Genomic DNA, 122,518 nt, shown 5'->3' on the forward strand with positions numbered 1-122,518 from the left:
ATTAGTCAATTGGCCAGATAGTCGGCTGAAAAACCTGCAGTGTGTAATCCGCCTAAGGGGTATGGACCTTGGAGTTAATTATGAAGGTGACAGAGGTCAGATATCTGCCAGAAGGTCATCACAGAGATATAGGAGGATCAGATGATGTTGTACAATTTGGTTCTAATGACTTATCTACCAGTGATAATGAAACATGCAAATCATGACCGCCTCCCTATGTACGTTGTACTCAGCACTGTGCTCTCTGACTTAGATCTGTGCTCAACTCCGTGTGTACAGTAACAATGTATCCAGCATTGTACTCACCTCCCTGTGTACAGTAACAATGTATCCAGCATTGTACTCACCTCGCTGTGTACAGTAACAATGTACCCGGCCCTGTGCTCACCTCCCTGTGTACAGTAACAATGTACCCGGCCCTGTGCTCACCTCCATATGTACAGTAACAATGTACCCGGCCCTGTGCTCACCTCCATATGTACAGTAACAATGTACCCGGCCCTGTGCTCACCTCCATATGTACAGTAACAATGTACCCGGCACTGTGCTCACCTCCCTGTGTACAGTAACAATGTACCCGGCCCTGTGCTCACCTCCATATGTACAGTAACAATGTATCCAGGCAGCAGTAATATCACCAGATGAATAGTGTTGTGAATAGTAGTTGTGTGATTTGTTGTGTTGTAGATAAATGTGTCCAGACTCTGAGACTCCCACACGTTCTGCTTTGTATCATAGACGCTCCCAATTTCTGTACAATGAGCAGGGTACGGACGGATGTGGTCGCTGTAATAGTGATTGGTGATTATTATATATGGATTGTACTATTCTGCAACCACTGCACAGCTGTGATACTGACCACATTTAAAGGGAAATATAATTTATTAATATGACATCATGTTGTTTTACATATGTGGTCAAATCTGGTCACGGTTTATTGCGTGTGATTCCATAAACCATGTGATCACCATTCTCTATAACTACACACAACCTATAGATGATCATTGTGTGAGTACACCCGACTGTACAGGAGAGTGTTCTCTGTATATAAGGTGTACGGATGTGAGGAGGTGGTGGGTATTGTTCTGCAGCCGTTATACAGTATTACCTCCCACCCCCATTACAGACAGAAGCTCTTCTCACATATTTAGGACCTTGTCCTGTTCACAGTTATTTATGTTACCGTCACATCACTTGCCCCACCCCTGTGTATGTCACAAGGCATTTCTGAATTATGTTTAGTTCGAGAAGCTCCTCCCACTAACATGGCAACAAGGGAGTGCTTAAGCAAAGCAAGTGTGTGGCTGGAGCAGCAATGGATAGTCACACTCTGCCTGCCCATATAGAGAAGCCCCGCCTCCTACATGATGGCTGCTGAGGAAGTAGATGTATACACAGTCCAGTTTTGTCATGTACATTGTACAGCTCATTATTACTAAGACTTTCATATTATTCACCTGAAATAGTTACTTTACTGTATGTGAGGGGGTAGCAATCCTGTGTCCCCCAGTGTTCTACGTCTAAATGACGGGAATCCAGCATATGAATCATGGTCATATCTCTGCCTGTACGGACTCATTCCTCTCGGGGGATGAACCATCTACATGAATCCAGGAAGTTCAGCAGCTCTCTGACCTAACCTGACGTATCATTTACCCCCAATATGAATACTTATTAACTCCTTCCAAACAGGTCTGTGAGAGGAACGAATATTGACGACAGATGTATACAGCCATCTGTACAATTTAACTTCATTGACTCTGGGTTTTCTTGCATCCTCTCCTGGATGTTTGCTCCCAGCATCTACTACTCCAGAGTAATCTGGGGTCCTGTGCAGCTGCTTCTTGGGGCCCCATATACATGTGCAGCCTATGGGCATGTGATCCGGCTCCCCAGCTACTTGCATTGCACAGCCTAGGAGGAGTGTGACCACACAGGTCAATACAAAGTTATTGGTCCAAGTGGTCACTTTTCCTGCTCTAAAATCAGGCATAGATGTAACCAGCCCCCAAGCGTACCCCAGGCACTTAGGTTAATCTCCCTTTCTGCCCCCCCTCCAGCCTCATAGCTATACAATTAGTAAGGTTAAAAAAAGACGCAGGTTCATAAAGTTCTCATTATTATAAACTCTAATTGTTTTGATCCTGGGGAAGAAAAAATAAAATACCCTCAGGCTGAGTGTCACCAAATCCTTTCTGAAAAATCACCCCAATAATATCCTCAACTAACTAGTAGAAGATAACTTAGAAACACATAAAATACATTTTAAAATCTAGTTAATATATTTGCCATCCACTCGGATGGTAAAGTAGTTCCACATCTTACCGCCCTTACCGTAAAGAACCCTTCCTGTCCTGAGGGTGAAACCTCCTTCCTTCCATTCATAATGGACAAACCCTTGTTTTCTGTGCGATCCTTGCTGTAAAAGGTTTATTAGGCAAAGCAAACAGTCCCAGGATTTATTGATTTGTCTCTGTAAATGGCGCTATTCTTCAGAATACAATTCTCCAATTATTGTTGGATACAGTTATTGCAATTTATTCTTATTCTCTAGACTTTATAAGAGATATGTATTGAAAAAGCATTTAAAATATAAAACAATGCATTAGAATGAAATTCAGTAAACATTATATGATGGTGGTTGTAGTTCTTCACAGTCCATTGGAACTGCATTGTTGAAGACATGGAGAGCAAATATTTACATTTTATAAACTACCCTTTATCTTCTATCGCTCAAGCAGTTTTTATCCTGTAAACATAATTTAGCCCTATCCAGTAACTAGGAACCAATGACATCACTAAGAGTGCAGCCTATCCAGTATCTAGGAACCAGTGACATCACTGAGAGTGCAGCCTATCCAGTATCTAGGAACCAGTAACATCACTGAGAGTGCAGCCTATCCAGTCACAAGGAACCAGTGACATCACTGAGAGTGCAGCCTATCCAGTCACTAGGAACCAGTGACATCACTGAGAGTGCAGCCTATCCAGTCACTAGGAACCAGTGACATCACTGAGAGTGCAGCCTATCCAGTCACTAGGAACCAGTGACATCACTAAAACATTTCAAGACTTCAAAGTGGATAGAGACAACAGACTAAGCTGGACATGACCTATGGGGGGGCTTCAGTTAGCTCATGTCTATAGTAGATTTGGGTCTTCATTTTGTAGTTTTGTCTCGTCTTGATCTTTGGTAGAAGAGGAAACATTGGCTTGTTTTGTCTTGGTTCTGTGTCTGACAGTGGCTACAGGCCGTCATTTCTGCAGCAACATTTCCCAGTGTGGTCGTAAAACAACCTCCATGCCCAGTAATAATTGGTTGGATAACGATCCTATATATTGCCAGTATGTCGGTAAATACAGTTAGAAGATCACAGATGACCGGTACTGGCATCTGTTTGTGTTCATGTTTCAACTGCACAGACAGACCCGCTGAGTGTGGCCAAACTGGACTTTTATCCGGTCACTTGTGCCGAGCAGCTGGATCCTACGGCGAATGGTCACGTTAGGCAACATCGTACTGCCACCGTAGAAGGTTTCCGTAATGCAAACCATTGAGGATCGGGTAGAAGTTTGATTCATGCACTCACATGGGGGTTCTATGGTGCGGAGAGGGTAATGTCTGTCATCGGGAGCCCCCCTTCTAAAGATCACCACTGCTATTAACTGTCCGAAAACAATGAGATTTGCTTTGCTGAACACCGCAGTAATGTGTGTGGTTAAGATAAAACACAAATAGTCAGACCAGATATGTCAATTATCTCAGAACCACGGTACAGTCTGAGACACAAGTTCCTTTCAAATAAATCTGTCACAGAGTCTTGTGATGCAAGAATAGCCGCAGATAAGCCTAGTAGACATTATTAGGAGAAAAATAACCTTTAGATGTTCACTATATGTAATTATTAACTCCAGGTGGATATTAGTCTAGTCTGTTACTGTGACCAATAATCAGTTACAGCATTCTCCTTGTAAGATGCAAAGACAGCACAAAGATCTCTTATATGAAGAGAGCGGACATAGGCTCATATTAGAGACAGTCTGGGTCTACAATCTCATATCATTCCAGCTGGGACTTCTAGTACCACAACTGAAGAGCCATAGGTTACACATTTCTAACTTCTACACCTTTATTTTATACGATATCTACTGTCACATTTAAAGAAGCAGCCATTATGTGGAACCAAAATTAATGAGAATGCAGCCTCTCAATTCTGTAGGAAACGGATGTCACTGGTTCCTAGTGACTGGATAGGCTGCACTCTCAGTGATGTCACCGGATCCTAGGTAACAGATAGGCTGTCTAAGATTGTGTAGGTCCTCCACCAAAACAGTAGTGACCCCTCGCGACATGGACTCCACAAGACCTCTGAAAGTGTCCTGTGGTATCAGGCACAGAGATGTTAGCAGCAGACCCTATAAGTCCTGTAAGTTGTGAGGTGCGGCCTCCATTGCTCGGACTTGCTTTTCCAGCACATCCCACAGATGCTCGATCAGATTGACATCTGGGGAATTTGGAGGACAAGTCAACACCTTGATCTCTTTTTCATGTTCCTCAAACCATTCCTGAACAATTGTTGCAGTGGGGCAGAGTGCATTATCCTGCTGAAAGAGGTCACTGTCATCAGGGAATACCGCTGTCATGAAGGGGTGAACTTTGTCTGCAACAATGTTTAGGTAGGTGGTACGTGTCAAAGTAACATCCACATGAATTCCAGGAACCAAGGTTTCTCAGCAGAACATTGCCCAGAGCATCACACAGCCACCGCCGGCCAGGCTTCTTCCCATAGTACATCCTGGTACCATCTCTTCCCCAGTTAAACAACGTACATGCACCCGGCCGTCCTCATGATGAAAAATAAAATGTGATTCATCAGACCAGGCCACCTTCATCCATTGCTCCATGGTCCAGTTCTGGCGCTCACGTGCCCATCGTGAGAGTGTTTTCGGTGGTGGACAGGGGTCAGCATGGGTACTCTGACTGGTCTGCGGATACTCAGCAAGCTGCGAAGCACTGTGTGCTCCGACACCTTTCTATGATAGTACCTACCAAAAGTTTCTGGCTGACCACTGCATACTGAGAATACCCCACAAGACCTGTCACTTTGGCGATGCTCTGACACAGTTATCTAGCCATCACAATATGGTTCTGGACACAGTTCCTCAGATCCTTACGTTGCCTATTTTTCTGCTTTCAACACATCAACTTCGACTTTGTTCATTTGCTGCCTAATATATCCCACCTCTTGTCAGGTGCCATTGTTTTTAGATGATCAGTGTTATTCACGTCACTTGTCAGTGGTGTTAATGTTGTGGCTGGTGTGTATATTCATCTATATTCCTATACATTGACTGCATTTAACACTGTATTTATATTAAACCATTGCAGTCAAACAGTTCTGTTAAGTTCCAGAAATATGTATTTTGGGGATTTTATCAGTAGCCTATTTAAGACAACCTGTATTTTATATTCAGTGAACCTTTATATAGATAGATAATACTTCTACATCTATGGAAACTGGGCTTGTCCTGCCTGGACTGCTAACAATTTAGACAAAAAGAAACCAGTAAACTGTCAGCAGGACCTCCCTTGTAATATATTATATGTAATCCAGAAGAGACATTTTACCCTTAATGCACAACGACAACACAAAGTATCTGAAATACTCCAATTTGTATTCGATCGCTGCACGAATGCCCTAGAGGACAGACTTCCATTTAAACATTTCATTTTGTCAGCTTCCCTCTCACACGTGCTCCTTGCACATCTGAAACTTATTAATTCTCAGTCATCTGTATAATCAGTTGCAGATATTGCTGCTGTGTCCAAGAAGCTGCACAATACACAGCGTGTCCAAAACAAGAGATTGAGAGATCACAGGAAACATCCAAGCAGCGCCCAGCCAGTTACACCAAGGTCCGCAGCCCGAGTGGTGTGGCCAGGACCAGGATTATATTAGATTAATAACCACTGGGTTCTTTCCGGACCAGGAAAATTACAATATTGCAACATTTCTGAAAGTAGAAAGATCAGCTCTGGGAAACTGCAAAATGCAACAGAATTGTTTTTTATTATAAAACAACCCAAGTCCAAGTGCTTTAGTAATAAATTAATAACCGATGTGAGCTGGGGCCAGGTCCACTATAATATTTACTCATATTTGGACACAATAAATACTAATTAGATAAGAGTACTCGTCTTCTATGCATTTCAAGGGCTGGACCCTTCTGTGAATTAATATTCTTGTGATTTTATAAGTTATATGCGGATGAATATTGGTACCGCCGATAATATGGCATCAGGAGCTTTGCAAAAAGCTAAAAAACCTAAAATTGGACATTTAGTCTAAAAAACCTAAAATTGGACATTTAGTAACAAAGCAAAATCTTTGACTTTTGTATTAACAGTATTACAAAATACATCTGAGGAACCATTCAGGGTCATAACTAGCTGGCCAAGGCCCACTGAACAACCAAATCTGCCCAACTTGGCCACAATGTGTGTGAAAATAAGGAACAGATCAGGTTGCTGGGCAATCAGACCTGGCAGCTGGAGCTGCAAATGTCATTGTGTAAGGCCATATATTCCAACACTAAAACCCTAATACAGGTAACACCATCCCCACCAGAAAAACCACTCAGTATATGAACATTTACAGCCCCCCGCCCCCTCTTCCCCAAGAAAAAAATAACCTCTTTTTACTATTGGGTCTTGACTATTACGTCCCTGGTTACACACCTTAGTTAGCTGCAAAACATTTGGATCATCGATATTCAGGATTTTTACATTCCCTAAAATTAGTGTATTGGGACAGTTAATACTGCAAAGGCCCAAATGGTTTTCTGACAATTTCATGGGTCACTTAGAAGCCCCAAATAGAATCTGTCAGATACTGTAATCCTAAATACAGAACTTATTACAAATCTTCATATTAATCAGAACCTAATTGATTCAAGTAAACAGGAAGAAGTGCTGGTTGGATTGACAAACACATTTGAATTTAAGGTGGCAATAAGACCTGGACTGATCGTACTGATCGTGTTGATCCATATATATCCATATATATCTATCTATATATATATATATATATATATATATATATATATATATATATATATATATATATATATATATATATCTATCTACACACAAAAATGGAGATTTGGTTACAATTACAATGATTAAGCAGTTATTAAACACTGTATTTTACTATTTGTGTACAAAGGAACAACAAGCTGGTGTGGATATGTTGTATAATAAAGCCACTGACATTATACCAATTGTACCACTATGGCTGACAGGCAACTTAATCCAAAAAAGATTAAACAAAACAAATGTGAATAAAGCACTTGCAACAAATGGCTTTGGCTTACACCCATGTCTCCTGGGAGAGTTTAGTTCAGTTTTTGCCAAACCATTATTGTTAACGACGCTATACAAACTGGTATAGTACAAGTGGATTGTCAAAAAAAACAATATTCATTAAAAGAAATACTTGGTCTCTATCTGGATAAGTTTGAAAACTATTTGAGGGATTGTCAAGACCACATTCAAGAATATGTTCTAGAAAATAGCAGCGTCAGTCAGCTTTAGATTTATCAATAGATCTTAACTTCACTTACATTTTATGAGGAAGGCTGTAGAAAATTAGATGGAGGCAATGGATGTAGTGTTTAGATATCTCCAAGTTTCTGACGCAGACTCAAGGGCACTTAATGTGCAAGTTAAGATATAGAGCTGGCCAAGAATGTTTTATCTTACTGTACAATACGGACCTAGAATTACTCAGTGGGAACATAGAAGATGAAGTTTATGCATTTAGAGACGAACCATAAGCGTACATCTTACACCTTAGGTTAAACACGATTAGGTGAATGTGATGTAGATGGGTCTAGGTAGAATTGTAGATCATAGACTTAGTAATAGTTTGCAATGCCAACCTGCTGTATCCAACACCATACTATGTATGAAAAGGAGAATACTGCGTGAACTATATTGTTTGCCCCTTTATAAAGCACTGCTGAGACCAGAGTTTGTATATAGTTCACAAAAAGGATGTCCTGCAGCTAAACTAATACAGTTTAGAACAGAGGTGCTAATCATGCACAGGTGAGTTAATGTATTTGGCTGGGTCAGTAATTACCATGCCTGTTTCTACAGACAAAAATCTAGAAAACATGAACTATGGTGGCCCTTGAGGACTGATTTTGGGCACCTCGGGTCTAGAAAACCTGCTTTGACTGATGGAAAAGTGATTAAGTTACTCGATGCCCACACATTGAATGGGGGGAGGGGGGGCGGGGCACGAGTCACGCAGGAGCGATTACAGTCAGAAGACAATGTGCGCATCTCCAGAGGGTGCTACAGAGACACTAATCTGCCCCATTCAGGGCTAGGTGTCAGGACTATGAACTAAATCATTAAAAGCACCTGCCTCAGACCAGCCTATGGGGTGAGGAAGGACATATGATAGCTGTGTATAAATATATATTTACGGTCCACACAGAGAATTCTAAGAACCTGCCAGGGTATGGGGGACACAATACCACCACTTGCAGCTGGAAGAAGAGATTAAATATCCAGCTATAGAAAGGGTTCTTTACTGTAAGAGCCATGAAAAGCTCTCCCACAAGAACTGGAATTGGCAGAGATAATAGAAAAAGAAGAGTGAAACATTAAGGTAATAACACTACAATATAGTAATAATTCTCAGATGACCAGTTTGGGGTCAGGAGGGAATTTGGACCATGCTGTATTCCTCAGTTCAGGAGGAGCATGATGAAAGATGGGAACAAAATGAGCGAGATCCTGTCCCATTAACACCCCCCACAAGCTGCAGGCTGTGTGTTTCCTGGGAGAACAGTGACCTTTCCTCTAACAGACCTCATCCCCTGGGACCAGGATAGTGACATAATCCAGATTAGGTAACAAGCTGTATAACTCAGTCATGTTTCGGTCTGCTTCCGTTAAAGTGAGAACTGCACTGTTGCCTTTCCTCGCATGGGAGAACAGCTGCTCTCAGAAAATAATTCACAAGTTGCTCACTGCACAATGACATATTTCTGTGACACATTCCACGGCAGTTAGAACAGCTCTGTGCCTGAGCCCCCCCCCCCCTCCTCCCCCCCTCCTCCCCCCATAATCCTCTCACATATATAAAACAGGGGGACATTACAGATTAATGTTCAGCGTCTCCACCTCACACTGTATCCCCACATGCCAACCGTACCCCCCACCGGGAGCTGCCCAGGAACGTCAGTCTCCAATGGCGGCTTTATTATTGGTGGCCGATAATGCTGCTGCCTTATAGCAGCCGCACACTGTCCCCTCCCCCAGCTACATTGTTATTCTACAACTCATGTGTACCCCACACCTCATAGATTGTAAGCTCATAGGGCAAGGCCATCTTTACTTTGTATTTCATGTAATTTATTTGTATCACAAACCCCTCAGTGTACAGAGTTGCGTAGTATGACAGCACTTTATTTTATCCCAAATCACTGCTTGTATCAAATACTGCCCATTACCAGTAGTTTTGTGGTAACTCCATTACCTATCTGTAACCACCTCTCCTGAATCCACATTAGTACAAATAATCCACTCCAGCTCATTAGAAAACTACAAGACCAGTTCATTATTTTAAACAACTCAAACTAACGAGAGAGTACAGCCCAGTCTCAGGAATGTGGGCTTCAGAAGCTGTGCAAACACTTGTAAACGTTTTATCTTATAAAGTGTAGTATGGCTGTATACCCTGTAGGTGTCTCCAATTAAATTAAATCCGTTTCCATTAAATCCAACCACTGGGTCATAAAAACTAACAAGGTTCTGTGTCAGTGATCTCTTCCCGGATATATGCTGGGCTGCAACAAACACGGCAAAAGTTTCACTAAACAGGGTTATTCCTCCTTTATTAAGCCGTGGGTGCCAGAGAATGACTCAATATTCCAGAAAACTCACAGTAAGTGGAATTAAGGATTTATCATGTTGGAGAATCCCTAACAGCACGGAAAACCAGCGCTGTATTACTGGCTACTAACCCTCAAACACAAGGGATACTTGTAGATTTGTGAGTGTTACAACTAAGTTTCAGAGACCTGCCAGAACATAAGATATTTCGGAGTCAGTTTTTCTATGAACCCCGACTTACTCTGTTAAAGACTGCTGCAGGGAGTTTCTCAGAGGCTAACGGGTGCAAAAATGAACAGGAATAAATCGTTTCAGACATCAGTCTGTTTATATTTTTGTGCATTATTAATGTGCTGTATTCATCTGTAAATCTCATTTCTAGGTTATAACTGAACAGCTGCAAACACCTTTTGGACTCATACTCGTAGAACACATTCCATGTATAAGATACAGTGACCGATGGGAATGCCTGTGTCAGAGGCGCATATTGCAATGTCTCAACACACACAGTATGCAGCATGTGTAAACACAAGTCCCTGAAACCAGCCATTATATACCACATAATGGTCCGGAAGACTTTAATACCCCATTCATACTGCACCAAAATCCCTGTTTTTTGCCGGGGCGAGCTCAAACGACCCGGGTCTTGGTGCAGTATGAATGATACAAGTCAAAAATCCGATTTATCGAGGGGTAATTCCCGGGTCGGACACGGGTTGCCTGGTTTTTCAACCCGGGTTGCACAGAAAACAAGCTGATTGGCTATCTGCCTGTCTCTGGAGGATGATGTAATCAGTGGGAGCCCGTGGAAGATTCGAGAAGGAGTTTAGGAGAAATGGTGGATGGTGGAGTGCAGATCAAGCTGAAGCAGAATCGGAGTTTGTTGGAGAAAATTGCTTTTATTTCACTGAAAAAGTGTGTATTAACAGCAATTATTAAACAATCACCACCCACCTTCTTTCATCTTTATGCGTCAAAAAACCAGTCACCTTTCAATGACATCACCATTTTTCAGCCAATGAAAACTGCTCTGGTGATGACTAAAAATTGCCAGGGCACAGACTGAATGGGGTCAACCCGGGAAATTCCCGGGTCCGAGATGCAGTATGAATGGTGTTTCTGAGCTGGAACGCTCCGAGCCCCGGCAAAAACCCGGCTTGAAAAACCCGGGATATTGCCGGGGCGGCAGTATGAAAGCGGTATAAGCAGAAACTTGACCACAAGGATGATCACCTGATCACATTAACGGCAACAAAGTGGCATTGGTTACTTAATTTACACTTTGTACAACCGTAATGAAGCTGAACTAAGAGACTTTATACAGCCGCATCTGTTACACAGGATGGCTCAGATGGAAGCTGACATGAACTGCTGCCCCCTGCTGGCATCATCTGAGAATACACTAGAAGATCCACCTAAAGGGACCTCTGTTGTCCAGGTAGATATGGACAACAGAGGTCCTCTCAGCAGTTGGGTTGAGGGATCACCTATCACAACAGATCCGCCAGGTAGACAACTGTACGTAAAGGGCAACGATCATAATAAACCTGCCCGGCCATCGATGATTGCTGATGGTGAGATTATATGAACCAGCTTGTGTTCTTTGGTTACTAAACAGTCATTAAGATTCATCTTAAGAAGCTCATCATAGAGGGAGTCCTTTATCTACACAATTGTCTCATCAGTTTCCAGGCTAAAATGGATGATAAGAGGACAACAGCTTGCAGCGAGATCGAAAATGGGTAAATACGTCAAGCATTAAAATAGAGACGGCTCTTGGTGCTGAACCAACATGCAGCCAGTGATTTGCAGAGAACCAGTGAGATATTAAGGACTCACTGGTTCCCAGTGAAAGCCACATTATAATGGCGTTTGCTTTCGCTGTGTGTTGGTCAAATATATCTCCCATGTGATAGCAATTTATTTTTTAAAATGCAAACTTTACAAAAGCTATGGGGCAGATTGAATTCAGCGCAAGGTGCCGTCGGAATATGGCCCGATGTCTGGCTACACATTTTGCCGACAGCAAAGTATACCCGCTCATTTGTCTGTGTACCTCTGAGGTTTCTGTCGGAACATGGAGCCCATGTCTCACCACAGACTGTTCCGGAGATCCATTGCCCTGAATTGAATCGCATCTCGCACTGAAGCCAACAAGAACTCAAGGCTGGTTTGAGTCTTGGGACTACTGAAAGTACCTAGCTGAATTATACCCCAAAATGATTTGTACTACCCATTAAATCAAATATAGGTGAGCAAATGTTATATACAAGAAAAAAAAGATACAAAGGGACATTACTTTAAACCAACTTTGTGACTTTATTGATGGGCGACGACTTTATAATCCTAGATATCACTAAACTGTGTACAATTAGGAACTGAACATTATAGGAGAGCGAGATAGCAAAATGAAAAAGCACACTGTCCAGCGATCGTCATTGGTTAGCCGTGTGTATTCTTATACCTGGTGTACACAGAACCATCATTTTCAGGTGTATCGAATTAAAAGTTACAATCACTCATCTATACAGACTAACCCCAAAATTCAAAACTTTTTTTTACCCACGTCTGTGAATCACGTTTTAAAGCCTTTAAGCTGCTGGAGAGCGTAACACGATTTATAGCATTCATCCAGCAGGAAAGGAGTTAAAACACTCTAATACCTCACAATCACTCTGAGGCACCCAGCAACATTGAAAAAGCTTTCGGTAATTTTTTTTATATTTATTTTCTATTTTTATAATTGTTTTTTTTTTTGTTTGTTTTTTTAATCGGTTTAGGCGAGAAACCATAGACAGAATTGCAGCCTGTTATTATTGGTTGATTCAGTGACCTGAAAAGCAGAGTGTGTGTGGCAGGGGGGTCTAGAATTGCGGTGGGGGTAATGGCTTGCAGAAAGGGACTGAAGACTTTCTTTTACTGTATCAGTTTCACATGTAAAGATTTAATGCTGGTGCGTTTTGAGTCTTTGGCGAAGCGCGTGGGTCACCAGAGGCGACGCAGCCACTTCTAGCCTAGACACTAAAAAAAATAATAAAAATCTATTCTGTGTATTGATAAGAATTCTCCCTGGCCTCTAACTTTACTCTGCATCTTTAACAGCGCAAACTGTGGCTCCAGAAGTTTCTTTCCGATGAAGGGTTACCCCTAAATCCTTCAACCTCCTGGTGCCTTCATACCTCACTAGGCTGATTACGCAGCTTCAAATCATTAACTTCATCTTTGCCAGTTACATGGTATGCTTAAAATGTCTGCATCCCACAAAAGAGGACAGCAATCTTTGTCGGCTTTGCCGACCCCCTTTCCCCAGCGACTCTCGCGGGGGGCTACAGCAAAGTTAAATTGTTTAAACATTTCCTCCTATTCAAATCTAAAAAAAACAACAAAAGAAAAGGGAAGAGGAACAAATTGTAGGGACAATGGGGGGAAAAGAGAGAGAGAGAAAGGATTCACTCGAAAAAGAGTAGGGATTAAAAGGAATTGGAGGGGGAAAAAAGGTGATTTGTGTCCTATGTAGCAGGAATCTTGCGCAAGGGCGCACACAGCATGGAGCGCGATTCACAGAAGATCTACGCGGCGGTAATACAGGAGGTAGGCCGTGCGCTCTACAGTCTGTTTCACCACCTGATACTGATTTATCACTTTCACAGTCTGGTCATCAATGCGTAACCAGCCGTTCAGACCGATCTGGAAGACGTCTGTGGTGTAATGGCCGCCAGTAGCGCTGTTTCCGTGGTGATAGACAACTGCGGGCGATAAGAGACGTAGATTAGGAAAAACAAATACAACAGGCTCTGGTACAAAAATAGAACGCTGTATGAACCAGCGCCTGGAGACTGAAAGAGAAATATTCACCTGCAAAGAGCCGGTAGGTTCTCTGGCCTTTAAAAATCTTGCTTTTCACTCCGGGAGAGAGTAAATCTATTGAGAGAAAACATATTGTGTTACAGCAGCAAACACCCATGATGCAATTCTACCTAAAGGGTAGCACAGTGGTTAACATTGCTGCCTCACGGTGCTGGGATCATCGGGTCGTTCCCTAGCAAAGCCCTAAGTGTGAAGTTTGTATGTTCTCCCTGTGTTTGCGTGTGTTTCCTCCGGGTGCTACTATTTCCTCCCACATGCCAAAAATATACTGGTAGGTTAATTGACTTCTGAGACACTGGACGTGTGTGTGCGTGTGCTAGACTGGCCACATGACCAGACTGATCAGCAGACAGTCCCCGTATTCCTCTATTCTCACCTTTACTAATTTCCAGGTCCACAGGATAATCAATATTTTTCACCAGCTTCTGGCAGCCGCCCGTCTTCTCGAACACAAAGCGCTTGAGGTGCAGCACGAGGACGGGGGGCAGCTCCTCCAGCGTTACCCTCCGGCTGATCTCCACCTGGAAGAGGAGCGGATTATCAGTACGGACAGGACAGAAAATCCAATTACTGCCAGTAAAGCAGCCAAGTTCCATAGTGATAGGACAGCGAGTGCCGAGATGAAGAAACCCCAGAGACTAATGATGTCAGTGCAGGGAATTATCCTGGAAACACATGTGGGCTCAATCCAGCTGCCAGAGGCAACGTGTGCCCTGTTTGTAATAAACATTTACACACTACGGCCCCCACACTATCTCAACGTGCCTTCAACTACTAACGGCACCAGCAGCAAAAGGCCTCGGTACAAAATTTCACCCTGAAGATCAAAAAACAAAACCAAAAAAAAATCCATATATAGTATCCTTCCATACCCTCTCAGTCGCACAGCCCACCCCTCACCCATCCCTGGAACGCGCTTAGGAGTCATGTGTCTTTAAACCCTCACCTTATATATTGTGCAGAACTTTATTTTTGTGGATAATTGACATATATAAATGGGAGAAACAGTTTCCCAATTACTGGGTACCCCAAAGATGGCAGGAGAGAGATATATAACATCCATCACAGATAGAACATAGGTTATATGGACAATACAGAGACTATTGTACAGTGTCACCCCTTAAAAAAACTGCTCGCAGTATAAAACTCTTACAGATACAACATACAGAGGAACAAGGTTCTGTGCAGAAGAACATGAGGACATTTACAGGATACATAGAAATAGTACACGTCCCTGTAAGTAGGAACCGGATGTATCTGCTGTTCAGTGGGCCACATATCTACTGAAGGAGTAATCTGCTTATCTTTGTTTTTAATACAGCAGCTACTGTTCATTAGAGAGCAGCGTAACGCTGGTATATAACCCGAGACACGCTGCAACAGGACACAACGTTTGTTTATAGAAGCTGGAACTTTCTGAGCCTGAAAACTCCCTGGAAGTGAAATTCCAGCAATTATTTATAATCCTCCTATCGGCTCCATATATCAGACGCAATCACTTTGAAATACGGTGGAACCGGTTTGTTTGGGCTAGTGTCTGGGAACGCGGTGCTGGGTAACCGAACAACGCAATTAATGCAAATATAATTGCAAAGAAAAGCGTCTGGAGCTCTCCCCAAACAAACCATGAAATTTTGTGGTGCACACAATGATTACATTTTCGCCTTATTTGTGAAATGTATAAAACAATGTTCACAGCCATGCATTATACGCAACGTTCAAAACGGACTAAAACACTAATGTTCTAAACCATTTACGCATCAGGCAGAGATGAGCCGGGACCTGCGTTACTTGTAAAATTCCCCTTAGATAGTGACCGCTTGTGTAAATGTCATGAAATCGGGTTATCCGAGGCTTCGCTCTGTCTCTTTGCCCTGTCTTGAGCTAATTATCATGCATGAATTTTATTTCCAGCCCAGACATCAAAATAAAAACCAGACGGAGCCACTAGTACATAAACTGAACACCCATTTCTCTTAAACCCTTAATTGAACAGTGGTCTTTCTGTGAATACCAAAAATGACAGGTTAGCAACCGAAACATTACATGCTAAAATCACAAGTAACTTGGCGATGAAGGTTACTCCCACATCAGCAGCGACCTTCAAACAGCCGGGAAACAAACCTCGGCAAATAGCAAAGTGCTGGTTAACCCGTGCACTGCCAGAGCGCTCAGAAGTCATGGTGCAGAGAGTAAGTGCTCCCCTAAGACTAAATGTACCTAATTTATGGATGAACAGGCCAAATACGTAGGAGTGACATACTGTAACGATAACTATATACCTATAATGTCCACGGAGCAATGGGATACGGTGAGCTGACTGCACCGAGAGCCAGTCAGTCATTGCACCACTAGATGACATATCAGTTGCCCTTATATATTATGGGAGCCTTTAGCACCTGAGCTGCTGCTGAACTACATCTCCCAGAATTCCAAGCCAACGAAACTTAGCAGACAATCCTTACTGTGACCCACCAGTAAAGCCCACCCTGAGCTCTGTCTGTAACCAGGGATAATTACAGCTGGGTTAGCAGAGGATACAACACTACGCTAGTTAATCAGGGGTATAGAGATAAGAGGGGGACACATACCTCTTGTTTGGTTTTGGTGGTGTAGCCCTGGACAGACTCTCTGGCCACCAGACTCTCCAACGCCTCCTGGACGGTGCGGATCTTTTCAGACTGAATATCCAGCTGCAGGGTGAAAAATGGCTGCAGTGTGGCCGATTCCTTGGAGCTCTGCTGGTACACGACGGACCTGTAAGAGAGAGCAGGGGGTTATCAACAAAGTCTGAGGGCTCATACACACAGGCATTAAATCAGTGCAGCAAGAGACTGGTAGACGCGATTTAACACCAACAATCCAAAAACTAATAAGTACATATACATTGTGTGTGCACGGTTCAGGGGACGGAACAGTCCATATAAAAAAAATATATTGTCCTAAAGAACACTATACGCTGCAAGGAGCCATTAAGAACGCGCTTCTAACGCTCTGTTGTAAGAGAACAAAATACAAGGTTCTGTCTGCGCTTTTTATTGCTTTTTTGGTTTTTTTATTTCTTTTCTTTTAAACACCCATGTGAACGAGTCCTAGGGCAGAAGCAGATCACATGTAGCAGAACTACAAGCTTCAGCAAGTCCTGCCAAGGATAACCACCAATATAGTGAGGGAGTATCTCCTAGATTTGGAAATATTAACCCGTTTCTTTGCCAAGTGGATGAAAATCCTCCACCAGCCTAGATATTCCCATATTGTGTGTACGGTATAAATAAAAGCACAATCACTATACACATTAAGACCTCCAAGTGAATACTATAAGCATATGCAAATATAGAAAAAATATGTAAATTAGTTATCAATAACCACAAAGAAAAATAGATAAAGGTCTATTATCCAGAAAGTTTAGGGGGTTTTCCAGAAATCGCAGCTCCTCCGTGAGCGTGGGAGGCCGCTGGTGACCACGTCTGTACTAGCTGGACCTTGTGGCATTGTACGTGGGCCTGTGAGAACAGACACGGCTCGCCCCACCAACGCCGGACGCTTCATTCTGTCCCTGTCTACGTGGAAACGTTTGTGGTTTACAATTTACAACCCGTTCTCAGCTTCATATTTTCCAGATGCCTTTACACCACGGGAAAGATGCCCCCACACAATGGTACCTTTCTTTCCCTCCAGCACTTCATCTCGGTGGACTCTGCGCAAGGAACACCCTGGTGGAATGGAAGGAAGCGGATCCATTCCAAACCAGCCTCTCTGGAGGCAGCTAGAGTCCGTTCCTCTCCCAGAACTGCTTAACCGTTTGCAGCCGATAATCAGACTATTGTCGTATACACATCTATCTCACATCACATAGAATAAAGGATCATTTCCATCCATAGCAGCAGAAACACTGGATTATGTACGTGACCAGACAGGATGGGCTGCTAATCACAGAACTAAAGGGAGATTCAGCAATAAACATACCCACAGCCGCAGGATCACACAAGACACATCAGTAAGGTGTAACAAGGCTTCTTGAAATAGTCAATATCCTGTGTTTTATTGAGGGGCTTTTGAAATTCAAGTCTTGTTCAGCAATGCCAAATCCCTGCCAAATCACTAAACCCAAAGTTACAATCTGTCTTGCCATAGCCGAGCAGAGGGCAGCTTAGTAATGATGGTCGGGGAACAGTGTCCAATATAACCACATGGCAGAGTGTAAGCAGTTGTGGTAAGGGAAGTGTCTTACATTACACCCTCACACCCCACCCGTCTTACTCAGACAACAGATGTTTCAGAGGATCCTGCAAATCATGCAGTCTGAGAATGTGTCGGATATCCGGATATCTCACAGAGCCCCCCCCCTCCCCCAGAGCTGGCCATTTCATCACAGACATCCATCAGTTTCCCCAGAACTGGTCATTCACTACAGACATCCATCAGCTCCCCCCAGAACTGGTCATTCACTACAGACATCCATCAGCTCCCCCAGAACTGGTCATTCATTACAGGTATCGGTCAACCCCACCGCCAGACACCGTTCTAGTTTGCCGTGGCGTTACCAGAGAACAAGCATGTACACTGGGCAGACAAAAGTGATCGACAGGGGGCTCGTCATAAACTCCAGGTTCCCAATACATTGATTGGCTACTCTTATGAATACGGCCATGGACATTGCTGTATCCGCTGCGTGTGGCCGATGGGAGATTTTTATACCCCTGAACAAGCAGCAGCTAAATGTTTTACTGACCACTTACAGAAAGTTAATGACTACATTTCCCCAGTGTGGTACATTACAGATTAATGAAAGCATCAAGTGTTGTTCTGAACCTTACCTCATGTGTCCTCCAAAGATATCCGTAATCAGCGTCTGCACAAAGTCTGCTTGCCGTGTGACGGAGGACTTGTTCCGGGGTCCCACCCGCTCCCACTCCTCATCGCTGCCTTCTCCGTGGTCTTCATGCTCGTTCATGTTCACGTCATTCGCCGGCTGCGTTTCAGGACCATTTGATACAGAGATTTCTTTAGAGATGATAAAAGGGATAACGTCAGTAAGCACCTCTTACACACCTTAACCAAAGACATAAGTTCATTTCAATACATTCAACTCAAAGTGTATTCCCAACAAAAATGTGCTGTATGACCTAGATCCAAGGTCATGGAACCGGGTCAACCTCACATACAGACATTAGGTTTAGGTAGCCCAGCTTTCTGTAGGGACTTAGTGTGGGCTGGTGTTCAGGAAGTCTGCTGGTAAGTGGAGTAGGCACATCAATTCCTGGTCAGTAACTCTATAAAGAGCCGGAACTAGGAAACAACAACCAGACCAGAATCCCACAATGACAGGGCAAGCTCCAGACTGCAAAAATAGAGCTAGCAGGAAGCGCGGGAAGAGTACACGGAGCAGTTATCAGAGTAACAAGATCCACCTGGAACATCTCGCCCCATACAGACCCCCTCATCAACACACTGCAATATCTCGCCCCATACAGACCCCCTCATCAACACACTGCAACATGTCGCCCCATACAGACTTCCTCATCAACACACTGCAACATCTTGCCCCATACAGACCCCCTCATCAACACACTGCAACATCTTGTCCCATACAGACCCCCTCATAAACACACTGCAACATGTCGCCCCATACAGACCCCCTCATCAACACACTGCAACATGTCGCCCCATACAGACCCCCTCATCAACACACTGCAATATCTCGCCCCATACAGACCCCCTCATCAACACACTGCAATATCTCGCCCCATACAGACCCCCTCATCAACACACTGCAATATCTCGCCCCATACAGACCCCCTCATCAACACACTGCAACATCTCGCCCCATACAGACCCCCTCATCAACACACTGCAATATCTCGCCCCATACAGACCCCCTCATCAACACACTGCAATATCTCGCCCCATACAGACCCCCTCATCAACACACTGCAACATGTCGCCCCATACAGACCCCCTCATCAACACACTGCAACATGTTGCCCCATACAGACCCCCTCATCAACACACTGCAACATGTTGCCCCATACAGACCCCCTCATCAACACACTGCAATATCTTGCCCCATACAGACCCCCTCATCAACACACTGCAATATCTCGCCCCATACAGACCCCCTCAACACACTGCAATATCTCGCCCCATACAGACCCCTTCATCAACACACTGCAACATGTCGCCCCATACAGACCCCCTCATCAACACACTGCAACATCTCGCCCCATACAGACCCCCTCATCAACACACTGCGACATTTCGCCCCACACAGACCCCCTCAACACACTACAATATCTCGCCCCATACAGACCCCCTCATCAACACACTGCAATATCTCGCCCCATACAGACCCCCTCAACACACTGCAATATCTCGCCCCATACAGACCCCCTCATCAACACACTGCGACATTTCGCCCCACACAGACCCCCTCAACACACTGCAATATCTCGCCCCATACAGACCCCCTCATCAACACACTGCAATATCTCGCCCCATACAGACCCCCTCAACACACTGCAATATCTCGCCCCATACAGACCGCCTCATCAACACACTGCGACATTTCGCCCCATACAGACCCCCTCAACACACTGCAATATCTCGCCCCATACAGACCCCCTCATCAACACACTGCAATATCTCGCCCCATACAGACCCCCTCATCAACACACTGCAATATCTCGCCCCATACAGACCCCCTCAACACACTGCAATATCTCGCCCCATACAGACCGCCTCATCAACACACTGCGACATTTCGCCCCATACAGACCCCCTCAACACACTGCAATATCTCGCCCCATACAGACCCCCTCATCAACACACTGCAATATCTCGCCCCATACAGACCCCCTCATCAACACACTGCAATATCTCGCCCCATACAGACCCCCTCATCAACACACTGCGACATTTCACCCCACACAGACCCCCTCATCAACACACTGCAACATCTCGCCCCATATAGACCCCCTCAACACACTGCAATATCTCGCCCCATACAGACCCCCTCAACACACTGCAATATCTCGCCCCATACAGACCGCCTCATCAACACACTGCAATATCTCGCCCCATACAGACCGCCTCATCAACACACTGCGACATTTCGCCCCATACAGACCCCCTCAACACACTGCAATATCTCGCCCCATACAGACCCCCTCATCAACACACTGCAATATCTCGCCCCATACAGACCCCCTCATCAACACACTGCAATATCTCGCCCCATACAGACCCCCTCATCAACACACTGCGACATTTCGCCCCATACAGACCCCCTCATCAACACACTGCAATATCTCGCCCCATACAGACCCCCTCATCAACACACTGCAATATCTCGCCCCATACAGACCCCCTCAACACACTGCAATATCTCGCCCCATACAGACCCCTTCATCAACACACTGCAACATGTCGCCCCATACAGACCCCCTCATCAACACACTGCAACATGTCGCCCCATACAGACCCCCTCATCAACACACTGCAACATGTCGCCCCATACAGACCCCCTCATCAACACACTGCAACATGTCGCCCCATACAGACCCCCTCATCAACACACTGCAACATGTCGCCCCATACAGACCCCCTCATCAACACACTGCAACATCTCGCCCCATACAGACCCCCTCATCAACACACTGCAACATCTCGCCCCATACAGACCCCCTCATCAACACACTGCGACATTTCGCCCCACACAGACCCCCTCCAACACACTGCAAACCCCAAACACCATCACAGGAGACAGAAAAATATTCAGCATCTGAACGTCTCCATATGGGATTTAAAAAAAGAAAAATAATATTTACTGCTTCTATTCAAATGTACGATATGTGATCAACCAACAACGCCCGGAAGACTCCCCCCAAGGAGGCGTATGGTGCACACTTAGCCAATAACCAGTTATAACATTTTTATAATAAAGACGACTCTGGAAAGGTCACGTACAGCACACGTGTACATTAGTCACAATGCAGTACTGCACAGATACTGATGTAATACACATTATAATCACAGCCCAGCTCAGCTGTGTCACATTTATCAGCAGTAACATAGTGAGAATCTTGTTCAGAGGAATTGCAGCACAACGTGATATAAGCTGGATCCAGCCGTCATTGACACATTTGGATGTCTATCATGTGTTAAAGCTACAATCAGTATTGTGTTATCAGCGCTGCAGATTACTGGTGTTATTGATTTCAAATGGGAGAAATAGGAGTATGAAATGCCTTCGCCAGCCAGACAAAGGAGTTTTCCCAGATACTACGCTCCAAATGTGACCATAAATACTCACAATAGTAAATAATCCCAGAATACGGTTACACAGCGAGGAGGAGGGCGAGGTAGCTGGAGAGCTGAGTTAGAAGTGGTGGAAACAGGAGGAGAGATGGCCCTGCTCAAAGGAGCGTACAATCTAAGGGGTGGGGTAGACAGACCGAGACACACAGGGGAGAGAGGGAGAGAAGGAGGAACGGAGGCAGATTAAGGGAAGGGGGAAGATGGAGGGAGAGGCAGAAAAATGTAGGAAGTTAAGTGGGAGACCGGAAGGCTTTAAGAAAAAGGTGGGTCTTTAAATCCCGTTTGAAACTGGACAGATTAGGGGAAGTTCTGATGGAGGGAGGGAGCTTGTTCCAGTGGAGGGGGGCAGCGCGGGCGAAGTATTGGAGACGCGCGTGAAAGGAGGTGATCAGGGGGGGAAGAGAGGCGACGGTCATTGGCAGATTGGAGAGGGCGGGATGGAGCATGAATAGAGAGGGAGGAGATGTAGGGAGCAGCGGAGTTGGCGAGGGCCTTGTATGTAAGTGTGAGGAGCTTGAACAGGATTCTGTAGGGGAAGGGGAGTCAATGGAGGGGGGAGACAGAAGAGGAGCGGCGAGAAAGGAAGATGAGCCTAGTGGCAGCGTTAAGTACAGATCGAAGGGGAGCGAGATGAGATTGGGGGAGGCCAGTAACGAGGAGGTTACAGTAGTCCAAGCAGGAGATGATCAGAGAGTGAATAAGACATTTGGTGGCATCTTGGGAGAGGAACCGCCTGATGCGAGCAATATCACGCAGCTGGAAGCGGCAGGATTTAGCAAAAGAGAGAATGTGGGGGCCAAAGGAGAGAAAGGAGTTGAGGGTGACAGAGGCAGCGAAGTTGGGGGACAGGGGAGATAGAGGTGTTGTCGACAGTGATAGAGAGGTCAGAAGGGGGCGAGGTGTGATGGGGAGGAAAGACTATGGGGGGGGTATTCAATTACCGATATTGTGGTAATCGTGCGCGGAAAAACCGTTAATACGGTAATTTACTCGCTGGAATTTAGCTCGCAGCTCAGGGAGAGGCAGGCGGACACCCTAGTGAGGAGGGAGAGAGAGAGATCAGGAGAGGAGAGGTATAGTTGAGTGTTGAGGTATAGTTGAGTGTTGTCAGCGTAAAGATGGTAGTTGAGGCCGAAGGAGCTGATGAGTTCACCCAGGGAAGAGGTGTATAGAGAGAAGAGTAAGGGTCCCAGAACAGAGCCCTGAGGCACCCCGACTGGTATGATGTAGTCACACGGCTCAGCACACGATACATGGAGGGGAGCGCAGAGCCTGGTATGATGTAGTCACACGGCTCAGCACACGCTACACGGAGGGGAGCGCAGAGCCTGGTATGATGTAGTCACACGGCTCAGCACACGCTACATGGAGGGGAGCGCAGAGCCTGGTATGAGGCAGTCACACGGCTCAGCACACGCTACACGGAGGGGAGCGCAGAGCCTGGTATGAGGCAGTCACATGGCTCAGCACACGCTACACGGAGGGGAGCGCAGAGCCTGGTATGAGGCAGTCACATGGCTCAGCACACGCTACACGGAGGGGAGCGCAGAGCCTGGTATGAGGCAGTCACATGGCTCAGCACACGCTACACGGAGGGGAGCGCAGAGCCTGGTATGAGGCAGTCACATGGCTCAGCACACGATACACGGAGGGGAGCGCAGAGCCTGGTATGAGGCAGTCACATGGCTCAGCACACGCTACATTGACACCACACTCCAGACACACACTGCCCTATGACGAACACACAGAAGAGAAGAGATAATATAAATCCATACTGTCATTTTCCGGGTAGAGAATTTTCTTTAACGATAACATTTCTTCATGCAGTCCGTTCAGAACGAAGCCGAGATATTCCTCTGCGTCTTCCTGACGACCCTGTAAGCAAAACAGCGCAGCGTCAGACACAATATATAGTAATGTGTTTAGTACAACCACACCACATTACATATAGTATAGGGTCAGCACGTGTTTAGTATAACTGCCCTGTGTCACACACATAGTAAGTAACGCTCATAACACCCTAGACATGATATTACTCAGATGGGGACTTCAGATTCCCTTACAATACCCACAGAATTATATTCTAATAATCCCATCCATGAACATGTGTCTGTGGCTTCCTATGAACCACTATTAGCTCACGCAAGGTCTGATTCACAACGCTGAGCACAGAGCCACACATTACCACGACTGGTAATTAAATCCAGTCTCCCAGTGGAAGTAAACCAGGGGACCCCACATCCAAGAGATGCTAAGCTGGTATTTGTTCTATTCCAGGAAACTGTTAATATAGTCATTGGCTGAACTTTCTTCCTGAGCGTAAACAAGAGTAATATTTCCCACGTCAGTTATTAAATGAAAAATAAAAGACTGACGGATGAAACAGACGGACCCATCACTATATTACAGGGTGTAGTCTGTCAGTACTTTACCTTCTCCGATAGACTTGACTTGGAAACGGTCAGCAAACGGTAGACGTATGTAGGTTCAAAAGCTGCCCCAGGGCGAATGTCTCGGACAACCTTGTCTCCAGGGACTGTGGAGGAATCACAGGACACCGAGGTTAGGGACAGAAAGGGTCTCATCACACCTCTTATTCTGCACACTCCCTAATCTGAGCACCAAGCAGCAAAACAGCCCCTCTGACGTTGGATCCTCCTCTATTATTAGGACCACTGCATTAACTAACAAGAATACAACAATCCCACTTATCACACCAGACAGACCTACGCACACAATGATGTGCTTCATGTACCCAGTATCCTGCATACAATATACCGCAGCGCACAGACTAATGACAGCCAATAAGTGGTGTGTTTCTGAGAGGTATTTACACCCTGTTATTAAATGCAGCAAATTGTACAGAACACAATAGAATATAAGGTATCTGTGCTCACACATACCTTGCTTGGCTTTAGGAAGAACGGGCATGTTTATGAACTCATTCATCAGCCGGACACTAAAATAAAAACACAATTATTTCTTACAGAGCAGAATAATAATAAATATAATACATCACATTTTTCCAAAGATGTATTTTTAACTAATCAAAACGTAACACTAACAAAATATCAGCAACCAGCAAAGCCCCACACGGCCAGAGGGCACGGACATAAGTCGCCGTGTGGGTGCCCAGGATGCACTCGCACGTTTCCCGTGGCTGGTGGAAGATCGCTCCCCCTTGGGAGAGGCAATTAGGAACTATAGAGCTGGAAGACTGATCTATGGTGACTGGTGCAGCGTCTGTAGAGAGGACATTTTCTTACTAGTAGTTTCAGGTTACTTTAGTGTGGCCGGTCTTTTGGTGTCTTCAGTCACACTATACCTATTGTATATGTCCAGAATATGTGGCCAATCAATTCTCTAGAAACCAGAGACGCCATTTTGCAGTTTATGATATTAACGAGATACCGACCTAAACGTCTAAGGCGATCGGCCCCAGTGCCGAGCCCGGCTACAGAAAACGAGTACGTTGTGTAGGAGACAAGCGCACTTATTACAGACCTAGGACATATTGCTTAATATACAGCATGTGGCACTTACAAGCTGTCGATCATTGGAGTTGATGTACATGGTCTCTGCAGTTTAGTGTACGTTGGAATGCACTTCATAAGATGATACATAGGAGGACACGCTACCAGAGCTTGCAAGGTCTGCGGCAGAGGTTAAGGATCATATACCTGGAGGTACAAGACTGAGCGAATCCCAGGAGCCAGACTCCTACGAAATGTCTGTACCTAACTTCACAAGCCATTTCTATTGAGGTTAGATGCAAATCTTCCGGGGATTCTGTTGGCTGCTAGATGTCACTGATTGGCTCCTGAATTATACCTTAATTTGCCACCCATAGAGTGGACTTATTGTGGCCATAACGTTATCTCCTCTCCTTGTCACATCAAACACAATCTACAAATACTGTACTTAAACCATTACACCAGCCAGTCTTAAAGACAGACCAACACTAAAAATATATTTTGTGGCACAGTCATCCTGGGTCCATCTACATACATGGTTAGGTGCAGGCTACAAACCTGGATCATGTGGGCCCAACACCCCATAAAACACCGTCATAGCACCAACAAAAAAGTTATTAGTCTGTGGTGCCCTAAAAGTCGACATGTTACACAAGGCTTCCACATGCAGGATGCGCTCTGCCTATCGGTGGCTCTCCCCTGTGGTATTATAATATACTAGACCGGCATTGGATAAACTATAGAACTCAGGGCTGGGAGGTTCCTCTAAGACCCCCACACCCTTTACTTAAAATCTAATATCAAGCAACAAAAAATTGTTTACTTGTGATATACCCAATGTTCATGTGTAGTTACTTTTTTAATGTTATATATTGTACTTTTACTTCTGTTCTATTTGTCCATGTTTGAAGCTTTCAATAAAGCAATTAAAAAAAATAAAACTACAGGATTCAGGAGCAAGAGAGATCCTCTAAGGAGCTGCGGCCACGTTCACCCACCGACATCAAGAGACTCCGGACTCCTGTACTAGAATATTAACAGACGTTCTGTGTGTGAGAAACAGGTTTTATCCCTGGACCAATAAATGATCAACCTCCCCGAGCTGTGGCACTACAAGTCCCAGCACACCCCTGGCAGCAGCCAGCATTAAGGATACAGCATTGATATAGCACCAGTTTCCTTTGTTGACGAGTCCTCGGGGCTGTAATGAAACTGGTTTATGGACGAGCCTCACTCCTTCCAGCAGCTCTGTTAATGATATGAAGGTAGAAACATTAATACCCACACACGTACGTACAATCCCGATCCGCGGTACCTGGAGACCCGGGAGAAATAGGATGTGGTTATAATACATAACATAATAAATAACATTGTAGACTGCTGCTACAGTACAGAGCCACCATCAGTCCAGGAATGTATAACAGACCCGCTGTATTTAGCAGGATGCTGACACATTATAGATACAGCAGAAAACAGGTAAAAGCGGAATCCTCAGACACGGCTGATTGAGCAGCGACTCTATACAATATATACTGTATTTTGTATCAATTAATCTAACACCAAATATATGTGTAAGCCCTTAATCGGAGAGAACACCCTTCCCTCTCGGAGCAATCGCCTTTTACTAATCATTGCTACAGGGTCACATTTAGATTTTGGGGTAAATTCCGTTGGACTAAACCAATGTAAAACGTGTGGACAGAGAGAGGACGGGTAACATGGTGACCACAAATGGAAATCCTGGAAAGCTGAACCTGTTCTCTGGTTTGTAGAATAATCTCCCCCTTCAGATCACCAAAGTATTGGCTTATAATGAAATTATGACTAAATACATTTGTTTGGTCTTTTTGTGAGAGCCCTGATTAGCAATAAGTAACTGCCTAATTATATTAATGATTGAAAGCACACAGGCTTAAGCCAGGCAGATTAAGCATCATATTTAGTACAAATTGTGAGAGGGCAATCAAGTAATTTAATGCAAACCACCAATCTACAGACCATACACACATCATGAAACAAGTATAAAGCTGTACTGCATACACTGAGCGCCATCTAGTGGCCAGGTTCACTGCATGCACTGAGCGCCATCTAGTGGCCAGGTTCACTGCACGCACTGAGCGCCATCTAGTGGCCAGGTTCACTGCACGCACTGAGCGCCATCTAGTGGCCAGGTTCACTGCACGCACTGAGCCCCATCTAGTGACCAGGTTCACTGCACGCACTGAGCGCCATCTAGTGGCCAGATACACTGAGCGCCATCTAGTGGCCAGGCTCAGCCACTAATAAAACGAAAGATAAGCAAATTATTACTCTTTCCCTATATAACATATTATACTGCACTTTCCAGAGCACGGGGAGCACGTAACAGAAAGGACTCAGTAACCGATGTGTAAAGACTGTCAAAACACCCATTTGCTGATGTAGGAGGGTGCAGGAATGGTTAGGTAAGTGTGAATTATGTGTATATACAAGTAGGCGTATTAGTGTATGTATAGAACTGTAGTTAGGTGTTCGTGGGATTTATTATGTTTCATTTATAAGGCGACACAAAGGGTCCACAGCCCTGTAAATGACATACAGAAAACAGTGACCCATGACACAACATGATACATAAAGAACAAAATATGAAGAACAAAAATATATAAACACACACACACGTAACATGTCATATTATTTCTGGGACAATGAGTGAAGGGGATGGTAGAAATCAGGGAGTAGGCCGAAGCTTAAGATAACAGGGCTAGGGAAGCACGCCAAGCTTGTAAAACTGTCCAGAGACCCTAATGACAGAATCTTATGAGTTCACAACTATACTGCACCTTATACCTGCCTGGCACAAGGAACACACAAATCAGCAGAGATACATGAATTAAGGCCTCAGATACAATGTAAATGAGTTTTCTACTCGTAGAAAGATACTATAGAGGAACAGCGCCACCTTGTGACAACTAGGAACGGTATCCTTACTATTGACACACGAGTCCTTCCCGGCAGACGGGCACAATCTGTAGCCATACAGGGCAGGTTGTTAGCACCCACACCCCAACACATGCAGCACTACCATAAAGTAAGATGGGAAGATTGTTACACAGGATTAGGCACCATGTGACTATGACAGGTTAGTAAACAGCAATGAAGACACAAAGAATGAGAAAGAAAAGGCCAAAAGGAAAGATATTAAATATAACATCCTGCTGAGGAAGAAATACAATGCGGGGAAAAACTATTCATATTAAAGCAGAACTATCAAATATTGTAATGTATTTAGCTACACGTTTATTGGTTTTAATGTAATTAAATCCTCTGCAGTGTTCTCCCCAGAAATGTTGCCAGCTGGCTGGGGGAAGTGTAATACTTTGCAATAATATTGAACAATGTTGGCGGTTATTGCCCACACCTGCCAGGACTGGTCAGACTGGGGGTCAGTGGTCTAACACACACTGCTGGCTGTAGTGCTCACATAGTGCCTGATCTAATAGGGGAAACAATGGTTTATTCTATTATAATAGGACTCTGTTGGGTTACAAGAGATGGGTGGTAAGTAAAACCACCCGAGAAATAGGTGCTGGAGAGAACACTGCTCTGTACAGTATTATGCTTTTCTTGTAACATCAATTTCTGCATGATCCCCAATTCAGAATATCTTATTTCATTGTTCAGCGACAGCCAACACACCTACATACTGTAACGTTAGTCCCACAAGAAACCTCTGCAGAGAAAGTATAAAGAGGGTGCTGGTCACCAGCTATCAGACCGTCTCCCTTCCGATAGGTCAGTGTTATACCACTTTCACATTGCCCCCTCGGCAATATCCTGGGTATATGAACCTGGGATATTGTCAGGGGACAGAGCCTCTCACCCCTGCAAATTCCTGGGTCGACCGGGTTCGTACTGAACCTGGGTCTGTCCGGGTCTCCATGGCAACATCACAGAAGGAAATGTGATGTAAGTTTTTCCTTTATTTTTTTCTCTTTTCAATAGCTTTTGGCGAGATCCGGTTTGTTCAACCGAGTCTCACCGTTCAGTCTGGACCTGGGAATAACCCTCCAAAAGACCCGGGTCATTTAACCCGGGAATTCACAAAGGACCCGTTCACACTCAGCCTCGACCCAGGTCGTCTAGGCTTTCCCCAGCAATAACCCGGGTTTTTGAGGCAATGTGAATGGGGTATTAGACATAGGAAGAAAACTCAATGCACACAGCGCCACCTACCTGCAATATCAGGGATTGACACTGGAAGCCAAAGTAAGGAACAATTGTATATTTTTCTGATCACTAACACTGAACACATGTGTTACAGTACTTTCCCTGCTCAATTTACTTAAAGGGAAAGTAATGTCAGAATGCCACCAGCTTTTCCCCAACATATGGAGGTTGTAGTTTGGGGCAGGAGACTTTGTATCTAATTAATAGACATTGTTATTAAGATTGTCGATTCATCTATAGCAGCATATAGAATTGCCAGCATCTCCAAGTAGTGGTGTAATACACATAGGAGAGCATATAAGCAGACCATCACTGTCAGTAAACGGGGGGAGGTGCATGCTGGTCAGTCACCGGCTTCCTCCATCAATCTGACACATTAATGAGCTCTATAAATAGGTTGGTCAGCGCTACTGTTACCACAGGGTTAATAGAGCAACTTTCAAATGGATGAAAAGCTTTACTTCTAGATAACCGTAACCAAAAGTTAAAAGTAAATAAGTTTGAGGTCCATAGATCAGATTTAATTTAAGGATTTGAGTTATGGCTGACCTGATGTACCCATTACAGATATCTATTAATGACGGTGTTAATGTAGACAACCCCTGAAATAACCACACAACTCAGATATAACGCAGATTCACAAACATGTCCTTATATGCAGACACATCACAAACTAAACTGATTTCTAGAACACTGCTACCAGTAACTGTCACAGATATATAGACTTATATCTGCATTTCAGGATCCTGCAACAAAATAGACCCGAGAGGAACAGATTGTGTGTGTATTAAAGAACAGTGTAAGGAGCAACTTCAAGCTTAAAACGGGCCAATAAAAAGGAAGAGCAGCTTCCAGTCATCTTACGCACAACGTGAAGTCGGCTTTTTTAAACATATGTAAGAACAATACCCAGCCTCGTCCACAGTGGTAGCTGCTCGTCTACAAGACAGACGTTTGGTCAGTGGCTGCTGAGAGGTAGAACTCAGTGTCCTACACAAAGTATTACACCGATCACAGGTCCCTGTATCAGCATTATAAGCAGCTTTCTGGTGATGAACCGAGAGCTACACAAACATAAAATCAATACTTCACATAAACAGGGGTGGGTTATCTAGAAGGAAAACAGTCAGCGAGAGCGTAATAACCACATGTAACAGGTGACAAATGTCCCTTTAAATGTAGCCACCTACACCCATTACTGAACATTCGCAGGTTAGTTTATGAGTGTATATAATCCCTCGTTGTTATGTGTCAAACCTTCTAGGCCAGAACTTCCCTTCACAACACAACACCCCCCCCCCCTCCAGGAATAAAGGTACATTCATGTTGGACGGACATAATATACCTGCAATCTGTATTGCTACGGGGTCCTCTGAGACTGGAACGGGGCACTCTTTAACTTCAACCTGTTTCTCGGGGGCCTGGGGGGTGGTGGCAGGAGGGGCACACTTAGTCTCAACAAAAGCCACCTGTGGGGCGGGCGAGGGCTTGGAATTGTGAAAGAGACTAGCCCAAGACTTAGCTGGTGGATTTACAGAGGCCGATGGAGAAACCGGGCTCACGGCCTGAGGCAGTGAAGCATCGTCTGGCTTGGCTTGCTCTGAGGCGGCGGCGGCCTCTGGGTGCAAATCCACCCCGTTAGAGGACGCCCCTTCCTCAGGAGGTTCTAGTGTCTGTCCATTGGTTACACCAAGGATTTCAGTAGTATCAGAGTCAGCCAGAAGCTGATCCACAGCTGTCCTTACTGGGCTCTCCCTCCCAGCGTCTGAGGGGACACAAGGTGTACTGGTAACACTGCATTCCTCGGGCAACTGACCAGCAGTCCTGGTGTTGTCTAGTGCATTAGGTACAGAAGCATCGTCCTTGCTGAAGTCCGCACAAGGATCTGGGCTGTAACAAGTCCTAGGAGAGGCTGACGTTACTGGAACCTCATCTTCAAGCTCAGGCTCATCTGTGCTCATACTGTCAAGTCCTGCCAAACTGGCGTGCCCGTTTACAAGGGTCTCTATGGGGGCGGTGCCATCGCCAACACCTTCTAAGTAACTGTAATACCCAGGGGGTCTTTTTTTCTTTTTTTTCCGCTCTCTCTGTCCTGCGCCGGATGTACCGTCGCTGTCTGCGTTGCCGTTGCCGTCCGGAAGGGCGGACTCAGAGTACTGACCGTCGATGCCATCGCAGTCGTTGTCGTGCAGAACGCAGTCGGGACTCTTCTGGGTTGGAGCGCCGGTGAGGATGAACTCCGGAGCCTGAGGATTTAGGGTGCTGGAAATACTGTAATCTGAATTATTCAGCAGGACTGCGTCCGGGTCAATCACTTCACTGACGCCAAACTCAATTCTCTGATAGTCATCACCTGAAAAAACAACAAACTGATCAACTGGAGAGCCTCACACGTTTACATTAAGGATTATGTAGTTCAGTTACAATTCCTAAAATTTTGATATAGATATTTCCTGCAATAATATTATAATTTACCATAATCCCAAACCCATTTATCAGTATTTTTATTGCCATTTTTAAGTTAAAAAAAAAACCAAAAAGCGTTTAGAATTCCTTACTTGGGATGTTTCATAGCTGGGTTTACATTCAATCACTTTAAAATATCAGTAAAACTAATTTGCAAAAATCATTATCACAGAAGTGCCCATTATCGTTGCAGTGTTATTTAGCTATGAAATTAGTAACTGGCAGCTCAGACTCCACAAAATTAAATTATAGCCACAGAACCAAAAGAAAGAACTCACGGGAACCAAACTATCATTACAACGTTGGATAATACTTGTGGGATTTTCTAAAGAAACTGTTCAATAAATTAAGGGATGTTGACCAGTAACAAAAATGGCGCAAAGGGGAAAAAGTGGCGCTACCCAAAGACCAATCAGATGTTTGCCCTTATTTCATACCCTGAACTAGAAAAAGCAAAGCTAGAATCTGATTGGCCGTTACAGGAAACACCTCCTTTTCCCTTTACATTTCATGAATGCCCCTACAAAACGTTCCCCTATAAAGCTGCTGTGTGGCCCTATATATCCCTAGGAAATACTGACATCACTACGGCTTCCAGGACGCCCCCGGTTCCTGCTGAATAGTTGTTAGAGCACAAGAGGCAGAGTAAGAGAACGAGGACTGAATCACTGCAGGAAAACGGCAGCAGAAACTCAAAAACTAAGGGGGAAAAATAGCTCTGGTATATCGATATAGGTATCTCCGGCCAAAAAGCATTTTTCCTATTTCCTATTTGTACGCATGGTGGGAGATGCTGCCAGGAATTGTGCATTGTCAGGCACGGTGGCACAGTGGTTAACATTGCCATGGGTTCTATGTATGTAGAGCTGCCTTGATCTCCGCAGTCCACAAGCATCCTTGATGGGGTGACTGGCCTACGACGTTGCCCTTGTTGTGCGATTGTCTGTAGGGATATTATACTAAGTGACACCACTGCCCCTCTGAATGAATCAATCCTCTGTACAGCTCTGCGGCATATGTTAGCGCTATATAAAAGGATAACAACAATAACAGTAATAGTTACCTTGGCGTTGTTCATGCCATGACAGGCTCACCGTGGTGAATAGGAGCCGGGAAACTGTGGGTGGCAGGAGCGGGGAAGGTAAGTACATACTTTATATCGTCAACTTTGCAGCCCGCCCCTCCCCCCAAAATAGGAAAAATGCTTTTTTTGGTGGAGATACTCTTTAAATAGTTTAATATATGTAAATTACTTCTCAAACTTGGGGCAAAATGTGGAGAATATACCCAAAGACGAACAGACAATGAGACTTACCGTCCTGAAGATCACTCGAAGACTGAGGCCCACATAAAATGGTTTCATTAAAAGGGGGCAGCTGCGGAGACAGAGAAGAGGGTCTTTCAGTAAGGTGCTCATTGTGCAGTCAAATTACTGGAATATTGCAACATTCTGGTATAAAAACCACTTCTAACTTCCATTCAGATGTAATCATTTTATATATCAAATACAAATATTAACAGATCAACGGTGGGACCTTTTATAATTACTTTTTCCTTCATCTCCCCAAATAATCAGGATGGGGGCTGCCAATATTATTCTTGTCCCTTACTTGTCTAATCCACTAAAATGTAAGAAGAGGCAGAGAAACCACTTTACAGAATATGAGATTCCTACTTCATGGGCTCCACAGTCACCAAGGGAGCCCCCAAATTGTAAACCGCTGAAGGCAATGAGAATTTTACAAAGCACTCCAATCCCCAACACCCCAACCCTCCGATACTCCGATTCCTCCTCCCCCAATCCCTCCTCGCCCCCCCCCCAGATGACCCAATCCTTACACCCCCCCCAGATGCCCCCAATCCTTACACCCACCCCCCCAGATGCCCCCAATCCTTACACCCACCCCCCCCCCAGATGCCCCAATCCTTTCAACACCCCCAGATTCATCCCAATCCTTACACACACCCCCCCCCCCAGATGCCCCCAATCCTTACACACACCCCCCCCAGATGCCCCCAATCCTTACACCCAACCCCCCAGATGCCCCCAATCCTTACACCCAACCCCCCAGATGCCCCCAATCCTTACACACACCCCCAGATGCCCCAATCCTTCCACCCCCCCCCAGATGCCCCAATCCTTCCACCCCCCCCCCCCAGATGCCCCAATCCTTCCACCCCCCCCAGATACCCCCAATCCCTCCTCAACTTTCAGGTTTCGCCAGTACATACTTAGAAAACTGACTTCAATAGTTTACATGACAGTTTAATATGTAACTGTCTTTGTTCAGTTTAGCTGTATATGCTTAGTACTATTCATCATATTCTCAGTTATTTACCACTGTGTTGTAATGTATTGTAATGCTGCTTGAAAATTAAAAAAAGATTTAAAAGTACTTTGGTGTGTAACACGTGGTGGCTGAGACCATACAGACTATGTTCATTCTGTGTCAATACGGGACATTAAACCACATTTTCTATACAAGTTTCTGTATACTGGACAGAAAACTGGATTTCAACATAATGTGTGGCAGTTGGTTACATCAAATGGATAGATTGCATTACACAGTGTACTCTGATCAATGTACAAAAATGAACTGCTGGTTCTCATGTAACAAGATACGGGACATTTTTCTGATAAACAGAGAAGGGTGAGCTGCCTGAAAAATCAAATTGCTCACACACACTGCCATATTTTTGATCAATGATTAACTGATAACAAGTTCTCTCTTTACAAATCTACACATCTATACAATACAAATCTATATTGAAAAGAACATTTCCAGAAAACGTACATATCTGACACAAGACACTGCAAAAACTTTAATTCATACACTCATCATCTCCCGCATTGACTATTGTAATCCCCTCCTTACTGGTCTTCCCAAAGTCAGACTCAAGCCCCTACAATCTATTTTGCACGCAGCGGCTAGATTGATTTTCCTTACAAACCGTTCTTCCTCTGCTGAGCCACTCTGTCAGTCTCTATCTACATTGGTTGCCTGTTTTTCACCGAACCCAATATAAAATTTTTCTACTAACATACAAGGCCATCAACAAAACTGCACCGACATCTCCTCACGGGTCTCAAAATATCTTCCAACTCGACACCTCCATTCTGCACAAGATCTACGTCTTTCTTCCACTCATCACATCCTCCCATTCTCGGTTACAATACTTTTTTCAGGCTGCACCCACTTTGTGGAATTCAAACCCTTGCACATAAAGATTTCCTTCAAGCGTTCTCTGAAAACCCACTTCTTCAGACAAGATTAAAAGGGTGGTAGAGGAATACTATAATCTCCCTAGGTTACCCTATTACCACCCTCTACACATCTAACACAAGAAAACCCTCTGACCAACATAGTTGTGTGACTGATCACACAGCTCACTAAGTACTTTGTAACCTTTGCATTCTAGCTGGACAAATATTCAATATGATGTAGCACTTACCCTTGTGTATAAAACCATTGTCCCATAGATTGTAAGCTTGCAAGAAGGACCCTCTTACCTCTCTGTATGTATGTATGTATGTATGACCCAGTATTGTTTTATTACTGTTTGCTCCCAATTGTAAAGCGCTACGGAATCTGCTGGCGCTATATAAATAAATGTTGATGATGAAGATATATACACACAATGTCCACTGCCCCTGTCACATACAGCCTTGTCCTCACTAACACATCACTAATCTCCTGATATACTCTGTGCTGCTGGGGGACCCTGCTCCTTCCACTATATAACTCTCAGTCTGTGGCTTGCTGCTGCCTCCATTCCCCTCCTCACATCATGTCACTGCCCCTGTCACATGAAGCCCTGTCCTCACTAACACATCACGAATCTCCTAAAATACTCTGTGCTGCTGGGGGCCCTGCTCCTTCCACTATATAACTCTCAGTCTGTGTCTTCCTGCTGCCTCCATTCCCCCCTCACAGTAGTACTCTAATGCGTTATTGCAATAAATTTCTCAATATCATTATTATGGGGATCTTCTTGTTTTTGTCTGAGTTTACTGCTGTGAGCATTCTGAAGATTTGATTGGCTACAGCTTGTTCTAGCTCCACCCACATCAAAGTGGGAACATACACACACACGCGCAGGAGGATAAAGATTGGTGACAAAACCGCACTCTGGCCCTCATGAATACATATATTTAGACATACGTTGTGTTAAAGAATGACCAACTGCATTACTGCGCAGTCTGCAATGTTCTTACCTCCACTGTGCAGCGAGCGCTGACAAAGAACTGCTTGAATTCATCATCACTGAACTCCCCAAAAATATACTGAAAAAAGAAAATGGTGGAAAATGAGTGAAGAGACAGAAGGCAGGATGATAAAAGTATAACAGCTGACTGGGAAGAGCCCCAAATACCTCCTGCTGGAATCATTAATTGTGATTGTGCAATAGTACCTGCAGCGGGACCCAGGTGCCAAAGTCACCAGACACCACCCACACAGTCCAACGCTACCACACCCGGGCACTGCTTCCCAATGCACCTCGCTGTCCAATGGAAATATTCGGGTTCACGGCAACAAATTAAATTTAAATAAAATGCTCATTGTTTAACCCTATAAGTACACGTTTTGCAGATATTAAATATCCAAAAGAGCATTTAATGTTTATAAGAATTTTCCAGTTTAAGCATCTTATGCTGAAACTAATGCACTTCATGTGGTCAATAGTCATATGCAAAAAAAAAAACAAAACACAAAACATACTTGGGAGTATTATACAAACTAATACCGTAAAGTATTAACATTATGACAAGGGAGGGTAATCGCCCCTCACTCAGAATATTTTCTGAACATGAAATTATTCCATGAAATTCTGTATATGTCAATCTATGGAAACAGCCTAAATCAGTGGAAAACTAAAAATATAATTTATATTGAAATAATGACAGACAAAAGCAAAACTATTATAGTTGATGCTCACGATGACTGATGATTCTAAAAACCCATCATTAAGGCATATGACAAGTTACTGCCATGACGGAGGACATTACATGTAATGTAATGCTATGCTATCTACTAAAACCAAACACAACTAACACCCCCCCCCCCCCCAGTAATGAGTTCAGTGCAGAAACAACTTTGTTTCATACAATGTGGTCTAATCCTGAGGTGCTCACACACAGGAAAGTGCAGGGCTAGCATGTGGAACTCTTTGTACGTGAACATGTATATTGCTGAAATAGCATTAATGTGACAAATGACTAATCCACAGGCCCAGCGCCAGCAAATCCTATTACAACAAACAGACCTTTCTGGGTTCTGTTCTCTCCTCTGACAAACGTTTACACCAGCTCTCACCGGAGGGGACCAAACGGAACAGCTGCCGGGATGTGTAACTTGTAGGGGGTGGGTTGTGTCCTTTTATCTACTGAACTTACACAATTGTCCATCAGTCCCAGGACAAAGTTACAGGGGATTCAAACCATTAATTAAGCCTCTAAAGTAACCATCCGTCAATGTTCCAAAACGGCTAGAATATAAGACCCAAAACTACATACGATGGGCCTATAAAATGCTTGGTGGAAAAAATTGGATTAAATACAAAGATAATAATCCCATGTGTGACCCATTGATATAGCAGAACAGATCTGACATTAATGCCCCCACACATGAAGCTGGGAGACCTAGAGGAAGTGACAGGAAGGTGGGGGGCTTGCTTTGCATTATTTGAAGCCTCCATCTGGAACGGAGAAGATAACTGGTAGAGGAGCTGCCCGGCTTAACCAGGAACCACAGAGATACGATAGGCGTGGCACGTTATCTGTAGCAGAATCCACGTGTGATACAGTATGATTACTGCAGAGAGGCTGGGTACAGGCTTATGGTTGGCATCAGAAAGGTCCTCTGGGAGATATAACACAGAAATACTGCCCTAAGCACAGAGGATGGGGGGGCATCTATTAATAACTCATTAGAGTTACAGTTTAGAAACAGCCCTGATTAGCAGTAATAGTCGCTGAGGATTTTAGGCCTAATAACCCAACTGTGCACCAGGGTCTGTAGAAGAACATACATCCCGGAGATCATACAGGAGGGAAAGGCAGCCAAATGCAATCCTGCAATAATGTCATTATTATTTATAACTTTGCTACTGAAGAAACTTTCCGCAGCTAATGCGATTTGTCACCCGGCACAGTCTTACAAATAGGGTGAAAAGTTCATTATGGGCTTGTTTTGTGAATTACTAATACAGACTCCAGCTTCTGCACAATGTAATGCAGAACAGAAAATTCAGAACGTAAATTAATTATTGCATTAGGAAATAAATATTTAACATTTTGCAGCATAAAATCATGCAGACGATATACAGAGTAATCTTATAATATGGCTGTAATATGCACACCCTCAGCTCCATCCTGATTGTTACAGGCTATATCAAGCGCCTGCTAATATGTTACTACAGATAAGGGTCTCTTGATTAAATGCAGTGTTTTAAGTTCTTACTGAAGTAAAGGTCAATGGGCGGCCTTGTAAGAGGTTAGCGGGGCCACAACTGATCAGGAAAACCCTTATTCAGCAGTTTTACACATGCTCCGTGGACAACACCAAGACCAGCACCATACCCAACATCACGGTGCTGTAATGTGCCACTGGAGCCATTTGCCAGTTTCCGCTCAGTCACCCGGTTTATAGGAAGCCAGCCTGCAGGAGCACTGTCCAGGCACAAGTCTAGTGTCACATTACTAATATGTGCGGCTGATTGCTGACTATGATTTAAGAATTACTTTTTACTTAGCACTAATGCTGTCAGTGTCGCCATGCTAGACATTGCTGGCATATAATTTGGCACTAGTACTACTGATGGCACATTACTGGGCGCTGCCACTATGGTGCCCATATCATACTGCTGGGCACAAGTACTGGCATGGCTGGCACATTACTCAGTGGTATTGTGTACCGCTGGTGTATTGCTGGGCACGCCTGGCATATTACTGGGCAGTACTACCACCGACGGGTCCTACAATTACTGCAGGCAGATTACTACTAGCGCTTTATATAATTGAAGGAGCTGAAATGGTGAAATAGCTCACAGGTTAACTAGTGAGGACGCTCAGTACTGGTGGATCAAAGTAACAGTATATAAGAGTAATAGTATATAGCCAAGAAAATATTAAGAAAAATATATTCCATTTCACTAGTTATTGTATTTAGACAAGATTCAAACAATAGGCATTAGGAGGAGTTGGGGGCTCTGTAAAGGAACACCAAAAAAAACCCATTCACAAGGTGTTTGGATTTGGACCATAAACTAGGTACAGTGCGAGTACACTGCTGGCAGCATGCAGAAAGCTTTGTATTCTTCTCTATAACCACATAAACCTTATATCAACAGTACACAGATTCCAGCAATGATTACGTGTTTACTGAAGGTGAATCCATCTGAGGACCCCCCAGAATTTTGCATGAGTCACTGTGACTTACACTTAGACCTATACTACAACACACCTCTGTTTTGCTTACTGCACTGTAGTGAAATTGATTTAGTTTTTTTTTAGTAAAACTGTGCCAATAAACATAGGCATGTACACTGCCCTGAGCAACACACGACCATGGAAACCTCATACGGTACAGACAGAACACAGGCTAAATGTGCAGAGAACAGACTTCCAGTATGTGTATTAATGTGTGTGATTTATACTGAAATCATACTTATACTGAAGCTTGTTGAACCAACATGCACGTGGCTGCCAGAAAAAGAAAAGGGCGTTACTGAGAGCACACTAACCCGACAATAAGAGGGCCGCAGACAGCGAAACGCTATACCTCTATTTTGGGTGTCCCACAGCTGACAATCGTAAACCAATAGTCAAATTCACCACATGTCACTCAATTTTGAAAGACAAAATGAGTTGTTGCCACCAGTTACAGCACAAACGTGCTAGTTGGACCCCAGAAGAATAAAAAATACTGAACCAAAGACAAAAGCCTCCATTAACTTTACAAGTATGCAGAAATGTTCCCATAGCACGGTCAGAACTTTAGAAAGCTACAACAGCATTTACATTCTGATCTGTTAAAGGCAGCAATAGGGACTGGTATGGTCTACTGTGAGAAAAGACAAAATGCTCCAAGATTAAGTGTGAATACATTTTATGCCATAATTCACTTCTGAAAACCACATGAAACAAGTTTAATAACAGCATTTATACTACACAACTTGCATTTTATGTTAAATAAGTCTGGAATTGCAATATAGGTCCATAGAGAGCAGCAAGCCAAAAACTCTAAATGCATCTGTTGCCTCTTGCAAACAGCAGCTTCACATGTTACAACTGGCTGATATAACACGTTCTACACTGTACACAGCTATTTTATGCTGTTTTGCTGCAGAATGAGAGAGGGTGGGGGTAGTAAAACAAAGCCACAAATAAATGAATCTTTTCAATTAAAAGCCAGTTGTTATACTGGTGTTCAAATGTAAACAGCTCATTTGCACAACAAACAGCAGTTCTGCAGCTTTGCTGGGAGGCAACTTCAGACTCTATCAAGATTAAACTACTACAAGCTTCACCCTGGGGGGAAAAAACTACAAGGCAATCAATGTATTGCTAATACAGTGGCGGAAATATTAGCTAATTTCTGATCATGGGATAGTGGTGGATAATTACAATTCTACACTAACATTAGAAGACTGGAACATGCTGCTATATTAAACACATGTTTCTATTGTTCAATGTTTCCACCGTATTTAATACGATTCCGCCCAAATCAAAGCCGCTGTGAGTGAACAAATACAAAAGTTTCAACAAGTATTGAGAAATAGTTTCCAAAGTGAAAAAACACTAACCGGATTTCACAGTCCTATGGTGGACCTGAATAGGACAACTAAAGTGATAGACTGTATTCTGCAACACTAAGAAAGGTTTTCAGCAGTGTACTGCCTAAAATCAGGTGAAAAGCAATTTTCTTTTGTGCTCCCAACTTTCTGATCTTAATCACAGCAGGAAAACGCAAAGTAAATAACTAGTTTCACTATAACCTCAGATGCAATACCAACCACAAAAGGTACAAATACTTACATATACACACCCAAAAATTCCAAAAATCTATGCGGGAACAACCTACTCAAACTGTTGGCGTCCTGCTACTCCCTGCTCTAACAACGGACTATTTACTTATAGTCAAAGTTTAGTCCAAAAAGCAAAGTTAAAAGAAAAAAAGTAAAATCAACATTGAGATAGTGAAAAGTACAGTAAACAATGACCAAAAGGAAACCGGATCCACAAACAGTACTTCCAAGAGTCCTGACAATATGACAACAGAATGAATATTTCCATCAACACTTCTTCCATTTTCTGTACAGTTATCTACAAGGATCAGAGGAAAACAACTGTCCAGGGGTTAATATTATGCCGATATGTCAATACAGTTCACAGACCGTGTACAGTGACACATTAAATTGATGTTTAACGCAACATACACTGATACGTACTTGCAGTGCTATCATATTTGACAAGATCATGTCATTTGTACTGCACACATGGAACAAACGGAAATGAATACAAAAGATGGATGAAAAACGTGTTTGCAGCTTTACGCATTACAGAGATCTGCAAAGTGCTAGAAAAATAGTTACAGAAAAACACAATCATTTTCAAGTACGCTCAGCATAACCCCAGCCGCAGACTCACAGGGCCCATTACAACCCCAGCCACAAACACACAGGACCCCCGTTATGACCCCAGCCACGTGCACACACACATGGCCCCCAGTGTGATCCCAGCCGCACACACGGCCTTCAGTGTGATCCCAGCCACACACACACACAAGGCTCACACGGACCCCACTATGACCCCAGCCAAATGCGCGCGCACACACACATACATATGCTCAGCATAACCCCAGCCACACACACACTGGGAGTCCCCAATTATGATCCCAGCCACATACACAAACACGGCCCCCGTCATGATCCCAGCCACGCTCACAAACAGGGGGCCCCCCAGCTAAAGAGCCCCTGTTATGATCCCAGCTATACACACACACACACACAGAGGGGCCCTTGTTATGATCCCTGCCACACACACACACACACACAGAGGATCTTCCGTTATGATCCCTGCCACACACACACATACAGGAGTCACAGTTATCCCAGCCACACACACACAGGGCCCCCCATTACGATCCCAGTCACGCACGCGCACACAGAGGGCCCCCGTTACGATCCCAGCCACGCACGCGCGCACACAGTGCCCCCCGTTATGATCCCAGCCACACACACACACACACACACACACAGGGCCCACCCCTTATGATCCTAGCCACACACAGAGGATCCCCCGTTATGATCCCATCCACACACAGAGGATCCCCCGTTATGATCCCATCCACACACAGAGGATCCCCCGTTATGATCACAGCCACACACACACAGAGGATCCCCCGTTATGATCACAGCCACACACACACAGAGGATCCCCCGTTATGATCACAGCCACACACACACAGAGGATCCCCCGTTATGATCACAGCCACACACACACAGAGGATCCCCCGTTATGATCACAGCCACACACACACACACAGAGGATCCCCCGTTATGATCACAGCCACACACACACACAGAGGATCCCCCGTTATGATCACAGCCACACACACACAGAGGATCCCCCGTTATGATCACAGCCACACACACACACAGAGGATCCCCCGTTATGATCCTAGACACACACAGAGGATCCCCCGTTATGATCCCAGCCACACACACAGGATCCCCCGTTATGATCCCAGCCACACACACAGGATCCCCCGTTATGATCCCAGCCACACACACAGGATCCCCCGTTATGATCCCAGCCACACACACAGGATCCCCCGGTTATGATCCCAGCCACACACACAACATCCCCCCTATGATCCTAGACACACACAGAGGATCCCCCCTTATGATCCTAGACACTGCCCACTATAAATCCCCAGCCCCGGTCACTCAGGGGTACAGCAGCCGCACTAGGCCTCGGTCGCCCGGGCTGTGTTGGGCCAGCGGATGGGGGTCTGGGTGGAGGCTGGATGGGGACTGTGTGGCCCCCGGGCGGGCACCCACGTGTGAGCCGGAGCTCCGGGCCAGAATGAGGCTGCAGAAATGAGGCCGGGCCTAGTGCCGCCACCTCCCGCCCCTCAGCCCGGACACTGGCGGAAGCTGCGCCGGCCCCCGGGCTAATCCCAGGCCGGACACAGCCGGTTACGTACCTGCGCGCTCGGGGAGGCCATGGCGGAGACTTTCAATGAGTGAGGCCGCTCATGCTGCTTCCCCCGCCGCCGCCATCTTCTCTCGTGCGCGCTCACACCGCTCCCCGACACTGCGCATGCGCGGAACACTCCCATCCCCCGCCAGCAGGGGCGGCCGGAACACGTGACCAAGGAGGTGAGGCGTGGCTAGAAGGTCGGGGGTGTGTCTGTGTGACTATGGGCGTGGCCGTGAATGATGGGGGCGTAACCTGGCTGCAAGAAGAGACAGAGACAGACAGCCATAGGAGAGAGACTGACAGACAGAGGCCGGGGAAGAGAGACAGCCAGCCAGAGCCCGAGAGAGAGACAGCCAGGGCAGAGAGAGAGGGAGCTACAGCCAGGGCAGAGAGAGGGAGAGAGCTACAGCCAGGGCAGAGAGAGAGAGGGAGCTACAGCCAGGACAGAGAAAGAGAGAGAGAGCTACAGCCAGGGCAGAGAGAGAGAGGGAGCTACAGCTAGGGCAGAGAGAGAGGGAGCTACAGCTAGGGCAGAGAGAGAGAGAGGGAGCTACAGCCAGGGCAGAGAGAGAGGGAGCTACAGCCAGGGCAGAGAGAGAGGGAGCTACAGCCAGGGCAGAGAGAGAGAGGGAGCTACAGCCAGGACAGAGAGAGAGAGGGAGCTACAGCCAGGGCAGAGAGAGAGAGGGAGCTACAGCCAGGGCAGAGAGAGAGAGGGAGCTACAGCCAGGGGAGAGAGAGAGAGCTACAGCCAGGGCAGAGAGAGAGGGAGCTACAGCCAGGGCAGAGAGAGAGGGAGCTACAGCCAGGGCAGAGAGAGAGGGAGCTACAGCCAGGGCAGAGAGAGAGAGAGCTACAGCCAGGGCAGAGAGAGAGAGGGAGCTACAGCCAGGACAGAGAGAGAGAGAGCTACAGCCAGGACAGAGAAAGAGAGGGAGCTACAGCCAGGGCAGAGAGAGAGGGAGCTACAGCCAGGGCAGAGAGAGGGAGAGAGAGCTACAGCCAGGGTTGAGAGAGAGAGAGCTACAGCCAGGGCAGAGAGAGAGAGGGAGCTACAGCCAGGGCAGAGAGAGAGAGAGAGAGAGAGAGAGAGAGAGAGCTACAGCCAGGGCAGAGAGAGAGAGCTACAGCCAGGGCAGAGAGAGAGGGAGCTACAGCCAGGGCAGAGAGAGAGGGAGCTACAGCCAGGGCAGAGAGAGAGAGAGAGAGAGAGGGAGCTACAGCCAGGGCAGAGAGAGGGAGCTACAGCCAGGACAGAGAGAGAGGGAGCTACAGCCAGGACAGAGAGAGAGAGAGAGAGCTACAGCCAGGACAGAGAGAGAGGGAGAGAGCTACAGCCAGGGCAGAGAGAGAGGGAGCTACAGCCAGGGCAGAGAGAGAGAGCGCTACAGCCAGGGCAGAGAGAGAGAGAGCTACAGCCAGGACAGAGAAAGAGAGGGAGCTACAGCCAGGGCAGAGAGAGAGGGAGCTACAGCCAGGACAGAGAAAGAGAGAGCTACAGCCAGGGTTGAGAGAGAGAGAGAGAGCTACAGCCAGGGCAGAGAGAGAGAGGGAGCTACAGCCAGGGCAGAGAGAGAGAGGGAGCTACAGCCAGGGCAGAGAGAGCGAGAGCTACAGCCAGGGCAGAGAGAGAGCTACAGCCAGGGCAGAGAGAGAGAGGGAGCTACAGCCAGGGCAGAGAGAGAGGGAGCTACAGCCAGGGCAGAGAGAGAGGGAGCTACAGCCAGGGCAGAGAGAGAGGGAGCTACAGCCAGGGCAGAGAGAGAGAGCTACAGCCAGGGCAGAGAGAGAGAGGGAGCTACAGTCAGGGCAGAGAGAGAGAGGGAGCTACAGTCAGGGCAGAGAGAGAGAGAGAGCTACAGTCAGGGCAGAGAGAGAGGGAGCTACAGCCAGGACAGAGAAAGAGAGAGCTACAGCCAGGGCAGAGAGAGAGAGGGAGCTACAGCCAGGGCAGAGAGAGAGAGCTACAGCCAGGGCAGAGAGAGAGAGAGAGAGCTACAGCCAGGGCAGAGAGAGAGGGAGCTACAGCCAGGGCAGAGAGAGAGAGCGCTACAGCCAGGGCAGAGAGAGAGAGAGCTACAGCCAGGACAGAGAAAGAGAGGGAGCTACAGCCAGGGCAGAGAGAGAGGGAGCTACAGCCAGGACAGAGAAAGAGAGAGCTACAGCCAGGGTTGAGAGAGAGAGGGAGCTACAGCCAGGGCAGAGAGAGAGAGGGAGCTACAGCCAGGGCAGAGAGAGAGAGGGAGCTACAGCCAGGGCAGAGAGAGCGAGAGCTACAGCCAGGGCAGAGAGAGAGCTACAGCCAGGGCAGAGAGAGAGAGGGAGCTACAGCCAGGGCAGAGAGAGAGGGAGCTACAGCCAGGGCAGAGAGAGAGGGAGCTACAGCCAGGGCAGAGAGAGAGAGAGAGAGAGCTACAGCCAGGGCAGAGAGAGAGAGGGAGCTACAGCCAGTGCAGAGAGAGAGAGAGAGCTACAGTCAGGGCAGAGAGAGAGGGAGCTACAGCCAGGGCAGAGAGAGAGGGAGCTACAGCCAGGGCAGAGAGAGAGAGGGAGCTACAGCCAGGGCAGAGAGAGAGGGAGCTACAGCCAGGGCAGAGAGAGGGAGAGAGCTACAGCCAGGGCAGAGAGAGAGGGAGCTACAGCCAGGACAGAGAAAGAGAGGGAGCTACAGCCAGGACAGAGAAAGAGAGGGAGCTACAGCCAGAGCAGAGAGAGAGAGAGGGAGCTACAGCCAGGACAGAGAGAGAGAGGGAGCTACAGCCAGGACAGAGAGAGAGAGGGAGCTACAGCCAGGACAGAGAGAGAGAGGGAGCTACAGTCAGGACAGAGAGAGAGTGAGCTACAGCCAGGACAGAGAAAGAGAGGGAGCTACAGCCAGAGCAGAGAGAGAGAGAGGGAGCTACAGCCAGAGCAGAGAGAGAGAGAGGGAGCTACAGCCAGGACAGAGAGAGGGAGAGCTACAGCCAGGACAGAGAGAGCGAGAGCTACAGTCAGGACAGAGAGAGAGAGGGAGCTACAGCCAGGACAGAGAGAGAGAGGGAGCTACAGCCAGGGCAGAGAAAGAGAGGGAGCTACAGCCAGAGCAGAGAGAGGGAGCTACAGCCAGGACAGACAGACAGAGAGAGAGGGAGCTACAGCTAGGACAGAAAGAGAGAGGGAGCTACAGCCAGGGCAGAGAGAGAGAGAGAGGGAGCTACAGCTAGGACAGAGAGAGAGAGAGAGCTACAGCCAGAGCAGAGAGAGAGAGAGGGAGCTACAGCCAGAGCAGAGAAAGAGAGGGAGCTACAGCCAGAGCAGAGAGAGAGAGAGGGAGCTACAGCCAGGACAGAGAGAGAGAGAGAGAGAGAGAGAGGGAGCTACAGCTAGGACAGAGAGAGAGAGGGAGCTACAGTCAGGACAGAGAAAGAGCTACAGCCAGGACAGAGAGAGAGAGGGAGCTACAGCCAGGACAGAGAAAGAGAGGGAGCTACAGCCAGGGCAGAAAGAGAGGGAGCTACAGCCAGGGCAGAGAGAGAGGGAGAGCTACAGCCAGGGCAGAGAGAGAGGGAGCTACAGCCAGGGCAGAGAGAGAGGGAGCTACAGCCAGGACAGAGAGAGAGGGAGCTACAGCCAGGGCAGAGAGAGAGAGGGAGCTACAGTCAGGACAGAGAAAGAGAGGGAGCTACAGCTAGGACAGAGAAAGAGAGGGAGCTACAGCCAGGGCAGAGAGAGAGGGAGCTACAGCCAGGAGAGAGAGAGAGGGAGCTACAGCCAGGGCAGAGAGAGAGGGAGCTACAGCTAGGACAGAGAAAGAGAGAGAGCTACAGCCAGGGCAGAGAGAGAGAGAGAGAGCTACAGCCAGGGCAGAGAAAGAGAGGGAGCTACAGCCAGAGCAGAGAGAGAGAGAGGGAGCTACAGCCAGGACAGAGAGAGAGAGAGAGGGAGCTACAGCTAGGACAGAGAGAGAGAGGGAGCTACAGTCAGGACAGAGAAAGAGCTACAGCCAGGACAGAGAAAGAGAGGGAGCTACAGCCAGGGCAGAGAGAGAGGGAGCTACAGCCAGGACAGAGAAAGAGAGAGCTACAGCCAGGGTTGAGAGAGCGAGAGCTACAGCCAGGGCAGAGAGAGAGCTACAGCCAGGGCAGAGAGAGAGAGGGAGCTACAGCCAGGGCAGAGAGAGAGGGAGCTACAGCCAGGGCAGAGAGAGAGGGAGCTACAGCCAGGGCAGAGAGAGAGGGAGCTACAGCCAGGGCAGAGAGAGAGAGCTACAGCCAGGGCAGAGAGAGAGAGGGAGCTACAGTCAGGGCAGAGAGAGAGAGGGAGCTACAGTCAGGGCAGAGAGAGAGAGAGAGCTACAGTCAGGGCAGAGAGAGAGGGAGCTACAGCCAGGACAGAGAAAGAGAGAGCTACAGCCAGGGCAGAGAGAGAGAGGGAGCTACAGCCAGGGCAGAGAGAGAGAGCTACAGCCAGGGCAGAGAGAGAGAGAGAGAGAGCTACAGCCAGGGCAGAGAGAGAGGGAGCTACAGCCAGGGCAGAGAGAGAGAGCGCTACAGCCAGGGCAGAGAGAGAGAGAGCTACAGCCAGGACAGAGAAAGAGAGGGAGCTACAGCCAGGGCAGAGAGAGAGGGAGCTACAGCCAGGACAGAGAAAGAGAGAGCTACAGCCAGGGTTGAGAGAGAGAGAGAGGGAGCTACAGCCAGGGCAGAGAGAGAGAGGGAGCTACAGCCAGGGCAGAGAGAGAGAGGGAGCTACAGCCAGGGCAGAGAGAGCGAGAGCTACAGCCAGGGCAGAGAGAGAGCTACAGCCAGGGCAGAGAGAGAGAGGGAGCTACAGCCAGGGCAGAGAGAGAGGGAGCTACAGCCAGGGCAGAGAGAGAGGGAGCTACAGCCAGGGCAGAGAGAGAGAGAGAGAGAGCTACAGCCAGGGCAGAGAGAGAGAGGGAGCTACAGCCAGTGCAGAGAGAGAGAGAGAGCTACAGTCAGGGCAGAGAGAGAGGGAGCTACAGCCAGGGCAGAGAGAGAGGGAGCTACAGCCAGGGCAGAGAGAGAGAGGGAGCTACAGCCAGGGCAGAGAGAGAGGGAGCTACAGCCAGGGCAGAGAGAGGGAGAGAGCTACAGCCAGGGCAGAGAGAGAGGGAGCTACAGCCAGGACAGAGAAAGAGAGGGAGCTACAGCCAGGACAGAGAAAGAGAGGGAGCTACAGCCAGAGCAGAGAGAGAGAGAGGGAGCTACAGCCAGGACAGAGAGAGAGAGGGAGCTACAGCCAGGACAGAGAGAGAGAGGGAGCTACAGCCAGGACAGAGAGAGAGAGGGAGCTACAGTCAGGACAGAGAGAGAGTGAGCTACAGCCAGGACAGAGAAAGAGAGGGAGCTACAGCCAGAGCAGAGAGAGAGAGAGGGAGCTACAGCCAGAGCAGAGAGAGAGAGAGGGAGCTACAGCCAGGACAGAGAGAGGGAGAGCTACAGCCAGGACAGAGAGAGCGAGAGCTACAGTCAGGACAGAGAGAGAGAGGGAGCTACAGCCAGGACAGAGAGAGAGAGGGAGCTACAGCCAGGGCAGAGAAAGAGAGGGAGCTACAGCCAGAGCAGAGAGAGAGAGAGGGAGCTACAGCCAGGACAGACAGACAGAGAGAGAGGGAGCTACAGCTAGGACAGAAAGAGAGAGGGAGCTACAGCCAGGGCAGAGAGAGAGAGAGAGGGAGCTACAGCTAGGACAGAGAGAGAGAGAGAGCTACAGCCAGAGCAGAGAGAGAGAGAGGGAGCTACAGCCAGAGCAGAGAAAGAGAGGGAGCTACAGCCAGAGCAGAGAGAGAGAGAGGGAGCTACAGCCAGGACAGAGAGAGAGAGAGAGAGAGAGAGGGAGCTACAGCTAGGACAGAGAGAGAGGGAGCTACAGTCAGGACAGAGAAAGAGCTACAGCCAGGACAGAGAGAGAGAGGGAGCTACAGCCAGGACAGAGAAAGAGAGGGAGCTACAGCCAGGGCAGAAAGAGAGGGAGCTACAGCCAGGGCAGAGAGAGAGGGAGAGCTACAGCCAGGGCAGAGAGAGAGGGAGCTACAGCCAGGGCAGAGAGAGAGGGAGCTACAGCCAGGACAGAGAGAGAGGGAGCTACAGCCAGGGCAGAGAGAGAGAGGGAGCTACAGTCAGGACAGAGAAAGAGAGGGAGCTACAGCTAGGACAGAGAAAGAGAGGGAGCTACAGCCAGGGCAGAGAGAGAGGGAGCTACAGCCAGGAGAGAGAGAGAGGGAGCTACAGCCAGGGCAGAGAGAGAGGGAGCTACAGCTAGGACAGAGAAAGAGAGAGAGCTACAGCCAGGGCAGAGAGAGAGAGAGAGAGCTACAGCCAGGGCAGAGAAAGAGAGGGAGCTACAGCCAGAGCAGAGAGAGAGAGAGGGAGCTACAGCCAGGACAGAGAGAGAGAGAGAGAGAGGGAGCTACAGCTAGGACAGAGAGAGAGAGGGAGCTACAGTCAGGACAGAGAAAGAGCTACAGCCAGGACAGAGAAAGAGAGGGAGCTACAGCCAGGGCAGAGAGAGAGGGAGCTACAGCCAGGACAGAGAAAGAGAGGGAGCTACAGCCAGGGCAGAGAGAGAGGGAGCTACAGCTAGGACAGAGAGAGAGGGAGAGCTACAGCCAGGGCAGAGAGAGAGGGAGCTACAGCCAGGGCAGAGAGAGAGGGAGCTACAGCCAGGGCAGAGAGAGAGGGAGCTACAGCCAGGACAGAGAGAGAGGGAGCTACAGCCAGGGCAGAGAGAGAGAGGGAGCTACAGTCAGGACAGAGAAAGAGAGGGAGCTACAGCTAGGACAGAGAAAGAGAGGGAGCTACAGCCAGGAGAGAGAGAGAGGGAGCTACAGCTAGGACAGAGAAAGAGAGAGAGCTACAGCCAGGGCAGAGAGAGAGAGAGAGAGCTACAGCCAGGGCAGAGAGAGAGAGAGAGAGCTACAGCCAGGGCAGAGAGAGGGAGAGAGAGCTACAGCCAGGGCAGAGAGTGACCAAAGGCCGAGAGATACAACCAGTATCACACTCGTATTTTCAGTCAGATCCACCTCTTTATACCGGTAATCGCATTGAATTGCAGGCCAAGATGGCGGCAATGTTTGCAAAGTCGGATGAGATTAGTTGAGGGATACGCGGGCTTTCTTTCCTCGCTAGTGATTAGGCGGACGATTGCTCCTTTGTTGATGCAAAAAGATTGTTTTGAGGGATGAGATGGATTAGGCGCAGTTATCGCCCATTTCCTGCTATGACTAAGGTGCACTCTCCCCGCAAAAGTGTTCAATTATTCCACTACCTCCAAGGTGTCGAAGACCCGGTCACATCCTGCTCCTAATAGAACTATTTTGCACCTTTCCGTAGCTCTTCTGTGGAGCAATGTCCCCTGGTCCCATCACTCCCATGACTAATATAAGCCATGGATGAGGTTCATCCAAGCAGGATTTTAGGAGAAAAGTGTAGATGGATGGCGGGGGTGGTCCTGTGGGTCAGTTGGTCTCCACTCCACCATGCGTGTTTTCAGGTGGATCTACGATGCTAGCTACAAGAACCAGTTAAAACACACCAGGCAGGCAGGTAGCTGCATTGGGGCATATAAAGATGCATTGGAGGCCTGTAGTTTTTGAGGTGCATATTTATAATTCTCCTTTGTGATGTTCGCATGGAGTAGCCCATCCAGATGGTGGAGACTGAGCACCAGGGCACACCTGACGATCGAGGCTGGCCACGGATTGGGGCATGTAATGCGTAGTACAGGTTATCTACAGTAATGCATATCTACAGTAATGCATCTGTCTCTGGGCAAAAATGAGCTCTGGTTTTGTGGGACAAGCTGGTCTAATGAATATTACGGAGTGAAGACTATGCATTTTAAGGTGTTTTGGGCTGCAAAACAACTGGATATTTCTTTGTCCTCTGAGGTGTCGGACTAGGTGCATATATAGCTGCACATGAACCAATGTAAGCATACAGTACAGGGAGACCGGTGCGATGCCCCCCTTCTCTCACGTCCTGTATAAATGAGGGTCCAATAATCAGAATTTTAGGAGAAAGAAAAGTTGTCGTCCAAAAATAATACACAACTATGAAGTGACATTTTTACTTTCGTTCATATATGTTCTTCTGGTCACTTGTGGGTAACAATAAGTTATATCAGAGGATATATATATATATATATATATATATATATATATATATATATATATATATATATATATATATATATAAAATTAAATAAACTTGAAGGATTTTAAGAAGTACTGATCATACTAAAATTAGATGTACATTGAACTACTTTAAACAAATAAGTACCAACTGCGCTCGCAAGGTGATAATAGAGCAGAATAGGATGAAAATTCAACCCAATATTGAATAGTATAGAACCATATAGGTAAATGCTGAACAACAGTTAACCATATAATAGCTTCAGATGGTGTATCAATGTATAATGTAACAAAAATACTAATACCAGTCTACATGTAGTTGGTTGCAAAATCCCTAATGCATAAAGTCACATAAATATCAGGTCTCTATACAGTACTGACAAAAATGGGAAAAATAACGATGAACTGTACATCAATGAAGGGTTAATCCGGACAGCCTAGATGTATCCACATGAGTCTGGATAACCTCAAATAGAAGAAAGGGGAAGAGGGGACAAGTAGAGGAAAGGGTAGATAGAGGGAGAGGATTTTAGATTGCCTCCTTGTAGTTTAATATTGTACTGTATACACGTTTATACTAACACATACCCCTTCTCTCCCTCTATCCTCTACTTGTCCCCTCTTACCCTTTCTTCTATTTGAGGTTATCCTGACTCATGTGGATACATGTAGGCTGTCCGGATTAACCCTTCATTGATGTACAGTTCATCGTTATTTTTCCCATTTTTGTCAGTACTGTATAGAGACCTGATATTTATGTGACTTTATGCATTAGGGATTTTGCAACCAACTACATGTAGATTGGTATTAGTATTTTTGTTACATTATACACTGATACACCATCTGAAGCTATTATATGGTTAACTGTTGTTCAGCATTTACCTATATGGTTCTATACTATGCAATATTGGGTTGAATTTTCATCCTATTCTGCTCTATTATCACCTTGCGAGCGCAGTTGGTACTTATTTGTTTATATTGTTTTACAAGGAGGGATACCTTGGTTCCTCTGCTGCTGCAGGTGTGTCACCTAACCTGTCTTTTGAGCGCATTTGTATTTTTGCTGTACATTGAACTACTGTAGAAGTATTCACTGACCACACATGGCTGATAATGTTGGTATCAGCAATAGACTGTGCAATTAATGAATATGTATTTACAACTAGCTTTGAAATAAGATCTAGACCGCAGGAGAGGATTCAAAGTTCACATCATTCCAGTGTTAATTCTCTTGGCACACAACAGCAGCGATAGAATATAAGGCACCTTTGTATGTCTGAGGCTTTTGATGAGTCTGGAGATAAAGTGTATTTGTAGACACACTCCAAGCAAAGTTCCACTGGAAGGTGAACAAAAAACGACCCATTTTAAGATGAGCTAGGGGGGCGGGCGGATTTCTGGTTCCTTTGTGAGATAAATGTCGTACACCCACCCATAGGAATACCTCCCTTGAATGCGTTTCCTCCACTGATTTGTCTATATTCAGTCTTCGGTCCTCTATTCTGACAAGTGGTCCTGTTTCTAAAGCCATCTCCGCTCCATTATGGAAGGGATCATGTTCTTGGGATGACGCAGTGTAAGACTTACTCCAAACAGAGCAGCTGGTTTTGTTCCTTACCCTCCTCCCATAAAGCACAGGCTTGGGTAGTGCCCAGGCTACAGTCGTCCCAACCATTTCTTAGTTCTGGGGGACAAATCACTGTTTTTTACATTTCTCTATGATGGACTTGTCAGTGTTCCATACACTATTAAAAAGTTCTCTGCCCTGACTCGAGTTTTTCTCAGATTTGCTTTTAAAGCGCATTGCTCTTCATAATGAAGCTTTTGTTTGACGACGCACTAACCAGTATGGGACGACTCATATTTTACAATCAGTTGACACTTTAATTGTGCACAGGTGGACTGTACTCTATTAGGTGAATTGCACCAGGGTTTTTCAGGTGTATCTTGCGGCTTTGTAATTATTTGAAAGGAAGCAGAAGATATCTGTGTCCTTAGAGCAGCTTTTTGCTTTGTACCAGGACGAGCGAAAACAATTAACGTCACCTGAAGGTTGAACACCCCCCAAGTGGCACACAATCTTGATAAATCCATATTAATATTTACGGACAGAGGATATGTTTGTGTCCGAGTTTTTGCTGTGTATTTTGTTTTCATAAATTGCTTTCCACACTTTAACGCTACGCTGCATAGAAGTAGTGTCTGTATCAATGGCCGCATGTGTGACAGTTTACCATAACCAGAATCCTATGACACCAGAGCAGGAGAGCTGTACGGTACAAGACATTCACATCCGCTGTTCATCCAGCAATGAGATGCGTCTTCTGACCAGTCCTGTCGATGGCAGAGTAAAGAGTCAATGACAAAATTGAACCTAGTCTCTCTTTCTGTATCCTTCTGTGTGTGTCTATGCTAGGGAATTTAGACTGTAAGCTCCAGTGGCGCAGGGACTGATGTGAGTGACAAATATTCTCTGTACAGCGCTGCGGAATTGGTGGCGCTATATAAATTAACGGTGATGATGACGATGAATTCTTAGAACTGTAGAAGTTTCGTAACATACTAACAATTTACACTATTCTCAGTGTGTACCTGGACTTTATATATAGAATTAGTGTCATCCTTTTTATTTTATGTATAATGCATATATTTTTTTTAAAGAGAACGTAAGATGTATAGTTGCTGTGTATTCTATGTATCTCCTCATTATGGGAGCTTTGTAAATATATTGGGGGGACAGATATGAAAACTGGTGCAGAAAATATGCTGTAACCATGGCAGGGAAATTGGATGATGTCATTTTCTAGTACACAGAACTAAAGACAACGTCTGACAGGCTGCTGTGGGTCACAGTATCGTTAGTGAACAGCGACTTGTGTAGCAGTTTTCATGAATTTTCCAAATGGTCTTACAAAGCTCTCTAGTACGTTATAATAATATTACACATCAGTGAGGAACTCTGCGTTCCTATACGGCACACAGCTATAGCCCTGAATTCTTCTACATCTCCGGTTACACAATATCACAATCAGCGAAGACTAAGGTCTTGTTTTGTTTAGAAAGGAAAGCTTAAAATTAACACTGCCGATTAATTTCACTCCTCATAAAACAGGGACGTTTCAGTGCTTTTATGACCACCAAAAAATAAAATAATTAAAACAAGAAAAAGTGCAATTTTCACAACATACTATTAGTAACCACAGTGTAGAGTTTACAAATAAATACACTGATGATCAAATATTTTTGCATATGAAAATGTCTTGAGGTCACCAATATAAAATAATATAGACTTAACATGAGTATCTATTTTAAAATCTCTAATATGGGGCTGCTATTGTAGAGCAGGCTCCTAGAATTACTATGTGGGCGACCTCCTACCTCTATATATTCAGAGAGAACGTCAAGACGCTGGAAGGGCCCTGTAACAGAAACAGCTTCAACCTGGACTGTGGGTGAATGTCGTTACCCTTATGTTGTAAAGATACAAAGTAATGTCTCGCCAAACCATTATTATCAAACACTTAATGCCTTAAATCCAGCACTTTCTATTACTCAGTAGGTCTTGCAGCGGTTTCTGGAGTAGTAATAGTTTGCCTATAGTATTTCTTTGCAATATGCCCCGATATCAACTATAAATAATTTGAGTGCCTAAACAATGACAGAAATATTGGGGAGCAATTAAATAAAATGTATCTCATGATAGAAGTTGGGGTCATTTTTCCTATCGCCCAGGAAATAATCCGGCCTCCCAGCTATTAAGGCTTTATCAGTTACTTCACCACATTTGAAGTTGTTACGTTCTCATTACTGTAAATTGTGAAAACACTCAAATTTCCTAAATCAAAGTTTTGCTTAATACTAATATTTACTCAGACCTAATAGTCAGAACGTAAAAATATATATATATTTTTTAAAAAAGTATCTTGTATGAGGTTATCCTCATTGCTAGGTGTTTTACCTTCATTGAACGACTTCCTTCCATCGTGAAACACGATAATTTGACACAAGTGGGAGGAGCCTGTATGTTGAGTACAAATGGACAGACTGCGGCGTAGACAAAAGATGATTTTTCTGCGTTTGGTAAAACTTAAAACTATTACTCTGTATATACAGATTTATCAACAAGGGAGTTGCTGCCACATAGATGAATCTGCCCAACTCAGCAACATAATTCCGTTGCCTCTGCCTTTTGGGCAAATCAGCCAGATCTGATAATGCAGCTGTCGGATCGCAATGCAAAGAACAGAAGCACAAATGAGCTTTCATGATGCACCAATGCATTAATTTACACTTAGGATGTTTGTTCACTATTCAGATTTGTTGCATTTTACATGTACATGGACCTGATAAGACTCCTTACCCACTGGCATCAAAAATTATGCTTTTACTAGCGTATCTTAATGGTATGGCACAGAAGTTACTGGTTCCAAGGACCCTATATATCCACTTGCCCTTTACGTCAGGAGCAGCAGTGTTTTTGGACGCTTCGTTCTCTATTTACGTACAAAAACTGCAAGGGGATCTAATGTCCCTCATGGACACCCCCAATCACAAGAACAAGCGATGCTTACCACCGCATATCAAGCTCGACATGTGGTGCGACTGGCCCGCGGGTAACCAGCCCTCGTGCGACTGGCCCGCAGGTAACCAGCCTACATGCGATTGGCTGCACTTTGCTGAAAACATTCCTTTTGACCTTCCACAGAGGAGAAATGCGTTGCTGTGATTTAAACGTTAGGCACTGATTGGGTAGAGTAACCCGCTGTCCAGACTGAAACCATTTATAAAGTCCTTGTGCTACTTTAAACTCCAATAACTTTGGATGTACACACAACAGCAGCACAATGTAAACGGTGCATAGAAGGTGAATCCTTAAAGTTTTCATGCATTAGTTTTATTTATTTGGGGTAAATAATTTTTTTGTTCATATTCTGCAAATGATTGAGAATGGTGACTGTAGAAGAAAAGGTGATCTGTATGTTACGAAAAAGGTCACAAATGATAGCGGTTATGTTGAAGGTTAAAAAAAACAATTTAAAAAAAAACAAAAAAAAAAAACATAACGGACCCGAGTCATTAAGGAAAGTAAAGCAAAAAAAATTTGTAACTTTGAACCTTAGCAAAACCATGTTACATTGGAGGGAGAGGTACATTTGAAATGTATCGTCAGATTTATAGTTGGGGTAGGGCCTGTCCTAGTTAAACTTTTAATGTCAGTGTAAAAATAGAGCTATCAAGTATTTGTGTCCTACATGAGAAAACAGCCAGTATTTGCCTTATGTGCAAATTAATAAACTAATTTGCTCCCCTTGCATTGTAACATGATTTTGTCAAGGTTCAAAGTTACTAATTTTTTGCTTTACTTTCCATAATCAGGCCCTATATGCATTGCTTTAAAACTTTAATATTTCGGCTTTTATATGCGTACATCCAAAGTTATTCAAGTTGCACAAGAACATTAGAACCATCCCCTTATTTCCTCTCGGCTATAGGACACAGATCCTATATCCACTGTTTATGGTCATCCGTCCCGGCATCTCCTCACCGCCCTCTGTCCTCGTATCGCTTAATCTTTGTTTTTTTACTTCCGCCATCACTTCTGCTCTTCAGTACGCAGACGCAGGCGGACACGCCGGCCACAGTCTTGGGCAAGTCCATTCCTTTCACCCACTTTTTCTTCTCCTTGTCGTATATCTGCACAGTCCTAGAGAACAACGTGTTCTCCCAGCTGTATCCGCCCAGGATATAAATCTTGTTGTCCAAAACGGCCACCCCCGATTCGCTGTTAGGTTGTATCAGGGGAGCGATGCGTGTCCATTGGTCACACTGGGGGCTGTAACACTCCACGCTGAGGATATCGAAACGTTCCATGGACTCCAGGTTGTCATCGCTCCCACCTATAGAGTATATACTGTCATCCAGCGTGCACATGCTATGCCAGCCCCTAGCCGTGATCATGGGTCTCCTCTCTTCCCAAACGTCAGCACCAGGGTCGTAGCAAAGCAAGTTTTTCCTGTAAGGTCCGATCTGATAGTCGTGTCCCCCAGAGATGTATACGGAGTCTTTGAGCACAGTTCCAGCATGTCCATAGGTGAATCTGGAATATAAAAACACTGAGATAAACACACAGCTGCATTTATTCATTGAAAGATATAGGCCATGTATGTGCTGGGCTGATTCTCTCTTTATATGCGTATAACTCGTTCTGCATTTGGTAATTGGACTGGGAGCTGCCACATTATTTGCGAAGGTTAAAGAACAAACTTCTCTGTATACATTAATAATCTGAGTCAATTATCGCACAAACTTGGTAGTTCCAAATAATAAAAACTGTTTGTTGTTGGCTGAGTGAATCGGGGGCGTCTCGATCACTTGAGTTCACTGTCATTGGTTAATTCAGAATCTGAATGTAAGTGAGATATTTAGGATGACTTGTATACAAAAAGTTACTTGAAATTGTTTGCTTGGGTTTTTTTTGTATTTATTTATTTTTTAACTTATACTGTATGCTAAATTCTACGAATAACCATTTTATTAATCTATGCCTCACCCACTTTGGCTCATTAGCGTACATTGTAACGGACAGTACTTAATGAGGACTTGAAAGTGGTGTAAATTTCTATAGAATATGACTTGCAGCTAAATTAACCCTTTAAGTGGTTACAGGAGAACAATGGTCAGTGACGATCTCTATCTGTTTTAGGACAAAGATATAACAATTTGCTACACATTGTGTCATCAGTTTAATCCATAGAGGAATGTAATGGGAAAAGACGTACTAATGCAATACCCAACATCACCTGAACTTAGGGGGCGCTGTGAGCTAACAATCTGGTCACCGACTACAGAAAGGTAACGCGGCCTAGAACAAGTTTTGAACAAAATATTTTGAAAGTAAATATAGGGAACATCTGCAATTATACAGAAAGAATAAAAAAAAACTTTGTGCCATTTCTTGTACCATGTGAGCAGCTGCCGTAGCTTGTGACATCATACATCAGTAGTGGGCACAGATACCTCCTATATCAGTACCTCTGGTCAGTAACTTATTGCTGCTGGTCTGGTGATCATGTATACGATCAATCCCGACAGGATTATCTGCAGACATGGCGATAGTTTAGGAGTCACACATGCGCGGATATCAAACTATTCTGCCGGTATTAGTGAGCGTGTGGTCAGCTCAATGTATCTGTGACTTAGATGAACTCTACACAGTAACGTCGGCACGTTCTCTACGTGAAAAGTCCACTCGGATTAGGTAACAAGACATGGCGTTACCAACGCAGCTAATAAACATTAAACTCACCTCGGCAGCTCCGATACGTAGGTCCAGGTATCGAGCTGGGGGCAGTAGCTTTCAACCGAAGAGAGGGCGCCGCTTTCATTCCTGCCGCCAACGGCGACAAGTTTATCAGTCACCGCAGCCAAATAGAAATCCACCCGATGTTGGTTCATGGAGGCCACCTGTCAACATTGGCATTGGTCAGTATTTCAGGGAGAGCACAGTAATGCACAAGTAATACTGCTGTCATTGGGCAAGGAAAGGGGGCTGGGGGGGGGGGGGTCTTTATCCTGCTCTGGAGTGAATACGATGGATGGTACACAGTAACGTCAAGCTCCGCAGGTCTGAGTGATTGGCTTACAGTCTTCTTAGTAACTGAGTAACTAAAATGCCTGGTACAGATTAGTGGCGTTGCACAAATGGGTGTGAAAACCTTGATATGACTACAAGTTGTATTAACGGTCTATAAGGATGGAGGAAATACTCCATCACACTTACTTTTTTGAAACATTTGAAATGCAACTTTATAACATTTTAGTACACAATGGTGGGAAATACTTTGTCCTATTTTTAACGCACTTTTCACACATTTATAAACACATGAAAAGAGTCATATAAAGAAAAAAAAAAAAAAGATACTTTTTAGTTGTTCTTTAAATGCTAGAAAAGAAGATGTAAAAGTGAAGACTGCATCCTGGTCTTGTAATATAGAACCATGTTTATATCACAGACTAGATATTGATAAATAATTGTAAATACTCACTAACAGTGAGAACAATATCCAGGCACAAATTACAGTAAAAGGATGTAACACAGTAACCCATACTGACCCCACGGCCTCCCCTACGGCTGTATGGAGGAGTCATTGACACCATACGGCAAACTGATCTCCACGTGGATTCCTGGATAACCCTCTTGTAAGTCAGACACAGGGCAGAGAGTGTACACACAGCGACCATACTCTGTTCGGTGTCTCTAATATTTGTCCATTTACCTTAGAGTCAGTAATGCCGTGTGTCAGTCCTAACACTTTCCCTGCCGTAGCTCCTGCTACGAAACTTTTTATTCTTTATTTTCCACATTAAAAATATTTGTCTTGTATTGCCCCATTTATCTACACTGACTCACCCCTGGGAATGGGGTCACTGACCTCTGTTCCTATAACCACGATGGACCCACTAGCGGAGCCCGTGACTCGGGCTGTAAAACAGCTGTTAACATTAGATGCCATCGTCTCCTGCGTGACCGTCTCACCTGGATCCACTGACTCCAGCGGGGATCATACCTGTAGAGAAGGTTGGAAGCCGCATCCCCACCGTTGTCTCTGGAGAAACTCCCTCCAGCCACATAGACGAAGTTGCCGAGAGCTATGACGCAGTGGTGACTCCTTCTTGCCGGGAGCTGCGTCTCCGACAACCACCGCTCCCTCTTAATGTCCAAGCTGTAAACGTCGTCGCTCAACTCCAGACAGTGTTCCGAGACCTCCCCACCGATGAACAGAAGCTCCTCTGTCCCCGTACGTAAAGTACTACGAGTGTTTTGGAGCAGCGGCTGTGCGGCCACGTTATTGTGATAGTAGACCGCTTTCTCCACCAAGCTTTCGCAATTCGCCTCTTTCGGTAGGAGGGAAGAAATGGCAGGTTTCACTTGGTGCAAGAGCTCACTTTTAGAAATCAGCTGGAAACGTATATTCTGGAGAACCTGGTAGGCCTGGCTCTCACGTTCCGGGCACTGAGTCAACCACTGCAGGGCGGACTTCAGGAGGTCATGCTCGCTGACGTGCTGGACTTGGCTGCTCATTAGGTAATGACAAATCTTCTGCACAGATATGTTCTGGAGGAAGTCACTCGTGAAGGACAGAATGCTGTAGTTGTGCAGGATGAATGAGTCAATGTAAGAGTCCAGACGCTCCAGAGAATAAATAGAAGCCAGTTCTTGCAGGTAGAGATAATTCTCCTCGTTTACCTCACTCTCCAAATACTCACAGCAGAAATCCACCACTTTCCAGATCTGAAGAAGGTGGGAAGTCTCCAGGACATAATCTGTATTGCCTCCATCCAACGTCAAATCACTGGTGTACAAAAAGTCAACGACGGCCTTGAGACCGATGTACGAGGCCCCCACCAGCTCCACCTCTTTCTGGTGGACCTCTCTCATGCCGATGGTGAACATGGAGTTGAAGTAGTCACTACAAGCAGATAAGAAGTTCCTATGGGCTGGCACTCTTTGGTCGTCAGCCACCAGAATGACGTCACAGAAGAGACCTTTCTGTCTCTGTTCATTGAGGCTGTGAAGGACCAGGCAGGAGTGGTCGGCCCATCGGTACAGCTGAGAATGGAACAAAGGAATATATAAATAATGACCCTATATGACATGATATAAATGACAGGCTGCGTTTTACTGAGCACAATGATACCTAAATAAATGACTGGAATGTTTAAACTTAACTACATTCATCCCAGCAAGCTAGATTTCACTCCTCTGGTGCTTCTATAACAGAGCAGACAAAGTGACTGACAGTTGGGCAGACTTGCGCAGGAGCGGGTCAGGTGATGTCACAGCAGCTCAAATGACTGCAGTGTCAGAGGTACTGGTCTATCATTTGCCTGCTCCCAGCATGCACTGCGGCTAAACAAGTAGCTGAAAAAGACAAGAAATAGCTTCCCCCAACTGTCCAGAATTTATAACACAAGTGAATTATTACAGTTAAAACTACAACTTTCCTCCTTACAGGCAGACAAAACTAAAAATCGAAAAAAGTGGTATATACAGCGATTCTGATTACCAATATGGTCTTTGTTCAACCAGATTGGCTCCTAATCACTGCTTGGATGGGTCCAACACATCCACCAATCTCAATCAACATGTGAGCAGGATCGCTCAGATATCTACCTGGTCTGGAGAAAACGCTGACAACCCTGATCCACAAGGGCAACATCTGATTGAACCAATGGACTCACACGGGATCCAGTCACTCGGCCTGAGCACTTGGATCTCTCTGAACCGTTATTCTGTGTTCAGGTCAAGTGACCGGATCTGCCCGGTATGGGCAGCGGTAACCTCCTAACTCCTGCGGATGTTAATTGTTTTTACAGTGTACAAAGAAGCTGTCACAATCCCATCTAAGGATCAATGAAATGCATTAACATAACCATGTCATTTCCAGCAATGCCTAATATCTGCATCATAGTATCTGAGGTTCGACATTTGTATTTCTGAATCTTACAGGTTACCATTAAATCATATTCTAAGTATTATAGAGGCTCTTTAAATCAGCTCCAATTTCACCGACCCCCCCAGTAAGATCACATAGACGACACACGGGGAGAACGTCACGACTCCTGGGCGTAGATAGTACTCCTACAGTATGCTCAATCTCCAGGACGCTTGTACCTTTGAAGATTCGCTGATCTTCTGTGGCCGCGACACCCTCGTCTGCCTCGACCCCTCCATCTCCTCTAAGAGGCGTTACGCAACGTCTCCTAAACTTGCCCGTTCCTATTCAGTAGACAAGAATACAGACGCTCAGACAGACCATTAAATAGCTCTTACCAGCACAAGTGTACAGAACATAATAGTATTGCGTGTATTAAATAAATTATAGGAAAATCACCCAAATAACAGATAATATAACAAAAATATAACAACCTACATATTAGACAATTCAATTATTGTGAACAATTTAAATGAGAATCATCTGATTCAGCAATAAAGATGGGAATGGTGTGTGTTTAAAGCTCCTTATTATATAGGTGCATCTGGAAGTGTGAATTCCTGCAGACGTACAAAGTGCACCCCATTATAAGTATATGTGCCAGTAAATCACCCCCTCCCCTCCCTACTCTAGGCTCAGTGATGGACAGCTGTCACTCATCCATGCAGGCACCTTATGACCAGCCACAGATACTCTCTGCGCTGGGTGACATCACAACGTTGCATCGATTCTCCATCTGCCTCCGTCTTCCTGTTGTGTCTGCACATCCTACACACAGAACGAAAAACAGAACAAAAGAATGGACAATCTAATTAGCATGTGATGGGGGACCTGGAACTATGGGTAGAAACTGTCAGATATTGTGTGAAAATGTGTCAATGCAGACAAGGTACAGAAAGAAGATAAAGCTGAGATTTGGAAACTCATAGAACATTTTCATGTAAGATACAAAAGGGCCTCAAGAACAATAACCACCGTCTTGGGAAAATTAGCCGTTTCTGAGCAGAACACATTTTAAGTGAGAGAAAACTGCAGTTTTCAGGAGACAATAAAGTTGTAATTTATTAATAAGACATCACAGCAAATGTCGTAGATATCATCTGCTTTGGAATTCGAAAAAAAAAGGCAAAGCAGCTGTCTATGGGGACTGCTAGTTTTCACTATTTTAAAGATACCGAAAATCAAAGATTTTCAGAACTGTGCACGATGACTGTGGGGTTAGCCAGTGAAGCCTATGGGGAGAGCATTATGGTAGAGGTATCTTCAGATCCCTCACCCCAACTTAGACTTTGCGATAGAAGCCATAGAGGAGAGAGAAGAGGGGTCTTTGCAGGAACAGCAGTTTTTTCGTTCCTGTTAAAGATTTTTAATAAATACTGAAATATTTCAATCCTCATCTTTGTGATAAGGATTGAAAGGGATTGTGGTTAAAGTGCGGTGATTAATAAATATGCCTTTATAGATTAAAAACTACATCTCTAAAATCTTCTGTCTTCAACTCTCCTTTAACATTCTCACTTATACAGAAAACAGTAATTGTTCTCCTTCGAGACTACTTTGTATATCAGATATATTCCTATAACAAATCACTGGAAGAGTTAAATAGATACTAATAACAATTATAAACATTTTATCGCCTTTTTTTTATTTTCCTATAACATTTCTCTAATGGAGTTATGAAAAAAATATAATATTCCAACTGCACAGCCGACCATACCTGACGTAACAATGTAGTAAGATAAGGAAACTCTGCAGGGGTGTAAAACGCTGACATTCTTCTTGGATTAGTAAAGAGACTTTATTGTCCCTGTGATTCATCAATTCACTGACCATGGCCTTATATGTGCGTCGTTTGTATGTTCCCCCCTTGTTTGCGTGGGTTTCCTCCCACACTCCAAAAACATACTGATAGGGTAATTGGCTGCTGACAATATTAACGTGTCTGTGTGTGTGTGTTTTTTAGGGAGTTTCATCTGTAAGCTCCAATGAGGCAGGGGACTCATGTGAGTGTCAAACATTCTCTCCGCACAGCGCTGTGGAATTAGTGACGCTATATAAATAAATGGTGATGTCAGAGATAGGTTCACAGTGATATTTACAGACAGATATCGCACATTACAAACACAAATAGACTTGGGAATTTTTTATCTAGAATCAAAATTATATTCCCAAGTCCAATAGAAAATGTCATAGTTCACCAATTAATCATTAATCTCCACTGGTATGTGTAACCATGATCCTCGAATCACATTTCTACCAGATATATATAAAAATTATGTGGAGAAGCAGATAAGTTGGTATATTATACTTTATTGGAAGACATACAATGATGTGATTGTGTGAAGGGTTTGTTTATTGCTATTAAACATTGACAGACACCGGTCATTAAAAACTGGGTAATTCTGGGTATTCATAGCAGGTATACAATGTTATAGTCATTTTTATTAATATAAAATAATGTAAACCATTGTGATCAGAGTCCTTTTACATCTTTCCTCCTTGTTACAGCATTGTTTCCCTTGTACTTATAAATAATGGCTACTAATATAACACACAAGTCATTGTATACGTTGTAATCACTAAATAGCAACGATATAAACCTCAGTATTCATTATTATTTCTAAATTGAAATTGGACATCACCTACTCATTACTAAGATATAGAATTATTCTGCTTATAATATTAATTTATATAGACAGCTCCAGCACGGATTTAGGGTTAGGAACGGCAAACCTCAACAGGTCCTGTTATTTTAACATGGTTATAATGTTCTATTTTACATACTAGTCTTTAATATTAATATATAAAGCCCAGAGAAACATCATAGATCATGGGAATTGCATCACACAAACGAAATTATATTAAAAACAAATAAAATCCAGAAATTAAGGTGAGTTGTCAGACTGATTGCGCAATGACATTTGGGTACATTTCTGCGGCTGGCCGCTAGAGGGCGCCTGTGCCATTCACAATGACCACCAGCTTCCTCTGCAGCAGTTACAGCTTATACCGAGAGTACAGGCATCAGAGGGGGCAACAGACCCCCTATGTGACCCCTCTGTGATAAATACTAGGGCAGAACCCTCTCTGCTGCTGTGGGAAACACTATGCATTCAGTGCTCCAAGTCACATATATAGAATTATTATATATTTCCTGTTCCCAAAAACAGAAGCACCATTAACAGCTCCAGTTTGTACCCCCCCAATCCTTGCAGCATCCCTACCTGCAGCAGAGGGTCTCTCCTCCTCATTGTCTCCGTCACCTCTTCCTGATCCAGCTCATATTTCACATTAGGAACTACAATGTGAGAACCCCCCTACCCTGGACAGCTCCCCCTACTGGGACGTGCCAGGGAACTAGAACACATTATTTTGCAATAGCAGCATTGGGTTTCCTGTGCTCCTCATGTTTATTAAGAGGGGGTGCTGTGGACTGGAATGTGGGGGTCTGCCTGTAGCACCCCTCTCTGATGCACAGACTATGACATCACCCGCATGGAAATCCCAGTAATGCTTTGCTGCTGTATAAGCATTGTACAGGAAGCAGATTAAACCATCACCCTGCCAGAGGGGGGTTCCCAGTCTAATCTTTTTTTTTTTTTCTCCAGGCTGAAATAATTGCAGAAGGGACCTCCCCTCTCTGCAGAGGACAGCAATGGGCTGCCCCATCTCCAGTGTCTTGCTGCTGCCTGGGAGCAGAGGGGTTAAGTCCCTGCTTCATTCACAGGAGCTGAGCGTAGGACTGAGACCAGCAGCTGCTGCAGAGGGACCTGTTCTGCCCCATCCCTGGAAGCCACCAACCTGCCCTCATCTGGTGATAGGATTTAGCAGGGACTGTGCTGATTATCCCTCTTTTCTGGACCTTTCATAGAACTTACAACTGTCACAAAAATGGCAACTAAGATTGACAAGGAATCTTGCAGGGAAGCTTATAACGTTGTCAGAGATGACACCAATGACATTAGCTGGTGAGTGATGAGATTCTTCATACATGTTACATGCTGGGCACCCTCTATCTACCATCACCTACTGGGCAGGGTGCTGCTGCCTCAATCTACCATCCATTGCTGAGTAACTTTATAACTGTGACAATATCCATTCAGAGTGCTGCAGCATTCTATCAGGGCACCTCTATCAAATAACTTGACTGAAGAGCTTACAGTCATTTCAGTTGCTAAGTGGTGCAATACTCGATAGGACTTTGTCTTTTCTGATTAAACTACTTAGACTTTATAGTTCTAGTAATATCTGTTTTATATGATATAAATACATTGCAATGAATATTCTTTTTCTATAAAAATTAATTACATACTGATATGAATGAAACAGTTATGGTAATAGTGTATGTACCATGGTATTGATGCACAAGTATTTCTTCCAAAAGGGTCACATTTAAATACGACGGTTCCACAATTGTTCCCGGGGACCAAGGTTCAAGCTATGAAGAGTTTGTAACCACCTGCACAGGTAAATAGCGCTCTCCTTCATCCCTCACTGGGGTTATTGTACATATGGAGATATATAGCATTGATTTAGACCTATCCGGTTACTTTAGCACAGTAATCAGCAGGCACACAGCCAGCATTAGGGAAGGTCCTCAGGCTATGATTTAGGAATGTGCTGTAGGTAATGTGTCTGACTTGTCCAGCCCTGCCCTAGAAGTCACTGATCCCAATCATGGCTGCTGGTTCCCTCCTATGTCAGAGGTACAGTACAGTATACACAGCCAGTAACGATAGTATAGTCCTTTATATCACTGTGTAACACATAATACTGGAACTTTGTAGCATGATGTTCACTCCTAACCTGCTGCTCTCTCCACAATTGTCCTTGTTGCTCCAAGGGGGGTATAAGTGTTATAAATATGCTAAAATCAAATTATCGAACTCCTTCAAGTCAGAAGTCTGTGCAACATTATAAATACATTTATTTGTGTTTTATGTTATCTCACAAACAAAAAATGTTATTATTAAAGTTTAAGGGTCGTGACGTGAATTAGACAAACTATGGTGTGGTACCTGCTGTGGGACTACAAGTCCCAGCATAGCTGTCACAGTAGCTGGAATCTAGCTCAGATAGTAGATTAGATGTAACTGTGTCATATAAATTCGTTTAACTCTTCAGTGCTGTGTACAGACACTGCATGGACTGAAAGCGTTAATCCCTGCAGGATGGTGTTTATGTTACTTCAAGGGATATAATGCAGAAACAGTTCTAGAAAATGAAAATTTATTGTACTGAAAAGAAAAAAATGTTTCACTGATGTATAAAAGAGGGTTTGGGGAGAGACCTGATTATTTGGCCACTAGGGGCGCTGTCCCATTGAATGATCTGATTCTCCCTATGCAGCTTTCACTAATGGTAATAAATGTGACTTTGTACTGAAAGGTTCTTTACAAAACATGTATAATAAACATATAAAGTTCTTATTACTTACAAATAAAAATTACAATTTAATTTTAGTGATGTTTTGTCTTATCTAACACAACAGAATTTGTCAGGAAGACACAACTACTGTTATTTATTGTTACGATGTTGCAACAATGTTGCCACACACTTTGAAACAGTTGTTTATTGCCGCAGAGAAACTAATAAGTGTAAAGTGGTTTTTTTTTTCCTAAATTAATTGAGGTTATTTTTGAAAACAGCAGGTCCTACCAAACTTGTCTCACTTAGCACCCAGCCCACAGCCATCCCCCCCCCCCTCCCACCTACTGTCTCCTGCCCGATTTCAGGCATTTTGAAATACTCAGAGGGCGTATTCAGAGGACAGAATGCAAACTCTCCTTCTGTATACGGAAGGTTCTAACTGCAGGAACAGTTAGATACACTCTACTATGGAGTGTATCTTGCCAACTAAACCATATAGACCAGGAAAGCTATTTGCAAAATGGACCCTTTGGGCCTAGTAACTATAAATTAGGGGGAAAACAATTTTTGAACTATAAAACAGCAGAAATATAATTAACAATGTTTGCATTAATCATCCACTTATCATGTAAATTATAAAACGTTGACATTTCCTTTAAGTGAGGAAATGAAGGATGTCATCTCTTCCTGCGTTCCTCATCAGTCTTTTAATGTGAATGGTGGAATATAATTTGGCTGATATTTGTCTGAAGGTTGTACTTGAATCCTCCCGTTACCAACATCCTAAATTAACATCTATTCAAGGACGTCCAATAATTGTCCTCTTCCATCTCTCATGGGACAGACCTGATGTAACCCAGCGTTTGTGCCAGATATTCTTCTCTATCATAATTAGTAAGGACCAGCTGGATCCCCAGAGAACTGTGTGTTTCCATTGTAATCTGCAGGAGCCCAGATATAACATAACTGATTATTGTGGGACGGAACGTGGACGAAGTGACCACGATTCCCTGTGAGATAACCCTGGGAGGGTGACTGGGACAAATATTTGTATATATGACAGACTGATGAGGATAAATCTGCTATATGACCATTACAGGCTCTAATACTGCCAGTGTGCCTTACTGAGTGTACCAACCACCCTTCTCTCTGTTCCATAACTAGTGTGGCCCCTAGGGTTGGGGGCCCATTATCCAGTCTGCTTGCATTATATTTATGTAGTATTAGACAATAAAGGTCCGATATTACTGGTTTGAGCCCAAGTGATGGGTGTGGGTAGTGTATTTTATTCATGCATGTTTATTAAGCGAAAACATATCTATGTACAGCTCCCACCCCTTTTATCAGTAATTAACCGGTACTTGTTTAGTCATGCCTGGCACACTCACCTGGCGAACTCGTTTAGTCATGCCTGGCACACTCACCTGGCGAACTCGTTTAGTCATGCCTGGCACACTCATCTGGCGTACTCGTTTAGTCATGCCTGGCACACTCACCTGGCGTACTCGTTTAGTCATGCCTGGCACACTCACCTGGCAGACTCGTTTAGTCATGCCTGGCACACTCACCTGGCGTACTCGTTTAGTCATGCCTGGCACACTCACCTGGCGTACTCGTTTAGTCATGCCTGGCACACTCACCTGGCAGACTCGTTTAGTCATGCCTGGCACACTCACCTGGTGTACTCGTTTAGTCATGCCTGGCACACTCACCTGGCCGACTCGTTTAGTCATGCCTGGCACACTCACCTGGTGTACTCTTTTAGTCATGCCTGGCACACTCACCTGGTGTACTCGTTTAGTCATGCCTGGCACACTCACCTGGCCGACTCGTTTAGTCATGCCTGGCACACTCACCTGGTGTACTCTTTTAGTCATGCCTGGCACATTCACCTTTATAAGATTGGCCAAGTTGCTGCTGCACTCTGAAAACTTGACCACACCCATGAAAATAAATTAGGCTTCAATTTCTTTAACGTAGAATGGCAATTCTACCATTGTATATATTGTGCTCAACTGCAGTATTCTTATGTTCCATCCAGGGGAGGGCTGGCAAATTTTGGACTGGGGGCAAGACTGGACTCTGCAGCCTCTTAGGAACATATTAAAGGAAAAGAATGCAGGTGACCCAGCCCAAGGTAGCCCACTATGGGACCGGCCCAGGGGGCCGATGCCCCCCCCCCAGCCAGCCTGTCCCTGGTTCCATCTCACAATCTGCAAAATTACAAAGTGCAGCCGTTTTGCTTCTCTGCTGACCTAGAAATTTTATACAAATATTTTATAAGTTGTTTTAATTTGTCAGAGTCTACATTACACCAACTAAGGCTGTAGGTGGTCCCCACCCTCTGAGATTTTATTGTGTCATTACAATCTCCTCCTCTCTATTTGTATGGAGCAATATCATGGGGGAAGAGGGTGATTTCAGGGATAGGACCTCTTGGATCTGCTACTCGGGAGAGGTAGAGGTAAAATATAAATTGATGATAATTCCTCTGAATCTTTATTTACTTTTCAGTAGAATTTAGGGGTACACTTACACTGCCCACAGAGCCTCCTCTTTCTGCTGGACTTTCGCAGACATGGGAATATTTCTGTTTGTTCATAACATATGTTGTAGAGTAATGAATGTATCAGTTTGGTTGGCACAGTGGTTAGCAGTGTCACCTCACAGCCCCGGGCTCATGGGGCCCTACGGGGAGTTTGTATGTTCTCCCCATGTCTGCGTGGGTTTCCTCTCACACTCCAAAAACATACTGGTAGGTCAATTGGCTGCTGAAGAAATTAACCCTAGTGTGTCCATATGGGAGGGAATATAGATTGTAAGCTCCACTCTTGGTTAAACATTCTCTGTACAGCGCTGTGCACTATGTTGGTGCTATATAAAGGATACTAATAATAATGTCTCTCATGACCTGTGAGGAGTTTGGGAGGAGGCTGCAGGAATCCTGCCTGATAATTACTCTCCAGTACTTTGCAGCATTGATGTGTAATACAGAAAGCACCTTCCTGATCCTCAGCCGGCGCCAGGTCTCTGATTGTGGCACCAGCTTGTCCTCACTGATACCCGGCGCTGTGGCTCGGGGGGGCTGTCGTACTAACACATTAAATGCCTGTATTACTTGTCTGACAGCTCTACTGCGTACAGCTCAGTGTGGTGCTTTGTTTATCAATTGTACCATTTTATTAAAGGAAGCCTCGCTCCGCCGGGCATACTGGGACTTGTAGTTCTACTGCAACTAAATAGGTAGATTTGCTAAAACTTCTAATAAGGAAAAGTGAAGGTGTTGCCCATAGCAACCAATCATCGTCCGTCCGCGCTAATTGCGTCCATTTGGATTTTTCGGATGTAACCGTTTGTGTGTATGTAGGTCTATGGCTAAATCTGACACTGACCTCCCCCTGCCCTGTCCAGCGACCACATCTCACAATTTAAAAGTAATATGTTTAAATTACCTCTACTTAATACTTATTATTTGCAAATGTCTCCGCTCTGTTACCGGTTCCACATTATTTTTACCTCACAGCGGAAAAAATGTTTATATGCAGGATGCAAATTACGCTGCTTGTTCTATAGAGAAGTCTGGTACCAAAGCTGCAGTGATAAACAGACCGATAACCAATAAGGACAATCTGTAATTATATCTCCGCAACGCTCCTGTAATTGCCCCCTCCCAGGAGACCAGCCTCACAGATAAATATGTTTATATCTCCCGTGTTTGTGCAGATCTGTCACCTGTTGGGTTCTGCACGCGACATCCAGCACAGACCCCCCTCCCCTCCCCCCGCATTCACTCCCCTCAGTCCCCGGACAAAGGTTCCGTCCCATCCTCCACCGCTATTGTCCTTAGAGTTTCTTACCACCCATTTACTAAGATGAGAGAATGAGGAGTGATCGTATTTCGCATTCTCATTGTTTGCAGAGTCAGACCTGTGATTTCCATGTGAAAAGAAACCATTATTATAGGGTTTACATTACCCTGGTCTGTAAACCCCATAATAATGTAGATAATTGTCTAATGCAGGCTCTCCGGGGTTCACGCGTTTCACCTGCGCTATGGAGGCCCATGCACCGAATTGTTTGTGTGGTTTTAAGTTTGACCTGGAAAAGATTTTATTAAGCAGCTGATTGCATTTGGTATTAATGTCCGATTCAATGTCCATCACAAACTGCACAGATCCCATGTGAATCCCTCTATGTGGCCTGGTAGACATCCTACAATCCAGTCCGGATATCTTTATATTCTTTCAGACATCAGTTAGTCACACAGAGGTCATCATCTGAGGCTGCTGCAGGATGCTCTATTTACCACTTAAATAACAGAATATGAACAACCCTATAACAGTAAGGTGGGGACATCTTATAGGGGGGGGGGGGGGGGTAAGGAGGAGAAGTGGTGTACAGGGGACTAGCATTAATTTGTGTGGTTTTTTTTTGGCCAGTCTGGTCGGGTGATGACGCAATCTTTCGGTTATATTGATTGGGTCCCATATAACGGTCTAGTGACCACCAAATGACTAAGACTGATCTTTATAATCGGAGACCTCGCCCGTTAGTTACCAAGTTCCTTTTAATTCCAGGAATGTGCTGAGCTGCCTCTTACTCCCCCTCCAGGTAATCTGTGCAGACACGTCTATAGATTAACAGCAGATTGTACATTCCTGCCATGACTCTGTCCGTATCAGAGCACTCAGCAATTATTCATACCCATAGTGTTATTCATCCTATTGTAATATCTACTCTACAGAGAAATAAACCTTCATTCTATATACGTTATACTGTGTCTTCTAGCTAGTTTTTTTGTTGTTGTTTTTTGGGGGGGAAATCTACAAGTTGCTCAAAGCACTTTGCCACATTTATGAGAATGGCTGGCCCACGCCCCCAAGTCACTGACTTCTATCAATAAATAAACCTTCGCCTTCAGTGTAAACCTGTCCTCTTATGTAAAGATCACGTTGGCCAGTTTGACTGTCTTCAATTGAGTGGGCCCACCATTGAATTGCTAGGCTGTCCGTAAAGATGCGGAACAGATTTGCTAAGCTGAATCACGTCGGTTAATGGCCCACTGTGGTAAATATATATGTGGTCAAGGTCTGACATGAAAGCTATGTGTCTAGTGCTACCATTTATCCCAGTTTTCGTATGACAGTCCCTGTTTTTCCACTACAAATCTTTAATGATACTCAAACACCGACAGAATTACTGGGGACCGGTTCCAGCCATGTTGCACTGCAGGGGGGGATGAATTGAAAATGTGCAGAAAGATTTAGAGTTGGGAGTGGGCGTGTCTTAGCTCAACTCTAAATCAGTGTAAGAATAAAGCGGCCCAGTCTTCGTTTGCTACTTGCAAAAGCAGACGGTGTTTCTGTGCATGCACAAAAGATATTGCATTTGACCCTTTGTATGGCTACATAGTTTGTCCTTTGAAGGGAGCTGTGATATGTGTTTTGATTTTACAAGTATCTTTATAGTTTTGCAGTATACCCGGTCAGTGACAGTTTATTGGTTATTTTATGCATCAATAGACCGCACAAGGAAGTAAACTGATAGCCTACACTGCCAGTTTTCCATACATTGCTCAGTACTGCAGAGTCAGCGATTCGTTTAATCCCCGCATGGCGGAATTAACTCCTTCCTACCTGGCCCTCACTCCCCGTCTGGAAGAAATCTGAAACTTTTCTGAGAAACCCTCTTTGTTTCCCTGTGTGGCCTCAGGATTCCCGGGGAAGTTCAAGTGCGGCTGAGCTCCGCTGGGTGAATATTAATGGAGCGGAGGCTGTGTGATGTCTCCGCAGTGACTCAGGGAGTTTATCCTGGCACAGAGTCTTCAGCAACGGGCCGTCCAGACCCGGATGTGTTTGTTTCAATCAATACCAGACAGGCAAGCCGGCGTTTATAGTGCGTGTTTGCTAACAAGTGTAAGGTGTTTAAGACACACTCAGGGCCCATGTACCCCACAGCGCTGTCTGTGTAAGAATAAGATTAGGGGGCATATTTATGAAGTGGTGCTAGCACAATTTCACTGTCTTTCCGTAACTCCAACGCGAGTTGGAGTGTCCCGCATATTTATGAACGGTGCATCGCAGCAGATATCGTGGATATCTGCTGCTTTGCATTCTGCTTCGTTTTTGGGAGCAGTCACTATTCAACAGTATGGTGACTGCTCTCAACCGCAATCTAACAAGTTCCGAAAAATAGTTTTTTTCGGAAACTTGTCATGTTAAAGTACGTCAGCTGAAGCTGGTGAACATTATCATAATTGAAAAATTTCAGTGCTGTCAGCTCTGCTCCGAAGAAGAGAGCTGGAGAGCGCATGTGTGGAGGGATCACATGATCCCTCCCTGTCACTCACCGCTCACTCTCTCTGCTACTATAATTGCAGAGACAGAGCGGAGATCTTTGTGTGCATGTATAGTTCTTCGAGCTGCACATGCGCATTTGCAGTAAGAAGACAAGTGACAAGGACGAGGAGGAGATCTGGAGACAGCACATTCCAAAGAGGACGTGGTAAGTATGTTTTGGTTTTTTTATTACAGAAACGGCAGTTTATCGGAACTGCTGTCTCTGTGTTGGGTTCTTCATAAATTTGAGAAATAGTTCAATCCTTATCAATGTGATAAGGATTGAAAACTATTTTTCACTTTATGCGAACATTGATAAATGTGCCCCTAGGAGATGGAACTTGGCTGCAGCTAAATGCCTCTAAGCTCACGTTCCTGGTTATTAGACAGCACTAAATTCACGTATGTTTGAGTCTGATAAACGCACCTTCGATAATCCTGCTCCCTCTCGTCTTTGTTACCCAAACTTGTCGCACTGACCGATTAAAATGTGATGTATGTACAAGAAAAGTTCATGGAGGAGTAATGGGGGACACATGGGGAGAAGGACACATTCATTGGATAGAATACTGCTAAGAGCCAATCTATAGGGGCGGACTCAGTAGCGCCTCGCTGTCCAACTGCGCAGCTTGCCGGCTAATATGGTGCAGAACTCTCCCCTCATTTTCCCTCCTATGTCCTTAGGACGCAACAGAAATTGAGTAAAAACTCAGTTCCTGCGGCTGTTACGCAGATTCATCTCATCATCTCGCACCAAATTGAATCTCTCTCCATGTATGATTTTGGGTACTAGTGTAACACAATGCGTAAGCTTGAATATATGTTTTAGAAATTGTTCAAAGAGAAATCTTCCATCAGCAACTGCAGTCTGTGGATGTTGGGTAACGGCTGATGGGCAGGAAGGCTTTTAAGCATTTCTTGCAAGTTCTATTTATAAACCGTAAGAACAGAGACTTCGATATCTTAAGGAAGCGCATTGTAAATGGCCACATTGGACGTCTTCCAGCGTGTCGCTCACCACAGCACCGGACGATGGTGGTTTCATATTGGGTACGGGATATATTAAATATACATTGACATGGCAGTGTTCAGACCTATAATTCATCCTTTCCAGTAAGTCCCTGAACTTTCAAACCTTTCACAAAATAAATCTGAGCGTCCTATGTTTATAGTGGGACGTATTCTCAACTTTCTGTTCTCTAATGGACGGATTCACAGTATTGTGGTATAGTCTGACCCTCCGTCCTTTAATTAATACAGCATTTTAATCTCCCTGTTTGTCAGCAACTTTTTTTTGGGCTAAATGGCAAAAAGAACAGAACGCTAAGGGGTATATTTACTAAACTGCAGGTTTGAAAAATTGGAGATGTTGCCTGTAGCAACCAATGAAATCCTAGCTGTTGTTTTGTAGAATGTACTAAATAAATGACAGTTAGAATCTAATTGGTTGCTATAGGCAACATCTCCACTTTTTCAAACCCGCAATTTAGTAAATATACTCCTAAGCCTCTGATAACTGCATGCTGCCATATTTTTGTGAAAGACTGACCCATTCCCAAAACAGCTGATTCAATCCACAAGCGTTTTGCAAAGAAACATTATGGTTTCAAAAGCAAAGACGAAAGTCAAACACGACCTGCCTACGTGTTTCACAGGAGCGGACCGAGGCCTTGTACTTGGATTGTTAAATTTATATTAATTTTTGCCTATTCCCACTTTTAAGGTTTCCTTCACTGTTGGTTTAGAAAACTGTTCTAGTGGAATGAATCGAGTGTACTCCTCGTCTGAGCAAGGTCGTGTCAGGAAGTGACCACTGGGGGCGCTGTTGGGGTGATGAAATCCATTATACTTAATTTATTGCGAGTTTCATGACATCTTACAAATACAAATATTCACAGAAACAGGTTTCTGTGCAAAGTAACCCGAGTCCTTAGATTATTTTTTTTCGAACAAGTCTAGAAAAAAATATCAGATTACATTACATAAGGCGGAAACTAATATGGCTCCTTCTCATCCCTTACACAAAATACCAGAAACATTTGTATGTGAGTTGTGTGCACGCCCAAATACACATATTGTAAGTTTTATTATTTCTACCAATAACTTACATACCACCAGCTTAGAGTAAAGGCATCTTTAATATCGGTTTCCTTCAGTTTTTTTTCCCCCTAAACCTCACTGCCTTAGACAGCTGCCTCATCATGGGAACACCCCTGGTTATTGCTCGATCAGCATTTCCTCTGTACAAATAGCCGTCTTCCTGCTGAGCCGACAATAGGACGTTTCCCGGCACGGTCATTACAACACTTTCCGGCAAATGAATATCTCTGCGTCCAGGTCGTAATGAGAGAATGAAACGTGTATATATTCAGTCAGTGTATGGATACCATGCGGGAAGACACAATGAGGAACATTAGATTTTATTTTATTTGATATTGGTTCTTATAGACAATGATGTGTGAGATAATATGTGAGACACAGAGAACCGGTTCCTGTGTTTTAAGTTCTCAGCCAGCAATGGAATTAGCGTGCAGCGGCGACAGGGCCTGTAGGCGAACGCAATGCCGGCATTGGCCTGTGAAGACTTTATTTCAGCATGGAACTGCTCTATCACATATAATCTTTACATGTAATAATCGTCACCTGAAGAGTTACTTCGCCGTTTCTCCCTGAATGGACAGACAGGAAGTGGTGATTTAATTGTTTTGCTTTTGTTAGAGCCTGACTCTCTGGTGGATAAAACAGCATTATTGGAAATGCCTGTAGGCCAAAGATTGAACAGTTACAACCCAAACATATTGATGCATCCAATTGTTTTTTCCAATGTTCCCTGTCCAGGGGTGAGGTTTTCTGAAAATAAAAGTTAAAAGCATAATGTAATGAGAACTCCGCCCTGAAGTGCTGCAGGGAGAACCTGCCATTCTGTGTTATGTTTACTAACAAATTCCGTTTCTAACACTGTACCTTCCAGATCGCTCAGCTTAGAGGGAACTGTCTCTGTGACCCAGAAAAATCTTTTCAGTGCTGCCAACACTAGGAAATCCACAGGTCTGTTTTTTTGTTTTTTTTTTGCTGTGTCCGTGTGTCATAGTCCTTTATCTCCTCGCACACGTTAGTCGCCATGGTAACCACGCTGTCCTCCGTAGCTTCTGATCACACAGGATTTCTTGTGAGGTCGTTACCTTGTCCTGACCCCGCGTCAGAGTCTCCGTATGTTAATCTGTCCTCACGGTTTACTAGAAAGCTTGGCTCTCGCACATTCCTCCGGCCTGAGAATAGGCCATAATTTCATGTTTCTGTGGTGTGAACGCTGCGTCTGTAAAGTTTACATCGACGTTTAATAAGAAGAACCGTAAAAGACTTCTCTATTGTCCTGACGTTAAGCTGCTTTCTGCAGCCAAGTGTTTCTGGCGTGAGGTCTTTCAGGTCTCTTAGGAAATCTCTGCAGCAATCTGTCCGGGCTGTAATTCCTAGCTCATGGGTCTGTTCTCTGTGCAGCCGGGGGGTGTGGTGGGCGGAGGGGGTTGCGGTACTGGATCTATTTGTACAGAATCATTTACTTCTCTCCGGCCAGAGAAAAATAACGAAGAATTCTGTCCAAAAGGCTGAACTCTCCTCTGGGGGGAACATGTGTTTAGTATGGGATCTCTGGAGCTGGAGCCATTACGCTTATGTTCATGTTCACATCGGATTCTGTTTTTCCGCTGTGGACCTATCGCCGATCTCCAGTGGGAGCAGTCATGTTTGTGGGCTGAATCCGTAATCAGAAACTCCAGCAGAATTGACACACAAGGGGGCACATTCATCGGCAAAAGTGAGAAATAGTTATCAATCCTTAACGCATGGATAAGGATTGAACTATTTCTCATATTTATGAAAAACGGATCACAGAAACAGCAGTTCCGAAAAACTGCTGTTTCTGTGCTAAACAAACAAACATACTTACCCCCCTCTTCGGGATGCGCTGTCTCAGGACCTCCTCCAGGTGTTCTTCGCTCCTCTTCATTCTTCAGTTGCGCATGTGCAGTTCGAAGACCCCATGCCTTGCAATGATGTTAATCGTGTAATTCTGCAGCTGTGGGAGGGTCTTTATCACCCAAACTGCATCATCATGCCCCATGGTGGGGCCCAAAATATAGACAAATATGCGTTATACACCATATTGGCTTCATACATTATTCTGTTCCTGATTTGCTGGAATTTCTGTTCATACCTGGAGCAGTATTGGGAGCCTCTGTCTTGTATCCGGCAGATAAGTAACAATGTCTCACATCTGACAATGAAGATTCTATGACATTGGCTGTTATTTCCACCCCTGATTTAGCTGCAGAAGCTGCTTCCTTACAATAGATTGACAGCGGGAGGTTTTGGGAAGGAGCAGGAAGTTGTTCTGCTAAAAAAAACACAGGTCAAGGACACAGTTAGAGACACTTCTTCCTGGACTCTGGTTATTGCACATCCTATAAAATACTGTTAGAGCAAATTCTAGTTTTGTTAATGCTTCACCTTGGGAGGCAGATGTTATAGGACCCGAGCCGATACAGCAATATAAATCCACTGCTTGTGGTTCATAGTGAAGGAACAAGCAATATCAGTTCAGGCCACAAAATACCTGACTCTACTCTGTATGTGATAGGAGTGACTCCTGAATAGAGGAGAGGGGAACAAGAAGGAATGCAGACCCATATTGTGGCTGTGGCATTGCACATATATATGTATTTATATTCTATACATGGTGGTCAGAATACGAAGTGGACCACGTTTTGGTGACCAGTACACAAATCCACACTACAAAAACTGAGCCCCGTCGCGGCCCAGGCCCAGTGCGCCAAGCCCCGTCGCGGGCCAATCCGGATGCCAATAGTAATCTGCACCAACTGTGGTACAGAGCAGGGGAGAAAAACTGTCAGAGTCATCCTGGGTTCGGGACAGATTTTGTCCCACAGACACACCATAAATTTGCTTTCAAAAAGTGATGTCTCTGCCAATAAAGGACCAATGGCGACCCCAGTATGTGACTGGGATATATGGTATAAGATACTTTCCATGTACAGTGTCTGGACTTATATATATCTGTCACAATCCGATGTACAGACTTTCACACTTAACCTCCGACCGTAGGAGCCGACTTTCACAAATTATTGGGTGCGCTCTTGTTACTCCCCCCGACCCAAGCGCTACGGAATCTGCTGGCGCTGTATAAATAAATGATGATGATATGACTGATAAGTGGCAGCACCAGTATTGGGGGGGGGTACACACTGTAGCACCCCCAGAGCTGGTCCCTCTGTCTCCTACAATGAACTTACAGCCAACATCCCCCAACCTAGCGCAGGACTATGGGACAAGGTTCAGCCACCAATCAGAGTTAGTATTACTAGCTCAGAGTTAGGGCAGTAATGGACTAAGTGTCCTTTACTGGTTGTGAAATGTGAGCTCCGGATTGTGAGTTTTTTCCTCTGCTTGACCGAGCACCACTCACATGGAACGTTCAGAGATCTCTTCTGACTTCAGACCGGACAATAGTTTGATGTACAATAGGTACGATGTTATTCTGCTGGTCACAGTGACCCGATCTATAAACCTGTTCTCGTTCCACTGCTTCATAGCCTGTTGTTATATCATTGTATCCTCTTTATAAATCACATTTATTTATTTATGGGAGAAAGCATTGTGCTCGGTGGAATAGAAGTGAATTGTGGCGAATTGTACCAAGTCTGGCTGAGATTTGATGATGTTGGGATCATCTTCTGATCATTACGCTGCTGGTGGTAGAGACTCGTTATACTGTGCACACTGTCATATCACAGCCAATATCCACCCCAATACCTGATAATTATCAGAAGGACACTGATGGGACTTTTATCAGACATGGTAGTAACTGTGGTCCAGACATATTATCCTGTGGTCCTTATCCCACTGCACTAACTGGTTATAGCAGTGATTGAGCTGGTTGGTCAGATCTCACCCAGTTTAGTAAATATGTGCGCTGTCAGATTGGACCTGGATGTCTGCGTCAAACAGCCGGATCGGCCTCTTTATGTCACAAACTAAACCTCGTCCTGTATGTCCCTATAAACAGCAGGTTGTACATAATTATATGCTATATACTGAAGGGCATCATAACCAAATATTCATAACTACCTGTTACATCCATTATTGGACAAACCATGCCAATGTAAAGAAGGGAGGGGACAGATTAAATAACATCCTAGTAGTTTAAATAATGACAGTGAAATCTTAATTTTATTCCTTTAAAGACACAAAAGTTGTGTTCTGTGTTTGGATATTGCACGGATCACTCGGTGTGTGTCTCTTTACACTATTACTGTGTAGTAATTGTCCTAGGACTGTTCTAGCAGTATAGTTAACGAGATTCTGATTGGTTACTTTATTCATTTATACTGTTTATTCTTTGACTCCAGGATTAAACCCGTCTCTTCTTCCATTGCAGATGACATTCGACAGTTTGCGTATATCAGATTTACCACCGGAGACGCCATGAGCAAGAGGGTTAAATTTGCTTTAATCACCTGGATCGGTGAAAGCGTCGGCGGGCTCCAGAGAGCCAAGATCGGTACAGACAAAACGTTGGTGAAGGATGTTGTGCAGGTAAATGTGCTAATATGGAGACTATGCCCAGCTAGTAACAGTATGAATCCCATCTCAGCGGTGTCATCGATACAAAGGACTATCCTGCCCCTAACTATAAGTGCCATCAATGCCCTATACCACGGAGCAGTATAACCTGACGTATCTACAACCACTCAGTGACCACAGGCTTAGTGGCTCTTTAAATCCTCTTTGAGGAACTTGCACGGTAACTATTTAAATAACCCCTTCACCCATTTTCCAATCAAACATCCCCCTCCCCCAAATGGTAGAACCATAGGTATGTCCCATGTGTTAGTCACCCAACATACGGTCACTGGAAGAGCATTGAGTGACCCGCGTATCAATAACGCAGATTGTGCGGCCATTGTCCGATCTACGTTCTCTATAGACTTGCACTGAGCGGAGGAAACGTTTGATGTTCTCCTGTGATCGATGTGATCAAATGGTTAATTTCTACACATATTTGTGAATGTTAAAGTTTGTGTTTGAGAATTAGTGGCCGCATTAAAGGCTGCGACAGAGGTTAGGACGGTGGGCCGCACCGAGCCCCTTATAACTGTCAATCACTCTCTTAATCATTGACACAGTAAAATTATGATTGACAGCCGGACCAGGTGACCTATTTCTTGGCTGCTTAATTTGTCTCTTAGCTGCACAATAAATTGGGAGCAGCTGATGAATTAATACTTATAGTGCAGAGTTAATCATTTTGCCATCACAGCACATAAATCTGCTTCTACATTGTTGCGATCAATTGTATTTTTCTCTTGTGCTTAGTAAATATGATGATGTGGGGGCCCCAGAGTTATATATAACAGGGGGCTGCAGACTGTCACTAACAAAAAGTAACATATGTGCACTGTCCGTGTTCCTGGTGCTATTCAGCCGTGTGACCACCATATGGCGTGTTCCAGTCTTGCAGATTCAACCCTAGGTCAGTTTGGGTGGGATGTGGGGGCCTGATTCATAATTAAACCTTTCTGGCATGACCACCAGTCAATAGCAGCCAATGTTCTGATGGGAACAAGCAGCCACTTGTACTGTGAGGCCCAGAGAGTGTATTGTTGTGTTTTTCTAATGATGTCAAACACGCTGAAGCTGCCGCTGTCATGTTGCGGCTTTCATTGATTTGCTTCTGGCCGACGTGTACGAGGACAAGTTCTGAGACATTAAGCTAAAGAATAAACTGCAGACTTTTACACCTTTTTAAATAGTTTGGTTGTGGCCTCCTTCCCTCTGTGTCCTACTTTTTTTAGACCTGACGCCACAATACAGCGCAGTCTGCTTCTTAGGCCGCAGCCCAGTGAGGTGTGGAAACCCCCCGCGTGTTGGGTCATTGTGCTGCTTCTGCGCATATGTAGGAGTCTCTGTATGGCTATTACTGGTGCTGGGACTCGCATGTTGTAATTATTAATTGATGCAGGGGTGACAGTCGCCACACAGCAGATGAGGTTAGGGTCTCCTTAACGGAGGCCTGATGGGTGTAAAACGTGGAATTTTCTCCTAATCCTCATTTAGCTGCATTTTACCATTAATTTTCTCCTGGAGTCCTCTCTGACGACAATACTTTTATATTCCTTTTCTCTTAGAATTTTGCCAAAGAGCTGGTAATCACAGAACACAAAGACCTGGAGGAAGACTACATTAGGAGCGAGCTAAAGAAGGCTGGTGGTGCAAATTACGATGCCCAGACAGAATAAGGGCGACCCCCGCGCCCGCCGCTGCTTTGCCGGATCAAGTGCGAAAGTCGTCTCAATGAAAACAACTGGAAACTGGTGGAAACCATCAAATAAAACTGGTTATTTCTTTGCATTCGTTTCTCCCCTCTGCCCACTCAGCCCGGTCTCCTGTATCCATCTGCTGTCTCCCTCACTAGTGATGAAATAATCACTCCCGCCAGGCCGGTATCGACATAGTTACAGCATAATTGGCTGCGCTCGTCTCCTTCACACACAAGAGAACGCCGCAGATTGTACCTGCCGGAACTTATCCGGGACCCGACCCTTCCACTCTCTGTACTTAGTATAACTTGTGTTTTTATTTTATAAAGTTCTGCATAATTGGAAACTTATTTAGAGACAAAACCAGAAACGGATCACTAGGATCAATCTAGTGTCCGTATCACAACTCCCATCATCTGCAGTCAGCCGGATGAGCGTTGTAGTTTCCCTGTGTGTAATAAACACCAAATCCTGGGAAATCCCAGACTGGAAGGGAGGGGGGGGGGGGGTTGTTCTCATTAGTATTCTCTGCACAGCGCAACGCTCTAATTCTCCATAGTAACACCCCCTCGTAGGTGAACATGAGTTCACCCCCCCACCGGGAGCTCGGCCGCTGGTTTGTGTGGGGAGTTTTGTTTTACTAGGAACAGGTCTCCATAATACCTTCTATTTATACCATCCTGCTGGCTCACAGAACAACACATATAGCACAAGATCTATGTATGTGCAAATACAGTCAGATTAGGGCAAAATTTGTTCAGTAACGCACACAAAGCCTCCGCATGAAGCTTTTATAATCCGTAACCTAATAATCCTCACAACACACACACACACACACATATCCTGTAGCTTTACTGAATGTTACATTACCTGAAACTGATGTGTGCAAACGTCACAAATCACTTAGGAAAAGTGTTTAAGGTTTCAGTCTAGTTTTGTTTTTTTATTTTTCGGTTTATTGGACCATTTTCACCATTGTTTACAGCCAGCGCGGCGCCGTCGTCCTTCTGTCTGTCAGAATATTGACACCTTGTGCGAGTACGGAAAAGTGTCCCAGTATCACTGCCCGGAGCGATCTTAGAGATCTGCTGACCGATAAACTTCAGAAAGATTAGATACAAACGTCTCTCTATCCCGGGGACGTCCAATCATTAGATATATTTGTTCTCGCACAGGGTGGGGTACAATCCGGGCGACTGATACTTATAATACAAATGGATCATGAACTGGAATGGGAGGAACATGTCATTGCTCAGAAAAACCACATGAAAAATAAAGATTTTTTTTTTTCAAAAACTTGTTTCCTGTGGGTTTATTTTTGTAGAAAGTTTTACAGGCAAAAGAGTCGTCAGACATTCAATGATAGTATTTATTAAATTAGTTTTGTTGCCTAAGGGTTGAAACTTCTCAGCATCACTGCGGCCGTAAAGTCGTGTTGTAATGAGCAGCAACATTGTATCAACAAAGTAACAGTAGTCCTGGCTGTCTGCCAAGTCCTATTGTGAATACAGAAGGGAGGAGGATGTGAGATATTCGGTTAGTGATGAGCCAGCTCAACAGTGTTCTTATCTAGAAGGATATAAGATGCGGAGATGGATAAGTGTTGGTGGGTTATAGGACACTATAGAAGAAGCGTAACGTGGAGAGAGGTTGAGGATTCAGAGATCGAGATTAGGTCTCTAGATGTGACCTTGGGGGACAGTCTGCTGGGAAGTGGGAGAGAGCTCCATAACTAAGGTGCAGCACAGGAGAAGTCTTAAAGAAATGGTTGTGATAGAGGATGGGAGAATGGGATTGTGAGCGGGTCTGTAAGAATGAGCAGTGAGATGTTGTGTTATAGGGAGCGGGTACCGGAATAGCGCACACGGGAAGCCACTATAAAAAATTAGGTGTGGATGCCTAGCTATGGTACTGGGGGCTGACCGTAGAGGAGATCATCTTTGGTGGGGGGGGGGCTGGTTAAAGTTAAAACTAAGATCTATAGCTTGGATAGTGACATATTTGATTACGTTGTTAAGGTGCCTGTACATGGCGGATCCGGCTTGACGCCATAGGCATTCATGGCCAAACCAGAACCACCCTGCCATTTGGATCACACAGGGCATAGGGCAGTCAGACGGTGACCACAGTCAGATGCAGTTATTGTCCAACTGGATTTACCATCCCTTCCAGCTGATACCTGAACGATCCCGATCAGGGGGTAAATGTATCAAGCTGAGAGTTTTCTGGTGGGTTTGAAATGTGGAGATGTTGCCTATAGCAACCAATCATATTCTAGATATCATTTTGTAGAATGTACTAAATAAATGATAGCTAGAATCTGATTGGCTTTTCAAACCACCGCAAAACCCTCAGCTTGATACATTTACCCCCAGATGTTTATCAGGACCCTCCACACACTTTGCAGTAAAAGCGCAGTAGAAGTAATTTCCGAAGTGTAACCCATGCAATCGTTTTGCAGCTTTGTGTCTCGATGGCTCGCCCTCCGCGTCCTCTCTTCAGAGCTGCGTCTGCAAAATGAAACTGCGCCTAGGTGAGCGTAGAGGCGGAACAATCTATAGAGGCGTATTGTGCAATGTGCGAGCAAACACCATCAGTCCACCCTCCTGCAACTTTGTTTCACCCCTTTCATTAGATAATGAAAGTTTCTACTTCCTCCTAAAATACTAGCTTCATCTATTGCTTAGATATACATGAGAATGAGGGAACTGGAGACCAAGAGCCCTATCTATGGTTTGTGTCGGGTCCCTGTGACCGGGGTCCCACAGAGCAGCCACATTGTGTCTGACAAATATGTGAATTTCCCCCACTTACATAAGAGGAATTCCAAGAACTCTGAGAGGAGAATGAAATATCTGTGATGTCACAATGTACAATGAATACCCGCAGTGTGTATCTGTCTGTATCGGCAGACATGAGGGTAAAGGAGGACGTAGAGAACAGACTGATCCAATCGGAAAACACATTTTATTATCACACTAAATGTGTAAATGTTTCCAAAGCACACAGAGAGATCAGACATGTGGTGAATGCGAACGGTGGATTATTATCATTTATATAGCGCCAATCATATCATGCAGCTCTGTACAGAGGAAATGTAATCATTCACATCCGTCCCTGCCACATAGGAGCTTACAATCTAAATACACACATTAGGGTCCTGTGTTGTCAGCAGACAATTGACCTTCCAGTATGTCTTTGTAGTGTGGGAGGAAACATACAAACGCCACACAGATAAGGCCCTAGTTGAAATCGAACCGATAACTCCCAGTGCTGTGAGGCTGCACTACTGACCACCTTGCTACTTTGCTTCCCCACGTGACCATATATCACTAGGAACAGATTGCATTACACAGTTGGTTAAAGTCTTCCTGCTGAAAAACGTGACTGATGTATTAAAACATTGTAATATTGTTTTATTCCTATTGAATGTGTGCTAAAAATCAGGATATAAACTGTTAGGGGCGTATTGAATTGTTCCTCCGGCCGCCGGAAAAACGAGCAAGTTAAAACTATTACACTGTTGTTAAACTTTATACGGTAATATTGCGCGCAAAAACCGTTAATACGGTAGTTTACTCGCTGAATTTCATCTCGCAGCTCAGGGAGCTGCGAGATGAAATTCAGCGAGTAATTACCGTATAAATGGTAATAGTTTTGGAGCGCTTGTTTTTCCGGTGGCCGGAGAAACAATTGAATACGCCCCTTAGTGTTAATAAACAGAGGGATCAGACTTCATATTGGGCTCGTGTCAGATTCCTGAGGTTCTTTCTACCAGATCCTTTTAGAGATTAGAAAATGGAGAGAGAAAATGTTCCTTGTGATCCATCTACCGGGACTTGTCTGCGAGTTGATTTCTTCATAACATGAATGATCCTGTGGGTGACACAACTTGCAGTAAATGTAACAAATGTAACTGCAAATGTAACTGGCAACATTACATAATATACAAACGGACAGCGAATAGAAACACCATTGAAGGTGGTAACAATGGAAACATTGGTTTCTAATGTCAGATCCATTTATATGAGTTAATAACACAAAATGCATTTATAAACACCAGTGGTTGAGCCCTAAATTAAACATTATATGTAATCACAGACCTGAGATCTCATCTTCAGAGATCAGCAGAAAAAGTATCCTGTACATTTATTATTTTCATAATGAAGTCACCTCACTTGCTCACATATAATAGTGTGAAAACATCCATATCTTAGAGCAGATTTCCCCAAACCCAGTCCTCAGGGCCCCCTAACAGTGCATGTTTTCCAGATCTCCCTGCTGGAGCACAGGTGCAGTCATTACTGAGTGATACAATGTAACAGATCCACAGGTGGTATAATTATCTCACCTGTCACCTGGATACTGCACTGTGAGGGGCCCTGAGGACTGGGTTTGGGAAACCCTGGGTTAGAGTGTAGCCTTTCTTCCCAGCAGGAAGGTAGGTTCATATTTAACAGTAGTTATTAGTACACAGCAGCTGCTTCTAACTAACTGTAGCAAAACTATAAAAATAAAGGTGAGACAAGGTAGATCTGATTTATTGGTTTCCAGAAAAATACTGTAAGAAAAGGTCTGACAAGAAATGCACCAGCAGGCTGACATGTGTTGGGGTATTTAGGGACAAATCTGGGTGTAGGTCACTCACCCCAGACCCCCATACTCCCTCTAGCTAGTGTCAGCTGATCCTCACCCTGGTGATTATTGTAACCACTGCAAACTACAACATCCCACTCACACATCTCACTGTAACATTAGTTCATGTACAAATGTTTCTGTCAATACAGCAAAGTGTCTGATTACCGCAGAGTCTGTCGCTGCGGCTCCCGCTGAACGCGCTGCGCAGCCACATTGTCAGAGATTGTGTCACATAAAGATATAAACTGAGCTAAGTCAGATAAATTACAATGTCATAAACAACTCTTTTAAATAGCAGCTTCTACTAAAGTTGCCCTTGTCAGGTGTTATGGTGAAACATCCAAGTACACGTGTAACCACACATGAAATGATTGTACTACATGGCTGCACAGCAATTAGTACAGGGACACGCTGCACACCTGTAGTTCATACTATACAATGGTAGAATAATGATTTGTAAGTTCATGTTCTTTGTAAATGAGGAGAGACGGACACACTTGGTGAGCAAGAACTCAGCTGCCAACCTGCATAACAGCCAGATATTACTGCAGTTCTGACTTTCACTCTTGTTTTCTAACTGCAACCACCTGGGTGGGACAGTGACATGATGGGAGGAGGGGAATGGAGGCAGCAGAAAGCCACAGACTGAGAGTTATATAGTGGATGGAGCAGGGTCCCCAGCAGCACAGAGTATATCAGGAGATTAGTGATGTGTTAGTGAGGACAGGGTCCATGTGACAGGGGCAGTGACATGATGGGAGGAGGGGAATGGAGGCAGCAGAAAGCCACAGACTGAGAGTTATATAGTGGACGGAGCAGGGTCTCCAGCAGCACAGAGTATATCAGGAGATGAGTGATGTGTTAGTGAGGACAGGGCTGCATGTGACAGGGGCAGTGACGTGATGTGAGGAGGGGAATGGAGGCAGCAGGAAGCCACAGACAGAGTTATATAGTGGGAGGAGCAGGGTCCCCAGCAGCACAGAGTATATCAGGAGATGAGTGATGTGTTAGTGAGGACAGAGCTGCATGTGACAGGGGCAATGACATGATGTGAGGAGGGGAATGGAGGCAGCAGGAAGCCACAGACTGAGAGTTATATAGTGGAAGGAGCAGGGTCCCCAGCAGCACAGAGTATATCAGGAGATGAGTGATGTGTTAGTGAGGACAGGGCTGCATGTGACAGGAGCAGTGACATGATGTGAGGAGGGGAATGGGGGCAGCAGGAAGCCACAGACAGAGTTATATAGTGGAAGGAGCAGGGTCCCCAGCAGCACAGAGTATATCAGGAGATGAGTGATTTGTAAGTGAGGACAGGGCTGCATGTGACAGGGGCAGTGACATGATGGGAGGAGGGGAATGGAGGCAGCAGAAAGCCACAGACTGAGAGTTATAAAGTGGAAGGAGCAGGGTCCTCAGCAGCACAGAGTATATCAGGATATGAGTGATGTGTTAGTGAGGACAGGGCTGCATGTGACAGGGGCAGTGACATGATGTGAGGAGGGGAATGGAGGCAGCAGGAAGCCACAGACTGAGGGTTATATAGTGGAAGGAGCAGGGTCTCCAGCAGCACAGAGTATATCAGGAGATGAGTGATGTGTTAGTGAGGACAGAGCTGCATGTGACAGGGGCAGTGACATGATGTGAGGAGGGGAATGGAGGCAGCAGGAAGCCACAGACTGAGAGTTATATAGTGGACGGAGCAGGGTCTCCAGCAGCACAGAGTATATCAGGAGATGAGTGATGTGTTAGTGAGGACAGGGCTGCATGTGACATGATGTGAGGAGGGGAATGGAGGGAGCAGGAAGTCACAGACTGAGAGTTATAAAGTGAAAGGAGCAGGGTCCCCAGCAGCACAGAGTATATCAGGAGATGAGTGATGTGTTAGTGAGGACGGGGCTGCATGTGACAGGGGCAGTGACATGATGTGAGGAGGGGAATGGAGGCAGCAGGAAGCCACAGACTGAGAGTTATATAGTGGAAGGAGCAGGTTCCCCCAGCAGCACAGAGTATATCAGGAGACGAGTGATGTATTAGTGACGACAGGGCTGCATGTGATAGGGGCAGTGACATGATGTGAGTAGGGTAATGGAGGCAGCAGGAAGCCACAGACTGAGAGTTATATAGTGGATCGAGCAGGGTCCCTCAGCAGCACAGAGTATATGAGATGAGTGATGTATTAGTGAGGACAGGGCTGCATGTGACAGGGGCAGTGACATGATGTGAAGAGGGGAATGGAGGGAGTAGAGAGCCACAGACTGAGATCCCACAGTGATTCGTGGTGTCCGGCTCCTGTCACACTGATGCAAGAAGATTGTGGTGTCACCTTTATATGAGGCAATACAACCAGTGTGTAATCATCAGTTAGCAAATTCAACATAGGATTTTGCAGTTAGAAAGTGAGTGTGACTATTAGGAACAGAGAACAATCTCGCTGTGAGATGGAGCCAGATCTGTAGTCACAAGATAATCAGAGGAACGTAACTTGTCTGCAGTCTGTCCAAACGGGAACAACAAGGAGCAGGAGGAAGGAAACACCGGTAACTAGCTGAGCTCCCCCCCCCCCCCCCCCCTGCAGTATTCAGTTATATGGAACTATGAACCTTTCCGGGATTTGTATCTATACCATGCACCATATGTGTTTCATGTACGTGGTGTTAGATGGTTGTATATTACACTTACCATATTTGCCAACATTTACTAACTCTTCATTTACAGGTTTGCTCCTATTTACAAATACAAAAATGACAAAGGAAACACAAATTTAAAATCCCATAATGTACAGTGTGATGGCACAATAAGTGGTTGGGGGGCTCAGTGGGTGCCCTGTGCACCTGTCATTGGGGCACCTGGCACTACAAGGGTCTTTTCAGAGGAGGCGGATTGGGGGCGGGGCTTCTGGAGTTCTAGGCACAACCCCAAAAGACATGACCCCGCCCCTTCAGTGGCTGCACAGGTTGTCCTACTTGAACCAGGACAATTTTAGAGGGAACAGAAGATCCACTTTAGTAACATCACTTCCTTCCATTCTGTCTATACCTGGGGGCCACAGACCTTGAACTAGACGGTTCTGGGCACATTACAAGCTACATTGTCATACGTGTACTGAACCTGATGATTCCAACACAGGGGTCCGGGAACTTTTTTACCTTTTACCCCAAAATATATTTAGATACGCTGACGTTACCCCTTGATTTGAAAGGAAGGAAATCATATATTATTAATTATTGGAATTCAAAACTGTATTGAATCTATTCAAAATTTCTTTGAAAGCTTCAACTTCAAAACTTCAGGTTTTGGAGAAATGATGTGGCTTCATTTTTGATACGAGAACATCAATATTGGGGTAGTTTGATGTCAGAGCAATTTGGATACAGTCTTCAGCGTCTAATCGATTTCTCTGCGTTGTTTTTATGCTCGTTAGAGTGTAAAATCCTTGTTCACAAAGGTAGGTTGTTGCAAATGGCAGCAACTTTTTGACTGCCTCCTCATGTGCAATTTTGATGCCTTTGCAGCTGTTGTCATCCAAAAATATGACAGATCTGCTTTATTTTCAAATGCAATACATGCTTCATTATTGCATCGAAGCTCAAGAAGTGCCTCTGCCAACCCTTGAGGCTCTTCTGGTACAACAGCAATTTCACATTTAAAGGGGTCTACAATCCAGCTGACAGCATGTGAATCAGCAGCATTACCCCCAGGAATTTCATTTTTACCCCATTTGGGGTAATTTACCCCTGTTCCCTGACCACTGCTCTAGAAGGATAATTTGAGCACTATTAGGGCTGCTAATTAATCAGCTCTAACAAAGAAAGTTAATGGTAATATAAATGTATTTCAGATCTACACTTAATACTTTTGTCCAAATGTTTGTTGAATAAGGGAAGAAGGTAAATCCTTATTTCAGACTCTTTTTCAGTTGATGCATTTTAAATTACATTTTAGAAAACTGTTAGTAGTGTAATACCCGTATTACTAACATTATGCTATAATAGCGTTTATTATTTATACTAATGCAATTCTTTATGTTTATGAGTTCTCAGTAAGGAGAGTAGAGCTTTGTATTCACTTATAATCTGCATGTAATATAAATATCTGGATAAGGGCTGGATTCTAACCTGGAAGGGAGCAGAAGGAGCCAGCAGCGACCTGTATATTAGTAGATGTAAAACAAATATAGCTCTACCCACTTGGTAAACAGGCTCCTCTGTATCCTATCTGATGATAAGACTTTCAGTTTGAACATGAAACATTCTGCTACATTGTATATCTGGCTGAACGTTTGTTTGCCAGGGTTGTATCAGCACAGGCAGCCTGGGGTACTGAGAAGTGCAACTGGTAAAGGCAAAATGCATCCAATTAGAGTGATGGGACGAGACACGATCTTTGGGACCTCAGAGGTGATGGGAAAATTACAGGTAGAAATATGCTGCCTCTGCCCCAGTAAAGTAGAGACCCCCCCCCCCCCCCCCCCAAATGGGCCAGTAAATAACCTTTTTGTGCAAAAGAAATATAATTTTTGCATGTTGGTGTAAAAGTAGATGCAGTGGTGCCCAACTTCACCCATCAGCTGGTGTAAGATCATCATCCTTTATTTATATAGCGCCAACATATTCCGTAGCGCTTTACAATTGGGGACAAACATAATAAACTAATAAACCCACTGGGTAAAACAGACAAAGAGGTGAGAAGTCCCTGCTCGCAAGCTTACAATCTATGTAACAATGGGAGATTGACACATGAGGTTAAGTCTACATTTTTCATTTCGGCCCAGCCAGACTGCTAAGGTAAAAGTGACTCATAGGATAAATTATCCTGTCACACAACAATGTTGGTCAGTGATCTTTGCATAGAGGTATGTGGCTGTAGGTAGGTGATATCACAAAATAACATTTTTATGCTACAAATGTAAACAGCCCTCAATAAGGCACGAGGCATTTTATTACCTCAGTGATGTCACTACCACTAGCTGAATAATGGTTTAGGCACAATAAACCTGCCTGTACTATATACAGATGACCGGTACGTTTCCATATCTGGCCAAAAGGGAAATTTGCCACCAGGCCAAGTGTTGCTTTAATAGCACTAACTATCTGAGCCCCATCCACTCCCAGGATCACAGGAACATTTTATAGTCCTGTATTGGTCTCCTCGTCCAGATAAATCAGAGTTTAGCTGATCATATCCAATACAATTTGGTTGTATGACCCGTTCACCGAGTGGGTTGTTGATCCTTACGAAGCATAATAATAAATGCAGCCCCCACACACGACGATGATGGCATAGAGGAATCTGGGCAATAAACGACCATTTGTTTGGTTAGGAATGTGTTTTCATCCAGTTAATATACATAAGTGTGAACTGACCCTTTATAGGTGGCAAAAATGTATCATTGATTTACGGACAATTCGCATCTGGAGCTAAAGTTTGTTCTATTAATATTTTATTATCAACAGCGTCCGGGAAGCGTCCTGCAGTGATTCCGCCAGCGTTTGTCTAGTTGGACGTCCCAGCACCTGTGTCTGATCTCCAAGCTGTCCGCTTATCTGCGGTCCATCGCTTTCAGGGCAATACTGGTGTAACGAGGGACCAACACCGGACCAATCGCTGAGTCCACGTGAGTGAAGGTGAAATGTGTGGACACAATGTAACAGAATTTACTTCAATCATGAGAATCTGTCTAATATGAGCATAGACAAGTACCGACTTCTCTACAAAGGGTCTATTTAGATGTATGACTAGGTTTGTGGTACAATATTGGAATTAAAAGGGCATTTAGGGGGCTCTGCTGATCTTTTGTCTTTAAAGCATTTTTCCAGTTTTTGGTTGTTATTACCTATATTTTTCCTAATTTTAGCAGTTTATGGTACTTACGCAACAGCATAAACCTCTATCATGGCCTAAAGTCTAATACATTTATACCCTGCAAAGTCTACAACAATTTTATATTGCTTATATTCCTGTTGTGTCTTACGCTCTTATCTAACTGTATTGGTGCAATTATTTAGAAATTTTAGAAGCCCCCCTCCCCCTTCACACACAGTTGTTGTTCTCATTTTGGAGGAAGTCGCGCTCTTCTGCAGAGTACCTACATTACAATACAAGACCCAGCATGTGATACATTTGGGTAGGAAAGGGTTAAACAACACACAACCGCCTGGACTGTCTAAAACTGATTGAAGCCCCCAATCTCTGACACTCTCTAGTAACACTTACACATGACTTCATTAAGAACACAAGGATGGAACATTATTAAATGGTGTTTAACATGACAAAATGTGATCTCGTCTTCCTAACCTGACCTTTTCTTTGTATCAAACTCTGCCTAGTTAACTATCTCTCAACAAACACTGTAATGGACTCCTTACATGGTGGATTACATGCACCTTATTACAATGATGCTTTGGGTGCTAAATGGTCATTCCTGCCTCTTCCTTCTTACGGACGTATCTGCTGCCTTTGATGCAGACGACCATCCCTTTCTCTTCCAAGCTCTTGGCTCCTTTGCTCCTGAAGACGCTTCTCTTGCACGGTTTTTATAGCTGACTCTCCAGCAGTTCCTCCAAGGTTTCTAGAGCAGGCTCTGCCCCTTCCCTGCTCCCTCATTGGAGCGCGAACTCGCTCTGGGTCCTCTTCTATTTTCTCTTTCCCTCTGCAAATCAGTAGGTTTGGTTTTGTTGCCAGCTTATGCTGACGGTACCCAACACTACCCCTTGTCCCGTGAGCGCTCTCCCTCACCTATGACTAACGCTTCAGAATGTTCTCGTCTGTCTTCCCTGTAACATCATCCCTCTATCTGAAACCGAATCTCTCCAAGACTGCGCTCCTTGTGTTCCCATCCTTCATTGTGCTTGTTGTGTATCTCTGTAAGAAACTCTACCATCACTCCTGCTCCACAAGCCGCAGCCTGGGGTCATATTCTATTCATCCTTGTCGTTCCCACTTTCAATTCCTGGCAAAATAATGTCACCTTCATATATAGATATCTTGCTTATTCTCCCTCACCTCACTAGGAGAACATATAAAACACAAGTACATGCACACAGCATTTCCAGCCACGATTACTGTAACTCCCTGCTCCGTATTCTTCCATTATCCAAACTGGAGTCATCCTGACTGTGGCAGCCATAGCGACCGCTCTGACTGATGCTACAGCCATGTCCCCTCCAGGATAAATTGATACATTATACATTTTCCCTACAAAACCTTTCACAATTCAGCACCACACTCTGTATTTCTACATATCTACCCCATCGTCCACTCCGGTCTTACAACTCCTGTCATCCTCCCTTATAACCACATTGCAATAAGGATTGAAAGGGTTCATGTTAAAAAAACGGTCATTAATAAATAGGGGCTTTAGTGTTTACAAGTGACTCGTTTATTATATAGCGCTGTGGATATTAATAGAAATAAAAAGTGTAACAACTTGAAAATCAATGTATATTATATTATAATATAATAACTACATGGGTTAATGGTCAACATCAGATGCTGTCATTGAGGATTTTCTATGTGTAGGTTTGAATTCCCTCCAGTAAAACGTCACCGGTCAGTTGTTGATCCCAATCTCAGAGACCCAAACGATACTATTTGTCGTGTTCAGACCCTTCGCCTCTTGTGACTGTGATATACATCCTCCCAACACCTCTGTGTGTAGCGGCGAATTGTTTTTCCTGAACTACAATCATCTGTTTGTGAAAACTGCAACATGATTGTGTATTTGCACCAGTCAGAATCTTACCAGGATGGTTACGGAGACACAGAACCAACCGGCTGCTGGTTCGCTTTCTCCAGTAATATATTTCCGTTGTGTGTTTGGTTAAAGTCAATTGGAATCAATTAACTATGTTCTGTTCTTTATAACAATCACCTGTTGTGACTTTATAGACACTTATTTGTACAGTTGTCTGTGCAATAGTTCTGATAATTTGTTTACGTGGATGTACAGTTCTGTCAAAAGAAATCACTGCCCAAATGTTCAGGGGAAGTGACTCTCACATCAGGAACATCTGGGGGTAAAGGTATCAAGCTGAGAGTTTTACGTCGGGTTTGAAAAGTGGAGATGTTGCCTATAGCAACCAATCAGATTCTAGCTGTCATTTTGTAGAATGTACTAAATAAATGATAACTAGAATCTGATTGGTTTTTCAAACCCGTCGGAAAACTCTCAGCTTGATATATTTACCCCCTGGAATTTCACTCAAACTTACAGTGGAACAATTTTTGTAAGACCATAACACTAATTAATACATTAGCATTGTGTAGATTGCAGAGATTTGAGGAAGTAGCTGGAGGTCTCTGCATCATCATCAATTTCTTACGTCCTGTACCTGTAGAGTAAATAAAATGTCTTTCTTTATTTTCCCCTCTCAGTTCCCTGTCCCACTGCTGGTGTCTGTGGTAATTGTAACATATAAGAACATACAATGGTTTTACAATTAAATTCTTTGTGACACATATTTTGCCAAATTCGTCCAATCTGTGTGACTGAGGACCTCGCCCGCTCCCTGATTCCCCGCCCAGCTTCCTAACTCCTCCCACAATTTAATTAGACTCCACCTTAATATCTGCAATTCCCGCCTACATTACAGATGTGATATCGGGTATATCTGCAGTACCCACCATCACCGATCTGTTATAAACCCCGTAAATTTCACCTCTTATATTTGAGAATTTAGCATTTTCTTGTGATCTCACAAACTGTATGAGAAGCGTTTTCTATTCATTTTAAATGACACAACCTTAAATGCTCCTTATCCTGCAATGAAGGCCTAAGAAATGTCATTCTGAGCTCAGTGCTCTGGGCGGGTGGTGATGGGAATTGAGATGTTTCTGAATAATGGAGAGTAATTAACCTACTTATTCGGGAGATCATTTTGCACGTCCTCGTCTGTACACCAGACCGGCTCCCAGGGTTAACAATCCTCATTACTGAGTTAGTGTTTGCAATATGTTTATTATTCTTTAATATTATTAGTCTTATTATCGTAGATGTGTAAGGCACCACAGTGCTCCACAGCGCCGTACAGTAGGGAAAACAGGGACATACATAAAACAGGGACATATGAGGAGGACAAAATAAATACAGACGTGAAAACAAAGTATATGGAGGGTTCTGCCCATAAGAGCTTACATTCTAAGGGGAAGATCGCAGAGCTGACACAAGAGGAGCGAGTGTGGGTCAGATTGGTGATTGGGACAGTTGTGAGGGTTAATTATTGCAGGTTGTATAGGTGTGAGGGTGTACCAGTGTGAGGAGTATAGGTGGGAGTAGTGTAAGCTCTTATAAAGAGATGGATTTTGAGATGGCATCTAAATATTTGAAGGCTGTGAGAAAGGCTGATTGAGCGTGGTAGGGAATTCCATAAGTGGGGAGCAGCACGGGAGAAGTCTTGTAGACGGGAGTGTGAGGTTGTTATCAGAGACTAGACACGGCGCAGGTCAGAGGTAGATCTAGGAGGGTGGGAGGGAGAGTATTCTGATACGATATATGAGAGGTATAAAGGGGTTGAGTTTAGATTTTTTGTTAGTAATGGTAATTTGAATTGGATTCTGGAGGACAGGGAGACAGTGTAGGGATTGGTGGTGATTTAGTGCAAGGGGAACATAAATTTGGTTGTGGCATTTAAGAAGGATTGAAGTAGGGATAGATGGGTGAGGGGAATACCAGATAACAGAGGTTGCAGTAGTCAATGCGGGAAATGATGAGAGATCGGAATGTTAATGAACATACTCTCGTCAGATGATTCAACTGTAGAGTCTAGAGCAGGTTCAATGACCTGTGGTGGAACTACATGACTCAGCATGCCATGCCAGCGGCAGATTGTAGAATAATAAGTATTTATAAGACTGCAACCTGCCCTAAGCACAGATAAATGGTGACATGGATCGGATTCCCTTAATATGGTCATTAACCAGACCTAGATAAAGAGGGGTCCAAGGTAAGCAGCGGTTTTGCAGCCCCCTGCCACAGTTTCAGAGAGTTCTAGACATATTCTGTATTAGAAACAGGGACTATCCGCTTACTACATTATATGTTACACTGACCAACTCGCACCAATGTCTTCCACCATCTACCCAGTCCTACACTACATATAACCATGGGCTCAATCTGAATTGTAACACGGTCATCGCTCCGCTTTGCATCTGGTTGGATTACTAGCACACGGCGTATAAAGGGAAGTACTCCCCAAGCAGTAGCAGCTACCGGACACCTCTGGAGTCGCCTTACACAAGGGAGGGGAGTTACAATAAGCGTTTGGTCACAAAACCCATTTTTAACAACAAAAAAAAAGTGACTACAATACTGAGCTCTACCACAAGTATTTCGTGAATGTAAACTGAAACCAGATTTCCTGGACTTGTCTGGTAATTAGTGATAAGTGAATCTGTAAAACTGTTTTGCAGATATTTTATCCCATTCCGCATTTAGCCGCAGAATTTCAGAGGTTTGCTGCTGGGAATTCTCCCGATAATTCTGCCCCTAATTCCCAGTGACCCCATAAAGTAGAATGAATGAACTTCATGTTTTCTGCTCTGTTCATAGACTATAAATAAAGTATGAAATGTGCGTTCTGCGGGATGGTGAAAACCAGAATGTGCCAGAACTTCGGCGAAATTTCCTGTTTTCCAGCGCAAAACTCTCTTTGTCGTGAAACTTTGTGCAGCTTTCTTCATCGCTGATAGTAACCCTAATTATACGACATTTATAATGAACCAACTTCTTTCCTTCAAGGTCTTCTCTAAAAATAAGTCAAACTTCCTCAAAGCTCATGAACTTTTGTAATTGGAAACTATGAGGAAACGTAACTTAAATATCTCGGGGATGGTGTTATCTCGATCATTTACCAATTGTTTTCTCTTAAACTTCCTCCTTTTCCCCCGATCTCTGTCACAACGAAAAGCTGCGTCTTGTAATCTATTCTAGTTCAGACAGGAATTCATGGGGTTGTTTGTCTAATGTTACCAGTAAAGGGGTTTTAAACCCTCAGATGACTTTATTTTATGGGTTCGTACACACCCTCCTGCCACTTTTACTACACGTGGTACTTTACACTATTTCTGTGTCTTTCACCAAAGCCTTTATATCAGCTAGGCAGAATTTATTGTTGCCTGCTAAGGTAAGAAGCAGCGGAGGAGGGGCGGGCCCCCAGAGCTAGCGCCAGCCCTGCAGAGATAGTCATTTACAGCTGAGGGACGGAGAACAGAACCGGTTACATTATAGAACCGCATTCAGACGCTTTCCTTCGATTCGCTGAGCTTTGTGTGGAAAGTCTTTTGATGAATGTTTGCTGTGTACGACAGGCAGACTGATCCTGCTGTATAATGATTGTGTACCGAGAGCATTACACATATAGTATTATGTCTGTACAGCTATAGGATTCACTGGCGGGATCATAATAACAATTAATTACATCACCTGCCGGGGGCGGAGCTTGTTGTGACACATATTGAATAGGTCGCTACATTCTCCCTTCCCCCATCCTGCCTCTGAGTGGTCATTGTGTGCAGTTCACATCCAAATCCTCTCGTTTTTCAGATGTGCAGCAGAGGCCGGGAGCTAATAAATAGAACAACTGTGTAATATTTAATTGATAAGAACCCCACCCACTGCGTTATGGAGGTGTGTGTGATATGGCAACGTGTAGGAGTATAGTCCCATATTCATGGCTGGCCCAAGTCATTCTGCAAGAAAATCTGTGCATTAAAATCAACTCCCTACCACGAGCAAATAATAAGGATTTCTGCACAAAATAACCTACGACAGTCAGGGCAGAATTAAGACCTTATTAGACCCGGGCGATGACGTTATCCGGCTTTCAACCTCTTCTACAGGGAGAAGGATCATTTTGTCTTTGTTTTCACTGGTGCAGTTTTTGCTGTGTCTGCTCTCCTAAGGCCCCGCACCCTCTGGCGCTATGTTGGTGGTGTTATGCACGTCTAGTTGCTATCCAATAACGATTGTCGATTCCTAATGTGTGGTTCCAAAGCACAAAGTATTTAAAAGCGAAAAGTAGCAGAATAACAATGCGAAATAAAAAAAGTACAGCCGTTACTTATTGCAGGCGCCCTGGATCCAGTGTACAGTCATTCAGGTCTGAAGGCTGTGGTCAAGAAGACTGCTCACTAGGTCCAGAGCCCCTGCTTATATGCAGTCAGTGAATACAGTAAAACAATACAGATGATGTGGCTTGCTTCTATTGGTCCAGGCTTCAGGAAGGTCCAGTGTACTGCAGGTCATAGGCCAGTTCAAACCACAATATCCAAAGGTGGGGGTCATCTCTCCAGGGGATGCACTCCGATTTTCCCGTCAAGAATCCAGTTTCAACTATTCTATTTACATTATACAGTCAGTATCACTTTAAACATTTATTCCCTAACATCGCTAACTAGTGTATGCAATGTGTGATCCCTTCGGCGAATGAACCGGACAACTGCTGATGAATAGGGGATTAAAATGATACTAAACATAACATATTTCCTGCAACCTGGACCTTTGTTTCCACTAATATGTATATAACTTATAGTACTAATCATAAATACTGCTATATTTTGACATAAATAACTATGTGTTGCAACTACAATTAATTTGTACTAATTACAAATGTGTGTGTTAGTGTGAATGTGTGTAAAACCTGTTATTGCCACATGTTGCGGCTGGATACGCCCTTCCACGTCGTAGCGTGCTCTACGCATAATTTCAGACAATGACAACCAAGTTTGCTCGATATTAATTGAAATGATTTATCCAATTTGCTGTCTTCGACAGTGGGTTATAAACACCATTATAAACCCCTCCAAGCACCATTGTGCTGCTTCTGTTGAGCTCAGAGGCAAATGTCCTTTTTGTCTCTTTATTACAACGGCCCTGACAGCAATAGAAAGATAACAGAACAAGTTGCTGTCAGGTGCTACATGTTACCCAGGGGCGCACGTAGGATTTGTGAGGGGGGGGTTTCCTCCGCCCCCGGGGAAAAAAAATAAATCCTAGAGACCTGCCGCGCATGCGCGGCAGCTCCGTTTCAGCTGCACTGTAGTATACAGCAGCCGCGGCGCTGTCAAAGAAGCGTCCGCGGCGGTGCTGTATACAATACAGCACCGCCGCGGACGCTTCTTAGACAGCGCCGCGGCTGCTGTATACTACAGTGCCGACATGTAGGGCACTTTTTAGCGGAGGGGGGGGGGGGTTTCTGGAGACCCAGAAACCCCCCCTGCGTGCGCCACTGTTACCTGTAACAGCACTACCGCCATCGCAGGAGGTGTGGCCTCTCTGTGCAATGTCGGCCACTTACATCATGGCAGCTTGCAGCCAGCAAACACTGGGAATGTACAACAGAAATTTAATATACTTATTATATATAGTATAATGAGTTAATATATCTTGCTTATCGGTCTTGACGTGTTACTTGAAGGTTTTCACATTTGTGGGGATTAGTTTCACTGTAATTGTATGAGAGTCTATTAACACCATTTACAATGTTGTACAGATTAAAGATTAGGCAGCTAGTTAATAAGTGCACCTTATATAGGCTGCATTCACATTGTAGTATTAGTGGCTGAAGGTCGCTGTCTGTGCACCAGATTCTAGGGTAGATCTAGTTATGACTCATAGGAGGATGTGATGTAATCTCACTGCTGATTGGCCGCGTAGGTCAGATATCGCTATAGAACATTTATTATGATGTAACATTAGGAGCTGTTAGTGACTGTGCTGTGTGGAGACCGACCTGAGTGTGGAAGTCTCACTAACTGGGGTATAACTCCTGGGGTAGATAATGCCCCCCATAAGGGCAGATACAGAAGTGTACTATTTGTATGTGTCATATAATTATTATATACTGGTGCGATATAACAAAGTGGCTCCGTTATCAATGTGCGATAACGATAAGAATGTTTTCGTTTATTTAGCGTTAATAAACCAATCACCGGAACTTACAAATAAAAGCTGCCCTGGTAAGGGGTAACTTGCATCCTCGCCGTGCCAGTCTTAGGGTACCCCTATCCCCCAAATTAAATATTTTAAAATCTTTCAACATTGATAAAATGCTTTAGTCAAAAAAATAAGCTATTTTTTTCAATTATTTTCCTCTGTTATCGGCATCCTGAGGTGGAAATAACACAGCGCTGTGGCACCACAGTGCCCGACCTCTGGAGAAAACACCCGTTCTGTACCCCTCCAAACTTCATGCTAGTCAAATCCGGGTTTGACAGGGGTGTGGTTATGCCACCAAGGGGGTGTGGTTATGCCACCAAGGGGGTGTGGTTATGCCACCAAGGGTGTGTGGTTATGGCACCAAGGGGGTGTGGTTATGCCACAGGAGAGGTGTGGCCACACCCCCAGGGGACTATTTCGTGCATCGTCCATTCCTACCCTTCTGTCCCCTCACAAGCCCCAGTCATTGCCGCCTCCACCAGGGTCCTGTATAAGCTGCTCTGCTGTGAATGGACTTAGCTCCCACATTTCCCACCGTGGGACACAGTCGCCTGCTGGGGGGGCAGAGCCCAGAGCGATCGCACTCTCTGAAACAGGAACTATGAGGTTCAGGATTATACAAAATTACAGGTTGATATATTCAGCTAATGTTAGAGGAAAGATGTCTGTGGCCCCTGATCTGTCTGTCCGCAGGGGCCGCTTATATGGACAACTTACTAGTGTAACTGTGACAATAGCAACAAAGTGACACAAGAAATAAGTGTCAGCACAATCACTGAGCAGGGAATCGTGTTGTGTTCATATGATTAATAAATGATACAGAGGTCACGCTCAGCTGTGTAATGATTGATGTGATATAATGACAGATAAGGCTACAGCCGGGGACTTAAAGGAACATTCATCTTATCTAATAGAATCATATATTTATATAACTCAACGTACAGAAATAATGTCTGTCTCTGCGACAGTGCCCAGGTAAAGCTCCACCATTGTCCCTGCTAGGACCCGGCCTGTAAAGGTGAACTTGCCTTTATAAGCCGTCGCCGCTTTAAATTTTTACTGCAAAGTCGCCGATTTCCGGCAACTTGCACAAATCACAAGATGATACATTTACCCCCAGGTGTTGTCCCAGCGTGTCATACCACCTATCTGCTGGCAGAGCATGCTGGGGCTTGTAGTTTCACATCTGGAGAGCCGCCGGTTGGCCAGGTGTAACAGTCCGGTGCAATCACCGTAGCCTCGGTGGCATAACACTGTACATATTGAGGCAGGATGGGCCACGTTGATCAGGACCCGGGCAGGAAGGGCCACGTTGGGCATCATCCGGGCAGCAGGGGCCACGTTAGCTGCCACTATAATCTGCTTGTTTCAGCAGTATAAGTGCAGGGAAATGACTGAACTTTCAGCTCCTTTACACATGGGGGTTATGAAATCTTCTCCACCCAACATTCCGGTTCCCCTCTGAGTTTCACTCTTTGGGTAAAGTTATAACCTGCTCCGCAGCCCAGGAGCCTCCCAGTAATGACCCCCTGAGAGGGGTCACAGGATATCTGTGTTACAGGATAGCTTATCTCCGTATACCAGTCACATGGCTCTATCTCTGAGCCTGGCACAGGTGTGTGTGACCCCCCCTATGTGTGTGTGTGTGTGTGTGTGTGTGTGACCCCCTCCTGCGTGTGTGTGAACCTCCCCGTGTGTGTGTGTTTCTTGTGACACGTGTGTGTGTGTGTGTGTGTGTGTGTCTCTAGAGAATGTTAGAGGCTGGCAGCGATGCCCTCACCAGCGGTATTACAAGTTCTGATAATATAGATCCACAACTTACAGGGACACAATCAGGTCTAAATAGTTTGACACTGCTTGAAAACGTAACGTAACCTGCGCACATCTTGCAGTTTGATAACGAGCACGAAACCTGTGCGGAGTTCTGACCATATTCAAATCAAAGCGGATCTTCAGATGTGTTTCGATTTGGATCTGGGTATAAATATGCTCTGGCGAAACGAATATATATATATATTTTTACATTATGTCCAGATGGATTTTTTTTTTAAATGAGTTTGATGCTTCACATATGCTCCCAGAACGCCTCTGAAGTCATCGTAACAGGACTCTGCTGCTCCTCCCTCCCTAAAAAAATAAGAAATAAAATAAAAATCCAATTAACTGCCCCACCCTGATGTAACAGGAGACGAGAATCTCTGATGGGGACGTTTTTGAAAGTAAAAAAATGCAACTGGCTGCAGCTGTAAATACAATCCTGGGATCCAGCCCCCCCTGCCCCCAGCTACAGGCTGTGTCCCGTGGACAGAGGTAACATCACCCCCCCCCCCCCCCCACACTCTCTATACATCATTATTCAGCTATTGTCCCTTCTGGGAGATGTCAGTCATCGGCCTCATGTTCTGAGGAGCTGCAGCTGATGGAACATATGTTGTGTAAACCCACCGGCTCCACCAGCTGAGGACTCAGAGGGTGGGGGGGTCTCTCGGGGTGTGGGGGGAACAGCTGCCCCCAGTCTGAGCGGTGCGTCCATTGGTGATGGGTGAAGGAGCGGCGTTGTCACCATTATAATTCCCGAGGGATAACACACACTTTATATATCGGAAATCCATACGTCGTCTCGTATAAAACTGACAACTGCGTTTCTAAAATGAGAATTTGATGGGCGGTCTGTCAACAACTGGGAATAAATCTTATAGTTACCTTGTATTCCTTTAAGAAAGTTAAAGTACCAGATGTTCCCTTAGTTTTTACACTACTAGATTACTGCTCAGTCTGTCATCAAGTGACCAGCTATAAAAAGATATATATATATATATTGTGGTATCATTCTGATACCAGGCATTCAAATAGTCAGTCAGGAACAGGTAGATATACATCTGTGCGATACTCGCTCTCTATTCCATTATTCTTACATATCCACCTACGGTTTCCTGGCCCATTATTCAGGAACAATTCTTTACTCTCTAGGTATCAGTTTGTATAATTATTTCCCCATACACCGTTCTATGCTGGATTGTACATCGCTCTACAGACTGACCATAGAGCCACAATACACATCAGCGTTTGTGTAGCTGTTGAACTATGACAAATAACGCTTGTAAGGATGTGAAGAAATAAAATCTACTTTCTGGCGTTCAGCTGGAGGTCACATCTGCGCTCCAAACATCCATAGCAAAGCGTCTAACTGTGCGAACGCTGAGTCTGGCGCATCTCAAGATGCATCCGGCTCTAAAACCGTAACGTTCTGCCAGACGTCTGTCAGGTGTATCCAGCGCCTTCACTTACGCCCAATGATAGAGTAGAGATAGAGTGTTAGCGGTAAAGTCACATGACCCGATTTATACACAATATAATACTGTAACGAAGTGTTATATACACAGGAGAGAATATTATCTGCAGTTATTAATAAATGCCAAACTCACATTTTTAACATAAAAGGTAATTAAACACAAACCCAAAATATGAACAAAAGTTCAATTAAAGAGTTTTCCACTTTTAAAAAGAAAAAGGAATCTTCTCTTCTCCAATTGTCCAAATAAACGCCCACAACTTTATAATATAACGTGATGCTATGATCAGCTGGAGGGGTCAATATGCAAGTAGCCAGTCAGAAGTCACTATGTAGTCGACTGATCGGCTTCATCGTCGCACCAGAGTTCCAGCCCCCGCCAGAGATATGACACCTAAAATGGGTCTGCGGATGGTCCACATCTAACTGTCACAATTACGTAAAACAGCCCCTTACATTACGCCTGTCCTAGTTCCGCGGCTCCAGGCGTATGGCGGTATAAGTCAACAACAGACAAACCTCTATATACGGGTGTATGTGTGTGCATCTTTGCTGAGCATATGCAGTATATAAATGTGGATCTTGGGGCAGCACGGTGGATCAGTGGTTAGCACTTCTGCCTCACAGCACTGGGGTCATGAGTTCAAATCCCAAACATGGCCTTATCTGTGTGGAGTTTGTATGTTCTCCCTGTGTTTGCGTGGGTTTCCTCCGGGTGCTCCGGTTTCCTCCCACACTCCAAAAACATACTGGTAGGTTAATTGGCTGCTATCAAAATTAACCCTAGTCTGTGTGTGTGTATATTAGGGAATTTAGACTGTAAGCTCCAATGGAGCAGGGACTGATGTGATTGAGTTTTCTGTACAGCGCTGCGGAATTGGTGGCGCTATATAATTAAATAGTGACGATGATCTTAAAAGAAAACAAATTGACATATGTCAAGCTCTTAAAGAGCCTCTCTGAACACAAGTCGGCCATTCCTGTTGCTGGGGCCTTCACGCCAGAGTAAAAAATGGCTTCCGGCAACCTCTCCTTGAGATGTCGAATTGTAACAACGATGCTGTGAAATAAAATTTCTTCACATTTCCTTCTACCCCGCAGCTCACACTACGACCGAATCTGCAACTTCCCTGTTTGTGTAACGGGCTTATCTTATCCTCACCGAGTTCCTTAAAATATTTAAAGCTTTTCTGGTCCTGCTCCACCTTAATAGCAGCTGTTCATCGAACACGGTCATTTGCCGGCGAGATTTTATTAGTAGATTCTAGTTGACCAGTTTAATGTCATGAATATTTCATCTACATATTATTCAGCCCCCCCCCCCCCAGCCCCCTCCGCAAACAACTTAATTTTCAGAGGGAAAATCGGATTAATTGCTCTGAGCTTGATGACAATTGTGTGTTTACTCCGCTCTCTCCCACTTCACCGTGACAGATATTGCAAATGAAAGGTCAGGCTGAGTGTTTTATGAGGTTGGCAGAAATGGTTCTAAATATTGGGCATTGTGAAGGTGGATTAACCCATCGGTGGCTGAGTCGGCTGGTGGGATCGCGCTCTGTACTGCGGTCACCGCTTGCAGCGTGGAATGGGTTAATGCTGGATGGGTTTGATGTGGATCAATAGCCAGTGATGGCGTTCTCTACCCCGATATTATCACCATAAAAATGTCATTCTCCTTAAAATGCAAATGTCGCTGGGCTTATATTGCGCAGTGACCCGCGCCTGGGATTGATTAGCGACAATAAAGTACATAGAAAATCCAATTGTGTCGCCAGGCTCTGCGTCAATAGCTAATTACAGTCCAGGAGTCAAAGAAAGACTCTGACAAGGTGCAGGCCAAATAATTAATTACTAAATAAACCTGTACGGCAGATATTTGTAACACTCATCTGTTTGTTTGAAGATATTAATACATTTTTATCTTTGTTTACATCTAAGAATGTAAACTAAAAAGTAGTTTTGGGTGGAGTTCAATAAAAATGCAAAATTGTCCTTAACGTGTGTGCGCTAGAATCTCTGCGCCACTCTTGTTCTGCTGAAACCCCGCCCACCCGATAACTTACCACAGGGGGAGGGGCATCGACAACTTCTCGGCCTGTTTCGGAATGCACTCTCTCTTCAGATTGATGGAGGCGTGTACCGAGACAGCAACAGATATATTACCCATTAACACGTGATATTATTTTTGGGAATTTGTGTCTTCCACCTATTTAATTAAGTCTCCTAACGCAAACCTGTCAAAAATGTAATAAGCAAAATTAGGAAAACCTAATCCCCAGCGCTATATGTGCATAGTTACATTGTCACAAAGATGCGTCCTGTCCAATAGGCCCCTCTTGTTTCCTAGAATTTGGAAACCCAACCAAAATCGGGACTACTGGGAAACCTTGTCCCGTGTAATACAGTAGGGGGTATATTGATAAGACCCACCAATACTACACTGATAATACTGTGCAGAGTACTGGAAGTATTGATACTAATAATACTGTATAAACTCCTTCATGTGCCCACAATGTTTGTGTGAATATGTGATTGGCCTAAAAAGCCAAATTGTTCTACACAGTGATATATTCGGATGTGGATTCTCTTATCGCTCATGTTATAAAGGTTCAGTGCTGGAATTTATCTGATACCATAGTTCCTAAACATTATTACTATATGGATAGACAGGGAATTCATCACATATAAAAGTGTAAAGTCTCAGCTACAGAGGAAACTATAAACCACCACCATTATAAGTCTTAACCTTTGTGTCAGGGTTTATAAGTTACTGGTACTGATAATAAGACACAATAATGTTACTACAGCAATGTAAATCTAAGTAATATGACACAGGACACTATAGGTTGTATAATTACCCCCCCCCCCCCCCATATAACGGCCTCAATCACACCAGAGTGTGACACATGGACATAAATGACATTTACATGGGGATTTAAATGTCTTTAAAGATCTTGAACTATCACACTAATAAAATCCCTGTATCTGTCGTAGACAGATGCTTATAAATTAGTCTCTGATTCCAATAGAGAAGATTTATTGGGGTCACGGAAGCCCCCCCACCTCTATTGACAGACAAATAACTGAGCGTCATTTACCATCTTTGCTGAATATTTACTGTAAATTCACTGGAGGGTTCTTAATCTATTTACTGAGTGCATCAAACACAATAGAGACAATATGAAGGAATGGGATGTGCCGTTGATAACGGATCGACATCCATATATTGCACCTTTCAAACCTTGTGCTAACAATGTCTGTATAACAGATTTCCTTCATATATACAATGTGTGTTCTGGGATATAATCCTGCACTACTGATCTCTCTCCGCATCACACTCCTCCGTTACACCTATATTTATGTAGACTAAAAAATGTCTAATTCATCTGTATATTCGGCCATTTGAAATGTTGAGATCTGTGTAATTTTACCTCCAAGTTCCCCTCTAGACAAAGCGATGTGGGGTCCCTGGTCATGACCTCTGTAAAAAGTAGAAATGACATCACAGTTAAAGAGCGTCTCCACCTTCAGGTAACTTGTATGGATTTGTTTATACAGATACTGCTGCTACTTTTGCAAAACACGTTACTTTGTCCCTCTAACAACCCCCTTTATATTTACATAACTTTATTTCTGCTACCACTGGGTAATGGATCGCTCTGAACATACAACCAGAGCTATAGTCATTACTACTAACTAATCCTACTAACTACTAATCATTACTACTGCTGACTAATTATTACTAGTAACAAGTAATCATTATTACTAACTAATCTTACTACTAACAGCTAATCATTACTACTAACTAATCATTACTAGTAACAAGTAATCATTACTAACTAATCTTACTACTAACAGCTAATCATTACTACTACTAACTAATCATTACTACTACTAACTAATCATTACTACTGCTGACTAATCATTACTACTAACTAATCATTACTAGTAACAAGTAATCATAATTACTAACTAATCTTACTACTAACAGCTAATCATTACTACTACTAACTAATCATTACTACTGCTGACTAATCATTACTAGTAACAAGTAATCACAATTACTAACTAATCTTACTACTAACAGCTAATCATTACTACTACTAACTAATCATTACTACTGCTGAATAATCATTACTAGTAACAAGTAATCATTATTACTAAATAATATTAATACTAACAGCTAATCATTACTACTACTAACTAATCATTACTACTGCTGACTAATCATTACTACTACTAACTAATCATTACTACTGCTGACTAATGATTACTAGTAACAAGTAATCATTATTACTAACTAATCTTACTACTAACAGCTAATCATTACTACTAACTAATCATTACTAGTAACAAGTAATCATTACTAACTAATCTTACTACTAACAGCTAATCATTACTACTACTAACTAATCATTACTACTACTAACTAATCATTACTACTGCTGACTAATCATTACTAGTAACAAGTAATCATTATTACTAACTAATCTTACTACTAACAGCTAATAATTACTACTACTAACTAATCATTACTACTAACTAATCATCACTAGTAACAAGTAATCATAATTACTAACTAATCTTACTACTAACAGCTAATCATTACTACTACTAACTAATCATTACTACTGCTGACTAATCATTACTAGTAACAAGTAATCATAATTACTAACAAATCTTACTACTAACAGCTAATCATTACTACTACTAACTAATCATTACTACTGCTGACTACTGCTGACTAATCATTACTAGTAACAAGTAATCATTATTACTAAATAATATTAATACTAACAGCTAATCATTACTACTACTAACTAATCATTACTACTGCTGACTAATCATTACTACTACTAACTAATCATTACTACTGCTGACTAATGATTACTAGTAACAAGTAATCATTATTACTAACTAATCTTACTACTAACAGCTAATCATTACTACTACTAACTAATCATTACTAGTAACAAGTAATCATTACTAACTAATCTTACTACTAACAGCTAATCATTACTAGTAACAAGCAATCATTACTAACTAATCTTACTACAAACAGCTAATCATTACTAGTAACAAGCAATCATTACTAACTAATCTTACTACTAACAGCTAATCATTACTACTACCGACTAATCATTACTACTACCGACTAATCATTACTAGTAACTAATTCTAATACTGGAACACAAAATAGGGAAAAATGCGCTTTACAATGTATTTAGTTTTCTAAATCTCAAGTATAGAATATCAGCTGGTTTTGTCAGGAGAAATAGTTCTGTTTCGCTACCTGTTCCTTGCCCACAGCGTTACCTGTGAGAATATATGATGCATAAAGAAACACAATCTGTTCTACAAAACAACTCCAATCCCTGCACATAATGATGATTTTCAGTGATTTAATTATAAGGAAAGAAAACTGACTATAATATTGTAGTAAGGTTTTAATTTTGATGTATTCCCATGGTAAAAGCTGGGCGGGTGTTTGAGGATACGCGAGTAGTAGAGACAAAGATGGTGACAGCGCAGGTGTGACAGCCCCTCCCCCTTCAAGTCTACACGCAGTAGCGCCCGCTCACGTCTCCGTTCCGCTGGTTTTAATGAACCTGAAATGAGTGACACAGATTGCTGTGAATATTTTAAAAAGCTAAGAGCGTCCTGAACCCTTAATTAGGCCGTGGGGGTGAGTGTGTATATTTATAATATATATAATACACACATATACTACATAATGTGCGGCTGTTACTCATCCTGGCGGTAATACATTCCCAGTCCGTGATGTGGTCTCGGAGAAGAGGAATGTGCTGAGTACTTAGGGTAACGCTTCCTCCCCCCCTCCCATTTAATTCTATGCTCTGCAGTCGTCGGGGGGATGGAAGGGGTTAAATCTCATCATGTGACTGACAATATTAATATATTACTTATCTGTTCCTCTGAAGGATTTTGTTCTACAATGACGTCCACAGGAATATATGTAAAATATATCACATTATTTGTATCCATTTTAATGTCCTTAAAATATGTTACTATTGTCCAAACTACTGACAGTTACATCCAGCATACAGGACAAGAGAAGTGGTACTGTGCTGTGCGGCTCATATATTAGTGCAGATACTAGGAATTGCATCTAGCACAATGGAAGTTGTACTGTGCAATTTGCCATGCCTCAGCAATAAGAACAAATACTGAGAATTACATCCAGTATAGAGAACATAAGTAGCACTGTGCCATTATCCATACTTACATAGTAAGATCATGTACTGAGAATAACATCCAGTATAGAGAACATAAGAAGTAGCACTGTGCCATTATCCATACTTGCATAGTAAGATCATATACTGAGAATAACATCCAGTATAGAGGACATAAGAAGTAGCACTGTGCCATTATCCATACTTACATAGTAAGATCATAAACTGAGAATGACATCCAGTATAGAGCACATAAGAAGTAGCACTGTGCCATTATCCATACTTATATAGTAAGATCATATACTGAGAATGACATCTAGTATAGAGAACATAAGAAGTAGCACTGTGCCTTTATCCATACTTACATAGTAAGATCATATACTGAGAATGACATCCAGTATAGAGGACATAAGAAGTAGCACTATGCCATTATCCATACTTACATAGTAAGATCATATACTGAGAATGACATCCAGTATAGAGGACATAAGAAGTAGCACTATGCCATTATCCATACTTACATAGTAAGATCATATACTGAGAATGACATCTAGTATAGAGAACATAAGAAGTAGCACTGTGCCATTATCCATACTTATATAGTAAGATCATGTACTGGGAATGACATCCAGTATAGAGGACATAAGAAGTAGCACTATGCCATTATCCATACTTACATAGTAAGATCATATACTGAGAATGACATCCAGTATAGAGCACATAAGAAGTAGCACTGTGCCATTATCCATACTTACATAGAAAGATCATGTACTGAGAATAACATCCAGTATAGAGCACATAAGAAGTAGCACTGTGCCATTATCCATACTTACATAGTAAGATCATGTACTGAAAATGACATCCAGTATAGAGCACATAAGAAGTAGCACTGTGCCATTATCCATACTTACATAGTAAGATCATATACTGAGAATGACATCCAGTATAGAGCACATAAGAAGTAGCACTGTGCCATTATCCATACTTACATAGAAAGATCATGTACTGAGAATAACATCCAGTATAGAGCACATAAGAAGTAGCACTGTGCCATTATCTATACTTACAGACTAACAGACACTGAATCTATATGTACCATGGACATTATCATGATTTAAAGCTGTTCTGGACAAATCATTTTCATTACAAAACCATTTGTCAAATATTATAATGAAGTGAATTTGATAAATGGGGACATGTATTTATATCCTAATAAACACACTGCAAAGCTCCGTTATGTGCTCGGTGACTGGGGAGCAGAGAGTCCTGCAGTGCACAGAGCCAGGTCCATCTGGGGGGGGGGGGTGCTCGGTGACTGGGGAGCAGAGAGTCCTGCAGTGCACAGAGCCAGGTCCATCTGGGGGGGGGGGGGGTGCTCGGTGACTGGGGAGCAGAGAGTCCTGCAGTGCACAGAGCCAGGCCCATCTGGGGGGGGGGGTGCTCGGTGACTGGGGAGCAGCGAGTCCTGCAGTGCACAGAGCCAGGTCCATCTGGGGGGGGGGGGGTGCTCGGTGACTGGGGAGCAGAGAGTCCTGCAGTGCACAGAGCCAGGCCCATCTGGGAGGGGGTGGGGGGGTGTGCTCGGTGACTGGGGAGCAGAGAGTCCTGCAGTGCACAGAGCTAGGACCATCTGGGAGGGGGGGGGGGGGGGGGGGTGCTCGGTGACTGGGGAGCAGAGAGTCCTGCAGTGCACAGAGCTAGGACCATCTGGGAGGGGGGGGGGGTGCTCGGTGACTGGGGAGCAGCGAGTCCTGCAGTGCACAGAGCCAGGCCCATCTGGGGGGGGGGGTGCTCGGTGACTGGGGAGCAGCGAGCCTTTCTGTCTGCATCACTCTGACCTCAGCTTATCTCATGCATCAATCCCCTAATGTGCAGCTCAGACCAGAGGGGCGGATGTCCCAAATCTGCCCATTGTGCATCAGACTAGAAGAATGTGCCTGACTCAGTGCAATGCCCTCATCTAACTGGAAACACCAGGTATCCTTCTGTGCACAGCTGGTGGGGGGAGAGCAATACCCCCCTCCCCCAGCACTGTACAGAAAACAAACATATTATTATGGATAAAGTGGTTCCTACTATTGTCTTCTGTATTTGTCCTCATGCAACTTTTACTAAACATTGTGTTTCATGGTTCTGGCATCCTCCTGTGTTTTTCAGTCATGTGTTTATATCATCGGGGAGAGCTGTTTGTTTTGTTACACTGGGACATGATAGAAAGTTTCCTTCTATAACTGTATCCAACGCAGAGAGTATAGAGCAAGAACAATGCTGGATGGTGGAGATACATTGCTGAAAGACACAGGAGGTGACAAGAAGGAAAAAGTATGGAAAATATAATTTTTCAAGATTCTGCTTTTTGTCACTTTTAGCGCCCACTGAGCTGATGTGTAAAGCCACAGAGTCCTTTATACAGAACAGCAGCTTCCTGCAGATTACAAGTTATTTTGGGGCAATATTCAAAGTATTTCCCTAAATTCACCCCCCAGCTCTCTCTGCGGTTCTTATTGAGACTCTACAATAATAACAAAATTCTTAATAATTAAAGATAAGCGAACGTTGCGTCTCCTCTGTTACTAACGAGCTGTACGACTGTGACACATTTCTATCACCATCCAGCGCTTGGTGTCTGCGGGACGGTCCCCTCCCATTTCCTTGTACAACGAGGATGTAACATAACGACTCCTTCTGACCTATTTCCACATAGACTGAACTTAGTGGATAATAGAAGAAAGATTTCACTCTGGGAGTTAACTGCTGTAAGAAATACAGAACGTAGACTGAAACTGGGGCGGAAATCTGCACCACGGGCCCCGTAGCTACGTCGGGTAGGGGCCCGGCAGTTCAGATGGTAACCCTTTACAGTGCAACATGGTTTGTCCAGGAGCAAATCTGCCCCCTTTAGCTGGAATTGCCCCTACTTACAATTGAGGCCTTAGCCCCATCCTATAAAATAACCCCCTTTGTTAGGAAATCGTCGCCTTACAGTGCGGCCAGATACAGGTCGGTGGGGGGACGTCTCCAGAAATCAGAGGTCACGCCATGTACCGGTCCGTGTCCTGGAAGAACAGGAAGAGAGATAAGGAGGAAGGAGAAGCTTTGGAGGCATTTACTATCGAAGGGGGCAAACATGTGACCCACCAGTGTTAACTGAATGAAGGGTGGGCTAGCTTGGGAGGGGGGAGGGGGGGAGGGGGGGAGCTGATGGCCAAGTGCCCACAGTCCAACACTGCTTTTTCAGGTGAGGTCCAGCAACCAAAGTGGATTGAGATGCCAAATTCCAGGGGGTAAATGTATCAAGCTGAGAGTTTTCTGGCAGGTTTGAAAAACCAATCAGATTCTAGCTATTATTTATTTAGTACAGTCTACAAATGACAGCTAGAATCTGATTGGTTGCTACAGGCAACCTCTCCACTTTTCAAACCAATTCACTAAGACTTGGTGAGGCACGAGGCACTTTGTGCTTCATGCTTCAGAGATGACATAAGTTTGTAGTTGATTGATTAAATATTTTTTTCCACTGTGTGTGGGCAACAGGTAGCCTATAAAAGAAGTATTGGAGAACATCCAAGTCCCTCATCACCATCATCATCATCTATTTATTTATATAGCATAAATAACGCCACTAATTCTGCAGCGCTGTACAGAGAACTCATTCACATCAGTCTCTGCCCCATTGGCACTTAAGGTCTAAATCCCCTAACATACACCCACACAGACCGAGAGAGCCCAAGGGCAATTTTAATAGCAGCCAATTGACCTACTAAAATGTTTTTTGAGTGTGGGAGGAAAGCGGAGCACCCGGAGGAAACCCAGCAGGAATTGCATGCTGCAGGGAGAGGCTTTAAATCCTGGTATAGGGGGTGCAGGGAGAGGCTACAAATCCTGGTATAGGGCTGCAGGGAGAGGCTACAAATCCTGGTATAGGGGTGCAGGGAGAGGCTACAAATCCTGGTATAGGTCTGCAGGGAGGGTACATGCAGGTGCAGAGCTCAGTACTAGTTACCTGCAGGCCACACACAAATCCTTGGAGGGCAGTGACTGTAAACCACGTGTTTCCTTAAACACAGAGTCTGCACAATCAGCTGCTGAGTCACTGTATAGAATCTTTTTACCATATATAGTAATTCCTTAAACACGATACATAATAGGCGAGTTTCCCAGTGATCTAAAGAAAACGTGTGAAGCAGGAAGGAGGGCGAGTGACTGAACCTGTATGAGATGAATACAGGATGTGGCACTTGTATTACAGCTGCTCCATTTATACCTAATATGGTTAGAATAATACTGACTGCCAGTGCTGTGAGTGGGTACTCCGCAGGGTGCACGCTGTGTGATAATGTCACTGGATGCAGCACACCTCGCTCTGCAACATAGAATTACAATGTAACCACCGTACGCACGTTCTCAGCCTAACTGCTCAAATCTAGGTGTTCAGTTCTCAATAACTGTCCCACGTTACCTCTTAGATCTACCTCTGACCTGCGCCTCTCACTCCCAAGCTGCTCCCTATTGAAATCCCTACCACACCCAAGCAGACTCTCTGCAGACCCCAACATCTTTACAGGTTCTTTCAAAATCCACATATACTACTCAGACTAATGCACCCTCACAACTATCCCAATATCCACTCTGAACCACACTCGCTCCTCTTGTTTCAGCTGTGACCTCTCCCACTTAGAATGTCAGATCTCTAATGAGCAGGGTCCTCCATACCCTTTGTATTTCATGTCTGTGTTTATTTTCTCGTCCTTGTTTTATGTATGTCCTGTTTTCCCGTCCGTATGGCGCTGCGCAGCACTGTGGCACCGTACAAATCTTTGATAGTAATAATGAACTATTATAGACTGATGAGCCAACGTGCTTAACTGATTACTGGACAATCACATTTACAAATCTGTTCAAAAACAATTTATTTTTTCTTCAGGTAATCTATTTATTGGACCCCACACAGGACAATGTCAGGACAAATTGGCCAAAAAGTAAAAATGAAATTCACAATAGGTTCATTTTATTGCACGTTGATATTGAAGTTATCCTGTGTAAGAGTAAACCTGGCAGTAATATAATTAATATCGACCCAGCTGTAGTGATCCTCATTGCGTCACTCCGCTGCTGAAAGGCAAATTGGCCACTTATACAGCCCACAGGTCCGCAGGTGGCCAAATAGATGTATAATATCCGACATATCGGAGCAGTAGTTGATGACAACACACGTAGCACTAGTTGCTATTGATCGCTGATGAATTTTCCAAAGAGGCTGATATAACAATCTGACCCTGGTGGGTTGTGTTGGCCCCAAACATTATTATTATTATTATTATTTATTTATAAGGCGCCACAGATTCCGCTTCATCGGATACCGAAGTTATACACATAAGTAGCACAGATGAGTGTGAGTGATGCTATGGGGACTCGCACAGAGTGCTGCAAAATACAGGACATACGAGGGAATCGGACAGGAGACCGACATGGGACAATAGGTTGAGAGGACCCTGATTGTGAGAGCTTACATTCTAGAGGGGGGGGGGGCTGATAGACAGTAGGACCAACTGGGAGAAAATGGAGATGGCAGACGAGGAAGAGGAGGTAATGGATAGAATGGTTAGGAGGTGGTAGGATAGGCGAGCTTGTAAAGGTGAGTTTTGAGTGAGCATTTGAAGGACTGAAGGTTGGGGGGAGAGTCGAGTGAGGCTGGGTAGTGACTTCAAAGATTGGGGGCAGCACGGCAGAAGTCTTGCAGATGAGCATGGGAGGAGGTAAAGAGAGGTGAATGGAGGTGGAGGTCAGAGGTGGAGCGGAGTGGCCGGGTAGGTATGTACCTGGAGACAAGGTCAGAGATGTAAGTGGGGAGAAGAGTCAGTAAGGGCGGTGTAAGTGAGGGTGAGGAGCTTGAACTGAATTCTGAAACTGATAGGGAGCCAATGAGGGGATTTATGCAGAGAAGCAGAAGGGGTGCGGTGGGAGAGGAAGATGAGCCCAGCCGCAGTATTCTGTATGGATTAAAAGTCAAAAAGTCAGGAAGGTCAGTGAGGAGGAGGTTGTAATAGTCAAGATGAGAAATGATGAGTGAATGGACCAGGATTTTGGTTGCTTCCTAACAGAGGAAAAAATGGATTTCAGTGATGTTACGGAGGAGAAGGGGACGGATTAGGTGAGGGACTGGATAAGGAGGGTAAAGCTGAGGGCAGAGTCAAGGGTGACTCCAAGACAGCGGGCTTGGGTGACAGGTGAAAGAGAGATGTTGTCAGAGATATTGGAAGGGACAGCAACATAGGTGGGAGGAAGGATGATGTTGAGCACGGATTTGAAGATGTTGAGTTTGAGGAAACTCTGTGATATCCAGGTAGTGACAGCAGAGACAGCTGGATACATGGAGTAAAGTTGACACTGCCCGGCCTGAGCTGTACGTTAGTGTTTTTTTTGTTTTGATGAACACGATATTAGTGTTTTCTAAAATCTTTATCCCCATTTTTTTTTTTATAAGTTAGTGAATGATTTTTTTATTCCTGTACATAGAATTGTTACCTTCACAGAACACATTAGCAATGGTGACATCTAGTGGCAGCATGAAATATTACATCGGTTATGAACTGCAATACAGCAGAGTCAAATTTACTGTACATTAAAATGAAATGTAAGTGAGAACTTTAATATAGATGTGAGAAGAAAGTGTATGAGTTCTACGGGACAACGGGGATGACAGCAAATATATACAGGGACCCATGTTCTTCCAGTGCTGCTCCTCACCCCAGGAACTCTATCACTCTCTATCAGTCCTGAGTGCTGCATGTCACCCTGGATGTCTCTGACACTCTCTATCAGTCCTGAGTGCTGCATGTGACCCTGGATGTCTCTGACACTCTCTATCAGTCCTGAGTGCTGCATCTCACCTGGATGTCTATGACACTCTCTATCAGTCCTGACTGCTGCATGTCACCCTGGATGTCTCTGACACTCTCTATCAGTCCTGACTGCTGCATGTCACCCTGGATGTCTCTGTCACTCTCTATCAGTCCTGACTGCTGCATGTGACCCTGGATGTCTCTGACACTCTCTATCAGTCCTGAGTGCTGCATCTCACCCTGGATGTCTCTGACACTCTCTATCAGTCCTGAGTGCTGCATGTCACCCTGGATGTCTCTGTCACTCTCTATCAGTGCTGAGTGCTGCATCTCACCCTGGATGTCTCTGACACTCTCTATCAGCCCTGAGTGCTGCATCTCACCTGGATGTCTCTGACACTCTCTATCAGTCCTGAGTGCTGCATGTCACCCTGGATGTCTCTGTCACTCTCTATCAGTGCTGAGTGCTGCATCTCACCCTGGATGTCTCTGTCACTCTCTATCAGTCCTGAGTGCTGCATCTCACCCTGGATGTCTCTGACACTCTCTATCAGTCCTGAGTGCTGCATGTCACCCTGGATGTCTCTGTCACTCTCTATCAGTGCTGAGTGCTGCATCTCACCCTGGATGTCTCTGACACTCTCTATCAGCCCTGAGTGCTGCATCTCACCTGGATGTCTCTGACACTCTCTATCAGTCCTGAGTGCTGCATCTCACCCTGGATGTCTCTGTCACTCTCTATCAGTGCTGAGTGCTGCATCTCACCCTGGATGTCTCTGACACTCTCTATCAGCCCTGAGTGCTGCATCTCACCTGGATGTCTCTGACACTCTCTATCAGTCCTGAGTGCTGCATGTGACCCTGGATGTCTCTGTCACTCTCTATCAGTCCTGAGTGCTGCATGTGACCCTGGATGTCTCTGTCACTCTCTATCAGTCCTGAGTGCTGCATGTGACCCTGGATGTCTCTGTCACTCTCTATCAGTGCTGAGTGCTGCATCTCACCCTGGATGTCTCTGACACTCTCTATCAGTCCTGAGTGCTGCATCTCACCCTGGATGTCTCTGACACTCCCTATCAGTCCTGAGTGCTGCATCTCGCCTGGATGTCTCTGACACTATCAGTCCTGAGTGCTGCATGTCACCCTGGATGTCTCTGTCACTCTCTATCAGTCCTGAGTGCTGCATGTGACCCTGGATGTCTCTGTCACTCTCTATCAGTGCTGAGTGCTGCATCTCACCCTGGATGTCTCTGACACTCTCTATCAGTCCTGAGTGCTGCATCTCACCCTGGATGTCTCTGTCACTCTCTATCAGTCCTGAGTGCTGCATCTCACCCTGGATGTCTCTGTCACTCTCTATCAGTCCTGAGTGCTGCATCTCACCCTGGATGTCTCTGACACTCTCTATCAGTCCTGAGTGCTGCATCTCACCCTGGATGTCTCTGTCACTCTCTATCAGTCCTGAGTGCTGCATCTCACCCTGGATGTCTCTGACACTCTCTATCAGTCCTGAGTGCTGCATCTCACCCTGGATGTCTCTGTCACTCTCTATCAGTGCTGAATCTCACCCTGGATGTCTCTGTCACTCTCTATCAGTGCTGCATCTCACCCTGGATGTCTCTGTCACTATCTATCAGTCCCGAGTGCTGCATCTCACCTGGATGTCTCTGACACTCTCTATCAGTCCTGAGTGCTGCATCTCACCCTGGATTTCTCTGACACTCTCTATCAGTCCTGAGTGCTGCATCTCACCTGGATGTCTCTGACACTCTATCAGTGCTGCATCTCACCTGGATGTCTCTGACACTCTCTATCAGTCCTGAGTGCTGCATGTGACCCTGGATGTCTCTGTCACTCTCTATCAGTCCTGAGTGCTGCATGTGACCCTGGATGTCTCTGTCACTCTCTATCAGTCCTGAGTGCTGCATGTGACCCTGGATGTCTCTGTCACTCTCTATCAGTCCTGAGTGCTGCATGTGACCCTGGATGTCTCTGACACTCTCTATCAGTCCTGAGTGCTGCATGTGACCCTGGATGTCTCTGTCACTCTCTATCAGTGCTGAGTGCTGCATCTCACCCTGGATGTCTCTGACACTCTCTATCAGTCCTGAGTGCTGCATCTCACCCTGGATGTCTCTGACACTCCCTATCAGTCCTGAGTGCTGCATCTCGCCTGGATGTCTCTGACACTATCAGTCCTGAGTGCTGCATGTGACCCTGGATGTCTCTGTCACTCTCTATCAGTCCTGAGTGCTGCATGTGACCCTGGATGTCTCTGTCACTCTCTATCAGTCCTGAGTGCTGCATGTGACCCTGGATGTCTCTGTCACTCTCTATCAGTGCTGAGTGCTGCATCTCACCCTGGATGTCTCTGACACTCTCTATCAGTCCTGAGTGCTGCATGTGACCCTGGATGTCTCTGACACTCCCTATCAGTGCTGAGTGCTGCATCTCGCCTGGATGTCTCTGACACTCTCTATCAGTCCTGAGTGCTGCATCTCACCCTGGATGTCTCTGTCACTCTCTATCAGTCCTGAGTGCTGCATGTGACCCTGGATGTCTCTGTCACTATCTATCAGTCCCGAGTGCTGTATCTCACCCAGGATGTCTCTGACACTCTCTATCAGTCCTGAGTGCTGCATCTCACCTGGATGTCTCTGACACTCTCTATCAGTCCTGAGTGCTGCATCTCACCCTGGATTTCTCTGACACTCTCTATCAGTCCTGAGTGCTGCATCTCACCCTGGATTTCTCTGACACTCTCTATCAGTCCTGAGTGCTGCATCTCACCTGGATGTCTCTGACACTCTATCAGTGCTGCATCTCACCTGGATGTCTCTGACATTCTCTATCAGTCCTGAGTGCTGCATCTCACCCTGGATTTCTCTGACACTCTCTATCAGTCCTGAGTGCTGCATCTCACCCTGGATTTCTCTGACACTCTCTATCAGTCCTGAGTGCTGCATCTCACCTGGATGTCTCTGTCACTCTCTATCAGTCCTGAGTGCTGCATCTCACCCTGGATGTCTCTGACACTCTATCAGTCCTGAGTGCTGCATGTCACCCTGGATGTCTCTGACACTCTCTATCAGTCCTGAGTGCTGCATCTCACCCTGGATGTCTCTGTCACTCTCTATCAGTCCTGAGTGCTGCATCTCACCTGGATGTCTCTGACACTCTCTATCAGTCCTGAGTGCTGTATCTCACCCTGGATGTCTCTGACACTCTCTATCAGTCCTGACTCTTGCATGTCACCCTGGATGTCTCTGACACTCTCTATCAGTCCTGAGTGCTGCATCTCACCTGGATGTCTCTGACACTCTCTATCAGTGCTGAGTGCTGCATCTCACCTGGATGTCTCTGACACTCTCTATCAGCCCTGAGTGCTGCATCTCACCTGGATGTCTCTGACACTCTCTATCAGTCCTGAGTGCTGCATCTCACCCTGGATTTCTCTGACACTCTCTATCAGTCCTGAGTGCTGCATGTCACCCTGGATGTCTCTGACACTCTCTATCAGTCCTGAGTGCTGCATCTCACCCTGGATTTCTCTGACACTCTCTATCAGTCCTGAGTGCTGCATCTCACCTGGATGTCTCTGACACTCTCTATCAGTCCTGAGTGCTGCATCTCACCCTGGATGTCTCTGACACTCTCTATCAGTCCTGAGTGCTGCATCTCACCCTGGATTTCTCTGACACTCTCTATCAGTCCTGAGTGCTGCATCTCACCCTGGATGTCTCTGTCACTCTCTATCAGTCCTGAGTGCTGCATCTCACCCTGGATTTCTCTGACACTCTCTATCAGTCCTGAGTGCTGCATCTCACCTGGATGTCTCTGACACTCTCTATCAGTCCTGAGTGCTGCATCTCACCCTGGATTTCTCTGACACTCTCTATCAGTCCTGAGTGCTGCATCTCACCCTGGATTTCTCTGACACTCTCTATCAGTCCTGAGTGCTGCATCTCACCTGGATGTCTCTGTCACTCTCTATCAGTCCTGAGTGCTGCATCTCACCCTGGATGTCTCTGTCACTCTCTATCAGTCCTGAGTGCTGCATCTCACCTGGATGTCTCTGACACTCTCTATCAGTCCTGAGTGCTGTATCTCACCCTGGATGTCTCTGACACTCTCTATCAGTCCTGAGTGCTGCATCTCACCTGGATGTCTCTGACACTCTCTATCAGTCCTAAGTGCTGCATCTCACCCTGGATGTCTCTGACACTCTCTATCAGCCCTGAGTGCTGCATCTCACCTGGATGTCTCTATCAGTCCTGACTCTTGCATGTCACCCTGGATGTCTCTGATACTCTCTATCAGTCCTGAGTGCTGCATCTCACCTGGATGTCTCTATCAGTCCTGACTCTTGCATGTCACCCTGGATGTCTCTGACACTCTCTATCAGTCCTGAGTGCTGCATCTCACCTGGATGTCTCTGATACTCTCTATCAGTCCTGAGTGCTGCATCTCACCTGGATGTCTCTATCAGTCCTGACTCTTGCATCTCACCTGGATGTCTCTGACACTCTCTATCAGTCCTGAGTGCTGCATCTCACCTGGATGTCTCTGACACTCTCTATCAGTGCTGAGTGCTGCATCTCACCTGGATGTCTCTGACACTCTCTATCAGCCCTGAGTGCTGTATCTCACCTGGATGTCTCTGACACTCTCTATCAGTCCTGAGTGCTGCATCTCACCCTGGATGTCTCTGACACTCTCTATCAGCCCTGAGTGCTGCATCTCACCTGGATGTCTCTGACACTCTCTATCAGTCCTGAGTGCTGCATCTCACCCTGGATGTCTCTGACACTCTCTATCAGTCCTGAGTGCTGCATCTCACCTGGATGTCTCTGTCACTCTCTATCAGCCCTGAGTGCTGCATCTCACCTGGATGTCTCTGACACTCTCTATCAGTCCTGAGTGCTGCATCTCACCTGGATGTCTCTGACACTCTCTATCAGTGCTGAGTGCTGCATGTCACCCTGGATGTCTCTGACACTCTCTATCAGTGCTGCATCTCACCCTGGATGTCTCTGTCACTCTCTATCAGTGCTGTCTCTATCTGACTCTTCTCCAATCTCAACAGCTGCACAAAACCAGTAAAATAAAAGAATGATATGACAGCACTTTCCCCATAGTACAACTGTGTGATACAACCACAAACGAGCTGTGTATCCTGTGTGCAGTGTCAGTGCCCCGTCTGATGTACAGAACATCCTGTGACATTAGCACCGTCCCTCCAAGTAATCTCTACGGGGTCACCTCACATCTCCAGCATACCAGGCGGACGCTAGGACCCGAAGAGAATTTGCCAGTCTCTAATATGGCCGCACTATCGGATCTGCCCTCTTGCTGTCTCCTCCCACGTTTTGGCGGTGATTGGAGAATCGCACTGCCACTCACCGGGCAGATGAATAGCAGGGGCGGACTAGTAGGCGGGGCTACATGACGTCACTGGTAATCATTGTGTGTTAGAAGAAGCCGATGTACAGGTGAGTGCA

General features: G+C 44.7%; 4 protein-coding genes across 6 annotated transcripts in view; 2 read left to right on the forward strand and 2 right to left on the reverse strand.

The window, feature by feature from the left end:
• Positions 1 to 12,209: 12,209 nt before the first annotated feature.
• Positions 12,210 to 43,583, reverse strand: USP10 (ubiquitin specific peptidase 10). 2 transcript variants are annotated; one of them, XM_075189361.1, is made up of 15 exons: positions 43,449 to 43,583; positions 36,455 to 36,523; positions 33,554 to 33,614; positions 33,302 to 33,355; positions 31,118 to 32,125; positions 26,723 to 26,814; positions 25,637 to 25,746; positions 24,997 to 25,052; positions 24,526 to 24,629; positions 23,869 to 23,968; positions 18,595 to 18,781; positions 16,369 to 16,534; positions 14,154 to 14,298; positions 13,766 to 13,831; positions 12,210 to 13,656 (listed from the first exon to the last, which is right to left on the reverse strand). In XM_075189361.1, exons 1-15 carry the CDS (start codon positions 43,581 to 43,583, stop codon positions 13,469 to 13,471), a joined length of 2,541 nt encoding a protein of 846 aa, XP_075045462.1. In that variant the 3' UTR covers positions 12,210 to 13,468. The 2 variants fall into 2 exon arrangements, with proteins under 2 accessions (XP_075045462.1, XP_075045463.1); XM_075189362.1 differs by lacking the exon at positions 33,302 to 33,355.
• An 11,117-nt stretch (positions 43,584 to 54,700) lies between these two features.
• KLHL36 (kelch like family member 36) lies at positions 54,701 to 65,617 on the reverse strand. Its single transcript, XM_075189363.1, has 6 exons — positions 65,299 to 65,617; positions 62,747 to 62,842; positions 62,254 to 62,358; positions 60,115 to 61,188; positions 58,885 to 59,042; positions 54,701 to 57,675 (listed from the first exon to the last, which is right to left on the reverse strand). The coding sequence occupies exons 3-6, from the start codon at positions 62,311 to 62,313 to the stop codon at positions 57,120 to 57,122; spliced, it is 1,848 nt and encodes a 615-aa protein (XP_075045464.1). The 5' UTR covers positions 62,314 to 62,358; positions 62,747 to 62,842; positions 65,299 to 65,617; the 3' UTR covers positions 54,701 to 57,119.
• A 110-nt stretch (positions 65,618 to 65,727) lies between these two features.
• Positions 65,728 to 83,414, forward strand: COTL1 (coactosin like F-actin binding protein 1). Its single transcript, XM_075189366.1, has 4 exons — positions 65,728 to 66,042; positions 66,459 to 66,541; positions 80,237 to 80,394; positions 81,987 to 83,414. The coding sequence occupies exons 1-4, from the start codon at positions 65,966 to 65,968 to the stop codon at positions 82,095 to 82,097; spliced, it is 429 nt and encodes a 142-aa protein (XP_075045467.1). The 5' UTR covers positions 65,728 to 65,965; the 3' UTR covers positions 82,098 to 83,414.
• An 8,932-nt stretch (positions 83,415 to 92,346) lies between these two features.
• The window catches only part of MEAK7 (MTOR associated protein MEAK7), a 43,088-nt gene continuing 12,916 nt past the window's right edge, over positions 92,347 to 122,518 (forward strand). The window contains exon 1 of one of the 2 annotated variants that reach the window (XM_075189368.1): positions 92,347 to 92,370. The gene's annotated coding sequence lies outside the window, so the exon portion shown is untranslated. Of the gene's footprint in view, positions 92,371 to 122,409; positions 122,510 to 122,518 lie in introns of those variants that run through there. The other variant, XM_075189367.1, reaches the window with a different exon arrangement.

The sequence above is a fragment of the Mixophyes fleayi genome, chromosome 10 (assembly GCF_038048845.1).
Source record: "Mixophyes fleayi isolate aMixFle1 chromosome 10, aMixFle1.hap1, whole genome shotgun sequence".
NCBI classification, from domain to species: domain Eukaryota; kingdom Metazoa; phylum Chordata; class Amphibia; order Anura; family Limnodynastidae; genus Mixophyes; species Mixophyes fleayi.

Bases quoted from the DNA above. Each gene is read 5' to 3' on its own strand.
- USP10 (XM_075189361.1), bottom strand. From the start codon at position 43,583: ATGGGAGTGTTCCGCGCATGCGCAGTGTCGGGGAGCGGTGTGAGCGCG. The intron at 25,053-25,636 runs GTAAGTGCCACA...TTTTTATTTTAG, and splicing joins ACTCCAATGATCGACAGCTT to TGTCCGGCTGATGAATGAGT. The intron at 13,657-13,765 runs GTGAATATTTCT...TATCGCCCGCAG, and splicing joins AACCTACCGGCTCTTTGCAG to TTGTCTATCACCACGGAAAC.
- KLHL36 (XM_075189363.1), bottom strand. From the start codon at position 62,313: ATGGAGGGGTCGAGGCAGACGAGGGTGTCGCGGCCACAGAAGATCAGC. The intron at 59,043-60,114 runs GTGAGACGGTCA...CAATGTTGACAG, and splicing joins GCTGGAGTCAGTGGATCCAG to GTGGCCTCCATGAACCAACA. The intron at 57,676-58,884 runs GTGAGTTTAATG...TTTATATTCCAG, and splicing joins TACGTATCGGAGCTGCCGAG to ATTCACCTATGGACATGCTG.
- COTL1 (XM_075189366.1), top strand. From the start codon at position 65,966: ATGGCAACTAAGATTGACAAGGAATCTTGCAGGGAAGCTTATAACGTT. The intron at 66,043-66,458 runs GTGAGTGATGAG...TTCTTCCAAAAG, and splicing joins GACACCAATGACATTAGCTG to GGTCACATTTAAATACGACG. The intron at 80,395-81,986 runs GTAAATGTGCTA...CTTTTCTCTTAG, and splicing joins TGGTGAAGGATGTTGTGCAG to AATTTTGCCAAAGAGCTGGT.